General features: G+C 47.3%; 6 protein-coding genes across 14 annotated transcripts; 4 read left to right on the top strand and 2 right to left on the bottom strand.

Moving 5' to 3' along the window:
• Positions 1-23,804: 23,804 nt before the first annotated feature.
• On the bottom strand, positions 23,805-33,747 carry SETD4 (SET domain containing 4). 3 transcript variants are annotated; one of them, XM_050332850.1, is made up of 11 exons: positions 33,677-33,747; positions 32,741-32,843; positions 32,058-32,153; positions 31,470-31,507; positions 30,656-30,744; positions 29,609-30,038; positions 28,765-28,939; positions 28,205-28,286; positions 27,865-27,945; positions 25,785-25,908; positions 23,805-24,836 (listed from the first exon to the last, which is right to left on the bottom strand). In XM_050332850.1, the coding sequence occupies exons 2-11, from the start codon at positions 32,808-32,810 to the stop codon at positions 24,690-24,692; spliced, it is 1,332 nt and encodes a 443-aa protein (XP_050188807.1). In that variant the 5' UTR covers positions 32,811-32,843; positions 33,677-33,747; the 3' UTR covers positions 23,805-24,689. The 3 variants fall into 3 exon arrangements, with proteins under 3 accessions (XP_050188807.1, XP_050188809.1, XP_050188810.1); XM_050332852.1 differs by lacking the exon at positions 33,677-33,747 and adding an exon at positions 33,456-33,533; XM_050332853.1 differs by lacking the exons at positions 32,741-32,843; positions 33,677-33,747 and having other exon boundaries at positions 31,470-31,601; positions 32,058-32,176.
• A 3-nt stretch (positions 33,748-33,750) lies between these two features.
• CBR1 (carbonyl reductase 1) lies at positions 33,751-39,059 on the top strand. The gene is made up of 4 exons (XM_050332881.1): positions 33,751-33,896; positions 34,945-35,295; positions 37,156-37,263; positions 38,076-39,059. The coding sequence occupies exons 2-4, from the start codon at positions 35,010-35,012 to the stop codon at positions 38,510-38,512; spliced, it is 831 nt and encodes a 276-aa protein (XP_050188838.1). The 5' UTR covers positions 33,751-33,896; positions 34,945-35,009; the 3' UTR covers positions 38,513-39,059.
• A 2,677-nt stretch (positions 39,060-41,736) lies between these two features.
• Positions 41,737-80,718, top strand: DOP1B (DOP1 leucine zipper like protein B). 6 transcript variants are annotated; one of them, XM_050332762.1, is made up of 37 exons: positions 41,737-41,887; positions 44,859-45,033; positions 50,831-51,012; positions 51,131-51,301; positions 52,436-52,625; positions 53,229-53,327; positions 54,310-54,433; positions 55,054-55,154; positions 55,601-55,718; positions 57,905-58,025; positions 58,437-58,556; positions 59,149-59,254; positions 59,343-59,534; positions 60,547-61,243; positions 62,214-62,482; positions 62,700-62,852; positions 63,341-63,441; positions 64,101-64,291; positions 64,898-66,485; positions 67,013-67,124; positions 67,468-67,653; positions 67,796-67,921; positions 68,515-68,649; positions 69,374-69,429; positions 71,207-71,311; positions 71,394-71,460; positions 72,000-72,141; positions 72,356-72,438; positions 72,652-72,761; positions 73,494-73,640; positions 73,738-73,799; positions 74,430-74,558; positions 75,449-75,585; positions 75,890-75,945; positions 76,923-77,069; positions 77,446-77,575; positions 77,949-80,718. In XM_050332762.1, exons 2-37 carry the CDS (start codon positions 44,896-44,898, stop codon positions 78,204-78,206), a joined length of 6,849 nt encoding a protein of 2,282 aa, XP_050188719.1. In that variant the 5' UTR covers positions 41,737-41,887; positions 44,859-44,895; the 3' UTR covers positions 78,207-80,718. The 6 variants fall into 6 exon arrangements, with proteins under 6 accessions (XP_050188719.1, XP_050188716.1, XP_050188714.1 ...); XM_050332759.1 differs by lacking the exon at positions 69,374-69,429 and adding an exon at positions 70,362-70,417 and having other exon boundaries at positions 62,211-62,482; XM_050332757.1 differs by having other exon boundaries at positions 62,211-62,482.
• Positions 80,719-81,823: 1,105 nt separating this feature from the next.
• MORC3 (MORC family CW-type zinc finger 3) lies at positions 81,824-100,804 on the top strand. 2 transcript variants are annotated; one of them, XM_050332787.1, is made up of 17 exons: positions 81,824-81,943; positions 85,980-86,052; positions 87,407-87,539; positions 88,536-88,750; positions 89,585-89,732; positions 90,535-90,682; positions 90,770-90,901; positions 91,102-91,221; positions 91,434-91,531; positions 92,780-92,884; positions 92,977-93,099; positions 93,222-93,296; positions 93,880-93,922; positions 94,819-95,006; positions 95,330-96,173; positions 96,289-96,452; positions 99,097-100,804. In XM_050332787.1, the coding sequence occupies exons 1-17, from the start codon at positions 81,905-81,907 to the stop codon at positions 99,248-99,250; spliced, it is 2,802 nt and encodes a 933-aa protein (XP_050188744.1). In that variant the 5' UTR covers positions 81,824-81,904; the 3' UTR covers positions 99,251-100,804. The 2 variants fall into 2 exon arrangements, with proteins under 2 accessions (XP_050188744.1, XP_050188745.1); XM_050332788.1 differs by lacking the exon at positions 81,824-81,943 and adding an exon at positions 83,737-85,850.
• A 7,222-nt stretch (positions 100,805-108,026) lies between these two features.
• Positions 108,027-119,251, top strand: CHAF1B (chromatin assembly factor 1 subunit B). The gene is given in 14 exon segments (XM_050332828.1): positions 108,027-108,152; positions 109,147-109,279; positions 109,390-109,507; positions 110,780-110,883; positions 111,058-111,154; positions 111,767-111,851; positions 112,811-112,904; positions 113,834-113,903; positions 114,025-114,116; positions 115,179-115,341; positions 115,935-116,137; positions 116,140-116,356; positions 117,115-117,206; positions 117,655-119,251. Coding segments are annotated over 14 exon segments (1,713 nt in total). The 3' UTR covers positions 117,774-119,251.
• Positions 119,252-130,706: 11,455 nt separating this feature from the next.
• CLDN14 (claudin 14) lies at positions 130,707-131,399 on the bottom strand. The gene has a single exon (XM_050332884.1). It carries the CDS (start codon positions 131,397-131,399, stop codon positions 130,707-130,709), a length of 693 nt encoding a protein of 230 aa, XP_050188841.1.
• Between the last annotated feature and the right edge of the window lie 7,980 nt (positions 131,400-139,379).

Below are 139,379 nucleotides of genomic sequence, written 5' to 3'. Positions count from 1 at the left end.
AGATAGATAGATATACACAACATTCACTGAAAATTTGTTGGAGTCCTCTCATGTTTTCTCATTACAACAGGTGTCTTCCTTGGACACCTCCAGGGCTGGGCACTCCAAACCTCCCTGGGCAGCCCCTGCCAAGGCCTCACCACCCTTGCCAGCAACAAATTCCTCCTGAATTCCACCCTTTTCCCCACCGTTTATGTCCATCCAGCACAGCAACCTCTGTGCTCCTGCAGCCAGTGCAGAGCACACCCCACGAATTTTGGGAGGCAAACGATGCTTAGAAATTCCCTTTCTGATGAAAGCCAAAGGCAGGGATTTTGCCCCAGTGCCCTCAGTAAAAAAAAAAAAGAAACTTTCACCCCTGCAATTTGTACCCCTGAGGACATGAACTGGAATATTCTGGCAGGGGCTGCCCAGGGAGGTTTGGAGTGCCCAGCCCTGGAGGTGTCCAAGGCAGGCCTGGCCGTGGCACTCAGTGCTCTGGGCTGGGGGACAAGGCGGGGATGGGGCACAGGACGGGATCTGGATGACCTTGGAGCTCTTTTCCAACCTCAGGTTTCCCAGCAGCATCCAAAGGACGGGATTTGACCCCTTTTTTAAATCCTGGTGCTCGTCCCTGCGCTGTCCAGAGAATCTGGGGAGGTGCCAAAGCCTCAGGAGTGAGGTAAGTGTGCAACACGACCCTCAGCAGCTGAGCAAAGCAGGGTGATGTTCATTAATTTGTTAATTATGGAAGTTTTGCAGCTCAGTGCTCAATATTGACCAAATTGCCAGTTCAGGGCTGCACAATTACTGCCTGGATTGACAAATACCTCTTTAATTGGCAAAGCTTGCGTGAGATGAACTTTTAAATCCACACAATAGGGTGTGAAATTTCTTTCCTTTCTCGTGTTTTTTTTTTTTTTTTTTTTTTTTTCCCCCTCCAAATGAGTCACAAAGAACCTGATTTAAGATATATTGCTATCTCCTCGTTAAAAGTGGAGTCAGAATGGCTGTACCAAAAGCTGAGCCTTGCCAGGATTTGGTGCCAGCACTTTGATCCATACACATGAACTGGATATAGACATAAGAGCTTACTAAACAAACTGGACAGAGTCCCAGTGGGAACACTCAAAAATGTATTAATCAAAGTCAAGCTGCAGAGCAAATTGAACCAGTTCATTAATTATGAAAATTCTCTCGCCGAGTGACATGTTGTTAACTCTGGGGATACTTAACACGTTGGAGTCCGTGGGCTTCCCTCCACACATGCAAAATTTAATTACAAGTGGGAGTTTTCTATTTTTTTTCTCCTGCTCTTTCTTGAAATTGAAAAAAAAAATAAATTAATTAAAAAAAAAGAGCTGTGTGGGTGTTGGGGACACGGGGCCACACGGGGCATGTTTGGAAAAAGGGACTTAGCAAAGGTGGGGATGTAAAAGAGCCAAGGAACAGCGTTGCAGTCAGCAGTTTTGGGAAGAAAATTTTGGGAAGAGCAGATAACCTGTCAGCTGGACTGTAGGAAATGGAATCACAGCATCAGCAAGGCTGGAAGAGACCTGCAGGATCAGCCAGTGCCACCAGGATCACTCCTAATCCACGTCCCCAAGGGCCACATCCAGACACCTCTGGGACACTCCCACACACAGGGACTCCACCACCTCCCTGGGACACTTCTTGCAAGGCCTGACCACTCCTGCAGGGAGAAATTGTTTCTGATCTCTGCTCTGACCCTGCCCTGGGGCACTTTGAGGCCATTCCCTCTCCTCCTTTCCCTTGGGATGTGGCAGCAGAGCCCGACCCCCCCTCCCTGCCCCCTCCTGTCAGGGAGTTGCAGAGAGCAATGAGGTCCCCCCTGAGCCTCCTCTGCTCCAGATAAACCCCCCCAGCTCCCTCAGCTGCTCCTCACAGGACATGTTCTCCACACCCTTCACGTGTTCTCCACACCCTTCACATGTTCTCCAGCCCCTTCCCAGCTCCATTCCCTTCCCACCACCCAAGAGCCCCCAGATTTTGAGGTTCTTTGTTGGCTGGGGGGGCGGGGAACGAAGCAAGAGAGAAAATGTTTTCTTAATTTCCTCACCAGAAAACAAACAAATCACAGCCAAACCTTTTCCAGTTGTTTGTACTTGATGGGTCCTGCCTTTAGCAGATTATCTGGTAATTTGTCACTTCTGAAATAAAGACCAGAAGCCCCAGTTGCCCTCGGGCTAAAAACAAACACTGGTCAATATTGTTTCTCTTTTTTCACTGCAATGGCACAGAAAGAGTCGCCCCCAGATGAAATCCTGGAGGAAAGAACTTTTTTTTTTAGGGCTCAACGTGGTCCAGACTCGATTATAAAAGAGAGGCTGAGGTTCCCAGGAGGGATCCAAAGCACATTTACTCACAGATAATAAAGGAGACCAATGTGAATGTGAATTATCAAGCTCTGGGAAGGAAATCATACTGGGTTTTGGATGCTGGGATCACCATTCCTATGGATGCTGGAATTACCAGCCCTATAACACTTTTTTTTTTTTTCTTGTCTTCTGATCTTTAGCACTTTGGGGCATCATGACTTAAAAGAAATTAAACACATAAATAAATAAATAAATAAATAGATAGATAGATAGATAGATAGATAAATAAATTTAAAGTAAAAGAAAAAAAAAGGAAAAAGAATGAGTTTTCACAATTTTTCCTGCCTTTCTGAGGGATGCAAATAAATACCTTTCTAGTGCAGGAGAGAAGAGACAAATGGTATTTCTGAGGTAAAGGGCAGTGATGATTTAAAAGACTCAGCCCAACTCAGAAAGCTCCTGCTCACAATAGCTGGGCTGGAGGAAAATTAGAGAGCCTGTTCTTCATCAGGCAGGTCCAATTTAACTGGAAAAAGGTGTTTCATTCCAAGTTTTCACATTTGTCCTGGGTGTTTTCTGCTTCTTCTCAAGGTTTCCTCTGAGTTCTCCTCTCGTCCTGCTTTTTCCAAGTTCAGGGAATCCTCGAGGTTGAAAGAGACCTTCAGGATCCCCCCAATCCACGTCCCCAAGGGTCACATCCAGACACCTCTGGGACACTCCCACACACAGGGACTCCACCACCTCCCTGGGACACTTCTTGCAAGGCCTGAGCACTCCTGCAGGGAGAAATTGTTTCTGATCTCTGCTCTGACCCTGCCCTGGGGCACTTTGAGGCCATTCCCTCTCCTCCTTTCCCCTTGGAACTCCCCAGTTTTACAATTGTTGTGTCATTTTCCCCCGAAATCCTGATATCTTTATCTCCATGTTGAAACTGAATTTAAGGTCAAGAATTTGATATTTTGGGGAGAAATAAAATGGAAGTTTGCAGGGCCATTTTGGGGTAAAAAAAAAATGGTCACTTTTGCACGGCCCTGCTGATGAATTATTATCCACAGGAATTCAGTGGCACTTGGATGCAAACTTCTCCCAAATGACTGGGATATTCCTGCAAAATCCCTTTTTTTATAACAGCAATTAAAAAGAACACTCAGTATACCTAATTTATATGTATTTAATTACAACTGCTTTTATCCAGCAGCACTGGGAAGCGGTTACATAGTGGGAATATTGGGGTTGTTTTTTTTAATCAAAAGCCTTTATAAAGCAGGTGAAACCTCTCTCGGCGTGGTTGCAGATGTGGACGTTCCCTTTTTACACCTCTAAATTCATCAACACCGCTCCCAACGCAGACACGCAGCAACATCTAGTGGCCACATCAGGCTCAGGCGGGGGAATTTTAGGAATGAGCTCCTACGGGGACACGTTTCGATCCAGGGGGAAGTTAAACACCGATTTTAGACTCTTGCTTAAGTTTTCTTTTGGCTAAAAATCAGTTCATTCATAAAATCCTCTAGATACGAACTATCTCTGTCTAAATTAAAATATATATATATTAAATGTATAAATATATAAAATATATAAAATATCTAAATATAAAATATATATAATGTAAAATATATAAAATATATAAAAATATATAAATATATATAAATATATATAAATGTATAGATATATTTTATATATTTTATATATATGTGAAATATATATATATATATATATTTCCTAGATCCCACACAAATAATTGTGTCACAAAAAGAATTGTGGAATTCTTGGAAATTGTTGCCAAATTAATAAAAAAATCTGTGTATCACAGCCTGCTTTGAGGCAGCAGTGGTGTAAAACCCTTGAGATATCCGTGGTACAGACTGAGAACCGTTCTCTGCCTTTATTTAGGAGTTCATATTTAATATATATTTAATCCATGTATTAAAATACAGGCAAGGAGATGTTTTAAGTAACCTGCTGAACAGATGGTGGCTGCCCTGCCTGAGTGGATGGTGCTGGAGCTCAATGGAAGCAGCAGAATTATTTTATTTTATTTTATTTTATTTTATTTTATTTTATTTTATTTTATTTTATTTTATTTTATTTTATTTTACTTTTATTTAATTTTATTTTATTTTACTTTATTTTATTTTACTTTACTTGATTTTATTTTATTTTACTTTATTTTATTTTATTTTACTTGATTTTATTTTACTTTATTTTATTTTATCTTAGTTTACTTTACTTTATTTTATTTTATTTTACTTTATTTTATTTTACTTTATTTTATTTTATTTTATTGTATTGTATTGTATTGTATTTTATTTTATTAATTTTTTTCCCACACTTTTAAATATCACTTTAATTTGATGGAAAAAGTCAGTGAAGGCAGAAAATTTTCATCTGCTTTTTTTTTTGGACCCTTCCCCATCTGTTTCCCACATTAACTGGAGCAAAAGGCCCTTGGGGTAAAAACCACAATTCCTGGGGTAAAAGGAATTATTTCTGGCAAAAAAAAAAGGGCAAAAGTGGCAAATTTGTGGCTGTGGACGTCAGTAAATTGAGATATTAATCTCTGGGGAGTAATTCAGAGAGTGACACACACCCACAGACCCCTTGGGCCTTGAAAAATTCATCCCAGCCGAGACTGGATGGGAGCTGAGAGAGCAAAGAGGCCCCTCTTGGTCCCACCCCACATTCCCAACTCTGGGAGTGCCAGCTCCTGGTTCTGGGGGGGATGGTTGGAGATGTGGGGCTGAGGGATGTGGTTGGGGTGGGGCTGCCACTGTCACATTGTCACCTGCAGGGCTGAGGAGCTGAGGGGTCTTTTCCAACTTCAGGGATTCCAGGATTCCAGGAATTAGGGTTTTCAGACAGGGATAACCTTGCCAGGGTGGCTGTTCCAGAAGGAAAACAAACTCAGGGAGTGAGTCCTCAGGGCAGAACTGAGCTAAAATCACAAGAGGAAGTCATGGAATCATGGAATGGGTTGAATTGGAAGGGATCTTAAAGATCTTCCAGTTCCAACCCCCTGCCATGGGCAGGGACACCTTCCACCAGCCCAGGGTGCTCCAAACTCCAACCTGGCCTTGGACACTTCCAGGGATCCAGGGGCAGCCACAGCTTCTCTGGGAATTCTATCCCAGCCCTCTCCCACCCTCCCAGCCAGCAATTCCTTCCCAATATCCCATCTATTCCTGCCCTCTGGCAGTTTGAAGCCATTCCCCTCGTCCTGTCCCTCCAGCCCTTGGAAATAGTCTCTCTCCATCTTTCCTGGAGCCCCTTCTGGCCCTGCAAGGCCACACTCAGGTCCCCCCAAAGCTTCTCTTGTCCAGCTGAACAATCCCAGCTGTGCCAGCCTTTCCTCCCAGCAGAGCTGCTCCAGCCCTGGGATCCTCTTGTTTCCAAGGCCCCTCCACCCCCCCATGGGTGCATCACTGGTTTTCCCAAGTGATGTGTGGAGCTCCAAGAGTTTCAACAGTTTAATCTGATTATTACCTATTTCGTGGGTACGTTTTCCTTGCCAGACAGCTCACTGAGCTGCCATTGATCTTTTTTTAATTCTGGGTGCAGGAAGCAGGAAATTCCCATGAAAATTCACCTGATGGTTTCCATGAGTTGCCCGTGACCCTTGGAACATCTGCTCTAAGAAATCATTCGACAGGCAAAAAGCTGCCCAGCAACCCCTCCAGGGAATGCTGCAGGATTTATCAGGGGGCAGATCTTCACCCACAGGCAAGAGTTGGATGTCCCAGCTGGTGTCCAGCCTTGAAAGAAAGACCTGCAGGTTCCTTTTCCACATCTCTGCTCCCCCCAAAGCTCCCCCAGTCTCAGAAATTCCTAAATTTCCTAAATTTCCTAAAGAAGCTATTTTGAGGCATTCCTCTCGTGATTTTTTTGCCCAGAAATTACTCAAAGCCAAAGGCTGATTAATCTACCAAAACGGATGAAACTCCAGCTTTGGGAGAGCACAAAGATTCCCCTGAGTAGCTGAGTACATAAAAAGCAATCTTAAAAAATAAATAAGTGAAGAATTCAGGTAAAAGAAGTACCTGAGATCCATTAATCTGTTTCTATCTACACTGAGATAAATCTCTCTGTTAAAACCACCTACTGAAATAATACATCTGCCACAAAATACTCTATAATCCAGCCACTTAGAGAATAAAAAAAATTTTAAAAAAAAAATAAAAAAAAGCAAATTATTACAATTCTGGGAGGGCAGGAAGGTGAAACCTCTCGGGTAAAGGATTAGGCAACAGTTTAGCAGCCTTAAAAGGCGCGGTGAAAATGTAGATTCAGGTGGCATCCTCACAGGAAAGAGGTTGTTTCCCACCCCGGGGTTATTCCTGCTTCCAGTTGAGGGATAATTTTGGCAAACTGAGTCGTTCTGGAAGGTCCTCTTAATTTTAACCAACATTTTGGCACAGTGGTGGCTGCTCTCACTCTTTTAGTCACCTGGTTCCGTCAAAGGGCTTAATATTTTCCTTACTCTGCATCAAACCTGGGTGTTAATTATTAACCCTCATCACTGATTTAATCTCTGAACCCAATCTGAACCAACAGCAAGAGAAACTGTGCTCTGATATAAACCCATAAATGGTGTCAGAGATTAATGAAATCAAAGCAAATTACACTTCGTATTTTCTTGAGGTTTGTTTTACTGCTGATGCTTTTTTTTCTTCTGTGCAGCTCAAAGAAGAAGTGAGAAAACTTCATTTCTTAGAAAACTAAGAAATGAGTTCCATGCTGGTAATAAAAACTTGGAGGTGGAGGCATCCCACTGGAACAATGTTCTGATGGATCAGGGCAGTTCTGCCCTGGGAAGAAGGCTGAAGAAGATCTGCATCCTTTCTTCTTCCCTGAGGAAAAAAAAATATCCACTGAGCCTTGCAAGATTTGGGTGTTAATCTGCATTAAAATCTTATTATAATGAGTTGGCAAAGCTGCTGTTACTGGTCACAAAACGATACAAGATTCAAATCTAAAGAAAATTGGGCATTTTGGGGTTTAAACCAGGATTAAAGTTGGGTTTCAGTGGTTACAATTCTTGGCACAAAGTGTTCCAAACACTTTCTTGCATATTTTAAAGCACCTGAAAGAGATTTCACTGTGCATGCAGAGGGCAAACACAACCTTAAATTAGAATTTAGGAAACAATCTCTGCCCAGCTTCTCTGGGCAACCTGTGCCAGGGCTTCCCCACCATTTGAGTAAAGAATTTCCTGGCTCCAGGCAAGGGATTCCACCAGGGCTTCCTGGCTTCCAACAGCTGGGAGCTTGAGCTGACAAACTGAGAGATGAGCAGGTCCAACCCTAAAGTCTCCCACCACGTGGAGCCTTGATTAAACCCCTCTTTAATCCAGGAAGTAGAAGGTATTTAAAGGATTTTTTTTTTCCATTTTTTGTGGAGAAGAAATCTTTCCATTTTTCATCTGCTATCCACCACTTCCCAAAACTAAGATGCCACAAACATCACAGAGCTGCCGTGGCTGGTGAGCCCCAGCTCAGGATCTCAGCTCCCTGAGGCTGATCAAACACCTGAAAACAAACCCACCCCTTAAAAACTCCCCTTAAAACTGAAACCTCTGCTTTTCCTGCCACCACACAAATCCTGAGAAGGAGGAGGGTCACACGAATTTTCAGGATTAGGAACTGGCAGGAGAAATTCATTCCTGCTTTTTTTCCCTGCCTCAGTTTTAAGCAGCCAGTCGTGGCTCTGAGGACAACTGTCCTAAAATCCAGGCAGTGCATGTCTCCAAAAAATAAAGCTGTCAACTGAAGAGGATGCTGAGTGAGAGGCATCTCAGAGGGAGGTTTTATTTCATATTTTCCTGCTGAAAGCAAAGAGCGTTTTTGTCGTGACGCTGTTATTTCTCACCCGGAGCGAGGTTGGGTTTTTTTACCAATAAAATGATAAATTGCAAATAATTTTTTTACTCTCGAGATATTTCAAAAAAACAAAATAAAATTAACTGACGTTTCAAATCTTGCATGCTTAGCAGGTCATTAATTACCTCATTTAAGAGCTGACAGGTCTCGTGTCTGTTTTTCAAGCTGTCACACCCACGCTCTCGCCTAAAAGCTGCCGGAGTTTAAGAGTCGTCATTTATAATGCAAAAAGGGTATCATTGATTATGTCCTGATTATTCATCATAATGCTTTCTTTCGGTGTGTACTCAATCACCGCGGTTTCTTGGAATATGCAAACCTTTCAGGGCAATCTTTGCAGCGCGGGGCAATCCAAACAGAGCCCTGGGCTGACACCAGCTGGGCAAACAGGGCTGGGGACTCGGGGAACAAAGCAGGGGAACAAACCCCACCCATATCCCGGGAAACCGGCTCGGGAGGGGTGGTCAGGGAGCAGGGACAGTGGGGACTGCAGAGCTGGGCTCTGGTTTTCTGATGGAGCAACGAATGGCTCCGGGTTTGTTGGTGCTGGCTCCGGGATGGTCGGGGCAAACACGGCCCCCTCGGCACGGAGGGATGCTGAGGATCAGCCAGCAAGAGGAAAAGCATCAGAGAAACGGAATTCCCAGAATTCACAGACTCGCTGAGGTTGGGAAAGGTCTCCAAGGTCATGGAGTCCCCCCTGTGCCCCATCCCCACCTTGTCCCCAGCCCAGAGCACTGAGTGCCACGGCCAGGCCTGCCTTGGACACCTCCAGGGCTGGGCACTCCAAACCTCCCTGGGCAGCCCCTGCCAAGGCCTCACCACCCTTGCCAGCAACAAATTCCTCCTCCTGGCCAACCTGAGCCTCCCCTGGCACAGCTGGAGGCCGTTCCCTCTCCTCCTGTCCCTGTTCCCTGGGAGCAGAGCCCGACCCCCCCCGGCTCCCCCCTCCTGGCAGGGATTGCAGAGCCAGAAGGTCCCCCCCGAGCCTCCTTTTCTCCAGGAAAAAAATTATCTTTTGTTATCTCCAAACACAACAGTGAGGTCAGGTAATGACTTCCATAGAAAAACTTCCTTTCATCACAATGATCAGCACGGGATTTTCTGGGAAAAGCTGATGGGACAGCAAAGCCCATACACAGTTGACCTCCAAAAAAAAAGGGACCATCTACCAGCAGCTGTCTCGAAAATCCCACTGCTCCCCTCCTGAGAGCTGCTGGGAGGTGTTTTTTATGGAGAAGGCTTTATCAGGGTGAGCATTTCCAGCAGTCCCAGAGGCACAGTGCTGAAGGAGAAAGATAAACTATCAGGTTCCCGGGCTTTCCTGACCGAGATGAATATCAGTGCTAAGTACGAACTCCTGACCTGTAATTAATCAACAAATTAAAGCTATGCAGTGTATTGTTAGTAATGAAATTAGGAGGGGAAAAAAATCACAATTCTGTGGAGGGAGAACTGTTTCTTGCTATGTTTTATTCCACTAAGGAGTGAAGGGATGGTCAACATCTTCCTGGGACCCCATGGAGATCCTGAAATTCTTGAGGCTTATCCCAGACCGGAGCAAAGAGGGGAAACTCTCCACAGAAATGAGCTCCACTGTGTTTGGAGCTCTACCTTTGCCTCTGTGATTCTGTTCTCAAAAGAACCTTGAAATATTAATCAGCTGGAGGAGAAGAGCCCTGTGGTCCCAAGTGCTTTGGGGGAAAAGGCTTGAGGAGCCTGTTTGTCTTCATCGAAAATCAGGAGCGAGAGCATCTCTCTGCTTGAGCCCAGGGGGGTGGAATTACCCCCAGAGGAGCAATGCTGATCCTATTAAAACCCCCTTGCTTTTCACATCTGTGAGGACACAGCCCTGCCTGGCTGGCAGATGGGTTGCAAAGTCAGTGCAAAGGCAGAACATCTTGTGGGAACATCACTGGGTGGAGCTGCTCGGTGGAGGCACCCAAAGTGTGGATGGCACCTCTCCCTGTGGTTCAGGGAAGAAAAACAATTTCAGGTCATCTTCCTGTGCTTTCTTTGTCCTAAAGAGGCCACAGGATCATGGAGATTCAGATGGGATGTTAGGAAAAAAAATGTTTTCCCTGCAGGAGTGGTCAGGCCTTGCAAGAAGTGTCCCAGGGAGGTGGTGGAGTCCCTGTGTGTGGGGGTGTCCCAGAGGGGTCTGCATGTGGCCCTTGGGGACGTGGATTAGGGGTGATCCTGGTGGTGCTGGAGTGGCACTGGGTGATCCTGAAGGGCTCTGCCAGCTTTGATGATTCTGAGATTATTCAGGAGTTGAAATTCTTTTGTGCCGAACTCTGAGGGCCAAAAGGAATTGCTGGAAGGCTCCTCAAAATCAAGAAGCAAACAATTCTCCTCCTTAAGTTCTTAAATAGGTTGCCCAGACAGGTTGATTCCCAATCCCTGGAAGTGTCCCAGGCCAGGTTGGATGGGGCTTGGAGCAACCTGGGCTGGTGGAAGATGTCCCTGCCCATGGCAGGGGTTGGAATGAGATGATCTTTAAGGTCCCTTCCAACCCAAACCCTTCTATGATTCTAAGAATTAAACATTTTCAGGTGTTTCATACGTTGGACAGGCCCACACCAAAACCCCAGGCCTGGTCACTCAAGGCTGAACTTGAACAGGCAAAGAAACAACGATCTAAAAAGTACCTTTTTTTAATGGAAAAATGCAACAGATAATTCCTTCTATAAGGAAGGAATTCCCTCTCTCACCCACCCATCACTGGTAGGGTCTGAAGGCCAAATTATCTCATTACAGAAATCTTTCCCCAGGCCACTCAATGGACCATGTCATTAAATATGAATAATTTTTTATTTAAAATATTGTGTGGGTTTGTTTTTTTGTTTTTTGTTTTTTTTCAAAAATGTGAATTCCCTATCTGAATAAAACCTCCCTACCCCCATAAATACGTACCTACAGCACATATCTATGTGTTTATGGGTAATTCTACACTCCTCAGGGGACAACACAAAGGAGTTTTCCAGTTTTCCAGAGGAAAATTGAGGCATAAAATATCAAAAAGTTTAGCTTTTGATATTTTGATATTTTGATATGAGGTTCGGACTCTCCTTCCCTTGCAAAATGCAGTTTGGGGAGGAAAAGGGCAATCATATCGAGGGGTCTCCAACGGGTCTGCTGGGCAAGAACCTCCCCACCTTGGAAGGCTGAAGCTCCTCAAGGACCGGGATGTGAGGGGAGAAGGTGTTAAAGTTCAGGAGGGCGGGGAAAGGAGGGCGATAACTTTATCTGGGGGGGTTGGGGGGTGTCAATTAGCGCCCGGTGGCTCCCGGGGAGCCCTTTCTCTTTTGTCCCAAGGGAAAGGTTGTTTGCCAAGCCGAGGCCAAGAAGCTGCGTGTGAACCACCCACAGAACCACCCACAGCAAATGTTCCTACAAAGGGAGTTTCAGAAGGCACTGAGAGGTGTTTGCCCAGCGTTGTTCCCACCACCCGGGCCGGGTTTGCAGAGCGGGGCCGGTTTTTGTGTTCCCGGCTTTTGTTGCCGGGAATTCCTTCCCAGCTAAGGGAGAGTAAACTTGGCTTGGTTTCTTCGCCTGCCTCCAATCTCAGAGTGTTCAGAGTGAGAGTGGGAACCTCAAACCCTCTCCTTCGAACCCTTTCATGTGCTGGTTTGAAACACTTCAGCAGCGGGGTTGGGAATCCCAAAATCCCAGGATCAGCAAAGTTGGGAGAGACCTTCAGGATCACCCAGTGCCACCCCAGCACCACCACAGATCACCCCTAATCCATGGCCCCAAGGGCCACATCCAGACACCTCTGGGACAATCCCACACACAGGGACTCCACCACCTCCCTGGGACACTTCTTGCAAGGCCTGACCACTCCTGCAGGGAAAACAGTTTTTTTCCTAATATCCCATCTGAACCTCCTCTGTCACAGCTGAAGGCCATTTCCTCTCCTCCTTTCCTTTGGGAAAAGGCAGAAGAGCCCAACTCACACTTCACTCCAGCTCTTCAGGGAATTCCCAGCCATATTTTGATATTTTGACCACATGGCTCTTCCCTTAAAAGGGCAGAGCACCCTTTTTTTATTTATTATTAATTGATTTTCATTGTAATGTTAAACGTGGTATTTACCTCAGCTCTTTCCAAAACAAACACACCCTCCCTTTTGCCCTCACCTGAATTTTCTGTGCCTGCTGCAACATAAAAGGTGATAAAGAATCGCCTCAAGCAGCTCATGGGGCAAACAAGTGGCAGGGGGAAGGGTTGAGGAGGAGTTGCTGCTGCTGCTCTACTCAAGTTTTGCAGCGGTCCTGGTCAGATTTCCAGCCATTCTGCTCAGCACTGGGATGCACTGGGAAGGAGGAGGCCATGGGGATGTCCCACCCAGTGAGCTTTCCATCAGCCTGGGTGGGCCACATGAGTGGCTGCTGCTACTTCAAGAGTTGGTTGGGGTTTGATTTTTTTTTTGCTCGGCCTGAAGAAGTTCCTGTTTTGAGCTGCCAAGGTCTGTGTTACTCCAAAAGCACAGGATCTTCTCCTCACAGGAAGAACAAGCTCCTCACAAAGGGGCAACAGACCCCTTGTAGATGTTGGGAACCCCAGAATCATCAGGGTTGGAAGAGACCTTCAGGATCATCCAGTGCCACCCTCACCCAGCACCACCACAGTCACCCCTAATCCACGTCCCCAAGGGCCACATCCAGACACCTCTGGGACACTCCCACACACAGGGACTCCACCACCTCCCTGGGACACTTCTTGCAAGGCCTGAGCACTCCTGCAGGGAGAAATTGTTTCTGATCTCTGCTCTGACCCTGCCCTGGGGCACTTTGAGGCCATTCCCTCTCCTCCTTTCCCTTGGGATGTGGCAGCAGAGCCCGACCCCCCCTCCCTGCCCCCTCCTGTCAGGGAGTTGCAGAGAGCAATGAGGTCCCCCCTGAGCCTCCTCTGCTCCAGATAAACCCCCCCAGCTCCCTCAGCTGCTCCTTACAGGACGTGTTCTCCACACCCTTCCCATCTCTGTTCCCTTCCCTGCACACGCTCCAGCCCCTCAGTGTCTCTTCCAGGAGGTTCCAGAACTGGACACAGCCCTGGAGGTGCCTCAGCAGTGCCAGCACAGGGGGACAATCTAAGGTCACTGAGTCCAACCATTAACCCAGCACTAAACCATGTCCCCAGGTGCCACATCCACACACCCTTTAAACCCCTCCAGGGATGGCCACTCCACTTCTTCCCTGGGCAGCTCTGCTGGGGTTTTCCAACCCTTCCTCACCAGGCAGGCTTTGGTTGGACAAGGCAGGATAAAACCCAAGGCAAAATCATCTGCAAATCCATGAAATCATTAATTTCTCCAGTATCTGGGAACTGACTGGTCCCCTGCAGCAGAGCAGGTAAATTTGCAGGAGCTGTCACAACATAACACCCCATGCCTTGTTCGCTTGATAAAGTTCCCTATAAATCAGTCAGCAGCACAATAAAAAACATTATTACAGGGGAAAAAGCCGTAAAACTCCTGTCTTTGAGACATTTCCTTGGCTCTGCATGTAAGTTTGGAAGAATCAGCCATGATATCACCTTTTGCTTTGGACTCCCAAAGCTGCCTGAGGCAACCAGGCACTCGACACACGTTCATTTTCTTGGGGCACACCTCTGAAAACCCCAGCTGGTGTGTTTTTCCAGGGAGATACATCCCCCTGGGAGCATGACCGCTCTTGGAAGGTCTCTGGCGCTGCTCTCACTGTGTTCCAGCAGGGATTTGCAGCTCCCTGACATCACTCACCGCTCTTTTTAATTCCTCTGCTGGTCCCTACACTTTGCACAAGTGTTATCAGCACTGAGGTTTTCGTGGCGAGCTGGCAGAGGAGTTAACAGCACTATCTGACCTCAGTTGTTTTATCCCAACATGGCTGTGGTTTGGTCTCCAAACAAGCTGAAAGAGAAGCAAATATGTGCTGTGACCCCCTCTTGCATCATGTATATTTGATGAAAAGCAAACAGCTGAAGGCTGTGGTTCACACCCCACTGCTGAACACTCAACAGAGTCATCTCTGCACCAGGACAGGGCTTGAGACTGCCTTTATTCCTCTCCAAAATGCACTGGAATAAAGTTGTCCAGGGAGGTGGTGGAGTCCCTGTGTCTGGGAGTGTCCCAGAGGTGTCTGGATGTGGCCCTTGGGGACATGGATCAAGGGGGATTGTGGTGGTTCTGGGGTGGCACTGGGTGATCCTGAAGGGCTCTGCCAACCCTGAGGATTCTGGGATTATTCAGGGGTTGAAATTCTTTTGTGCTGAACTCTGAGGGCTAAAAGGAATTGCTGGAAGGCTCCTCAAAATCAAGAAGCAAACAATGCTCTTCATGAATTTCTTAATTAGGTTGCCCAGAGAAGCTGTGGCTGCCCCTGGATCCCTGGAAGTGTCCAAGGCCAGGTTGGGTAAACTTGGAGCAACCTGGGCTGGTGGAAGGTGTTGGGGTTTGGACCTGGATGATCTTTAAAGTCCCTTCCAACCCAAACCATTTTGGGATTCTTTGAACCTTCCAGCCTTGTTGATTCCATGATTCTGGGATCTGCTGTCCCTGCAGCCAAACTCTGGTGTGATTGATTCCTGGGGTATCCTGTGCAGGGCCAGGAGCTGCACTCGCTGATCCTGGTGGGTCCCTTCCAGCTCAGCATATTCTCTGATTCCAGAGGATCCTGCAGTGGCTTCGCTCCAGTTCTCCCAACCAGAAAAAAAAAAAAACACATGTAAAAGGTACAAAGTGGCAGATTTAGGAAAATTCAGCTTTTCTGATTCCTGTTCCCTGTTGAACCCCATCTTCCTTCTGATCAACACCCCACTCACATCCCCATAGTCCATCATTTGCTCTCTCCTTAAAACGACTCCCCAAACAGGAGAATCTCATTTCAGGGAAGCATCTCACTGCAAAAGCATCCTGGAAAGAGCAGAAAGAAAGGGCACAAACCGTCATTCACGTCAGCAGGACAATCACACGAGCCCAAACCCAAAACACAATTGCGCATTTTTCTCTGCTCCCCCGAGAGCCGACATTTCAAAGCTCGTTTGTGCTTCCTGCAAGCCTTGCAAGAGCTTCTTAAAAATACTCTTGGCTGCAGATTAAGTGGTGAAAGCACCGAGCCGTGCACACCAAGAATTTTTAAACCAACTGTTCCTTTGCTGCTTTTAATAATTTTAAAAGAAGGAGTCAAAGTTTATGCAAGAGACCCGCGTGTGGAGGGGAAACCGTAAGGCAGAAATAAAACACCATTTTGAGCTGGATGTTCACGATCCTGAGGTGCTGAAATGCCACTGAAATCCACCAGACAGGTCCTGTTTTATTTTTAAACGCTATTAAATTTTAAGTTATGCACAGTTAAAGGAGCAGGACACTGTTATAGCACTTTGCCCTTAAAAGCTCATCGTGACTAAATCAAATTTGCAACCTGGAAAGGATTTACCAAAGGAAGGCTCCTTAAGACTTAAATAATAAAAAGTTGGAGGATTTGTTAAGCCTGTCCTTAGGTCACAAAGTTAGAGAGCTTAGACCAGCCACAGGGGACTTGTACAGTGTAATTCCCTGGGATGATGGCAGGCCCTGGCAAGGTTGAATCCCAAAGATCTGCCCCTGGATCCCTGGAAGTGTCCAAGGCCAGGCTGGATAAACTCAGAGCAACCTGGACTAGTGGAAGGTGTCCCTGCCCACGGCAGGGGGTTGGAACTGGATGTTCTTTAAGGGCCCTCCCAGCCCAAAGCATTCCATGATTCCATCCATTTGGGAAGCAGAGGTCACCTCCTGTGCCCAATTTGTGGCTTCCAGGCAGGCGAGGCACCTTCTGTGGTGATGGAACCAGAAGAGAGTGAGCACGAAAGACTCACGAGGAGGCAACCATCAGGCAGCTTGTGAATGGAACGGCACTCGGATAACTCCTCCCGACATCCGGCAGCCAGGACAGACCCTCCAGGGAAAAGCACAAGACAGGGAACAAACACCAGGGTCTCGTTCCAGTTTGCATCCAGACCGTCGGCTCCGGCCTCGTCTCGACCCTCCTGGAAACCATTTCTGCTTTTGGCCTCCGGGACATCTTGAGGGCATGAGCTCAACAACCCAGCTACGCACGACTGCGGAAAGCTTCTCCCTCTCCTTCCGGGTTTAGAATCCCACCAGGCACCCCCTGCTGCTTGTGCTCTGAGAAAGGATTTTTAATCTCTCCCCTATCTGCCTTGCCCGAGCTATTCGGGGTTTTATGGTGGCCCCTCATGACCCTTTCCCACCCAGTTTGTTCCATTTTCCCAAACTCGGGAAAATTGCTACTGTTGAACTCCTTTCCTGCAGGGATCATTTCAGGCTCTGCTCTTCTCTTTGCTTCTGCTGGATCTGCTTCTCTTGCTTTTGGTGGATTCAAGAAGTGATGCCCAAAGCAGAGCATGTTACATTATTTATATTCTTGTATTATATAACATAATACTATGCTGTATCATTCCTGTCTGAAAGGAGATATAAATCATACATGGGACAAAAAAACGCTCTGTTCATTCATTTTTGGCTGCAGCTGAGCACTCAAACAGTATTTTCTCACACCACAATCCAACCATCACAAGGTGACACCAGTATCCCGCAGCCAGTGAAATCCCCAAATCAAATATCCCACTGACTTCAAAGTGCCTCAGGTGAAGAATAAACGTGGAGTGGGGTGGATCCATTCCTGAAGAACAGGCTGAAATAGGGCCAGAGCAGCTGAGGAGGATCAGGACAGGCTGGATCGATGGGATGAGACAGATTGTGGGAGGTTCAACCAGGCCAAGTGATGGGTCCTGCCCTTGGGTGACAACAACCCCCTGCAGCTCCAGGATGGGACAGAGGGGCTGGAAAGGATCGGGAAAGGCCCTGGGGGTGCTGTGACAGTGGCTGGACATGAGTCCAGCTGTGCCCAGGGGAGCAAGAGGCCAATGGCACCTGGATCAGGAATAGCGTGGGCACAGCCCAGGGCAGGGATTGTCCCCTGTGCTGGCACTGCTGAGGGACCCCCAGGGCTGTGTCCAGTTCTGGAACCTCCTGGAAGAGACACTGAGGGGCTGGAGCGTGTGCAGGGAAGGGAAGGGAGCTGGGAAGGGGCTGGAGCAGCAGGAGGGGCTGAGGGAGCTGTGGGGGCTCAGCCTGGAGAAAAGGAGGCTCAGGGGGGACCTTCTGGCTCTGCAATCCCTGCCAGGAGGGGGGAGCCGGGGTCGGGGCTCTGCTCCCAGGGAACAGGGACAGGAGGAGAGGGAACGGCCTCCAGCTGTGCCAGGGGAGGCTCAGGTTGGCCAGGAGGAGGAATTTGTTGCTGGCAAGGGTGGTCAGGCCTTGGCAGGGGCTGCCCAGGGAGGTTTGGAGTGCCCAGCCCTGGAGGTGTCCAAGGCAGGCCTGGCCGTGGCACTCAGTGCTCTGGGCTGGGGGACAAGGTGGGGATGGGGCACAGGGGGATCCATGGGCTGGGAGGGCTTTTCCAACCTCAGTGGGACCTGCTGGATGCTCTAACACCTCAGTGGGCCTCTGTGGCTCCTCTTCCCTGACCACCCAGCCCTGTACACACCCTGCAGGCAGTCACACCACCAGTGACAGGAGGCACGGCTGCTCTGGGGGCTCTGGCACCACACTCTGCCCTCCTGCTGAAAACTCTCCACTGGCACTTTTTGGCCAAGGTCTGCTGGTTTCTCACACAGCTCACCCAGCCCTCAGCTCTAAAGGAGGGGACAAGAACCGAGGGCTCTTTGTGCATTTAACGTTCTGCTGATTGGTGACAGAAATAAAGCAAACCCACTCCTGAACGCTCTCACACAAGGTTTACAAGAAGGTAACAGCAACTGCTTGGGGATAGTAATTAAAGAAGGCCCACAAAACTTTTGGGGTAGAAGAGACTTGTCACAGCTTGTCTTTAATTTTGCTTGTGATCTCGCCCGGCTTTGTCAGCTCGTTGTGCTGCTGGCTCGGGGATCTCTGATGTGGCGTTAATTTGGGAACTGGGGAAAAGTGACAGTCAACAGAGTCACAGCAGATGTGGATGGACAGCTCAAGCCACAGGCTGCCCCTCTCCCCCCCCCCAGAAAAAAAAGGGTATTTCTTTCTTAGTGAATTATGCACTAAGTGTATTATTGGAGCAAGTAACAAACCCCCATTCCCAATGATCTGGATCTGCCAGATCTGGTGAGGGGGGGTCGGGCTCTGCTGCCACATCCCAAGGGAAAGGAGGAGAGGAAATGGCCTCAAAGTGCCCCAGGGCAGGGTCAGAGCAGAGATCAGAAACAATTTCTCCCTGCAGGAGTGCTCAGGCCTTGCAAGAAGTGTCCCAGGGAGGTGGTGGAGTCCCTGTGTCTGGAAATATTCCAGAGGTGTCCGGATGTGGCACTTGGGGATATCAGCAAAAATTAACAACTTTTTTTCATGTAATCTTGTCACATTCTGGCCAGCCTCGTGGTGGCAGATTTTGCATGAGGTTTGGAAATGCTGAGGAACCCAGAGTGGTGTTTTTAAGCAGTTTTTGAGGCTGTCAGGGATTCTGAGAGTTGCTATTCACCTGCTGATGTGTCCTCCACCCCTTGGTGCTGGGTTTTATGTGGCACTGGGAAGGCATCAGGAAGATGCTCCGAAGCCTGGAGAGGAGAAAGCTCCAGGGAGACCTCAGAGCCCATTCCAGGACCTGAAGGGGCTCCAAGAGAGGGACTTTGGACAAGGGCATGGAGTGACAGGACAAGGGGGAATGGCTTCAAACTGAAAGGGAGCAGGGTTAGATGGGATATTGGGAAGGAATTCTTTCCTATGAGGGTGGGGAGGGGCTGGGATGGAATTCCCAGAGAAGCTGTGGCTGCCCCTGGATCCCTGGAAGTGTCCAAGGCCAGGCTGGACGGGGCTTGGAGCACCCTGGGCTGGTGGAAGGTGTCCCTGCCCATGGCAGGGGGTTGGAATTAGATGATCTTTCAGGTCCTTTCCAACCCAAACCATTCCATGATTCCATGATTCTGTGCCAGCTCCACAGTTAGGAACCACAGTGTTAATGCAAAATTATCTGTCCTTTGTCTTGATGACCAAAAAGCTGAGGGGCAGAGGTGACAGGGGCAGTGACACATTTGCACAACTGATTTTTCATAGAAGGGAATCTTTGAGGGGGCCATAATTTAGCAGGAAAACTTGGGAAGAAATTCATGTTTGAACCCAAACACAGATGAAACGCAACAGCCACGGTTATCATCGGCAGGATCTGAAACGAGCCAACGAGCAAAAACCACAATAAATGGCTAATAAAAGCAAATCCCTGGGAAGCATTAAAAAAAAAAAAAATAATAAAAAAAAAAAGGCACATTACCATCGTGTTGTGGTTAATTCTCAGACAATGCCGCGAAATGAGGGTGAACTGTTACTTCCTGCCACTTAAAGGCAGCGAAGAAACCCAAACAGCGCGAATTCCTGGGGGCCGAGGAATGCAAGACGCACATCGCGCCCTGCGAGAATCACAAAAAGAATCACAAAAAAGATCAAACGTGGTATTTTGTTTTCCGCCCCTGGCTCCGAGATTTTTTTCCGTTCGGCCAGCTCCGAAAAAAAAAAAAACCCACAACAACTCCCCCCAACAAAAAAAACCCAAACAAAACAAAACATAAAACACACACACACAAAACCCCCACAAAAACTCCAAAACACACACAAAAAAACCCACAAAAAAACCACACACAAAAAAAACCCTAAAAAACCAAGGAAACCCCCAAACAAACAAAACCAACACAAAAAAAACCCCCAAAACCCACAAAAAAACCCACAAAAAAACCCACCCACACACAAAACACAACAAAAAAAAGCCAAAAAACCCCACAAACAAACAAACAAACAAAAAAACCAAACGCCTTTTTCTGCCTCTGAAGTGGCTGTGAAGTTCTGGAGGTTCCTCCGCTGACAAATCCCCCGGGGGTGAAGTTTGTTCGGCAAGCAGGGGAAAAGAACTCGGTTTTCAGGTTCTCTTAAGAACTCGGATGTAGAATTGGCTACAAAAAAAGGAGGGGATGGGACCCCCGTTCCACATCATCCTCCTCGAGGTGAAGTGCACTGATGGAGGGAAGGATTCCCCAATGTTGGAGTGGAATCAGCAGAGCATGATTTACATTATCACCTGCAATCTGCAGTTACAAGCAGGGGATTCATGTATTTTCACGGTATTTATTAGTCTTGGAGAGCTTTGGGACAGGTAAAAATAGCTCCAGCTCTAGGGCTGGAAGAGCTATTTAGAGGATGATTTAAATAACTTACTGTTAGTCCTCTTTCGACCTTCCCTCCTTTTCAGCAGAGGGTTGGGATCCATTTAGCTCTGCATTTACCACCTGAACCGTCAAGAGGATTTTCTGAATTACCCCAATAATCTCCCCCCTGCCCGACACTCAACAGTTGCATCTTGTTATCCACTTCCACTCAAATCTGACTTTCATCCTGCAGCAGTGGGAAAGCCCAATTTGTTTCCCAGTTCTCTGCACATTTGGCAAAATCATTTCATTTTGAAATTAATGATGTTTAACCCACCAGGTCATTATCACAAGGATTTCAAGAAACGTGTTAATAAAAATTAATCAAGGCTGTGATGTGAGGCTCCCCCCTACTTTGGATGTTACAGCTCAAAACTTCAGCAGGGTGCTCCTTCAGACTTCAGGGAAGGTCTCTTCCTTCAGGCTTGCTGATTATTCTCAGGAAGGAACAAACTCATTGACCAAATCCCACGGAGTGTGAATGTGGTGGTTTTTGGGGGCATGTTTGGTTTTATTTACAAGGCGGCCAAGAGTGTAGAGGTGACAGGGACAGATCCATTGCCTGGCACACATTCATTAAATCACAGAATTCCAGGCTGGTGTGGGTTGGAAGGGACCTTAAAGATCTCGTTCCACCCCCTGCCATGGGCAGGGACACCTTCCAGTAGTTCCAAACCCCATCCAACCTGGCCTTGGACACTTCCAGGGATGGGACCTCTTCTCCCAGGGAACAGGGACAGGAGGAGAGGGAACGGCCTCCAGCTGTGCCAGGGGAGGCTCAGGTTGGCCAGGAGGAGGAATTTGTTGCTGGCAAGGGTGGTCAGGCCTTGGCAGGGGCTGCCCAGGGAGGTTTGGAGTGCCCAGCCCTGGAGGTGTCCAAGGCAGGCCTGGCCGTGGCACTCAGTGCTCTGGGCTGGGGGACAGGGTGGGGATTCTCTGGGAATTCTATCCTAGACCCTCCCCACCTTCACAGGGAATTCTTTCCCAATATCCCATCTTAACCCTGTCTTCCTTCAGTTTGAAGCCATTCCCCTGTGTCCTGTCCCTCCAGCCCTTGGAAATAGTCTCTCTCCACCTTTCTTGGAGCTCCCTCAGGTCCTGCAAGGCCACACTCAGGTCACCCCAAAGCTTCTCTTCTCCCAAATCGCCCCAGCCAGAGGAACCATTTCAATCCAAGGTCAATCAGCTGCATCCAAGGGCATTATTGAGAGGCATCTGTGCAAAAGATTCATCTGGCTCCTAATCCTGAAGAAACAAAACCCACGAGCAGAGAATTCTCCACTGCAACCCCGGTAACTGAACCATTCACAGAATCACCAAGACCTTCAGGATCATCCAGCCCAAAGTAACAAAATCTGAACTATTAACTCTGTCTTGAGTGACAGTTTCAGGGTGGAATGTCATGGTTCAAGCTGAGGGAGGAGCAGCTCCAACCAAGTTAAAATACAATAAAACTGAGAGGAGATAAAAGGACCAGAAAGCTCCAAGTTTCACTTGAAACCAGCAGAAAGAAAATGGAATTTTCAACTGTTTGTCTGAATCCAATCGTTGTGTATCATTGAAGACAATACTTTTTACTGCTAAAAATATAAATCCAGTAAATAGGGTTATAATTGCATGTGGATATACAGCAATTCCTGATTTCTCTGCAGTGCAGCTGCATCATCTAGTGGACAGCACAGAGACTGCATTAATTTCACACAATTAGCTTGGGATTAATTAATTCTCTTTGCTTCTCCCCTGAACACACCTCATTGCAGTGCTTTCTGAGTTCTGGAATTACAGATATATCCACTGGAACATCCAGGGGGACGAGCTGGAAATGTGATTTTTTTTCTTTTCCATTCCTAGAATCCCAGAATGGTTTGGGTTGGAAAGGATCTTAAACATCATTCTTGTTCCAAGCCCCTGCCACGGGCAGGGACACTTTCCACTAGCCCAGGTGGCTCCAACCTGGCCTGGGACACTTCCAGGGGTCCAGGGGTAGCCACAGCTTCTCTGGCCAACCTGTTCCTGCTGTTGTGTAAAGAAATCCAGAAAGTTCTGTTGGGATAATTTCCCTCTGCCCTGGAGTTCATCACCTCCACCACTCGAGTCCCAGATGTGCTGAGTCCATCAAACATTCCAAATTTTGCCCAAAGGTGGCACTTTTAAAGAGGTTTTCTTTGCTGTCCAGGCAGGGAGGGGCTCTACACCTCGAGCAAAATCATCTTAAAAGCTCTTCCTTTGCAAATGCCATCTCGGAAATGTTTTCAGAGTGTACTTAAAAGCTTTAATTGTCGGAGTATGAGAGTTGATGCTCCCTTATCTTGTCCCAAAACAGACAGGCCCAAAGGCACTTAGCGATGATGGATGATCTCCACACATTGCAGCTGAAGAGAACTGTAAATTAGGAGCCGCTCTCTGGAGAGATCGAAGAAAACTCAGGCTGGATTTACATAAATTGACACGGGAAAGATATTGTGTTTATCATTTCTCAGTGACTCCAGACTGCACTAAATCAACTCCCTTCTTAAAAAATAAAAACTAAAAAAAAAAAAAATTTTTTTTTAAAAATTAAAAATAAGCTGTGCTATTCCAGCCCCTTCCCTTCCCTGGACACTCTCCAACCCTTCCATGTCCTTTTTGGGTCCCACTGCACAAGCTGGAAGAGCCTTTAATTCCCTGCCATGGTCTGGACCAGGTTTGTGTCACCACTGGGCAGAAGATGGGATTTATCCCTCCTGCTGCTGAGCTTTGCAGATCCCATCTGAAAGGGAATTGATGCAAAGAGGGGAACAAAGCACATTTTCCACGCTAAAATCCCAGCTAAATCCCTTCTCAGACTCACAGAGAGACAATCACTACAGCAAAGCAGCTCCATGGGGCTCTGACTAAACAAAACACTAAGAGGGAGAGGATTTTCACCCTTGGAAATCCTGATTTAGTGTCCTGTCAGGCAGCTGGAGAGCATTCCCAGAGCTGTTCCTTCCTCAGCCACCTCAGCTTAGGATGGCCTGTCTGGCACAGCATTTAGGTTGGAGTCAAAAAAGAAGTGAAGCTTTTGCTGACTAGGTATAAATATATATATAAATATATAAAAATTGCTGTGCTCTGCCTGCTTTCCTGCACTGCCAGCCCCTCTTCCTGCCCTCCCTGGAGGCTGTGTAGGAGTTCCAGGAGCAGAGCTCATATTTAAACCACCTGGTATAAAAGTGGGGTGCAGAGTTCAAATAAACTCCAAATAAACTCCTGTCGAACCCGTGTTCACCTCACGGGGCACGCTGTGCAGGAGCTGTTCTTAAAATAACCATCTCCAGGGGAAGAAAAATAAAAATAAACCAACCAACCATCCTTATCTTCTTTAACTTGCGTTGTAAAACTGTAAAATTGGAAACCCAGCTGGTGGTGGAGAATGAAAAAGGTTTTATTAAAGGAAGGCAAGAGGTCAAACTCACAGGGTGGGGTCTCAGCCCTGCTTGACAAAGTCAGGGGCACGGAAGGAGCTTTAGGGAAGCTGGGAGGGATTCCCTGCAGTGAGACTGGCACAGCATTCCCAAATCCACAGCCAGCTCAGCCCAGGAAGTGCTTCAGAGTCGTTAAGGTTGGAAAAGACCTTTAAGCTCCTCAAGTCCAACCATCAACCGACACAGCCACGTTCTAAGTTAAACCACATCCTCGAGGGCCACATCCACACGGGCTGGACAATTCCTGGCTGGGAGGGTGGGGAGGGGCTGGGATAGAATTCCCAGAGAAGCTGTGGCTGCCCCTGGATCCCTGGAAGTGTCCAAGCCAGGTTGGATAAACTTGGAGCAAGCTGGGCTGGTGGAAGGTGTCCCTGCCCATGGCAGGGGGTTGGGACTGGATGATGTTTAAGATCCCTCCCAACCCCAACTTTTCTGGAATTCTGTGAACAACGTTCTTGTCCACCATGAGGTCCCAAGGACAGCCTGGAAGTGCAGCTGAGCTGGGAACACTTCACAGTTTCCACTTGTTGCATTTTTTCCTTAAATTCTGTCACTCCCCAGAACACCTTCCCTGCTTCAAATCCATTTGTTTCAAAAGCAGAGCAGTCTCGTGGAAAACGAAGCAGCAGACTCACAAAAATAAACATTTTTTTTTCTACATCATTCTTTAAAAACTCTGCAAAGAGCAAGGAAATGTTCCGTGAAATGTGAATCCCCCACGAGGGGAAAATAATCACAGCATAGTTTATGCAGCTCAGAGGAGGGTCCTGCCCTGAAATGCCCTGTGGAGAATTCCCTGGTAAATGATCTTCACTGCAGCACAGCTATTCCAGCTGCAGGGGGGTGGCCACCTCCCAGGTGCAAAGAAGCTCAGCTGAGTTCTGGAGAATCTTCAGCCCCTCCAAGTGCAGCTTTTCCACCAGAGCCAGCTGAGGGGGGACGTTCCCTGTGCTCCTTCTCAGCTGGGAAATCTGGAATTTATACAAATGGGAGGAAATTATTAACATTTTTTAATATATATTAATTTTTCCGTGTTTTAAATAATATAATAAAATTTATGTATTAAATATAAATTATGTAATATATAAAAAATTATATATTATACATTTAAATAAACACATAGATAGACATAAATATGTTATAAATTTTATGCATTAAATATACAATACATAAAATATATATTTATATGTAAATATAAACATGTTTTATGTTATATTATATTTTTAGATGAAATATATTTCCAGATAAATATAAATATATTACATCTTATAAATTTTATATATTAAATATAACATATATAAAAATGTGTTGTTTTTATATAAAAATATATTTATATGTAAATGTAAATATATGTTATGTTATATATTTATATAAAATATATTTCCAGATAAATATGAATATTATACATTACAAATTGTATATATTGAATATAAAATATATAAAAATATCTATATATGATATAATTATCTACTTACATGTAAATATAAAGATGTTATATGTTATGCTATAGATTCATATAAAATATATTGCAATAAATATAAATATATATTATACACTGTAAATTTTATATAGCAAATATAAAATATATTAAAATACATTATACCTTTTTCTATAAATATATAAAAATATATAGAAATGTAAATATATGCTTTGTATTATAACTTACGTATATTTTTAAATATAAAATACATATTTTAGAATTTTTTTTTTTAATAAGAAGACACGAACAGAAAATTTGTGGCAACCTGTGGTAGGGATTTCATGAACTACATAAAAATAGTATTTTTCTTTTAAATTCCACAAGAGAAATAGTAATAATAAAATAAAAATAAAAAATAAAATAAAAATAAAAAGGGGGGCAATGGGAAAAATCCCAGTTCTCAGCCCAGAAAATGACATTTCTAGGAAAGTCAGATTACCTGGAGAAGGACACGCTGGGTCTCCTCTATTAAGAAATGACATATTTGGGTTGTTATTTTCCAGGTCTGCTCTTGGTTTCTGGCTGAAATGACGTCCCCAAGCAGTGCCCTCCTCCAGCAGGCACTGAAACCACAGGGTTTGAATCAAAATAATGTCTGAATCAAAATCTTTGGATCAAAATGTCTGGATCAAAATGTCTGGATCAAAAATGTCTGGATCAAAAATGTCTGGATCAAAACGTCTGAATCAAAACGTCTGAATCAAAAACGTTTGAATCAAAATCTTTGAATCAAAATCTTTGAATCAAAATCTTTGAATCAAAAATGTTTGAATCAAAATCTTTGAATCAAAAATGTTTGAATCAAAATGTTTGAATCAAAAATGTCTGAATCAAAAATTTCTGAATCAAAAGGTCTGAACCAAAAGGTTTGAATCAAAATGTCTGAATCAAAAATCTTTGAATCAAAAATCTTTGAACCAAAAATCTTTGAACCAAAATGTCTGAATCAAAATCTTTGAATCAAAATGTCTGGATCAAAATCTTTGAAACAAAAATGTCTGAATCAAAAATGTTTGAATCAAAAATGCCTGAATCAAAAATGCCTGAATCAAAAATGTCTGAATCAAAACCTTTGAATCAAAAATCTTTGAATCAAAAATGTCTGGATCAAAAATCTTTGAATCAAAAATGTCTTAATCAAAAATGTCTGAATCAAAATGTCTGAATCAAAAATGTCTGAATCAAAAATGTCTGAATCAAAAATCTTTGAATCAAAAATCTTTGAATCAAAAATGTTTGAATCAAAAATGTCTGAATCAAAAATGTTTGAATCAAAAATGTCTGAATCAAAAATGCCTGAATCAAAAATGCCTGAATCAAAAATGTCTGAATCAAAAATATTTGAATCAAAAATGCCTGAATCAAAAATGTCTGAATCAAAAATGTTTGTTTGAATCAAAATCTTTGAATCCAAATGTCAGAACCACAATGTTGGAACCAAAATGTTTGAACAACAGAGTGATTTGCTGCCATTCCCAGCTCAGGGATAATAAACATGTGGTTCTCCTAAACTTCCCCTCACCTGGGCCTGCAACCACAGGGATTTATTTTTAGTTCTTCCATCAACTTATTCCACTCAGCAATGAAGCTTCAAAGCATAAACAGCTCTGAACAACACAACTGGTTTTAATTATTTACTGTTTATTGTAAGCAATGCCCAGGTAGGCATTTTCCATCCCTGCTGCCTGAGGCAGATTTGCCCTTTGGAATAAATGATCAAACTGCCCTGACAGTCACTGCAGATGGATTGCAGTAATTTATTAGGCCCAGGATTTCAACAGCAACCCGTGGAACACACGAATCAAAGAAATCATTTAAAATTGCATCAAACCAACAGGAAAAAGGCCTGGAGCCTGAACCCTAAAGGAATATCTTGAAATAGAAAGGGAAAACAATTGGGTGGGGTTATTAACACAAGAAGGCAAAAGACCAAAGCAGAACAGGTCATGGTTTGATATTTTATGGCATTCTCTGCCTTTCTTCTCTTCAATTCTCACCTGGAGTCAATGAGAGACAACACAGGAGATCCAACCCAACTGTCCCAGGAGCTCCCACCCAGCCAGCAAAGAGTGAAGGGTCCAGAAAACATTGAAGGGTGTGGAGAACATGTCCTGTGAGGAGCAGCTGAGGGAGCTGGGGGGGTTCATCTGGAGCAGAGGAGGCTCAGGGGGGACCTCATTGCTCTCTGCAACTCCCTGACAGGAGGGTTGAAAGAGTGAGAGGGAATGGCCTCAAAGTGCCCCAGGGCAGGGTCAGAGCAGAGATCAGAAACAATTTCTCCCTGCAGGAGTGCTCAGGCCTTGCAAGAAGTGTCCCAGGGAGGTGGTGGAGTCCCTGTGTGTGGGAGTGTCCCAGAGGTGTCTGGATGTGGCCCTTGGGGACGTGGATTGCGGGTGACTGTGGTGGTGCTGGGGTGGCACTGGGTGATCCTGAAGGTCTCTCCCAGCCTTGGTGATTCTGTGAAACAGCAGAAAATGGCACAGGCACAAGGACTAAATACTCTGAGTGCTTAAACTTAAAATTCATCTGCTCCAAGGCTTAACAACTTGAGGGCTGTGAGGAGTCTCCAAGATGGTCCATCCCAGCCAAAGGTCAGGTTCCTAAAAAGTCCAAAGTGATAAGAAAGTGTAAGGGAGCTTTTACAGTGTGACAGTTTTCCTCCTGGCAAGGGGAGATCTCAAGCTTTGATATACTGGTGTTTACAACTTCTACATCCTATCCATATTAGTTTGTTAAAAAAAAAAAATCCCAAATTATAATTTTTTTTTTGGAGGATTTCAATATTAGAAGCAAAATTTGCCTCCAAGAAAATATTGAAAAGAAAGCTCCCCAGGAAAGAAAGAACCCCCAGACACCTACTCTAGGAAATCATGATCCTTTAGAATGGACAGTTTTGCCTTTCTCTGCTTGTCCAGTGGTGGAAGATATTTGAGGAGAGTATCTGCACAAAAACACATTTTAGATATTTAAAGAAATGCTACACAGAAGAAAGCACAGCCATCAGTTCTGAAATAACACTGCAAGCCTATTTTTCAAGGTTGAAAGGAATAAACAACAACAACCTGCTACAGTTTAGTGACATTTCACAGAACCAAAGCGTTTCTACTTCTCCAAAGCCATCAGCAATCTCCAGGATTGTATCCCTGTAACGGAAATCCTGATTCAAACTGAAGTTATGAACCACCCTCAGCAACTTCAGGTTGTGAGGATAAGATCTTCAATCCTGGAGTCAGTGGTAAAACCTTAGACAACCTTTGGAATTTCTACATAGATTCTGCCAAGAATCACAACTTTGTAAAAGAAAATGTTAACAAAGAGCATTTTCAATTTTAAAACTCCAATCCTTAAATTCTGTGCACAGGTATCCCCCCCCATTCCACTTCTCAGAAGTGCTTTCAATGACAATCCGTAAATCCAACCTGATGAGACATAAACGCTGCTGTGAGGGTTATCCCTGGCAACAAATCCATATTCCAGGAGCAGCCTCTGATTATCATGAGGTCCATAGTTGATAAAAACTTCTCCATATTTCTTGCACTGGGAATTTGCCCGAATTTCATAGCTCCTTGTCTGCTCATTAAATGCAGCCTTTACCTACGTGGAGTTAAAAAAGAAAAAAGGGTTTATTATTCTTGGCAGGGTGAAAAAAGGAACCAAAACTCAAGTATTGAGATCCAGCAGTACTGATCATTTCTCTAACTCTGGAAGAAAAGTGTTTCAGAGGCCTGTGAACTGAATTTGAATTGTGGAATCCCAGAATGGTTTGGGTTGGAAGTGATCTTAAAGATCATCTAATCCACCCCTGCCATGGGCAGGGACACCTTCCACCAGCCCAGGCTGCTCCAAGTTTATCCAGCCTGGCCTTGGACACTTCCAGGGATCCAGGGGCAGCCACAGCTTCTCTGCCCAACCTGTGCCAGGGCCTGCCCACCCTCCCAGCCAGGAATTCGTTCCCAATATCCCACCTAACCCTGCCCTCTGGCAGTTTGAAGCCATTTCCCCTCGTCCTGTCCCTCCAGTTCCTGATGATCTTTACCACAATCATCTTTATTCAGCTGCCCTGGGCTGAATAACAAACCCCAGTGTATTTATGACCCACGAGTCCTCCCCCTTCACACGTTCCCAAACTGATGTTTCTCCCACTGTGAGATCCCTCCCTGACCTCCCCACGCTCCTAATCCACCCCATAAATGCCCATTGCACTCGAGGCAGTGCATTTCCTAATGAAAAAAAAACTCAAGTGATCTCTTTTAGTTTCTTTACCTGAACATTTGGACTGTGGTTTAGCAGGTCTAAATATGGTGCCAGTGCATAAACATCTGGCTGCAGAGAAAAGCACTCCCTCGGGGGCTGTTTCATGTATATTGTCCTGGTGTTAACAGTGCACCAAGCCCACTCCAGAGCACTGCGGGTAAAAATACTTCCCGTGTCCTCAGCAAACAAAGGCTGCAGGGAGGAGAAAAAACCCTTGGAAGACAAATAAAGCTCATGGATGGTTGTTCTCTGCTCCTGAGCCTTCTTCCTTAAAGGTTCTGGGAGGAGGTTCAGCACGTGGTGCTCCCAACCAACAGGGCAAGTGTAAGCCTTGGGTAAAACATCCAGGTAGGGCTTCCAGGAGGATTTGTGGCCAGCGTGTTTCTCTGCTATTAAAAACGTGCACAGCGCCATCAAAGGAGATACAGGAGGCTTCCAGCTAGCAGAAAACAAAAGAGAAATCAAAATGAAAAGACCAGCACAGCAGACACTCAGAGGTGAGGTGGGAATTGGGTGTTTTATCTCTGGAAGGGTTCTTTGAGGTGTCATAAATAGCTTCTATTTCAAGCTGCTTTGTAGTTCCCCCTCCAAGCCCTCTGGATGGTTTCAAAGGGGCAATAAAAGCTGGTTTGGAGTAACAACTTTGGGTTCAACCCATGGGTTGTGGTTTTTTAGGATATACAAGGACTCAGTGTCCAGCACAGGGCTTTGTTCTGAATTTTCTAAAAGGCCATATCCCTGTGACTGCTCTGCAACCCCCTTTTATCTTCCTTCTCCTACTGAAGCTTATTCACAAATTCCCAGGAAATCATTCCTAAGTGATATTCAGGTCCAAGCTGCCTCTGAGGCAGGACAAGTTCCACTCTGTGCTTTAGTCTGCTGAGCTAAAAGGGGATGCTCTTGAGCCCAAACCTTTCCAGTCTGAGCATTCCACACCCAGGAAAGGTCACAAGAAATCCTTGGTGAAAGCTCTACCACCACTTCAGATGATTCATCTCCTAATGATCCACCCACACTCCAGGCCAGCTTGTCCATCAGACGTCACTTTTCACTCACTTCTTAATGTATCCTCCCAGGCAGCTGCTAAGGACGGTGCTTGTGGTGAGCAAACACTTCTCAGGCAGAGAAATGATGAGATCCCCTGCCTTTGAGGGGAGAGGAGAAAAATAAATCACACACAAAGAACGGTAAAAATCAAGTGTGAGTGACTCGTTTAGTCCTCCTGGGGGAAGTGGAATGGTTTGAAGAGTCACAGCCCAGGGAAGGAGGACAATTGCAGTCAGCACAAACCCCTCACTGTTCACAGCAAGCCCCTGCCTGGCTGCTGTCTCTCTTTGCACTGGATTTATTTCAGATCAGGTCTCTCAAACAGCTGAATGTCCCTCAGCACAGCAGAACGAGGCAGGGATATTCTAGGTCGTGGCTGCCCTGACCTTGCTTGCCAAGCTGCTGTGTGGAAATCAGCTTTCATGCCTGGCTGGAGCCACATGTGCCCCCACTGCTGCAGGGAGGGGACACATGGAATGGAGTCAATGCTCTTCCTATTCATCTCCTGGTTTTCCCTGCCTTGCTCCAGCCCAGTTGGGTTCAGTGGATGAGAACACACACAGCTTCTGTGCCAATATCCACAGGGCAAGGAATTTTTTCCTATTATTCCCCTTTTCTGTGGGAAATACTTGAGAAATTACGTCCCTGTCAATTAGTCCACCAACACAGAGGCTTCCAAGTGAAGGTGAGAGGTCAGAAATCACATTCACAACAGGGCTTGTGAGGACCCTGCCTGTCAATCCTGAGCTTTTTGCTTCATGCAAAGATCATTTCACCTCCAAAGAACCCGAGGAGCTCCTGCAGCAGAACCAACACCACTGACCTGAAGAGCTTTTGTTGCCATCAGTCCTCGTCCTGTCTCTGAAGCAGGAACAAAAGGAGCACGAGTAAATACATGTGCATGTGTGGAATCAGCAATATTTTTCTCTGGTTCATTCTCTTCTTTCCACTCTCTCTTTAATATTGCAAAAAAAATTTGGAAACATAACCTACTTAAAGAGGAAAAAATGCAAGTATATACCTTTACTATAAACATTATTAAGTGAATCCCAGCTCTGAAATAATTTATTTATGTGTATCACTGGATCTGCTGAACTTGCCTGAGGCAAAAAATAAGAGGGACAAATGATAACAAGGTTAGGTTCCAATGCTGGAAACACAGAAACACTTCTTTAAAACTGTGCTACTAACACTTAAAATTTCAGCTTTTACCAGGGATTCAGCATAGGTGTGTGCAAGTTTTGTTTCTGTTCAATTGACACCCATGTGCATTTGCCAAAAATCCTTAAGAGATTAACAGTGAGTGGTTTTTTTTCCTGATGCCAGCCAGGTGTAAAAACTTACATCAGGAATCTACCATTCTCAGAAGAATCAGAAATTTGTACCATCAATAAAAAAATTAAGACATTACCCCTGAACTCTGCTGGCCTTAAAATGCTGTCTTCAAATCCTCTGTCTTTTAGCCACTTCTTGAGTTTAATGTATTCCACCTTGTGACTGCAGTTGACTAAAAATAAATTAAAAAAAAAAAAGATTAATTCTATAAAAGGCTTTAATTTCCTGTTGGGAAAATAAAGGAAATTAAAAAATTTCGCTGTATAGTCAGACAAACTGTATCTCGAACATTTCAGAGCATAAAAAAATAGCAAGAAAGGCTCCCTTAGAACTAACTTAGTAAATTCTGGGCCTCTGGGCACTGGGAGGTCTCAGAATTGTGTGAGTTATTCAGCATATTCAAGGAATTTTAAGAATAATGTAGTACTTGTCACGAGCCAGAAAAGAGAGCTCACAATATTCACCATGCTGTGCTTGTGACCGTCAACTAATGCTACAATATTTGCATATTAAAAAAATGTAACGTTTATTAATATCATTTTCAAAACACAAGGGTTTTTGGAAATCACAGAATATCCTGAGTTGGAAGGGACCCATCGGGACCATTGAGTTCATCTCCTGGCCAGGACATTCCCAACAACCCAACCATGTGCCTGAAAGCAAAAAAAACCACAAAGGTGTTTGCAAATATAAACCACAGAATGACACCTTGAAAAGCAACCAAAAATTATTTGATTATTTAACTTTCGGGGGTAGTACCTCCACCCACAAAACTCTGCAAGTGCCTTCTTCTTCTCTTCCGACCTGTCCGACCTCTGTTTTTCTTCATATTAAGCAACAGATTTTGCTTTGTTTAGACAACCTGAATTAAAAATAGTAAAAAAAAAAAAAAAAGTTACTTACGAATATTTAAAGTACTGTTCAAATCGTTCCCTGCGCGGGTGGGCAGGCCCTGGCACAGGTTGCCCAGAGAAGCTGTGGCTGCCCCTGGATCCCTGGAAGTGTCCAAGGCCAGGCTGGATAAACATGGAGCAACCTGGGCTGGTGGAAGGTGTCCCTGCCCATGGCAGGGGGTGGCACTGGATCACCTTTCCCAGAATCCTGGGATATCCTGAGCTGGGAGGGACCCCCAAGGCTCATCCAGTGCCACCCCAGTCCCTGCCCAGGACACCCCAACACTCCCCCTGCCCCTCAGAGCGTTGCCCAAACGCTCCTGGAGCTCTGGCAGCCTTGGGGCCGTGCCCACTGCCCTGGGGAGCCTGGGCAGTGCCAACCACCCTCTGGGGGAAGAATCTTTTCCCGATATCCTTCGCTTTGCCTAAAGCGCCCCGAACGGACCCTCGGGAGCGCAGGTTTTCCCAGTGAGGAGGGAGGCCGAGAAGGGAACAGGGATCACCCGCAGGCGATCGAGCTCCTCCAGCCCGCCCAGGACAACACCACCCCACCCCTCGGAACTGGGAAGTGCTAACAACACCTCCATTCCCGGCTCGGCATAACCCGCCAGGACAGGAGGGACGGCAAGGAAAGAAACCTCCAAGGCGGTGCTGCGAGGGCTGGAACTTCCCACGTGAAGCGACCCCTCCGGGACCGCCCCCCGTGCCCTACGCAGACCCAACACCACCCTCCCCTGGGATCCTAAATTGCCTCTCCCGAGTCCTCCCGGGCTGGAATCGTTTCCCGGTGCTCCAAACCCACCTGGGGGGCAGGACACAGGCACCGACATCCCCTGGTTCCCCCTCACGGCGGCTTCGTGCCCGCCCGTCCCGCCCCTGAGGCGGGGCTGCCCCGCCATCTTAGGGGCGTTCGCATCTCCCTTCCGTGTGGTGCGATCGTCTGTGTTTTTTGGGGGAGCAGCGAGTGCTTCCCTCGCTGTGTGGAGCTGAGGGACGAGGGGAAGGCATTCGCGGTGCTGGAGGTGGGTGAGGAGGTGCTGGAAGTTCCACTCCAACCCGGGGTCCCTCAGACCGCGGTGCCCTGAGGGGTTCGGGGCTCATGGCGGCCCGAGCGTTCCCTCCCCGTTAGGAACCCGCTCCTGAGGAGGGGGGAATGAGGTGGGAAGGGGGCTCCTGGCTCTGGGAAGGCGGGAGCTGGTTGGGGTGTCATCCTAGTTACAGGCGAGTTGGGAAGAGAGGTGGAAATTACGTAAAAACGGGGGGTGGGGGAAACGCAGCGTTTTAAACTTGTTTTTACGTGGGAAATGCATCTTCTTTAAATGTGCTATATCTGTTTAAAAAAACAGCAAGCAGGCTGTGTATCTGGAGCTGACGGTGTGTTAGACACTATAAACGCTGCCAGCCTGTGCTTTGCTCTCTCCCCCTGAAAATCCTATAATTGCTTCTCCCACCTGGCACTTGGAGATGAAGCTGCAACTTCCTTTTTTTTCCATGGTTTGGGTTGGAATGAACCTTAAAGCTCATCAAGTTCCTGCCATGGGCAAGGACACCTTCTACTAGACCAGGTTGCTCAGGTTTTGAGCCTGAGTTTTTCAGCTGAATGAGTTGAAATACCCTCAAAAGAAGGAAGTGGGTTTTCTGTGAGGTGTAAGTGCAGAAGAGCTTACTCCCACCAAAAGTTAATTCGCTACTGAAAATTAGTCGTTGACTTTCTTTGGTAAAGACTTTTCCTCTTATTACCAAGTTACTGGCTGGGTTTTCTTCAAAACATTTAGCACCAGGTGTGTATTTCTCTGTGAACACCTCGTGCTACTTTAGGAAGTTACAGTCAATAATGTGGCTTCATGTAATTCGAGGTGAAATTTGAATTAGTATTTTAAAGAAAAAAAAAGCCACTTAATTGGCCAGAAGAGTTGTGGACTCTGCACCCCTGGTGTTGTTCAAGGCCAGGTCGGACGGGGCGTGGAGCAACCTGGGATTGTGGAACACGTCCCTGCCTGTGGCAGGGGGTTGGATTGGATGATCTTTAAGGTCCCAAACCATTCCCTGACTTTAATTCCTTTTCAACAGCCACCTTTGTCCGCCTGAGTGAAGGTTTCTTTGCTGTTGGCTCGGGCGCACACCCAGGAGGGACAATGTCCAGCGTGCCCGTGGCTGTGGTGACAGGAGGCAACAAAGGGATCGGCTTTGCCATCGTGCGGGCCCTGTGCAAGCAGTTCCAGGGGGATGTGTACCTGACAGCCCGGGATCCTGGCCGGGGGCAGGAGGCGGTGGCCAAGCTCCAGCAGGAGGGGCTCCGGGCCCTCTTCCACCAGCTGGACATCGATGACCCGCAGAGCATCAGAGCCCTCCGGGATTTCCTCAAGGAGAAGTACGGGGGGCTGAACGTGCTGGTGAACAACGCAGGCATCGCTTTCAAAGGTAGGAGAGAGTCTGGGTGGGATAGTCCTGGGTGCTGCTGAGCTGTGTGGAGAGGATTGTGGATGCATCTGACGCTTGTCTGCCAGTGGAATGCTGCACTTTTGGATGCCAAGCTTCCTGTCTTGAGGACAACGTGAAATGGGTCTTCTGGGATCTCTTGGGCTGACTGTGCATGTGCATTTCTCCATGGAAAGGGTGGTCAGGCCTTGGCAGGGGCTGTTTGGAGTGCCCAAGCCCTGGAGGTGTCCAAGGAAGGCCTGGACATGGCACTCAGTGCTCTGGGCCTGGGGACAAGGTGGGGATGAGGCACGGGGTGGACTGGATGATCTTGGAAGTCTTTTCCAACCTCAGTGATCCTGTAAACTGCCTCCCTGGAGTGCTGTGTTTGCATCACCCAGGGAGCACTGAAGCACTTGAGGCACACAGTGCCTGTGAGGGGAGTTGGGATAATTGCCTCAGTGCCCAGGAGTGTCACCAGGGCCGTGGGAGCCCGTCCTGAGGGTGAATATCAGCTGTGTTCCCTGGGGATCTGTGTTTTCCACAAGCCTCACATTTTGCTGTGTGTGTTACCTCCTCAAGGCATCCAGCTGATAAAAAATAACCTTTGGCCCTGGGTGGGACCTGCACTGAGCAAGAATGTAACCATTTCATCCCCCAGTGGACTAGGAATGCAGGGAAAGCGAGGAAGACACAGCAGTTTTAAGGTGGAAAAGTGCATTCTTCTTGTAAGTGTTTATAAAAGCAAGGCAAGATCATGTTAGATAGAGCAAATCACAAGCCTGACTGCTTGTTCTAGGGAAGGGATTCTGTCCCTCTGCCCCCTCAGGTGAGACCCCCTGTGCTGACTCCTCTGCTCAGAGTGGTTAAGGAGGCCTGTCAGGAACTGCAGATCAAACCTCACCTGCTCCTGAAGATGGAGCTTCTCACGGAGTGGGAGTGCAGTGATGGTCTTCTAAAACCCACTCACTGTATGTTTGGCATGTTACTTTATAGAAAAATTGCTTGTGTTTGATCAGTTCAACAGGAGGCAGCTCTTATTATGAATTCTGAGCTTCAGGATGTGCTGAGGATAGGGAGGTGCTAAAACATTGCAGCAACAGCAGTTAAAATATCACTTCCAGGTGCTTAGCCCAGACTTTCTTCAAGCTGACAACAGCTCTGAGTCAGCAGTATGTCCTACAATTAAGAAAGGTGATAAAGCAGCCTCTTGTGACTGTTGCTGTGTATCTCACACAGAGCCTGGAGGGTGTAACATCTGTGTCAGAACTTGCTGTGATGCTTATCCTGTATTTTTATTTAAATTCTCGCTCCCAAGATTGCTGTTTCTACCCAGTTTGTTTATTCAGGCTGCACCAAATCCCACAGAAGCTTTTAGGGTGTTGGGGACTTCAGACCCCAGCTGAGAACTTGGGTGTGGGCAGGTCCTGGCAGATCACAGGGCAGGTTGGGCAGCACATCCCAGGAAAGCCGTTTTTCCATGGCTTTTCCATAAAAAGACAGAAAGACAAACAACCTGTGGGGTGGCAAATGACCCTGCAGAGGGAATACAACTGGCTCTCTGGGGTGAAGCCAAAACCTTCACCTTTCAGAGGTGAAAACATAATTAGCTCATTAATACAAAATTGCAGAGCCAGGTTTTCTCATTAATGTTAATTATGTTGTTTTTCTTATAGATTTTAATTCATCATATGCCCGTTTTCTAATTATTAGAAAAAATAAGCTGAACTATTGAGGTTTGGTAGTTTAAAAAAATAACTAAGATAAATTTTGGGGGTTGGTAACTTCTGTTCAAACACTACAACTCTGATTTTTGGTTTGTGTTTGTTTGTTTTTCTCCTCTTTCCCACCTGTTATAAAAAGTTCATGACACGGCTCCGTTTGCAGTCCAGGCTGAGGTCACACTGAAGACAAACTTTTTTGGAACCAGGAACGTTTGCACAGAGTTGTTGCCTCTTATGAAGCCCTATGGTAAGTGAAACACAACAGGAACGGTTTTGTTTGAATTTTGACCCTCATTAAACAGGGAAATCCTCTCCAGTCTCAGACACTGCCCCATAGCAAAGTGCTCTGTCCATGATCTCTGCCTCCACAAACTGTTCTTGCTTCAGAAAGGACGTTTTGATGGCAGAACTGGGATAAGGAAGTACCTAAAAGCAGCCTTTCAGCTGGGTTTGACGTGGTGCTGTGATGTGTTTGCTGCTGTAAATGAAATATAGATGATACCAACATTTAAAAGCATCCAGGGTTTTAAGAGAAAAGAATGATGAAAGAGAAATTGGGAATTTTTAGGTTTTGGTGGAGAAAGAGAAGACAGAATAAATGAATTTTGGGGGGCCAGCTGGGGAGAGAGTAAGCAGTGCCAAAATGACAACTTAGTCCTCTTGTACTAAGGGTGAAGGATGGGTGTGTTAATAAAATCATTAACAGAAAGGATTAATTTCTGTGCCTTTTAAGGTTTAATCCCCATGTTCATCACCTGAATGGCTGTGAAGTAGCAAGAAAGGGGGGAAAACATTGCAAAATAATTTTGGAAATGATTTACTGATGAACTGACTCAGTGCTCTGTGCTGAAGTGCTGGGAGATGAACACTGAATGGGATTTTCTGGCAGTGTGTGACATGGAGTTATCTCTGACCTTCCCAGAGCTCTGCCAAACAGCCCACATGAAATAATTGACATGAGTTCACCCGAGCAGTGAACACAGAGCTGCACAGCAGCCCCCACCTCAGTGCTGGCCTTAAAAGGTGTCCAAAATAACCAGCTCCTCTTCCCTGTGCCAGGGCGGGTGGTGAACGTGTCCAGCATGGTGAGCAGCTCGGCCCTGGGGGGCTGCAGCCAGGAGCTGCAGCAGAAATTCCGCAGTGACACCATCACCGAGGAGGAGTTGGTGCAGCTCATGAACAAGTTCGTGGAGGACGCCAAGAAAGGGGTGCACGGCAAAGAGGGTTGGCCAAACACCGCCTACGGGGTGTCCAAAATCGGGGTCACCGTCTTGTCCAGGATCCAAGCCCGGCTGCTGAACGAGAAAAGGAAAGGGGACCACATCCTGCTCAATGCCTGCTGCCCTGGCTGGGTGAGGACAGACATGGCAGGTCCCAAAGCCACCAAATCCCCCGATGAGGGGGCTGAGACCCCCGTTTATTTGGCCCTTTTGCCTTCAGATGCCGACGCTCCTCACGGGCAGTTTGTGAGTGACAAAACTGTCCGGCCCTGGTGAGCTGAGGCAGGTGGCAGTGGGAAGGTGCCTGACCTCGATTCCCTGATTTTACTCTTTGTTGTGTCATTGCCAGCCCTTTTCCCAGTGCCCTGAGACATGAGATGTGGAGCTGGGAGGAGGGAGTAGGTGCCTTATTATTTCTGAGTAGATCTTTGTGAGGTCCAGAGCTGCTGCTTGAGGCTGAACAGGGTTTCTTAAAGGAGAGTGAAGTGTTTTAGGGCTACAGAGTGACCAGTTTTGGGGGAGACTCATAAGACCAGAACAAAATCACTGCTGTGTAGAAACATTCCTTACTATCAGAACAAAATTAAATTAGGAGAATATAAAAATAGCAAGGATGTACCATTAATAGAAAAATGTAATCATTTTTTTTTTTTCATTAATAATGTCAAGAAATAATTACTTACTGATTTGTATTCATCTGACTGGCTTCTTCTGGTACTTCTCGAGTTTGGAAATGCATTTTGATTTTCTGCAGCCAAGTTTGTGGCTGGAATGTGTGATGTCTGCACTACAGAAAGAGAAAATAAACCACTGCTAAATCAAACTATCAAACTCTCCGTCAGTTAATTTCTTGCACAGCCAGAAGTTTCCTTATTAAAAAGCTGAATTAAGTGCACTGGAGCAGGAGTGAAAGACATCGGACTCAGGATATGGTTTCTTGGTTTGGTTTTTGGTTGGGTTTTTTTTTTTTTTTTACATTCAAGCCAAATTACAGGCTTGAAAGTTTTACAAAAGGTGTAAAAATTGATGTTTGTTAAACCCACTTATTCCATGCCAGGGTGAGGAAACAAAAGGGGAAGGTTTTGGCTGGACTGTCACTGTCAGCAGTGTCATTCCTCATGCTAATGTTGATGATAATACAATTCCTGGTGGAATGAGCAGGAAGAAGGACACAGGACAGATGTTCTCCCAACCTGTGCTGAGGTATTCCAGGAAGGAGAATCAGCTGTGTGGGTGGATCCAACCTCAGCTGCCGGAGGTGGAAACAAAGCAGAGCGCGTTGGCTGCTCCCAGGATCAGTCAGGAAGGAGAAGCTGCACAACATTCCCTGCTGACACTGGCAGTGGGAATGTGTCCTGGGAAGAGAGCTGGGACAGCACAGGGCAGAGTGCCAGGGAAGGGCTGTTTGCTGAGAGCAGAGCCAGGGCCAGGCTGGCTCTCAGCACAGGGCCTGCATTGTGCAACCCAAATCGATTTATTGCGTATTTATTTGGGGTTTTTTAGCTCCCTCCCTGCTGCTCTCCCGTGCCTGTTGTGTCTCAAGTGTTTTGTTGCTCTCAGGCTCTGGCTCTTGCCGAGTGGTTCTTGTGTCCAGTTGAAGGGTTAGGAAGGGGATGGAATAATACAGGTCTGTTGTGCTGGAGGAAACTTCCACGTGTGATTTATTGCTTCTCTTTGGGGGGCTCACATTTTGACTTTGGAATTTACTGGCCAGAGGAGATGCCTGGAAATGCAGGAGGGAGAATCCCAGAATCCCAAAACAGTTTGGACTGGAAGGGACCTCAAAGCCCACCCAATGCCACCCCCTGCCATGGGCAGGGACACCTTCCACCAGCCCAGGGTGCTCCAACCTGGCCTTGGACACTTCCAGGGATCCAGGGGCAGCCACAGCTTCTCTGGGAATCCTGTCCCAGCCCCTCCCCACCGTCACAGCCAGAAATTCCTTCCCAATATCCCATCTAACCCTGCCTTCTGGCAGTCTGAAGCCATTCCCCCTTGTCCTGTCACTCCATCCCTTGTCCAAACTCCCTCTCCAGCCTTCCTGTAGCCCCTTTAGGTACTGGATGGCAAGAACTCTTGGGAATTCCTTCATGTCTTGGATAGTTTGAATTGCTCCCGTGTCCTGTAGTGTCACCCAACATGCAGACAGTGTAAGAAACACCTGACAAGTGCCACATCATTGCAGCTGACTTTCCCAGCGAGAACCAAACTTCAAATAGAGCTCCTTTAGGCACTGAAGTGCAGCCTGGCTGTCTCCAGCAGCGATTCCATCTGTAAATCCATGACTTGATGCCATCCCAAGGGCCAGGATTTAGCACGGTCAGTGCTGGTGTGTGGAAGGAACCACACACAACCAATACAAAGAACACCAGTTTGTGAGGGAAAGAACTTCCAAAGAGAGCAACCCCTCAGGAACTAACTGGAAAATATCCTAAAATCTATCTAGGAAGGGGAAAGGCAGGTGGGCTGAAGAAAATAAAACAAGTATATTAATGTAACACTTGCTGGAGGTCGTTGCTGAAACAGTTTCCATCAAAAGCTGAAGGGTTTCTCTTCTTTCACCTTGAGGGACTGAACGGGTGGATTTTCCTTGGTTTTGTTGTTTTTTCCCAGCTTCTTTGAACTACCAGGATTAAGTTCTGCTCGCTTGTTAAACAGAGACGAGAGGGAATGGAATAGGGAAGGGAAGGAGAAACTGAGGTTGAATAATATGTTTCCACAGTATATGAATCCTTGTAGGGCACAGAAACTGAGGTTAAACAACATCTTTCCACGGTCCATGAATCCTGGTGGAGCAGGATCACGTATTTTCCTTCCCACGTGCAGTTTGCTCGTCCCTTTGGTTGCTGTCGGAGTTCTGCAAATCCCGCCCATGAACCTTCTCCCAAGGCTTTTGCCGCGAACAGAGGGCTCCTGGTATCGACCCCGAGCCCGCTATAAACGCAACAACCGACCCCACGGGAAAAAACCGCGTCTCCAGCATTCCCCAAAATCCGCCTCTTCCCTCAACCCGGCCGGACCGGGAGCAAAGGCGGGACACGGGAAGCGCTGACACTCGCGTTACCTGCGGGGCGGGGACAGCCGAGCTCGCCCTTGTTTCCAGGCCATCCGAGGCCGGCGCAGCGGGAGCAGGGAGCGGTGCCGATTATCCCGATGCTCCCCACGCTTCCCGATGCTTCCCGGGGCTGTCCCGGTTGGAGCGGCCGGGGGTGGGGGGGGAAAGCGCGGAGCCACCATTCCCACCCGCGCCGCCAGGGGGCGCCCGGCGACCCGTCCGCCCGCCGGACTGTACCATCTCACCGCGAAGGGGGAGAGCGGCGTGACAGGGGACCCGCTGCGGGCCGTGCCGCTCAGCGACACGACAGCGGGTGACACCGGGAGAGGGGCGACAACGACAGCGGGCGACAGCGAGAGCGACCGCGGCGTAACGGGGACAGCTGGAGCCGTACTACAGCGGGCCATGCCTTGGCGCCCCCCGCGCGGCGCTGCGTGGTGTCGCCCCGCTGCGGCCCTGGCGGCGCGGGCGGGGGCGGTTTTTCCAGAGGGGCCGTTTCCATAGGGATTGACTGCGGGAGCCGCGCCCGCCCCGCGCCGGGACCGCGCCGGACACGTCACCGCCACCGCCCCGGCACTGAGCGGGGCCCTCCGCAGGTACCGGCGGGGGCGGGAGGGGACCCGGCTGAGGGGGATCCCGCCCTCAGTCCCGTGGGGGACTCCCTGGCGCGGCCCCGGCAGGTGGGGATGGCGATGGCGAATGGGAATGGGAATGGGGGCACTGGAGGGACAGCGCTGGTCCCTCGGGAGCGCCGCATTCACCTCCGCGAATCCCCGAATCCAGAGTGGTTGGGCTCGGGAGGCAGCTCTGGAGGTCGCCCAGTCCGACCCCCCCGCCCTGGGGCGGTGACACGGGAATGGGTCGGGAATGTCTCCAGAGTGGGAGAATCCACGGGAATGGGTCGGGAATGTCTCCAGAGTGGGAGAATCCACCTCCCTCCCGGGCTCCCCAGGGCAGTGGGCACGGCCCCAAGGAGCTCCCAGGGACAGGAGGGAGTGTTTTGGTGTCCCGGGCACCTTTGGATGATCCTTGGGGATCCCTCCCAGCTCAGGATATTCCTCGATTTTCCCTGGACAACCTGTTCCAGGGCCCGGCCCCCCGCCATGGAAAGAAGTTCTTCCTCATCTCGAGGTGGAACTTGTCGTGTTTTTACCATCAGTGCTGGGAGCTGATGGGAAACTATTAACATCGGGATTGACTAAGGGAAGTTTGTGACCCGGGATTTGGGAGATGTGCCTGAAGGTCACTGGCAAGTGGCTTTTGTTGGGCTTTTTTTAACTGGTTTTTTTTTTTTTTAAATCTTCCTGCCTTTGTGTCCAAGCACAAACACGATCTGTTGGCCGTGTTTAGGTTGCTGGGTTTTGTCAGACCTTGCTGATATCTGGCAGCTGATCATTCCATCCATCCCTGCTTTTCTGGGTGGGAATACACCATATACCTGTCCTTTCACTGCAAAATCCAAATAGAATGTCTTAATAACTGAATAATACATTTTTCCCCCTAAATGAAGTTTTATTGGTTGTTTTGGGTTTTTTTCCTTGGGTAGTACATTGTCTTTTACCCACAGAAACTAATTATATTTTACTTTAATGGCTTTAAACTGGGAGAGAATGGGTTTAGGTTAAATATTAGGAAGAAATCCTTCCCTGTGAGGGTGGGGAGGCCCTGGCACAGGTTACCCAGAGAAATTCCATCCCTGGAAGTGTCCAAGGCCTGGTTGGACAGGGCTTGGAGCATCCTGGGATATGGGAAGGTGGATAAGGGGGATAAGGAGGTTGGAACTGGATGACCTTTAAGGTCCCTTCCCCCCAAAACCACCCCACGATTCTGTGATAAACACACCAGTTTTTAATGCTCCAAAAATCCTCTGGGACACGACTTTTATAGGACATTTAGAACCTCTTGAAGCACTGCTGATAATTCACTGTATTCCCATTCCCTGAGCGGTTTTTACGGCATTTCCCGACCTGACGTGTCCTGTCAGCGGAACAGCTGCCCCATTCCAAGGGATCCAGCCAAATCTCTTCTTTAAGGAAGTGCCAGCAGCCCTGCCTTGGCAGAGAGCTGCTGGGAATAACTTCCCAGCTCGTGCTTTGTTCCGAGGAGCATGGACACGATCCAGTGATCAAGGTACTTGGATGAGATGAGGGAAATAGGGTTCAATCCCTTGCCCTGGCAGTGGTTATATCAGATTGCTCCTGATTTTTGCTGACAGTATCTTGCAGGTTTTCCACTTTGTTGGGTTTTGTGGGAGAACTGACTTTCTTTTTTTTTTTTTTTTTTTTAAAAAATCCATGTTGAAGCCAGCAGAGCTGTATCCCAGATAAATGGGATAAATGGGATAAATACAGGGCAAGTGGGTGTTTGGCTCTCTCTGCTGAGAGAAGCCCTGAGAGCATCCTGGCGAAACCAAAATTAAACCCTCCTTGTAACCAACCAACCAAACAAACCCAACCAACCAAATCTGGCCCTGATGACACTGGGTGATAATTGTTTTTTCCACAGTTTGGATGGCACAGGGTGGCTGAATCCTGAATCAGGGCAGTGCAAAGGTGCATTTGAAATCCTTTCTCTTCTGGGGATTCATCCAGCATTTTTACTGAGAGTTTCCTGCCACAAATCCCTTATTGATTTAGTGATTGTTGTGTGGTTGCAGTTAATGCTCTATAAGAATACAGGTTTATTTTGGTGCCCCAACCACGGGGAAACCGAATGCAGATGTCCCTTCAGAAACATCAAATATTTTGATTTAGAGCTGGGCTTTCTTTTCCCCATCAGTGACGTAGCAGGGGATTGACCTAAACCTGCTGTTTCTAAACCTAAGCACCTTTAGAATATTCTGGAAGAATATCTGTATATTTTCCCTCAGGAGATCTGGTGTCAGAGGTGACAAAGGAGCAAAGGAATTATTTTGCAGCACAGAAAAACCCGACAGTGCTTGTTGTCCACTGTTCTAAACCGTTCTTTCTACCTTGGATTTTTAATCTAAATGCCTTGCAAAAGACAAGAAGATGAAATCCCTCTCCATGAAAACACAGGGATCCTTTTTTTTGGTTTGTTTTTTTTTTTTTTGTGGTTGAAACAAGGCAGATTTTTTGGCACAAGCCCTCGGTCTGGTGCTCGAGCATCTGCTCCTGCCAAGCTGAGCTGCAGAGCCCTGAGAGCTCCTTCTGCCCTGGGCTGAGAGGCCCTTCAAGATTCCCTCTGGAAAGCTGCATTTGGATAGGGAATGTTTCCCATTCCATGCTCCAGGTGACCTTTTTGCAAAGCAGGGAAAAAAAAGCCATTTCCTCCTCCCCAGCAAATTGTTTGTCATCCCTGCCTTTGTTTTTTGAAGGGAAAAAAATGCGGTTCAGGAGGAGGAAAATGTGACTGCAAAGCTTCCAAAAGAGGCAGTGGGGAGTTAAAAATAAATAATTCTTTCACTTGGGTGTTGCAGCTTGATCTGCTGACCCGTTTCTTGTGCTCTGCCAGTGCTCCTGCGTCTTCATTGTCATCTTAGAGTGCTTTTAAGTTTGCCAGGGCAGAAAATGGGGGTTATTTTCGTAACTCTCGGCGTGTTTTTAGTTCAGCAGGAGGTTCCACCTTGCTATGAGAACCGAAGATGGATCCAGAAGAGCAGGATCTGCTGGGGGATTACAGATACAGGAATTATTCTTCGGCGATTGAGAAAGCCTTGAGGAACTTTGAATCATCCAGTGAATGGGCAGACCTTATATCTTCCCTTGGCAAACTCAACAAGGTACAGGAGTAATTTTTCATATTTTTTTAGATTGTATTTGCATTGTTATTAACTTTTCTGTAGCTTCCAGCACTCGGCAAAATTGAAAATCCACTCCAGAAAAATATGAGTTTACAAAGGAAGGGCATTGGAAGAAGTTAAGTCAGTATATTTTATATATAAGTGTGAGAAATTCTGGTGAAACCAACAGAGCTTTCCTTCAAATGGTGGTGTGGTTTTTTTTTCCTTTGTACAGATAATTTAATGTTTGCATCAAAGAAACCTCAGGATGCTGGTTACTCACTCCAGAGCAGCTAAAAGAGCTTTTATATGAAACAGGTCACAAGTTTTAGAGCGTTTTCCTGACTCAAAGCTCGTATTTAATGATCTCATTTCCCTGAGCAGTGGATTTGAGGGAATAATTGATTAGATGGTGTCATTTGGATGGCCATGGAGTGAGAGAGACAGGCAGGAAGAAAGGAAAAGACTTTCATGGAGAGCACTTGGGAGGTGTGTCCTTTCCTCCTCTCTGCCCAAGAAACAAAGTGTGTGATTTTTGTGTCCCTTTTGGGCCCTTTTAATATAAAACTACCCCTCAAATTCAACTTGCCAACAACCCAACCCCTCAGATCCCTTTCCCTGGGGCTGCTCTCCAGCCTCCCATCCCCCAGTTTGGGTGTTTACCCCATCCCAGTGGATAATCCAACGTGAAATCCCACACGGTTGGTGATTGCTCAGCTCTCTGGGCTGGCCAGATCTCCCTGCAGGACCCTCTACCCTCCAGGGAGTCAGTGGCTCCTCCTAGTTTAGCATCAGCAGGAATTTAATATTATGGGCAATTCCTTCATCCAGGTAATTTATAAAAATATTAAAGCACCACTGGCCCTAAAGCCCTGAGCCCTGGGGAGCCCCACTGGTGACCAGCCACCAGCTCGGTGTCACCCCACTGACTGCAACCCTCTGAGCCACTTGTTCAGCCAGTGTGGGGTTGGATTTGTCTGCCTGTGTGCTGGACAGGTTATCCAGGACACCGTGAGAGCATCAAAAACTTTGCTAAAATCCCAAACTGGGACAACATTTGCCAAAATTGAGGGGTTTTTAAAGTGTTTTTGCCTCTTCAGAGAGGTGAGGAGCTGAAGCAGGAGTTACACATTTCTGCCTTCACTATTTCATCATCATTCCTGTTGAGTCAAGAGCCTTCAAAATGCTTTTCTCAAAAGGGAAAATATGAAATAATTGGAGTGAGAGGTTGGGCTCTGACCTCTGATCTTGGCCTGGATGAGCACACTGAACTGCTGGACACCTCTCTTCTTCAGGTACAAGAATTGCCAGATCTCTGTAGCAGCATAGCAGGAACCAAGGGAAAATGCTTTTAACTGATCCATCAGTCCATCTGCTGTGGCATTTTATGGAGCTGATCTTTTTAGCTGCTTGAGAACTGGTAGAGCAAATCATCCCCAGTGTTACCTGAAAATGAGGATGATGGGGCAGGGGAGCAAACTGCCCAAAGGAAGATTGAAATAAGATGGCAGTAACTATTCCCTTAACTCCTGTGATTCCTTGGTCTCTGACATCCTAACCCATAAATAAATAAATACTGGGGAGTTTTGCCAGTGCTGGGGGAGGTGTTTTTAACATCAAAGCCTCATTTTTATTTTTTTTTTCCTGCGGTGGAGGTGAGCGAGCAGGGAATGAGGATGGGCAGGAGAGAGGAGATCAGCTGTAAAAATGGTAAAAATGTTATTATTGTGTGACATGAAGGATCCTGGGTGTCAGGATAGATGTTCCTGCCCCTTGTGGGTGCAATATTTTGTGAGGCTTTCTCTCCTGTGAGCACTATTGACACACACACCCCACTCTGTTATTTCTACAGAAACTCAGTGGAATTATCCTTCAGGTAATCCAAGGTCTGCTGCTTAAAGATGAGGTAAAAAAGAGCAGAGGGAGCTGTTTGGCTGAAATTTGTGGAGCTTTTGCTGCTCCTGAAAAGATCCAACTCTGCTCCTTCTCCCTGGTGCTGCCTGACAGTTGGGCTTGATGACCCTAAAGGTCTCTGGGTCTCTGACTCTGCTCAGGATAAACTAAAAGTTGGTTTTTTTCACAGCTTCCCCGTTGCTTCTGCAGCTCTAAATGATGTTTTTTGGGGGGCTTCCAGAACCAGAGAAGCAACAGAGGGAGCCAAGTGACTTTAATCTGAATGTTCAACTAAATGGGGCAGTTTGTAGATCTGGGAATGATTTTATTTTGTCATTTGAGAGAGATGAACCTTTATCTAACTTGACAGGACTTCAGTGCTGACAGCTTCACCTGGAGTTCCTTTTAGACAGGGAGAGGAATAAAGGGGTTTATTTTTATTTATTTTTATTTTTTTTTGGTTTGTGACTCATCTCTGTTGCTGTTTAAAGTAGGTCAGATGAACGTTGTCCTAAAATTCTGGGTGTTCCTCACAGGTTTTATGGGAAACCTGAGGGGAGTTACTGCAGTTTGGCCCATGTTTGGGGTTTATTTTTGCCTTTTAAGGTGAAGTGAGATGAAAATTCCCTGCAGTGGTAAAAAGAGCTGCAGGTACCAGGTGTGAAAATTAAGGAAGGGCTGGCAGAAATTTATTCTACACCCCAAGTTTGTGAGGGAAAGGTTTTGGGGGGGTTAATTTGAGTAGTTGAGGTCGTGATGCATCGTTATGGGGAAGGAGAAACAGTGAAAAGTGATGTTTATAAATAAGAATGTAAGTAATGTTTATAAATAAAAATAAATAAAAATATAAATGGGCAATGTACATTTCGAAGGTGCAAACAGGTGGATCAAAAACAGGCAGAAAATTGGGATGTTAGAGTTTTAAGGAGGGTTTCAGCTTCACTTTCAGTGAGAAAAAACTTCCATACCTTGATAAATTGCTGGGGTGGAGGGATGGTGCCTTTTCAAACCTAGAAATGGGTTCAGCATAGGTGGGTTTATGATTAAACAGGTACTTTTTACATTGTTTTCTTATCCAAAATCCCTCTCAGAGTATAAACAGAGTATGTCCCTTATATAAAATACATATAAAAGTGTCAGGGAGGGGGAACTTCAGGCAATTATCCAATTAAAATATTGGATTCCACAGCCTGCTTTTGTAAGAAAAGGAGTTGTTTTGTTTTGTTTTTTTTTAAAGTCTCTGAAATTTGTGGTGGGGTTGCCCAGAGAAGCTGTGGCTGCCCCATCCCTGGAAGCATTTAATGTCCCTCCCAACCCAAAAACCATTCCAGGATTCCATGATATTTATTAAATAATTAGCACCTCAATAAACAGTATTGGCTGTAAAAGAGCCCTTTCAAACTGCTTTTTATTCTCGGACATAACACCAGGGTGTTTGTAACAACAATGCAATTTCCTCAGCCTTCTGCTGAGGACAATATTTATATTTTACATATATTTGTATGTATAAATATATATATATTTTAAATATTTCTTTATATATTACCTCCTAACTGCTTTGTGGAACTTCTCCACGCCCATGGACAAATGCAGCATCATCCAGGCATGTTTTATACATTTTTTCCCCCCTTTTTAATACAACTTCGCCTCCTATTTTACTCTTTTCTCACAGCTTTGTGCTGGTATTTTTTGTGGAAGCTGCAGCTCTGTTTAGAATCCTTTTGGCTTGGAAAATGAACCAGTGGGAAATGGAATCACGGGCTCTGCCTTCTCCCCCTGCCCTCCCAACCTCTGTTGTCTAAAACATTATTAAAGATACTAAAGAATTGTAGAGTCTGCCAGTTGAGGGAAATCTTAAAAATGGATGCACTGGGGGGGTAGTTACTGAAATAAAAAATATTTACTGGATTTACATGGGGGTTTTATCCATTTTTAACTGATCTAACTGATTTCTAGTGGTGTTGTGAAGCTGTGGAAATGCAAATATTCCTCTGTGTGTGTGTGTCTGGTTTTGGTTTAAGGCACAGAATGGCAATTCTGGGCCTTTAAATCCCAATTTCAAAGAAACTCTGTATTTCTGCCACCCCAAGGCACAAAAAAAAAACCCCAAGATTGTCTGGTTTTGAGGTGGAAGGTTCAGCTCAGAAGCTGAAGCTCTCAACATTTTTGTTATGATTTTGGGATGTGATTTCTGATGTGAGTGTCATAATAGATGCCTTCAGATCTTCACTCCTGGAGAAATTTGGCTTCTGGTTCCTGAGGTGAAGGAGCATAAGAAATGTGGGATTGGCCTGAGTTGGGATTGTCCTGATTTGGGATTGGCCTGAGTTGGGATTGTCCTGAGTTGGGATTGGCCTGAGTTGGGATTGGCCTGAGTTGGTCTCACCTGCTGGAATTCAGACATGGGAAGGTTTCTGAGTTACCCAGGAGACAAAACTTAAACTGATTTATTCCTGATATGCCTGGAGGAATTTGGGATTGTTCAGCCTGGAGAAGAGAAGCTTTGGGATGACCTGAGTGTGGCCTTGCAGGGCCTGAAGGAGCTCCAGGAAAGATGGAAAGAGAATATTCCCAAGGGCTGGAGGGACAGGACAAGGGGGAATGGGTTTAAACTGCCAGAGGGCAGGGTTAGATGGGATATTGGGAAGGAATTCCTGGCTGGGAGGATGGGGAGGGGCTGGGATAGAATTGCCAGAGAAGCTGTGGCTGCCCCTGGATCCCTGGAAGTCCAAGGCCAGGTTGGAGCAACCTGGGCTGGTGGAAGGTGTCCCTGCCCATGGCAGGGAGTGGCACTGGATGGGCTTTAATGTCCCTTCCAACCCAAACCATTCCATGATTCCAAATGTTTGGTGAAGGGAAGTTCTTATTTGATGAAGGGGATTGACTTCATATCCTTAGGAAATGTGGGAGCCAAACAGGACATCTCCTGAGATGCCATTATTTCTGTGATGGATCCCATTGTCCCTGTAATAAACAGGGAATCTTCTCATTTTCTGCCTAATTGATCTTTAAATTTTCACTGCTGCAATATTAATATTTATTCAGTCTGAAGCCTGAGAGGAAAAATATTTACCACTGGCATCCTTTTTTATGTAATCAACTCCTTTTCTATGTACAGAGGGTGTGGGCAAGCACATGCCAAGTATATAAATAGAATGTTTCAAAGTCCAGCTCCCCAGCAATCTTCAAAGGCATTACAAGTATTAAAGATATTTAGTGTTGAAATGATGTTACTCATGTTAGAAATGGGCAAACCTCTCAAATATCCAAGATGGAACCGAGGCGACTCCACATTTATCACCTGGTTTAGTTACAGGTGGGAAGCGCTGCTGGATTCTTGGATTCTGGGTTTTATTACCCATTAAAATCTGTGCCTGGGGAAAGAAGGAAGTGAATTGGCTCCCAGTGACACCTGCACTGTGTGGGAACCAGGAATGGGGGGACATTTCTATTTACTGTTGTTACAAACTCTCCACCTTTGTGCTGTGGAGTCAGTTTTATCCCTGGAAGCTCTTTTCTAACAGCTGCTTCCACTGGTAGGTGATGGTTTTATCTCCTCCTCTTCCTGCTGCCCAGTGTTCAAGTGACTTTGGGATCATCACTGAATGTTTTGGGGTTTTTTTTCCCAGGGTTAGTTCCCTTCCCTGCTGGTTTTCCAAATCCTTCTCTCAAGCAGGACTAAAAGAACCTCGAGCTGAGAACAATTAGGTGGGATAAGACCATGATTTAACTTCAGGGAGAGCCAAGAATTTGCCTGAAAAACATCCCAAACTTCCATCTTAGGAGAGAAAACTCTGGAGTGTATTTAGGTTTTCTCCATGCCAATAGGAAACCTTTGACCTGCAGTCACCCTGTGTGTTAAATCTGACATTCCAACCATTTATTCCCACCTTTATTCCCACAGGCTCTTCAGAGTAACCTCAAATATTCTCTCCTGCCCAGGAGGTTGATCATCAGCAAAAGATTATCCCAGTGTCTGCATCCAGCCCTTCCCAGTGGGGTGCATTTAAAGGCACTGGAAACCTATGAAATCATCTTTAAAATCATTGGGACAAAATGGCTTGCCAAGGATTTATTCCTCTACAGGTAATTTTATTTTTATTTTTTTAATTCCTCAGCCGTAAGTATTTCACAATCTATTTTAATTGATTAATTTTTGTCTTTTTTTGGATGTTTTGTGTTTTGTTTTGTTTTTTTTTTAAAGCTCTGGGTTGTTTCCTCTGCTGGCAAATGCAGCCATGTCAGTGAGGCCTGTTCTCCTTGGCTTGTATGAGAAATATTTCCTCCCTCTCCAAAAATCCCTCCTGCCTGGTCTCCAAGCCTTTCTCATTGGGCTCCTGCCTGGGTTGGAAGAAGGATCAGAAATTTATGACAGGTAATATATTGATTATTAAGCACTCATTTAAAAGCAATAGGTGGTATTTTGAAACATATCTCGGATTTCTGTAGAGAAAAGTGGACGAAACAGCTTCTAAAAGTGGAAAAATGGTGGGTCCCAAAAAGATGTTGAAGTAGAAAAACCCTTTCCCCTTCTATTTTCATCTCAGGAGGACAAAAGAAAAAGGAGGGTTAAAAATAAATATGCCGAGAGAAAGGAATAAAAATTGTTTCTCGAAGCTCCTCTGAACTCCTAAATAATTAACCTGACTCCCCAAACCACTGCTCTGTCAATAAATCCTATTTAAATATCCCAACACAAGAGAGCAGCTGAATTCCATCCAGTATTTCTTTATAATTTGACTAAATTCGAAGCAGTGGGAACTGCAGGTGAACTTCCAAGATCCAGCTTTGGGTTTTATACCTTTTTTCCCCCCCTGTTCTTGGGGGCATCATTTTCCCCTTTGCCTTGAACCCACAGGATCAGAGGCAGGAACTGAGAGCACATTTCACTGTGAAAAATTGGGGTTGAAATCCATCAAATGTCATTTTGTAACATGCAGAAACAACAAGAGGCAGCTTTCCTTTAGTTTGCTCGTGGAAATGGTTCTGCAAGACCGAGGTATCTTAGGTGGCTTTTTAAATTCTTCTTCGATGTTGAGGCTGAACATTTCCAGCATCTTCACTATTAAGGACTACAATTCCATAGGGCAGGGAAAAATTGCCTTTCAGAGTCTGAAATAAGCTTAAATTGCTTCCAATTCAGCATTTCCCAGTTCTGCAATCAGAGGTCCTGCAGCAAATCTGGTCAGGGCTTAATGTTTGCAGGAATTTCCTGGAGAAATTAGTGCAGGAACCCAATTCCAGTGGCTGTGCCCAGGGACAGAGGGTGGAGGGGGTTGTTTTTGGACACCTGGATTTGTCTGATTGTACAGGGCAGGTGGAAGATGCCCCTGCCCCTGGGTGGGGGTGGAACTGGCTGATTTTTTAAGGTGCCTCCCACCCCCAAACCATCCATCAGGAAAGGGCAGCACTGGGAACACAGAGACAAGAAAATCAAACAATCCAATTACATCACCTCCAGCACTATTTCTGTGAATAATTCCCTCAAATCCCATGTATTTCCACACAGAACAGATGCTCTGCTGGTGAAGCTCTCCCTGCTGATGGGCCAGGAGGTGTTTTATGGAGCTCTGTGGGGCAGTGTCCTGGTCAGCCCGTCCATCAGGCTCCCTGCTTCCCTCTTCGTGGTCACTCACATCGACAGGGAGCTCTCTGGGAAGCAGCAGAAGTTCATGCTTGGCACAGATCACAAGCTCACAGTAAGTTCATCACCTGCCACACCACCAGCAGGTCGGGCCTCGAGTCAGAACAACAACAAATATTTTAGGAGCCACAAAAAGAAGCTGAAAGGTCCTTGCTTTGAAATTGCTTGAGACGTTTCGTGCTGAAGAGCAGCTTTGCTGTGTGATAAGTGTTTAATGTGGAGTTCCCAAAGTCAGCTCTGCAGGACAGTTCTGCAGTTTGGTGGCTTTTGATTTATCCAGCAAAATGGAAAATCTTCAGCAGGTGGTAGTTCCTGTTAATTTGAGTGATGGGGTAATTGGAAGGCTAATTAGAGTGCTGGAGTATCTGCATTTTGTGAGGCATCACAGCCTGGCTGGTAGCTGGTGATGTAACTCTGGGACTTTCTTGTATTGTTACAAAATCAAGTATTTCGTAAGTATTAACCATTCTTTTAATAAAAAACTAAACTCATTTTGGGTGCAGGAGTTAAGTGGCTCAGTTTATCAAATTATCCTCTTATTTGAAATAAATATTGTTGACAGGTAACCAAGTTTGCTTCCTTTCCTTCTTGTGATTATTTGATTGTAGCTTAAAGGTTCTTAAGGAGTAAAAAATTGGTGTGTTTCCATTTTTTGCAGATCAAATCTCTGTGTGTGTCGGTGTTGGACTCCAATGTCCTCGTGCAAAGGAACACTCTGGAAGCAATCCTCTTCTTCTTCCCCTTTTACACAGCTCTGGTGAGAGGAGTATTTTGGGATTGCCCCATGGGAAGTGTGCTGTGTGAAACCAGCCCAGCCCCCACCTCTGGCACTGCCAAAAGGCTGAATTTTGTGCCTTCAAAATCGATGGATTTTGTGGTTTCTTGTGCCCCATCAGCAGTGGAGGAGACTCTGCTGCTCCTCAGGCTCTTCAAGAGATGTGCCTGAAGATGTGATTTCACAACAAGGGTTATTCTGTGATATTTGGGATTTAGGCCTGAGAAATTCATGTGGAATAAATAATGGAGCTTTTTCAAGTAGGATTTCAGCATTTGGAATCGTTTGCTCTGAACTAAGATACAGATGAAGACTAGGAGAGAAAATATTACTTGAAACAGGAGTTGTTCCCATTGTTTCCCAACTTGCCTGGTAGGACAGGCAGTATTTTGAACACAGCAAGTATTTTTAAGTCTTAGGCAGAGGAGAAGCTTTGGGATGACCTGAGTGTGGCCTTGCAGGGCCTGAAGGAGCTCCAGGAAAGATGGAGAGAGACTATTTCCAAGGGCTGGAGGGACAGGACACAGGGAATGGCTTCAAACTGCCAGAGGGCAGGGTTAGATGGGATATTGGGAAGGAATTGCTGGCTGGGAGAGTGGGGAGGGGCTGGGATAGAATTGCCAGAGAAGCTGTGGCTGCCCCTGGATCCCTGGAAGTGTCCAAGGCCAGGTTGGACAGGACTTGGAGCAACCTGGGATCATGGAAGGTGTCCCTGCCCATGGAGATTGGAATTAGAAGATCTTTGAGGTCCCTTCCCACCCAAACCATTCCATGATTCCATGATCACAATCACATCAGATTCCCTTTTTTGAGATTTTTACTGTACAAAATACCTTGTCCTTGATGTTTGTTGCCTTTTTTCAAAACATTAACATCCCCAGTTAAAAAAAAAAAAACAACAAAACCCAACTTGACTTGTTTGAGCATTCACAAAGAGCTGAAATATCTTTGTTTTCCACCCCAGGACTGCAATGAGAGCTCGATTCTGCTGCCCAGGGCTGATCTAATCTACATCCTGTCAGCAGCAACCCAGACCCTGCTGAGGAGAGACATGTCCCTCAACAGAAGGCTGTATGCATGGCTGTTAGGTACTGTACAGAATCCAGGGATAATCAACACTGAATGCCTGACAGCAGAACAATCAGTGCTGGAAAAGGCCCTTTTTAAGCACCCCTTAACTTTTTCAGTGCTTAACCAACAGGGAGAAAAGAAAGCGCTGATTATTTTCCATTTATGAGGGGTTAAATAAAATCCAGCATTCATTTGGCAAAGAGCTCTTCCCTTCAGAGGTGAATTCCTTTCACTCTCCTGAATTCCCAAACTGTCTGATTCATTTCTGGTCCCATCCACAGCTTGCTGTGCAGTGGCTCAAAGGAGCAATGTTTTAACTTTGCTCTCCTGGAAGTAAAAGCCTGGTAATTCCCACAGGGGCTCAGTTATCCAGGATAAGAGAGCTACAGCTCCTCCACATCTGCCTCCTTTAACTGGGGCTAAAAGGGCCAGGGCAAGAGCTGCATGAAGGCTTTCCTTGCTGATCCCATGCCTGGATCTGGCCTTGGTTTTGGTTTCTTGGATGCCTCAAACGGGGCCACGTCTTTGGACAATTAGTTTGAAGCAAAGTGTTGAAATGCCAAAGGTTAAAAGTGCAGTTTGGTTTCAGTGTTCTGTGCTGCCTCTCTACTCCTGCTGCCCCTGTTTTCTCTTGCAGGCTCTGATATTAAAGGTGGGACCTTTGCTCCAGACTCCACAGCTTCTGAAGACCAGGCTGTTTATTTCTTTGGGAAATATTCCAAAGATCTTTTGGTTGAGGTTGGTGTACAGATGTATCCGTGACCCTTTCAAGTATTGGCACAAACTGTCAAGAATTATTCCCTGTGCCACTTGGTTTGTCCTTCACTTTTTGTCCCCAAAGGTAACATCCTTGGGTGATTATATTTTCATCTCTCTCGGTGCCTGCTGTGCTGTATTTATCCCAATATTTATGTGCTCACAATACAAATGGAATTGAAGGAAACCAAAGGGAAGCATCTTTGCTGAACTACCTGAATTATTTAAAAATGCTTCTCTGAATAAGCCCAGCCCTTGAGAACAGATGATGAGATGCCATTGATTTGTCTGCCCTGGGATGGAAAACTGAAATGCCATTTGTAGTTGGAACCAAACAAAACTGAAATTTAGAAACACTTCAGCTCTTAATAGAGCAATAAACAATCCCTCTTTGATGTGTAACATGCTGATGTTTGCCTTTTTACTAGAGCTTGGTTGTGATTTTGCACCAGAAATTCCCCGAGTCTGACAATCCAGAGGAGCAGCACCAGGCCTACCTGAAACCCTTCCGCATCCTCATCAGCCTCCTGGACAAACCTGAGATAGGTAACGAGCTCCTCACTGCTCCTCTCACTGCTGCCCACTGCTTTGGGGCTGGACACGAGCCCAGGGGGGCAAGGAGGCCGATGGCACCTGGTTTGGATCAGGAATAGCGTGGGCACAGCCCAGGGCAGGGATTGTCCCCTGTGCTGGCACTGCTGAGGGACCCCCAGGGCTGTGTCCAGTTCTGGAACCTCCTGGAAGAGACACTGAGGGGCTGGAGCGTGTGCAGGGAAGGGAAGGGAGCTGGGAAGGGGCTGGAGCAGCAGGAGGGGCTGAGGGAGCTGGGGGGGCTCAGCCTGGAGAAAAGGAGGCTCAGGGGGGACCTTCTGGCTCTGCAATCCCTGACAGGAGGGGGGAGCCGGGGGAGGTCGGGCTAATCTGCCACATCCCAAGTGAAAGGACAAAAACAAATGGCCTCAAACTGCACCAGGGCAGGTTTAGATCAGATATCAGAAGCAATTTCTCCCTGCAGGAGTGGTCAGGTCTCACAATAAGTGTCCCAGGGAGGTGGTGGACTCACCATCTCTGGGAGTGCTCCAGAGGTGTCCGGTGTGGCCCTTGGGGACATGGATTAGGGGATTGTGGTGGTGCTGGGACTGGATGATCCTGGAAGTATTTCCACCCTTGGTGATTCTGTGTTTTGTGCCCTGCTCTGCCATCTGAGGGGGACAGTTAAAAAGAACCCCTTCTGCCCTTGGCTCAATGTTCTGCTCAGTTTTGTTGCCTGGAGTTTATTTGCTGCTCTCCTGTTCCCTGTCCCTGGAACTGCCACCACCACAGGGGTGACCCTCTACCCACCTCTATTTTAAAGGACAAGTTCACCTTTTTGATGAAGACTTAATCCAAAGTGACTTGCCAAATATTTAGGATTTAAAAGCCTTCTGGGAGGGGAGTGATGTTGATTGAGCCTGGACGTGTTGAGAGTGAACACTTGAGTGGCAGCTCATTCCACAGGCTCCTGGGTCTGGGAAGTTTATCCCCTTCCCTGGGTCAGGGAATTCCTTCTGAGCACATTTCCTGCTCAAAAATAATCAAAGCACTGCCAGCAAAGGTGAGGATTCTGTGTGTCTTACCTAAGAAATAAATGTGACTTCAGGAGAAGGAGTTGTTGGTCTGTTTACAAGGCAGTGGTGCCAACTTCTCTCCTGCTGGATTTAGGTGGGTTTGGGCTGGTTTTTAAGGGGAAAAAAAAAATCTATTGCCATTAAAATTTCTTCTATTTCACTGCCAAAAAATGCCAAAGAGACTAAGGTTGTTTACAGTGTAAATGTGTAATATTTATAAATTGATTAATTTAGAGAGTAGATAACAGACACTCCCTCATTGCATGTGTTGCACTTGGCTGAGAGACAACTCAGGGTTAATCTGAACTGCAAATAAAGGATTATAAATCCCTTTTAAATAAGGGATATTTAACTAAACTGCATTATCCAGTTTAATCTTTCTGTCCCAGCCAGCACACGAAATAAAACTTCTGGAGCCTTAAGCCAATAAGACTTTAACTTCCTTTGGAAGTGGATTTAGCAAATGCAACTCTGATTTAAAGGTGTCAAACTAAAACATAACAAGAATTTTTGACCTTTTCTGCTGCTCTTAAGTCACTTTTTTCCCCCTCTTTTTAAAAGCACTTATTGCAATGTTCTATACAGTAGTTTTTTAATTATTTCAAGTTTAGGGTAGGGTAATTATTACAAAGCAGGACTGACCCTTGAAAATCAGGTGCAGTTGCCAGCACACTCCTAACTTACACTTTATTCTCAGACCTCTTTATTTTAGATATTTAGGCATTTTTATTATTTATTTTTAGCTATTTAGGCATTTGATATTAGATATTAGATTTGGAATTAGGTATTGGATTTTCAGTTATTTAGGCATTTGATGTTAGATATTAGATTTGGCATTAGATTTTTAGATATTTAGGCACTTGAACTCCCTCAGTTTGCTGATTTTTTTCCAGATTCTGTCCCTCAAAATGGGAGCAAGGCCACTGTGATAAATGTGCTGGGAAATCTGCTTGTTTTCCTTGTGGAAATCCACAGACATGGAGATTCTTTTGGGCACATAAACTGTAAATTGATGTAGAATTTACTGCAGGTGCCTCATCCCAGTGACTGAAGTGCAGTGTAGAAATTACTGCTCTGCCTTTCCGTGCCAGAAAATTCCTGGATTCTTTCTCCCTTGCCTTGCAGGCCCACAGGTGGTTGGGGATCTGTTCCTCGAGGTTCTCAGAGCCTTTTATTCCTACTGCAAAGATGCCCTGGGTTCTGACCTCAAACTCAGCTACAATCAAAGTGGCAACACCCTGGCCAGGTAACAGTGGCGAGTTTTCTACTCTGAGCTGAAAATGGATCGTTTTTATTAAGTTACTCAAATCAAGCAGTTTGGGGTGGAACAAAGTGACCCTCTGGGGAGTAGATGAGATTTTTGTCTGGCTTCCCCTTTTTTGCCCCCCCCACAAAGAGTGGATTTCTCCTGGATTAGCAGAGAAAAAAAAAAGAAGTTCACTGCTTGTGATGGAGGTTGAGTGACCACAGTGACATCAGCCACGAATCAGGGTGGTGACACAACTCTGCCTGCTGACTTCCACAGCTGGATTTCCATCATCAGGCAGAAAAAAATGCTCCAACCCCAGCTATTTCAGGCTGATTGAGTGGGTTTTTATGATGTTGTGTGCTCTTGGAATCCTCACTGACATCTGCTCTTCCTTTCCCTTTCCAACAGCGCAATCAAAGAGAACAAAAACGCGTCGGAGATCGTCAAAACGGTCAATCTGTTGATCACGTCCTTGAGCACGGATTTCCTCTGGGATTACATGACCAGATGTTTTGAAGATTGTTTCAGGTGTTTGTGTTTTCCAGCAGTAGCATCCTCCTTTAAAAGAAATGTCATTCCAGAGCTGTGTGTTTAAGATAATCATGAAGCTTTTAAATTCTGGAAGGGATGTAACACGTGCCAGAACCAGCCAGATATATAAGATAATTCAAGAATGCCAACAGGTGAACAATTAGATGGAAATTATCAACCTGAGAACAAAGGAGATTACTCTCAAAAGAGGGAAAAAAGGGTTGGGAGGGAAGGTGGAAAGGCCTTTATTGAAGGAAAATAAAGATACTAAATGGTCTTTAAGGTCCCTTCCAAGCCTAACCATTCTGTGATTCTCTGTTATCTCTTTTTAACCCTTTTAAACTCTAAAGAAAGATTAGACTTTAAGTAATAAGATTATGAATAGAGATTTAACCTGAAAACTGGCAGCACTTTAACATCCCACTTGCAGCTGAGGTGGTTCTGACAGAGTGGTTTATTCTGCTGTGTCAGAATTCCTCTTTCTCCAGAAAGCTTTTCAGTGTTCTGTGCTGGTTTTAGTGACTGTGACTAGAAAATCTTTGACATGCCAAAAAGCTTCCATAACAATGTGCCCTCCCTTTCACTGCAGAAACAAATCCTCAGAGATGAGATACCCTCTGGAAAATGTCAGCACTCCCCCGACAATTGCAGAGCTCTGCACACTGCTGGTGTTTCTGCTCGATGTCATCCCTCTGGTGAGGCCCCCCCGACTTTCTCCAGCGGTGATGAGTGAAGGATTAAGAGGTGATAACTGTTTTCAACTTTGCTTTTGGTTTGTTTTAGGAGCTCTACTCTGAAGTGCAGACTCAGTACCTGCCCCAGATGCTCAGCTACATGGTGCAGTCTCTCCTGGAAAACATGGAATTATTGAGTTTACCGGAACTCACTCATGCCTTAAAGACCTGTTTTAAGGTGCTCAGCAAGGTGCAAATGCCCCCTTCCTACCTGGACATCGAGACAGGGAGTGGAGATGGGGTAGGTGTTTTGTAACTCCTCATAGGTGTTTAAAACACTGGCATGACTTCTTTAAAATGCAAATTCTCTGAACTTAAACCTAGATTGTAATAACTGTTCCTCCAGTGCCTGAAGGGAGCCTACAGGAAAGATGGAGAGAGAGAGAGAGTATTTCCAAGGGCCTGGAATGACAGGAAAAGGGGCAATGGATTCCAATTGAATGATGGGTTTAGATTAGATATTAGGAAGAGGGTGGGCAGGCCCTGGCACAGGTTGGGCAGAGAAGCTGTGGCTGCCCCTGGATCCCTGGAAGTGTCCAAGGCCAGGTTGGATGGGGCTTGGAGAACCTGGGATCACCTCTTTGGCTCCTCCCAGAGCAATCTGATGCCTCGTTATTCTTCCTGGATGTTCAGCTCTGGCTTGTTAGGAATTCTTTGTGGCACTGAAGGAGTTTGGTCTTGTCTGAAACTGGGACTGCAATCCTGCCTCTTGAGAAGAATGGTTTTGCAAAGGCAGCAGCTAAAAATTGGAGCTGCCAAATCAAGCCCAGCTTCACGGCTGGTTAGGTCTGCAGGGCTCTCAATTAACATTTCAGCTGAGCACAATGGGGTATTGTTTGTGTGCAAGAGCCCATGATAAGGACTGAGGAGTAAATGGCATCAAGCAACCACACAAGCACAGCCTGCCAGGGTTTTCCAGCAGAACAAATGCGTGCCTGGGACTGGAAATACTCCAGGGTTTGCAGCATTGTTCTGATGGTACATCGATTTTAAGGAAATAATTCCTTTGCTAAGTGCCTGTAGCTACAGATCCATGGGTGGTTGCTGAGTCCAGGCACGAGGTTTGTACAAACATCTGTTGGGTTTTAAAGGCAGTTAAATGGCACTGCTGACAAATAACTGTGATCCTCTGATTTTGTAAAAGTCGCTGGAAATGGCAGATTTTAGAGAGTAGATTTTTCTGTCGCTGCTGTTCCCCGGCTTAAGATTCTGTTGGCAGTGCCACAATAACCACATGGATGTTCCTGTTCCAGAGCCCAGTGCCAAAGGAAGATGTGGACATGCCCTTGGATCCCAAGGCAGCGCTGCAGGAGGAGGAGGAGGCTCCGTTCCAGCCCCTCAAGTCAGAGGACAGCGGAATCGGCCTGAGCGCTTCCTCCCCGGAGCTCTCCCAGCACCTGGGGGTGCCCACAGTGACCCTGGAGAGGGATGACATCTGGAAGAAAGGGGGGAGCATCCAGAAGACTCTGTTTTGCATCCAGGAGCTGGTTGCCAAGTTTTCCAGCAAATACATTTTCGGGGTGCAGCTCCACGAGCCGAGCAACGAGGGCGTGGCGGCGGCGACGAATCCCGGTGGGAAGGAGAGGAAGGAGAACGGATACAGGTTCCCTGAGAGTGGCAGCAAGAAAAAGAGCCCCTGGGATGCCAAGCAGATCACTGTGCCTCAGGTGAAACAAATGCTCTCAGAGCTGTTCTCAGCCAGGGGCTCTCCCTTCAGGAACAAGAGCTCCGACCCTCTGCTCCCTGCCCACGACTCCGGGAATAAGAAGGAGAAGGAGGAAGAAGAGTGGGATTTGGAACAAGTGATGCTGGTCTTGGGACCCCTGAAAGGTGACTGCAAGGAAGCTTTCTCTGCAGCTTGTCACCTTCTGCTGGATTGCACCACATTCCCGGTCTACCTGTCGGAGGAGGAGATGGAACAGTTGTACCTCTCTCTGTTTGAGGCTCCTGGTAAGAGGAGATTCCTTTCCTGGGCAACTTGAGCCTCTGAGGATGGGAATAGCAGTGGAAAAGGCTTTTTTTTAATAAAAAAGCTTAGGGATTTGCAAAGACATGTGACCAGGGCCAGTTAGAGAACCTTTTGACAGGGCTGAAGTTGCCTGTGAATTTATTAAAGACTCTGAATTCAAAGGAGTCCAATGTAACGTGTAGGAATAATCTTGGATAACTGGAGGGCCTGTTTGTCCTTGGAATTCCAGCCCATTCCTTAGCTTTAGTTATTGGCCTGAAGGCCAGCTGACAGATAGGTTTGTAGGGACTGGAGAGGGGATAGAAACTGGAAAACTGGGTTCTCTTCCTCACTCCACTCCCCATTTCTGCTGTCTTCCTCGGCCAAGTGGTGATATTCCCATCATCTCCGTGGGTCAGCTGTTCTGCTTGGCATTATTCCCTCAGGAGAGGCACAGATGGCTTGACTGGATGTCAGCCATCCCAGTTCCCTGTGTGCTTGGTGGGTTCTGGGATGATACAGCTCCATGCTGCTGGGAAAGCAGCCCTGGATCAGCAGCCCTCTGGAGATGGCTGTGACAGTGACAGCTGGAAAACAGCAGCTCTAACCACTGGTTACCGGGTTACTGGGGTCCTGTAAGACCTTCCTGCTGGGAAAAGTGAGGAAAACATGGAGAGGTTGTGGGCTCCCCATCCCTGGAAGCGTTCCAGGCCAGGTTGGACAGGGCTTGGAGCACCCTGGGCTGGTGGAAGGTGTCCCTGCCCATGGCAGGGGGTTGGAACGAGATGATCTTTAGCTCCCTCCCAACCCAAACTCTGATTCTATGAAACACTGACAATGTCAGCATGATTTAGGATTTAGGAAGTAATTTCTGCCTCTCAGTCCTGTGACCTTGACCGGAGAATTCTTGGGAATGTGACCCCCAAAGCTGGAGATTATTTTAACCCTTTGTCTCCGTTCCCTTCCGAGGAGGTTGTGATGCCACCTTCCCGCTGTGGCTGAGGTCCCTGATGACCATCTGCTGCTGTGTGAGCGACTGCTACGTGCAGAACGTGTCCATCTTCACCCTGCTGGAGGTCATCAACCACTCCCAGTCCCTGGCTCTGGTCATCGAGGACAGGATGAAGCGCTCCAAAGTGTCCGGCCACAACCCCTTCCTGGGCAAGCTGCAGATGGTCACTCTCCCTCCCATCGCTCCTGCAGTCCTGAAGATGATCTCAGAGAAAACAGATTTCTACCAGGTGCCCCTTTTCATCTCCTTTTCTTTTTATTTCCCTGTCCTGAACCTCCGACTCGCAGAGTTCCACGATTCTAAGACAAAACTGGAGATCCCTTTTGGTAACACAGGGGTATTAATGCAGTGGGAAACTTGGAAATCAGGAAAGAAATGAGGAGGAGAAGGAGGATGATGATGATTATGATTATATTTATTATATTTACTTGTTTATTTTTCCTCAGAGAGTAGCCTGTGTGCTCTGGAACCAGCTGAACAAGGAGACTCGGGAGCACCACATTCCCTGTGTGGAGCTGTTCTACAGGCTGCACTGCCTGGCCCCATCAGCAAACATCTGTGAGGACATCATCTGCCACGCCCTGCTGGACAGGGATAAGGTGAGGCCTGAATCCAGTGCTTCCCAAATTCCCCTTCCACCCCATGTCTTCATTCCCATCGTCCTGACAGACTCTGTCCATGCCTTTGCAATTCCCTGGGATTTATTCATCGTGGGGCTACTGCTGAACTTAATCCATGGATACAAACTCTTTGTCAGTCCATGCTGGAGCTTTTTTAGTTTCACCCCAAATCCTGCAGTATCTAAAAACTTGCCATTTTCATCAGTGTTTCCACCAAAAAATGTAAAATCCCCTTATTTCTGGGTTGATTTTATAACCTTCATACTCCAAAAACTTCAATACCTTGTAAATGTCTGTCATCATCCTGTTGACCCCGTGCCCACCTTGGTGTTTGGTGCTCAGAATAAGCTGGATTTTAAAGCCAGCCAGTTATTAATTAATTACTGTTAATCCCTTCATGGCAGAGCAGCTCTTTAACAACTGACAGCACATTTTGTGACAAGTGCCTGTCTCGTTTTCCTTCCCAGGGGACAAGGCTGGAGGCCCTGTTCAGGTTCTCTGTCATGTGGCATCTGACCAGAGAGATCCAAGGCAGCAGAGTGACCTCTCACAACCGCTCCTTCGACAGGTATTTCCCGTTTTCCACTGGCTTGGAATCACATTTTTATTTCATTATATTATGCATTTATATCGTTGTGTTTATATATTTCATTCTGTCCTGCTTTAGTCCCTCCTTTTCTGATTTGGGGAAGAGTCCTCTGGAGAGGGAGAGTAAAAAATGGAACTTTCCACTTCCCTGCACTGCTTTGCAGAGCACTCCAAGTGCAGGGAGTGGTTTCTTGGGTGAAGGAAAGTGCTGGAAAAACAGAAAGAACTTCATTTGTGAAGAGTGGTTTCTGCATAGCAGACATTCTTTTTTATCTTGGAGCGGGTTAGGTTTGTCTTCCAAAGGAAAACAGCACCAGCTACTTATGGAAGAAGTAGGGGAAAAAAAAATGATCTTCTTTTAGTTTTGCTTCCTATTTACCAGACCTTGGTGCAAAATGAGACTCTTTCTAAATAAATATACAGGGAAGAACTTTGAAATCTGAGTGTGAGGAGCTGTGTGGCCTTGTCCCTGTAAATCCAGGTGTCCCTGAGCTCAGCCCAGGAGGACGTGCACGACCCAGCCACGATCCATCGGCTGCCGCTTCCTTGAGCGTGCTCCCTGCCCATTCCCAGGATTTTACTGCCTGCTTTTTGGGGGGCCTCTCAGCCGTCTCTGTGGTGTTTTCTCCCCCCCCTCAGGTCCCTGTTTGTGGTCCTGGACAGCCTGAACTGCTCGGACGGGGCCATCGGAGCGGCGGCTCAGGGATGGCTCATCCGGGCTCTGTCCCTCAACGACGTGGCCCGGATCCTGGAGCCGGTGCTGCTCCTGCTGCTGCATCCCCGGACACAGCGCACCTCCATCCACTGCATCAAACAGCAGCACTCAGCAGGTACAGCTGCTCTTGGCCAGGCTGAGTTTTCCTCAGCTCCTGCTCAGGGGAGTCTCTGGTTTCTTTATTCCAGGTTTCTTTATTCCAGACACCTTTTGTCCGTGATTCCCTCAACGTGACATTAAAACAACCAACACAGAGCTTGTTCCACAGCGTTTAATCAAAGAGAGCATTAGCTCTTTAATTGATTAATTAAGTAATTAATTAATCTCTCTGCTGCTATATCCTTCTCATTTCCCTCCTGATCTCCTGATTTTGTGTTCAGGAAGCATAAAAAGGACAATTGTCCCATCCAGAGGAACAGCACATGCTTTATGTTTGGATCCTATTTTCTCTGCTTACACTAAGTTAGAGCTGCTCTACCACTTTAAAAAAGAAATAATTCTTACCTTAACTCATTTTTGTACCCCGCTCATTACAATTAATACGAGGCTAGAGCAGAGTAGATTTATAACCTTTCTCTTCTTGCAATGATTTATTCAATATAAAGTACCTTGTGTTGACTGGATGACCTTTAAACACCCCTTCCAACTGTGATATTATTTTATGTGTGAAATAGGCAATAATGTGCTCTTTTTGACCCCCCAAAAATGTGGTTTTTTTCAGACTTTATACACGATTGGCTCTGCAAGAAAAAGGCCCCTCTGAAAGAGCCTGCCATGTCCGAGAGCAACTCCGAGGAAAACCTTCCCCTCAGCCAGTTTACCACCGTGGACAGGGAGGCCATTTGGGCAGAAGTGGAAAAAGATCCGGAGAAAGTGGAGTTAAAACCTGAGCAGCCTGAGAATGACGCACTTTGTGATGCCACAATTTCCCGGGACGCGGACGGTGACCAAGACAACAGCGAGCACACGGAGTCTGCAGACACCAGCACGGGCCACGACAGCGAGAACACCTCCTCCTTCTCTCCCTCTCTGGAGCTGCAAGAGGGGAGCAATGAGGGCAGTGAGAGAGAGGCCCCAAATCCCGGGAAGGTGCTCCTGTCCGACAGCTCCCGGTCCAGCGCGGCGCCCGACCTGGTGCGCGCCGACTCCGAGAGGACTCAGGCCTCGGAATCCCTGTCCAGCGATGAGGAGGTGGACCTGGAGCTGCAGGAAATCACCCATTCCAGGCTGCTGAAGCAGCAGAAGGAAAAGCAGGAGCTGGTGGAGGCTCTGTTCAAGCACATGCTGCTGTACCTGCAGCCCTACGACTCCAGGCGGGTGCTCTACGCCTTCTCCGTGCTGGAGGCCGTGCTCAAAACCAACCCCAAGGAATTCATCGAGGCCGTGGCCAGCACCAGCATGGACACCAGCTCCACAGCCCACCTGAACCTCATCTACAACCTCCTGGCTCGCCACCAGGAAGCTCTGGTCGGGCAGAGTTTCTACGGGAAGCTGCAGCCTCAGTCGCCCACCGTGTGTCCCCACTCCCTGCTGATAGAGCTGCTCACCTACCTCTGCCTCAGCTTCCTGCGCTCCTACTACCCCTGCTGCCTGAAGGTCACCCACAGGGACCTCCTGGGCAACAGGGACGTGCAGGTGAAGAGCGTGGAGGTGCTGATCCGGGTGGTGGCCCAGCTGGCCGCCGTGGCCAAGGCGGCGGAGAGCAGGAGCGTGGAGTTCATCCGCAGCTTGCTGGCGAGGTGCAAAGTGCAGGAGTTCGTCCTCCTGTCCCTGTCAGCCTCCATGTACGTCAGCCAGAAACGCTACCAGCTGCTCCTGGCAGATGGAGCCAGCCCTGGGGCTGAGGAGGAGCTCTTCGAGGAGAGCCTCATCAATTTTGGGCACGACCAAATCTGGAGCGAACACCCGCTGCAGATCGAGCTGCTGAAGCTCTTGCAGGTGCTGATTGTCTTGGAGCACCACCTCGGGCAGAGCCCCGAGGAGCAGGAGAATCAGCCAGACCTCTCCAAGGAGTGGCAGCAGGCCCTGAACTTCCAGCAGGCCATCGGTGCCATGCAGTATGTCTATCCACATCCCATCACTTCCCAGGGATTGTTCGTCTCTGCCGTGGTGAGGGGTTTGCAGCCCGAGTACGGCCACGGGATGCATCCCACTTGGGTGGGCTTGGTCACGTCTTCCCTGCCCTATTTTGGGAAATCCTTGGGCTGGACTGTGGCACCGTTCGTGGTACAGATCTGTAAAAACCTGGATGAGCTCGTCAAGCAGTACGAGAATGAAGCTGTGAAGGCATCCCCCAAAACATCTGCCAGGTGAGAGGCAGCGCTGTGGGGTTTGTTGTGCAGAGCAGTGAGTGTGTAGGAACTCCCTGGTCTGATCCTCAAATCCTGCTGTCCCTGGAGCCCCAGGGGAGGTGGAGACAGGGTTGTTGCAGCAGTGGGAGGAATTTGGAGGAAGGGAGGAAAGGGAACCAGCAGCTGTGATGTTGCCTGTCTCCCTTCTCTGCCTTCCATCCAAGAAAAGAAGTTCCCAGTTTGGACAAGACTGAGGATTTGGGAGGAGTAATTTAGGAGAGACACAGAGAGACTGTTCAGAACAGGCAATAAGTGAAAGGAGTAGAGAAAAATATTGAATGCTGAAGATTTATAGTCAGGTGGATAATAAAGTTCTAAAACAATGAAATGGGGTTGTCCAAGAATAGTCTGGGAATCCTTTGTTTTGATATTCCAGTCTGATCACTCCAGTTTTAACTGTTGAATAGAAATAAGAATGGAGTTTTTAATCAAGGAAATACCCCTTGCCCTCTTAACCTATTTGGGTTTTTTATCCCCCTCCAAAGCTTAACTTCCAAGAGAGAAAACGTGACACCTGATTACCCACTAACCCTTCTGGAAGGTCTGACAACCATTGGGCACTTCTGCCTTCTGGATCATCCCAATCCCACAAAAAAGGTAAGTTTTAATGCCCACCACTCACCTGAGAACTCAGCTCCAGCTCAGCAGAGCCCACAGCCCTTTTTTCCTCAGAGGTGAATACAAGTAGCAAACCACTTGTACAAAAAGATTAAACCTTAAAGAAACCTCACAGCACACCCCAAGAATTGAACTAAATCAAAGCTCAGGGATGGAGGGTGAGCTCGATTTTATTTGAAGACAGAAAATTAAGTTTAAATAGATGTTCTGGGCAATGCAAACGTTAGTCCTGTGGAGCTTCTCTGCTCTGTCATTCCCAAACCCTTCTATTTTAATATCTATATTTTGGTGTGGGTTTTTTTGTGGTTTTTTTTTTTTCTAGTCGTGTTTAGCTGAACCTGCAAACCTGAGGAACGCCAGGAATGCCATCCTGGAAGAGCTGCCTCGGATCATCAACACCCTGTCCCTGCTTTGGGGCGTCATCAAGAGGGAAGACTCCCAAAAAAGACCAACTGACTTCTTTGGAACAACCAAAGGCTCTTCTTCAGTCTATTTTAAAGCCACCAAAGTAGGATTCCTTTTAAACTTTCCCCCCCCTCACCAGTGCATTTTACACAGTTCTTTTGTTATTTTCTGAATATCTCGAGATATTTTGCCTTACAAAGTGAGGCATTGACAGTTATTTTATCCCTCCCCCCCCAACTCTACAGACATTAAGAATGAAAATATTGGACTTCCTGAATCCACTGACAGCCCAGCTTGGAATGCAGCTGATGGCAGCAATTGCAGCAGTTTGGAACAGCAAGAAACCTCACAGGAGTCAGAGTAAAACCAAGGTGAAAGTCAAGAAAGGCACCGTTAATTGTCCAGTGTAAAGGCAAATGTTGCATTTATGTGATGGGTTCTAAACTCTGGGCTTGTTTTTGGGTTCTTTGGGTTTTTTTTTTACAAGTGACTGAAAAATCTGAAGTGCTCTCATTTATAAAAAGCAGCAGGACTACAATTAAACCTAAATAAATAATCAAATTAAGGGCAGTGGAGCAGTTTGAGTCTAGAATTAACAGGCAGGTTTTTTTCTTCAACACTGGATTGCAATCTTAGGATTGCAGTTTGACAATTATATTTTAAAGACCACGAATCAAATTCCATGTCCAGAGAAAGGCCAGAGCTGGAGTGTTCTCTGGAACTGAGCATTTATCCTGAGCTTTCTTTTCATTTTACCATAATTAAAGTGTTCTTTTGATGAAAAAGTTCGGTTTATGTATATTTCTATATATTACAGGGAGAAAATACCTGTATGGCAAAGGGGTTTGCATTTGATTTAACTTCTCTAATTCACATTTTGCATAAGTTTTCGGTGTTTGGTTGATCACACAAAGAGCTGCTTTGTGTGGCCCAGGGCTCTGAGGGCTTTGTCTTGTTTTGTCAGATTCTTCCAGTGGCCAGTGCATCTCAGCTTGTTCTTGTGGACTTAATTTGTGCCCTCAACACGCTGAAGATTGACACTATTTTACATCTCATCAAAGAGGTGGTCAAGAAACCGGCACAGATCAAGGGTGAAGAGGTAAGCACGGAGATAATTCCATTTTCTTCATATATTCTCTTCTGGATCTGTCCCAGTGTGTCTGCTCAGCACTGTTAGAAGGTTTTTCTCTTAAATGTGGGATTCTCTGTTGCTCCTGAGGAAGTTTTGTTTTCCAGAAGGTGGATTTCTGTGATTTGATCCCTCAGGGTAAGAAGGTTCTGCAGAACATCACCATTGAGCAGATGGTGACAGGGCAGGGGGCTGTGCTTTTAAACTGCCAGAGGGCAGGGAGAGATGGGATATTGGGAAGGAATTCCTGGCTGGGAGGGTGGGGAGGGGCTGGGATAGAATTCCCAGAGAAGCTGTGGCTGCCCCTGGATCCCTGGAAGTGTCCAGGGCCAGGTTGGAGCAGCCTGGGCTGGTGGAAAATGTCCCTGCCCGTGGCAAGAAGCTGGAACTGGAAGATGTTTCAGGTCCCTTCCAACCCAAACCATTCTGTGATTCCACAGTTGCTGGGAATGAAAAGGTGGGGGGGCCTCCAGCTCTGAGGATGGTGCCATTTTTGGGAAGCTCCTGCAGATCTGGTCGCTCAGCGAGGCATTTCTGTCCTGTGCTGCTGTGCAGATACTTTGGCCATCTCTTGCACTACAAGTGGCTTCACTTGAAGGGCGTGTTAAAACCACTGAACACAAATATTGCACAGCCTGGGCCTTCATTTTCTTTCTGATGGCAAATAATTGTGGTTCTGCTCTTTGTTTTGCAGAAGTCTTCTCTCGTGGACATCCCGATGCTGCAGTTCAGTTATGCTTTCATTCAGAGGTAAATCAGTCACTGTAAAGGAGAATTTTCTGTTTGACTCCAGACAGTTTTAAGGTGGAAAAGTGCATTCTTCTTGTAAGTGTTTATAAAAGCAAGGCAAGATCATGTTAGAGAGAGCAAATCACAAACCTGACTGCTTGTTCTAGGGAAGGGATTCTGTCCCTCTGCCCCCTCAGGTGAGACCCCCCTGCAGAGCTGCTCCAGCCCTGGGAACAGCACAGGGAGCACAGGGAGCTGCTGGAGAGAGCCCAGAGGAGGCACCAAGAGGATCCCAGGGCTGGAGCAGCTCTGCTGGGAGGAAAGGCTGGCACAGCTGGGATTGTTCAGCTGGACAAGAGGAGCTCTGGGGGGACCTGAGTGTGGCCTTGCAGGGCCTGAAGGAGCTCCAGGAAAGATGGAGAGAGACTATTTCCAAGGGCTGGAGTGACAGGACAAGGGGGAATGGCTTCAGACTGCCAGAGTGGGATAGATTGGATATTACAAAGAAATCCTTCCCTTGGAGGGTGGTGAGGCTCAGGTTGCCCAGAGAAGCTGTGGCTGCCCCTGGATCCCTGGAAGTGTCCAAGGCCAGGTTGGAGCAGCCTGGGCTGGTGGAAAATGTCCCTGCCCGTGGCAAGAAGCTGGAACTGGAAGATGTTTCAGGTCCCTTCCAACCCAAACCATTCTGTGATTCCACAGTTGCTGGGAATGAAAAGGTGGGGGGGTCTCCAACTCTGAGGATGGGGACATTTTTGGGAAGCTGCTGCAGATCTGGTGGCTCAGCGAGGCATTTCTGTCCTGTGCTGCTGTGCAGATACTTTGGCCATCTCTTGCACTACAAGTGGCTTCACTTGAAGGGCGTGTTAAAACCACTGAACACAAATATTGCACAGCCTGGGCCTTCATTTTCTTTCTGATGGCAAATAATTGTGGTTCTGCTCTTTGTTTTGCAGAAGTCTTCTCTCGTGGACATCCCGATGCTGCAGTTCAGTTATGCTTTCATTCAGAGGTAAATCAGTCACTGTAAAGGAGAATTTTCTGTTTGACTCCAGACAGTTTTAAGGTGGAAAAGTGCATTCTTCTTGTAAGTGTTTATAAAAGCAAGGCAAGATCATGTTAGAGAGAGCAAATCACAAGCCTGACTGCTTGTTCTAGGGGAGGGATTCTGTCCCTCTGCCCCCTCAGGTGAGACCCCCCTGCAGAGCTGCTCCAGCCCTGGGAACAGCACAGGGAGCACAGGGAGCTGCTGGAGAGAGCCCAGAGGAGGCACCAAGAGGATCCCAGGGCTGGAGCAGCTCTGCTGGGAGGAAAGGCTGGCACAGCTGGGATTGTTCAGCTGGACAAGAGAAGCTTTGGGGGGACCTGAGTGTGGCCTTGCAGGGCCTGAAGGAGCTCCAGGAAAGATGGAGAGAGACTATTTCCAAGGGCTGGAGGGACAGGACAAGGGGAATGGCTTCAAACTGCCAGAGTGGGATAGATTGGATATTACAAAGAAATCCTTCCCTTGGAGGGTGGTGAGGCTCAGGTTGCCCAGAGAAGCTGTGGCTGCCCCTGGATCCCTGGAAGTGTCCAAGGCCAGGTTGGAGCAACCTGGTCTAGTGGAATTTGTCCCTGCCCATCCAGGTTGGAACTGGATGATTTTTAAGGTCCCTTCCAAACCAAACCATTCCACCTCTCTATGATTTTTTTATGACCTTTCTCCTCACCTGTTCTGTGTTGCCCAATGAATGGACAGAGAACTTCTAAATTCAGTAGAACTGAACACTCAGGTGTGTTTTGGTGTCTCTTTTTTTGGCAGGCTGCCTGTCTCAGCCCTGCAGGAGAACTTCCAGCCCTTGCTGGGGCTCCTCAAAGAGTCTGTGCAGTTGAACTTGGCTCCTCCTGGCCACTTCCTTCTGCTCAGGTACTGTGGGAGACAGAAGGGTTGGGGGTGCCTTGGCAGGCATTTACAGCCACTAACCCAGAGGGAATTGTTTTTCCCACAGCACCCTGAATGACTTTGTGACCAGGACACCCAGTCTGGAAAACAAAAAAGACCAAAAAGACTTGCAGGTACAGTGGAGAAACGTTCACCTTTCGGTCCCTCGCTCTGGCACCGGGCATCTGAGTGAAAGTGGAGATGGCCTGACCTGTCCTTTGTGTCTGAAACTTCCCCTGTGCTTTTGGGAATGCCTGGATGTGCATCCACACATTTTGGCTGAGGCCTGGTAAACGTGGGAGACTCAGACAGGAGGGACCAACAAAATTTTGGTCCAAAGGTTGTGTGAAACCACGAGCTTTTCAAAGCTGCTCTGCCTGGGTAGTGTGTCAATATTGAGATCTCAGAGCTCTCCAGGAAAATCAGTGGCCTAATTAGCCCTGAAGCTCCCTAATTAGCCTTGAAGGTGTGTTTGGCAATGGAGATGACTCTGAGCTCAGCTGTTGTGCAAAGAAGAGGTGGAGCAGAGCAGGATTTCCCTCCTGTCCTGGCGGTGATTTCACCACAACAGTTCAAGCACCACTTAATGTGGCTGCAGTTTTGGCTCTGGGAATTAAATACACCAAGTGATGACAGTGCCCACCTGATGCCACTTTTTCTGGTCACCTTACAGGAGGTGACCCAAAAAATCTTGGAGGCCGTAGGGACCGTGGCTGGTTCTTCCCTGGAACAGACCAGTTGGCTGAGCAGGAACTTGGAAGTGAAAGCTCAGCCTCAGATTTTACCAGATGACTTCAACATGGACGATGTGAACGGTAAAGTGCTTTTCTCTTGACTTCCTGCTCCCTTTAACCCCCCTGCTGGAGGCCTTGAAGAGCCCGAGGTGTTGGATGGTGTGTGGCTTGCAGGAATTTACATTTCACTGTGTTGCCAACGTGCAAACAACAGTTCTGTTTGGGAGGCAAATTTAGGAAGCAGCGAAACCTGGACGTGCCTGAAGAGAACACTGAATTATTTTGCCTCTTTCAGATACATCAGTGGCCCCATCTTCAATGGTTTCTGCCTCTGCTCCTTCAATCTACAGCGTCCAAGCCCTTTCTCTCCTTGCAGAGGTAAGTAGGGCCCTCTCATCTGTGGGGGTGGCTTTGATATTATTCAGCAGAGGTGGGGTTTGGATATTATGAAGCTTTGATGTTATTAAGCAGTTTAATTTACTTGAGTAAACATCAAGTTTTCCAGGCAGATCAAATGGCCTGAAACTAGAATGTGTTCCCCACTTTGGCCACAATTTGGGTTCAAAGAGGTGTTCTTTTTGCTTTTTTGAGGTCCTTGCTTCTCTCCTGGACATGGTTTACAGGAGTGATGAGAAGGACAAGGCCGTGCCACTGATCTCCCGTTTGCTCTACTACGTCTTTCCTTACCTGCGCAACCACAGGTGAGGCTCCCTCTGCACGTTCCCTCTGGGCTTTTCCTCTCTTCACCTGGATTTTTGGCTTTTCCTCAAAGCTCTGTGCTGGTCAGGGAGTGTGCAGAGACTCTGGGATGGGGCAGCAGAGCGCTGGGCACACCAGGAAGCAGGAAGAGCAGGATATGTCCCTACCCTGTGCCTGGTTTTTCAGCCAAAAGGTGATGGGTGATATCCAAGGGTTTCAAAGTGCGTTGGAAATTTGGTTTTTGGAGGGAAGTTTTGATTGACACCTGTAGTGGAGACAAGGCTGGACTGTTTGCTGTGATGTGTCCAGTCTGGAAATACCTCCCCAGATTGGGAGTTGCTTCTGCACAAACAGCTTTGATCTGCCCAGCTCCTGCTCCCACTTCCCAGCCAGTGGACACACAGGTCATAGAATCAGGGAATGCTTTGGGTTGGAAGGGACCTTAAAGATCATTTAATTCCACCCCCTGCCATGGGCAGGGACACCTTCCACTAGATCAAGTCGCTCCAACCTGGCCTTGAACACTCCCAGGGATCCAGGGGCAGCCACAGCTTCTCTGGGAATTCTATCCCAGCCCCTCCCCACCCTCCCAGCCAGCAATTCCTTCCCAATATCCCATCCAACTCTGCCCTCCAGCAGTTTAAAACCACCATCCCAAGTTTTATTTTCTATAAACATAAACTTTACTTTAAAAAAATACCTATTTATCTTTTTTTTTCCCCCTCTTCCCCCAGTGCCTACAACATTCCCAGTTTCCGTGCTGGTGCTCAGCTGCTCAGCTCCTTGAGCGGATACGCCTACACCAAGAGAGCCTGGAAAAAAGAAGTGCTGGAGTTGTACATGGATCCCTCCTTTTTCCAGATGGACACTTCATGCACTCAGTAAGACCTGGGATTGTGGCACTCCAAGCATCTTTCCCCAGGTGAACCCATTCCAAAGCTTTCCCTGATCATCTAATCCCTCCTTCATCCCCTGCAGCTGGAGGTCCATTATTGACCATCTCCTGACACACGAGAAAACGATGTTTAAAGACTTGATGAGTAAGTACCAGCTGCTGAGAGCTCCCCTCTGCTGCAGGTTGGGATCCATTTGCATTTGAGGTATCAACTGCATTTTTAATCTCCTGATGGAGCAACAAAACAGTGACACTGCTAATTCAGCCTCATTGACCGTATTGTCAATTTTATTGCCTGTGCTGAGTTAAGTCTGTATTTTGGTCACATCTAAAACACACCAGAGGTGGTTTTGTTGTAGAAATGCTTGTGCTGGGCTCCTGCATTCACGTTTTGCCCTAATTTTGAGTTGCTCGAGCGTGACCTTTCCCAGGAGGAGGCTTTGCCAAAGCCTGCAGGTGTCCGCAGCTGGCACGAGCCCGTGCAGAAAACCTTGGAGTCATGTGCTTTGACCTCTAATTCAGGCTTGGGGAGAGTGTGGAAGAACAGCTCCTGGGGAAAGGGTGGGATAACACCCCTTAAATTTGCCCCAGGCAGCTTTCACCTCTTTTTCAGCCCTTTTAAAAGGGTAGTGAAGGTTTGCAGGGCGAGGTGAATTCGCCATCAGCAGACCCAAACACGGAGATTTTTTTTCTTAGGTTTCAGAACGTGGGGATTATTTGCAGCCCAAAACACAGGCATTCTTTGCATGGCAGATAACTGTTCTCTCTGTCCCAGACATGCAGAGCAGTGCCCTGAAGCTGTACCCCAGCTGTGAGCAGAAGGCCATGCTGCTGAAGCGCCAGGCGTTCGCCGTCTTCAGCGGGGAGACCGACCAGTACCACCTGTACCTGCCCCTGATCCAGGGTGAGATCTGCCATCCCACTGCCTTTCCCTGCCTGCTGGAACACAGATCCCTCTGCCCAGAGAAGCTGGGGCTGCCCCTGGATCTCTGGAAGTGTCCAAGGCCAGGTTGGAGCGACCTGTGCTAGTGGAAGGTGTCCCTGCCCATGGCAGGGGGTTGGAACTGGCTCATCTTTAATGTCCCTTCCAACCCAAATCATTCTGTAAGAAAGGAATATCACCTATTTTCCCACACATACTTCCATTTCTTCCTAATTTTTAATAAAATTTATTAATCTCTGAATTCTAACAAATAAATTATCTAATTAAGGAGAGACAGGAATCTGTGTCTCAAGACCTGTGGTCTGGAAACGTGATTATTTTGTGGCAACCTTCCAGCCACTCCTGACCTGTTGTTTTTCTCCTTAAAAGTCAGTTTTGACCAAATTTTGTGCTCTAAAAACCCACCACATCTTCAGGCTTTGTCTGAATCCCACTTTTGTTCATGGAATGTAAAGGGCTCAGCCCAAAACTGACGACAAACCAAACATTTTGGGGAAGAGGGATCTTTCCCAAGGGCCTGGAGTGACAGGACAAGGGAAATGGCCTTAAGGTGAAGGAGGGCAGGGCTAGATGGGATATTGGGAAGGAATTCCTGGCTGGGAGGGTGGGCAGGCCCTGGCACAGGTTGCCCAGAGAAGCTGTGGCTGCCCCTGGATCCCTGGAAGTGTCCAAGGCCAGGTTGGATAAACTTGGAGCAACCTGGGCTGGTGAATCCCCTGCCTGTGGGGATTGGAATTAGAAGATCTTTCAGGTCCCTTCCAACCCAAACCATTCTGTGATTCCACATTTTTTATTTCCCAAGTTCAAGAAAACTTTTGTGTTTTTTTTTACTTCTTTTATGTTTCCTCCAGAACGACTGACCGAGAACCTGCGTGTGGGCCAGACCTCTCTGGTGGCTGCCCAGATGTTCCTCTTCTTCAGGGTCCTCCTGCTGAGGATTTCTCCTCAGCATCTCACCTCGCTGTGGCCAATTATGGTGACAGAACTGGTAAGGAGCGAGGAGTTGTCCCAAACTAATTAGTGGGGTTTTTTCCCCAGTTCTCCTTTTTTCCTCCTCCCTGTTTGGAAATGTTTTCATAGTTTTTTACATCGGTCTGATAATTTGGGGTTAAAAAAATTAACGCAGCCATTGGGAAATTCTTTTTTGATTCATTTTTTTGAATCTCTTGGCTGATTTATTAATTTGTTACGAGTCATAAAGGTAAACTCAAAGTCTGGGAAGGGTCACTTTTGTTTGGGATGGGGTTGTGTGAACATTTCAGCATCCCCACAAATAACTTATTCCTTTGAAGATCCAGACATTCCTACAGCTGGAAGAAGATCTGACTGAGGAAGAGGAACCATCAAAGTGAGTTTTGTTGTTTGTCTGAGAGAGAAATCGTGAGAGCTGCATGTTCTGTACCTGCCAGTTTTAATTTCTTTAATTAATTCATTCATTCTCTGGGATAGGGAGGAGCCAACAGGATTTTTTGGTATTGCACTTTTATATTTCTGGTGCTGATGAGTCAGAGTTTAGGATTATTTTATATTATGAATTATATAATTATGACAACTGTATATTTATAAAATTTTAATATAAAATACAAATAATTTTAATATATATTTATATAATGATTTTCATTTTATATAACAAATATTAAATTTAATTTGAATAATTATATATAGTAATTATGTATAGTAATTATAATATTAATTATATAATTATAATTGTGTAATAATTATATATAATTATTATATTAAATTTTATTTATTATTTTATATTATCTAAACCAGTGATATGCTTTAAAGTATATATTTAATATTAATATAAAAATGATATAAAATATTTTTATATGAATATAAGTTATTTTATTATTTATTCTTTGTTCATTTTATTATTTATTATATTATTTATTAGCCTATAATTTATATTAATATAAAAATTAATATAGTCATTTAGTAATTAATATAAAATATATATTTACTAAATAAATATATATTTAATATATATTTAATATATAAATATATATTTAATATATAGTATATAAATAGTATATATATACTATATGTATTATATATATATAAAATATATATACAATTATTAATTGCATACAAAGATAAGATTTAAATGCCAAGTCAGCATTTGAATATTTTAACATACTGCCCTTTTTTTGATATATTTTAGCTTATTTTCCTCCTACCAGCCTTCTTATTAATCCCACAATTCCTTTCATACAATCTCCTACCCAATAAAACCAGTTGTGCCAGTGCTTGTTTCTGTAAATGCCGATGGAAAACCTTCCGTGGATTTATGTTTTAATCGACTGTTTCCGGATCTGGGCGCAGGAGCAGCAGCAGGACGAGCAGGCAGAGGGCAGGGGACGCCAGCGGGGCCGACATCCAGCACAACGAGCTCTCCCTCTACCTGGCAGCCTGTAAATTCCTGGACACGGCGCTCTCCTTCCCCCCCGACAGGATGCACCTGTTCCAAATGTAAGGCCCAGCTTGGAAAAGCCGAGGGAGGTTCGGGAAAGGATTCCCTGCTTTCCAAACCCCTCCTCGGGGAAGGCTTGGGTGTGGCTGAATCCCACCCGAGCCTTGGAGTGGGGAAATGGTTTCAATTCCGAGGAATGACAGAGGTTTTAATAATGGCGAAACAGGAAGATTCTAACCTGGAAAAAGTGGGAGAAGGGGAAAGATGGAGCCTGTTTTCCCTTTGCACACACGTGGGAATGTTGTGGGGGTGGTTGCTTTCAAATCCTGACAGGGTAGTTACGAACTAGAAGACAAATTCTCAGGAAGAAACCAGGGCTGTGCCTGGCTATGATCCAAACAGGGATATTCCTCTCATCCAGGGATCTTCTTTCAGGTACAAGTGGGCTTTTGTCCCAGAGGTGGACACGGAGTCATGTCCTGTGACCTCTCACCTGGTGGAAAACCATCAGGAATGCAGGCCACACATTGTGAGGATCATGGATCTGCTCAAGATGAAATACAGGGTAAAGAAACCTTTCTTTTTTTTTAATTTTTTAAATCCAGTCATTTACTTTCCTAAACAAGTGACAAGATTTTAAGTTGTGTGACAGATTTTTAGGTATGATTTCTTCCCTGGGAGGGTGGGCAGGCCCTGGCCCAGGTTGGGCAGAGAAGCTGTGGCTGCCCCTGGATCCCTGGAAGTGTCCAAGGCCAGGTTGCAGCAACCTGAGCTGGTGGAAGGCTGATCTTTAAGATGTCAAACTGCTTGTGAGTGGAAGGCAACGAGAAGCAATTTTCCTGTTTCTCCCTTAAATCTGCCCACAACCCCCAGTGAAAACAACTCCTCTCTGACAGGACCTTTAGTAAATCTCTTTATTTCTTTATTTTTGCTCCCAGGAACCAAACCACATGGAGGGAATTCCCAAGAGGCACAGATTCCCCCTGCTGACCCTGCGCTCCGTGTCCAGCATCACCCAGCTCGTGCCCTTCTTCCACACCCTGTGCCGGGCATTTACAGCCAACAGCGGCCAGTCCCAAAATTCCCACCCTTCCCCAGCTGTCTCCATGGACTTTGCTGGAAGCAACAGCACCAAGATCTTGCAGCAGCTGGAAGACAGCGTGGAATGTGACTTCCTGGAAAACATGGAAGGTTGAGCCACGTGTGGGACACTTGGATGGCGGTGGAAAAACAGCAGAACGAGGGAAAGCTTCGCTGCAATTCCTTTTTTTTATTATTCCCCCAGCTTTCAAGCTGCGTTTTGGGAGCGCTCTCCAGGAATGCAGGAGTTGGTGTTAAAAAAAAGCAGGAATCTGGAGTTGCTGTGGTGGGGAGGTTGGGAAGTGGGGGGGAATGTGCAGATTGGTGGTAATTTATCAGAGTTACTGTATTTTCCTTGGTTTCCTTTTGGGGAGGATTTAAAGGCGTTTTTGTAAATAAGGGGAGGATATTTTTGCCTTGGTGAAAGTAGCAGTGGCCCTGGAAACTCCTCCAGGAAGTGTTTTCAGCTGCTTTTGGAGCCGTGTCCCAAAGGTAGAGGTGAGAAAAAGCTAATTTTGCATGGCACTGTACAATCAGTTTGCAGATCAGTCGTTCCCTGAGGTTAAAAGCCCTTGGACTTGGCCTAAAACTTACCCAATTCCCAACAAATCACCCAAGTTCCACAAACAGATGGATTTTCCTAAGGCTCCCACATTGAGCAGCCTTACCTTTCAGCCCTGGGCTATAACAGCATCCTCCAGGCTTAGCAACTCCAAAATAAAAATGTGCATAAAAGGCAAAGCCAATGCTGTAACATTTTGTAATTAGCATTGCTTGAGGGGTTTTTGATTTTAACAAGCTGATTGCAATATGATAGTTCAGGTTTTTAAATTATTAAAAAAAAAAAAAGCAGCTTTGTTCTTTCAGTGACTCAGGCCACTTTGCAACTTCTGAAATGCAAGCAAATGGAGATAAATCTGTAAAAAATATAAATTGCTGTATTATTCAGCAGCTTAATGGAAAGGAAAATAATAGTCTTTTTTTTGTCTTTTTTTTTTTTTTTAGGGCCACTTTTTGTACAAAAGAATGTATTTGGCTGTTCCTAGGTGGTGAGAGAGGTAGGGAAATGGGAATGGGAAAGGGCAGGGGGAATGTGTGGTTTGGTGTCAGCTGGATTTCTTTTTGCAAACCTCACCCAGCAAACGTGGGAGGCTCCCCTGTAGTGGGTTCGACCTGCAGAGAGACGAAGCTTTCACCCAGGGGTGATAAATTAAAATAATGGAACACGTTTTGCTCTGCTGGTACTGGAGTGAATGCTCCGTGAAAATAACACTGGGGTGGGTTTGTGCTGAATTTAAATAAACTCTTTGCATTTTTACTGTTAAGGAAAGGGATAGGCTGAGGTGGGATATTGTGTGGTCACTGAGAATGTGAATTATTTCTAGGGGTTTAATTTATTAATGATCTCCAGTGCTGCTGGGATGAGCAGAGGTGAGAAGCTGCCCTGTGAAGGCATTACTTGAATTTTGGAGCAGGTTATTTCTGAAACCTTTGTGTCCATTACCTACATATCCCCAACAGTTTTTATGGATTATTTTCTTGAGACTCAGGATGATCTGGTAGTTTTACTTCCAGCTTTCTGCTGCTTTTGCATTCCATACTTGGATATTTCCCTGAAAATCCTGATGGGATGAGGGTGGGCAGGCCCTGGCACAGGTTGCCCAGAGAAGCTGTGGCTGCCCCTGGATCCCTGGAAGTGCCCAAGGTCAGGTTGGACTCCAGGGCTTGGAGCACCCTGGGCTGGTGGAAGGCTCAAAGGGATCTCCCTCATATTTTATTCCTTTATTCCATCACTGTCAATCAATCTGCAGAACCTTTAGCCTGGAGCTCCAGGCCAGGAGAGGAAACGCTTTTGCTCTGCTGTGTTTTCAGTCCTTGCTTGTTTTCAGGCTAACCAAGCTCAGCTTTATCTTTCAGACACTTGAGCTGCTGATTCCAAAACAGCCCAAACAGAGTAACTCAGAGCTGAGTTTTGTCCTTAAGCACCAAAGGTGTTTATTTCCTGCAACGCTGGGAAGCAGCTCCCAGGTCCTGAGTGAAAAGTCAGGTCATTTAAACAGTTTTCCCAGAGAGGTTACAACATCTTTCACGTACATATTCATTGGATTTCGACATCTCATCATCATATTCATGATGGGCGGGGTTTGGGCGGAGCTCGAGGCGGGGTCTTCTAGAATCATCTTTTGGGTGGTCCTTGGCTCTTCTGCCTCGCTTGAACTTCTCAGCTCTCTTTGTTCATCGAGGCAGTTTCTGGAGCTTGCAAAACCTCTTGACTCCTGGCCTTGGTATCTGCTTCAGGTGCCCACCTTATCTTTATTTATAGGTTGTTTAAAGTACATTCCCAGTATCTCTTGCTGCAGTACAGTCAGCAGGACAGAACAGGCTCAACATAAACAGAGCATCTCCCAGAGCGTGGTACCGACCCTCTCCTAGTTCATCCTTTAAAACCTTGCTCTGTTTCGCTCCCCACAGAGGGAGACTTTTCAAATAGCCAAAGGATTTGATTTTCCTGAAAGCAAAAAGGTAGCAGGTGCAACCCAGGGCTTGGCACGTGGAGCATTAAGTGATGTATCCGAAACTATCTATGAATGTAATTCTTCTAATAATATTAAACGTTATTTTGAAATACCTTTTCGAAGGCAGTTCTTATTCTTCAGACTCTCTTCGCTGCTCACTCACTGACTTGAATTTTTGTCTGGCTCCCTGAGGTTGGAAAAGCCCTCCCAGGCCATGGATCCCCCTGTGCCCCATCCCCACCTTGTCCCCCAGCCCAGAGCACTGAGTGCCACGGCCAGGCCTGCCTTGGACACCTCCAGGGCTGGGCACTCCAAACCTCCCTGGGCAGCCCCTGCCAAGGCCTGACCACCCTTGCCAGCAACAAATTCCTCCTCCTGGCCAACCTGAGCCTGCCCTGGCACAGCTGGAGGCCGTTCCCTCTCCTCCTGTCCCTGTTCCCTGGGAGCAGAGCCCGACCCCCCCCGGCTCCCCCCTCCTGGCAGGGATTGCAGAGCCAGAAGGTCCCCCCTGAGCCTCCTTTTCTCCAGGCTGAGCCCCCCCAGCTCCCTCAGCCCCTCCTGCTGCTCCAGCCCCTTCCCAGCTCCCTTCCCTTCTCTGGACATGGGAAAGCAGCAGGAATGCAGAAATGTAGAAGTAGGAATGCTGTGCTGTGGGAACCAGAGGCAACAGCACAGGGAGCCTGGAGAGCAGCAGAGCTGTCAGCCAGCACCACCAGATCCTTCTCCACTGGACTGGGAAGTGCCTGGTGGGAAAGGCCCTGGGGGTGCTGTGACAGTGGCTGGACATGAGTCCAGCTGTGCCCAGGGGGGCAAGGGGGCAATGGCACCTGGATCAGGAATAGCGTGGGCACAGCCCAGGGCAGGGATTGTCCCCTGTGCTGGCACTGCTGAGGGACCTCCAGGGCTGTGTCCAGTTCTGGAACCTCCTGGAAGAGACACTGAGGGGCTGGAGCGTGTGCAGGGAAGGGAAGGGAGGTGGGAAGGGGCTGGAGCAGCAGGAGGGGCTGAGGGAGCTGGGGGGGCTCAGCCTGGAGAAAAGGAGGCTCAGGGGGGACCTTCTGGCTCTGCAATCCCTGCCAGGAGGGGGGAGCCGGGGGCTGCACTGGGTGTTCCGGGAGGTCTTTCCCAGCGCTCGGAGTGCCGGTGGGTGTGCGTGTCGCTGGCCCCGCCCGTGGGGCGGTGTCTCTGTGCCGTATCCCGCTATCCCGGCCCCGATCCCGGCCCCGATCCCGGCCCGGGCCGGCAGGGGCGCCGCGCGCAGGGGGAGGCGGAAGCGCGCGCGGGGCCGCGGCCCGAAGATGGCGGCGAAAACACAGGGCGGGATCCGCCTGAGCGCGGTGAGTGCGGGGCCCCAAACGCCGTCCCTTCCCAACCTCCCCCGCCACGGGCAGGGACGCCTTGCACCGCTCCGGGGGTGCTCCCGGCCCCGGCCGGCCTGGCCTGGGGCGCTGCCGGGGTCGCTCCCGCAGCGCGGGCGCTGAAGGCGCTTGGGGCCTCTCCCGGCCCCATCCCGGCTGGAACCCTGGAAAAATCACCCTGCCCGGGCTGTGCCGGGGGCTGAGGGGCGGGCTGGAGTGGGGGCCGGGGTTCCCCGGGCTGTGTGACCTCCAGTCGCCGGCTCGGCGCTCCAAATCCTCTGCTCCTGCGTTGCGGGCGGCCTAATTCCATTCTGACCCCGGCTGCCCGGGAGGGCGATGGGTGTTTGTGTAGGGAAACGCTGCCGGGTTGTGCTGCTCACCACTGCTGTTGTCCTGCTGTGGCAGTCGGTCATTGCCCTGTTTGTGCTGAGAGAAATGAAGTTCAAGCGACTCTTTTCTGTTTGGTGAAGCGGGAGGTTTTTTCCCAGCCTTTCTTGGCTTCAGCCCTCGGGGCCTGTAAGTCTCGCCTGTGTTTACAAACGCCTGGCTCGTCACCCTAATTAGAGAATAATAGAACAGAAATAAGCAGGAGCACTGCAGTGAGTGACTCGTTAAATTTTGGAGTGCAAAAGGTACATCAGTACATTCTCAGCACTGCTTAAACTGCACCATCATTTAGGGTGGAAAAGACCTCCAAGAGCACTGAGCCCAACTTTTGACTGAAATTATGTTACCTTAACATAAATGTACATGGCCTGAATATAAATTTGATATTCAATATGAATACCTGAATATAATTTGCCACGACTTTAGAGGTGAGTTATAAACATCACCTGCTTAAAGTTCAGAACTTGTGCTTTTTGTTCCAGGCCTTTAACTCCTGTGTTTGAAAGCCACACTCTGTCTGGTATTTTATTAGAACAGTGTTCTCTTCCTCCTTTATCTAAAGCTTTTGACATGTTACTTCTTGAGGGGGGAAGAAATATCAGCATTAATAATCAGCGTTTGCAAATCAACTGCAGAACACAAGCCAGAGTTGAAAATGGTTCTCAGGTTGAAATCAGTGAACTCTAGGAGGTAAAAGTGAGACACTGGGGCTGAAAATGGTGCTCTTGGTGACTTCCTGAATCATTTTTAGGCTGCTCTTTGGTTTGCCTGTCCCAGGGGTGGCTGAGAATTTGCATTCCGTGGGTTCCCAGTGAAAGCTGGGGCTCCTGGAGGGTTTTTTGCCCCAGTGCAGCAGCTGATACGGCTTCGAGCAGGTTTGGGAAAGGCTTTGTGACCCGGGGAACGAGGGGGATGGTGGTCACAGCCTCTCCTGCTCTTTGGAAATGCCAAGTATTTCCCAGACTTTCAGAAGCACAGGCAGAGTGAGGGCCTGGGAAGTCGTTCCCACGCTGGAATTTGTCTCCTGCTGTTGCTCTGGTGAAAGTTTGGGTCGGTTGCAAGATGAGTCAGATCAGGGAAGTGATCCAGGTTAATATTTTAAGAGTGGTTTCTAATTTGGATCAGTCCCCCACTCTGGTTCCTTGCACAGTCGTGGACCTGGCACAGAGCAGCCTGGGAGGGAGAGGAGAGGAAACTCCAGGAAGTTTTCAGGAGGAATTTCCTGCTGGAAAGGGTGGTCAGGCCTTGGCAGGGGCTGCCCAGGGAGGTTTGGAGTGCCCAGCCCTGGAGGTGTCCAAGGCAGGCCTGGCCGTGGCACTCAGTGCTCTGGGCTGGGGGACAAGGTGGGGATGGGGCACAGGGGGATCCATGACCTTGGAGCTCTTTTCCATCCTCAGGGATTCTGGGATCATCATTTTGGAGAGAGAACCTGTTTATCCTTAAATATCTGCTGGTTATAACTGTCTGAGCAGTTTTGCCTTTCAAGTTTGCACAGTTGGAAGGAGGGGGAGGTTTGGTTGCATCTCCAGAAGGAATTTGGCTGCACTTGGTCTCGGGAGAAAGGAATGAAATTACTAAACAAAACACAATTAGTACCAAAGGATATTGGCTCAGTGGGCAGAGCAACGGGATTGTCAAAGTGAGTTTTCACCAGAGGACAAACTCTTACTGAACCTCAATTATTCATGAGCTAATTCAAGTGGTGCGCTGATGAATGAAGTGGAAGGGGCCAAATGGACTGAAATATTTCCTGGTGAGTTCATCAGGAATCAGGGAGTGGTTGCTGACAGCTGGGTGTGCTGTGAAAACTGCAAAAATAATGGCCTGAAAACCACTCTGCTACATTGCTTTAGATCTGGTGTTGCTGTGTGCCCTTCTTTGGGTGCCTGGCATGATCTAGGCCAGGTTGGGTGGGCTTTGGAGCAACCTGGGATCATGGAAAGTGTAATGGGATGAATGTGGTGGGGTTTTCTTTCTGTGCACGTGTAGGAATCGCTTCCCAGGAAAAAAGGGACTTGTCGGTGGTGATGTCAGTGCTGGTGACACGGAGGTTCTTCCTGTCTGATTTTCCAACCCCAGTGATCCTGTGCCATTCCCAAGTGTGGGTTTGTGCAAAGTCAAGACTTTCTCCCAAGTCCCTGTTGCTGAGGCTCCAACGCTGCAGTAAATCCAACATTCCCACTCTGCCTCCTGTGTGGTTGGAGTCTTCCAGTATTTCAGCAGCTGCCAAATGCCTGGATCCGTGTCCCTGTGGTGGGCTGGGCTTTTTTGAAGTGTCTGTGGGTTTGTTTTGACAAGGAGAGATTTCAGACAAAAAAACCCCAAACCTCACCATGTTTCTTGTGTGTTTTAATGGTGAAGTTGATAAAAGAGAGGAGCAAACGGTACCAGGGAATGAGCACAGGGCTCCTGGGATCCCCTGAGCTCCTGCATGGCAGAGGAAGAACTCAAAAGAACCTTTGAAACATGAATTTTCTTTTGGACTCTCAGTTATTTACAAGTCTCCTGTTGGGGCTCGGTGGAGCAGGGTTTGTAAATCTGGAGTTGGGAAGCACAGATGGCTGGGAAGGACGTGGTGTGTGTTCTCACTTGTGCTCCGGCTCCCCGGGGAGGAGAAATGCAGGGATTGAGTTGCAGTTGGAAGTGTGTCATGTGCTCCTGTGACCTCAGGATCGAGGTGACACTTCTGGGCAGTTCCTGCTGATCTGAGCTGGGGCTGCTCTGACCCTCCTCCCGCTCTGCAGCCTGCTTTGTGGCTCTGGAATCTGCTTTTGGCGTTATTCCTTTTCACTGGGAAAGGAACTTGGAGATTTGAAGTGGTCTTGCTTTTGTTTAGAGTGTTTTTATTTTTTTCCTTGCTTTTGTTTAGACTTTATTAGCTGCAGAAAAGTGGTTGTCAGTGAGTAGTTCTGTAAAGATTAAGAAGCATGGATCTGTACACAGTGTTTTAAAATAACCTTTCTGATCTACTATCTGTAATAACGTGGGTTATATTCTGATTTTTATGGGATATATTAAACCTCAGCTTTCCTGAGTTACCTGGGAGTGCTTTGGTCACTGAAATCTCGAAGATACGTCCCATAATCAGGACTTTTATTTGCATATCCTCATCCAGTTCTGGCAGTGGCTGTGCCTTGGGTTGCTTCTGCTCATAAATGAGGGTAAAATGCATGAGATCAAAGTGCTCAAAGAACAAATTTAAGAGGGTCTGAGGGGTGGTTTTGGTCACTGTGGGCAAAGGGACAGTAAATGGTGGAGGCTGTTGGGTGCTGCTCATCGGTTGGGATTAAGTTTTAACAGCCCTGACTTAAGAAATGTGGTTTTAACATCTGAGAGCTTGTGCTGCTGAGGCTTTGGTGTTTTCTGTGAGCTCTGGCATCCTTACAGGCGATGTTTGGTTGTAAAACGATGAAGAGACCGTCGATGGGCTGACAATGTCACCTCCAAGAGCTGTGTGAACAGCCCCTTGGAAAGGTATTAACCTGCCAATATCCAAAAAGTGAATTAAATTACAGCCTTTTGTGGTGTTGCACGAAACAGCTTCATTGAATTTCCTTTATTTAACCTGTTTTCTGCCGGGTGTGCTCGGGGAGCACAAACTGATGCCCTTGTTTGTGGTTTCTTTCAGCTTTGCCCCAAGTTCTTGCACACCAACTCCACCAGTCACACCTGGCCCTTCAGTGCAGTTGCAGAGCTCATAGGTACGTGCACCCAGAGCTTGAAATATTTCATTTTCCTGTCACAAAACCCTTTTTCCTTCAGGCAGGGAGGGGAAGAAGTTGATCCTGTGATTTCTCAGAGTCTTGCAGCTTGTTTTTTTGTTATGGTCAGGTTGACTTTTTTCTTTCCTGTGCTGGTGATCTTCTTGCCCTTGATTTTGAGTAGCAGTTGATTGGATCCCTTGAGTGTTCCTCTTTTCCACGGGTAGGGAATGAGTAGCAAATTTATTTCACTGGTTCCTCAAAATGAAGGTGTGGCTTGGGAGGACTTGCCAAGTTTGTTGAGGAGTTTGCTGCTGCCAAAGGGAGCAACTGTTCTGGTCACACATTCCTGCCCTTCCCTTCCCTGGAAAATTAACCTAACAAAAGAAAATGGGAGTTTTTTACCCAGATAAGGCCAGAGCTGCCACAGAGGAGGAAACCAGAACCACGTGGCTGTTTTGGGGTTAACAACATGTGAAGTCGTTTCTTTAACACCCCAAATCCTTCCAAACTGTCAGTTGTACCTGAAATGTCCTTTTTTCTGATGCTGAAATACATTTTATGGAGGTTTTTCACTGTGGATACAATTGGTACTTAATGTTTGTGGTAAGGACCCTCCCAAGCTGTGATGGATTCCCTTCTATGGGCTTGAGCTGTTTGTTTATTTAGTTATTTATTAACCCTCAGCTGAACCTGCAAATCAGGCAATGAGGCAGCTGTGCCATCACATCCCACCCTTCCTCCTCCCTGGGCTCTCCCCTCTCAGGAATTCCAGGATGAGGGGAAGGGAAATGCAACAAATGATGTCAGGGCAGGTGAGATTTGAAGCAGCTTTGCTGCCAGGGAAGGTTTGTGCAGCCCCAGCTTCTGGTTCGCTCGTGGCAGCTCTTTCACTACCTGTAAATAGAAAGTTGAGTCTGAAGCACTTGGTAATTCCCTCTGGGAGAAAGTAAATATTGCACCAGCTGCTCTGGGGGCAGGAAAGGAAAGTAGAAACCTGCCTTGGTTTCATTTTCGATTCTCGTGGCTGAGCCTCCACCTACATTTTTTTGCCTCTGTGTTCCTGTGCATAATAATAATAATTTGTAACAATATGCAATAAATATTATATAACAATAATAAATGTATATTATAATAATGATATATAATGTATAACCATCTGTAATCTCTGTGGCAATGTGTGTTGGGGTGTGGGTGAGGTTCACCAGGTTTGGATGCAGCTTCTTCGCTGTGACATTTTGATTTGAGGAAATTTAGGACACTGACAGCTGAAGCTCCTCAAAATATGTCCACACTCAAACTGTTTAATTTCCATCTCTAGTATCCCAGCCTTTTTTCCCTCCTTTTCCTGCAGATAATGCCTATGACCCAGACGTAAATGCAAAGCAGATCTGGATTGACAAGACCGTCATCAACGACAACATCTGCCTGACGTTCACTGACAATGGCAACGGGATGAACTCGGAGAAGCTGCACAAAATGCTAAGGTGGAGAACCCCTTCCTGTAGAAATTCCAGCTCCTGGGTCTGTTAGTTCTCAGCTTGTTCCTTTTCCTCAGGTGTAGTTCAGTCACTTGGGTCAGAAACTCAACATTCCTGAAGGGCAGTGATTATCCAAGTGAGACTCCAGAGTGTACAAATGCCTTGGAAACTTCCCCACAACTTTGTCATGGAACTTTGATCTCCTAATTTCCTTTGATCCTTTCTCTCAGCCTCCCCATTTAACTTCCCACACACTGTACTGCCTCTCTGTAGTGCCCATTAGTGGAGATAAAGAGACTTATTATTATTATTATTATCATTATCATCTTTACTTAACAAACAACTTTAGTTAACAAACAAGCAAAAAGGGAGATGCAGCTCCAACCCTTTGGAGTATTAATAACAGAAGGTCTTTTGGAAAATTGAATGAACGATAACGTGACTTGTCTGTTTATCTCCAAATATTCTGTAGGGTTGGGACTGATCTTTCATTTCTACAGTTAACAGAGAGGTTTCTGTCCAACTTCTCCTTCAGGGAGAAATAGAAATCATTTAAAAGGATTTAAACTTGAGCAGGCTTGGATTCAAACAGTTATTTTTGTGTTGGGTGCCATCATTAACAGCTTGCTCAATTCCATGTTCCATATGCAGTTCCCTGTTTTATTTTCAGTGTAGTTACTGATGAGAAACTTGAAGATCAAACATTTTCTACCAAGTAGAGGGGGGAAAAAAGGAAGTTTAGGGGCTTATTTTAGTATTTATTGTGAAGTTAATTGTTAGAATCCCATAAGAATGCTCACACCTGACTTCAGGCAGATGATTTCTCAAAAGATGGAAGCAGATTTTCCTGCGACTGATTGCACAGGAGTCCCCTATCCCCAAACCAAGAGATGCCCTCGTTGTGTGAAGCCTAATTTGGCAATCCCTGCAGATTGGGGGGGGGTTGGGGAGTTCTTCAGGGGTTGGAGTTCCTGGAGTTTGCCACGTTGTCGTGCGTTGCAGCTTCGGCTTCAGCGAGAAGTCGGTGATGAACGGGCGGGTGCCCGTGGGGCTCTACGGCAACGGCTTCAAGTCGGGCTCCATGAGGCTGGGCAGGGACGCCATCGTCTTCACCAAGAACGGCGACACCATGAGCGTGGGGCTCCTGTCCCAGACCTTCCTGGAGGCCACCAAGGCGGAGCACGTCATGGTGCCCATCGTCACCTTCACCAACCAGCATATCCTTCCAGCACGGGCTTGGAGGGGGGGAAAGGGGGGCTGATATCCCTAAGGCAGATCCCCTTGCCTGGTTTTATGGACTGGGAGATGGGATTGGTTAAAGCCTTTATGGAAGAGCTGGGAGGTGTGGAATGAAAGGGGCTGTGGTGTGATGGTGCCAGCTGTAACCTAAGAACGTTTAAAACTTTACAGTTTGCCCCAACTGCTTAAACTTTGTAACCTTGAAGCCCTTTCCTAAACACTGCTGAAAAAAAGAGTGGAAAGTAAGAATTAAAAAGTCAGCAACCTGTGCAGCTGTAGTTTGGTTAGTTTTGGAAACCATTGCGCTCTAGAGAGCTAAATCAAGAGAGAATGGTTGAAGTGAAAGTAGTCTGAGTCTAATCTTTAACCAGAGATGGATGATGAGTCCTGCCACAATGAGATATGAAAACACACTCTAGAAGGCTAAATTCATCAAAGATTAAATAGAAGTTTTATGAAGATTGATGTTGATGTCTTGTAACTATTTCAAAGATTGTTTAAGTAAAAGAAGTCTAAGTTATCTTTAACTGAAGTTTAATGTCGATGCCTTGTAATGAGGAAATGATTGACTGTCAAGGAGGGGCTTGAGGAGTTTAAAGTGTGTAAAAGCTCAGGAAATCCTTGTTTATGGAATGTCTGTGGAGGAGCTGTCCCCAGCACTGCCCCAAAGGAATGCTGCCTGAGCAGCACCAAGCTCTTGAGTTTAATCTCTTGGAATCAGGAATGAGAACCTGGGAAGGGAATGCAGACATTTCCCAATGTTCTGAAAGCTCCAGTTCATTCCTGGTCCCTGTCCTTGACTCAGTGCCCACGACAGATCAGTGACCCAGCAGAATCCAAGAACAGCCTCAAGGCCATCTTGACACATTCCTTGTTTTCCACTGAGGAGAAACTGCTGGCAGAGCTCGATGCCATCATGGGGAAAAAAGGAACCAGGATCATCATTTGGAATCTTAGGAAGTAAGATCAAGCCCAGTCTTATATCTCTTATTTTCTTTCAGTGTGAGCAAACATACAAGCATTTGGGGATTTTTTTTTTGTGGAATAACTAGATATTATATTAAATAACTGGATATTTGGGGTTGATTTTTAGTGGAATAAGGCTGAGGGCACTAACTGGCAAACTGGATTCCAGCTGGCATGAAGGGCCATGATCCTGTTGCTTTTGCCAGAAGGAAAGCTGAAATAGATAAAATTACAAATCTGTTCCCTCAGACCTCTGAAATGATGAATGTAGAAATTCAGACACAAAATACTTGAAGGTACAGGCAAATAATAGTGGATTTTAAAGCTCAGAGCCTGCAGTGTCCTTCTGGAGGGATCTGGACCTTTCTAAGCTTCTTGATTGTTTTATCACAAACTAAACAGCAATCTGAGCAAGTAAATAGTTGTGTGTATTTATCTTACTTATCTCCTTGCCTCTGTGGGATTGCTTCCAGCATTTTCTGGCCTTGACTTGTATGCTGATGCTTTTATATCTTTTTAACCAGCTGTAGCAGTGGCAGTTCCCTGTTCAGAGTTAATATATAATATAATTCATTGCCACTTCACTTGTATTTCTGGGATAGCAGAAAGGAACAGGTGAACTTTGTGACTCTTAGTCAATCTCTGGGGAAAACCACTACGGATCAGAGGAATTCCCCTTTTATTTTCTGCATCTTTGGGATACCCACCACCCCATCTTACCTTGTATCAGCTTTTCCCTCCTCATCCCCCCCCCCCTCCCCCATAATCAGTGTATTTTTCAAATCTTATTTCTCAGAGATAAAAATGAGAAACCAGAGTTTGACTTCGACAAGGATAGATATGACATCAGGATTCCAGAAGACTTGGATGAAACAGGCAAAAGAGGATATAAAAAACAGGAGAGACTGGACCAGATTGTTCCAGAAAGCGACTACTCCCTGCGGGTGCGTCTGAGAGTCGGTAAAACTGGGATTATTTTGGGGAGCTGGAGGGTTTATGGTTTTAATTTTAATGTAATGTATGTTTTGTAGGCCTACTGCAGTATTTTGTACCTGAAGCCAACCATGCAGATCATCCTGAGAGGACAGAAAGTGAAAACACAGCTGGTTTCCAAAAGCTTGGCCTTCATCGAGCGGGACATTTACAGGCCCAAATTTCTGAATGTATCCTTTGCTTAATATTTACATTGTGCTATTTTGGATTGTTTTTTGTGGTTTTTTTGGTAAAGACAGACTGAGGGAATTAACCTAAAGTTCCAGGACCTAGACTGAGCACTCAGAGTAACTAACCCTTATTTTTTATGTTACATGAGATTAACCAGTTTTTGTTTTGTTTTGTTTTTTTCCTTAATATCTGGTCAAAGGCCAAAACGGTCAGAATTACTTTTGGGTTTAACTGCAGAAACAAAGATCATTATGGAATAATGATGTACCACAAAAACAGGCTCATCAAAGCTTATGAAAGAGTTGGCTGCCAGCTGAAGGTAAGAAATCAAGGCTCCAAAATATTTTCACATCTTGGGGAGTAACTGTCACTGGAACGCTCATTTTTAAAAAAGGGCACAGATGGAAACAAGGATATTGAAAATTCTTTTTGATCTGGTGTAGCTGGGGTTAATAATTACCTCTGACAGCCTCTTGCAGTCCTGGTCTGGAATGTGTGGTGGTTTTCCTGACACACCTTGGTTTCCTGCAGGCGAACAACATGGGGGTCGGTGTCGTCGGGATCATCGAGTGCAACTTCCTCAAACCAACCCACAACAAACAGGACTTCGACTACACAAATGAGTACAGGTATTTTTATCTGCATTTCCCACCCAGCAGTGCTGTTCACTGTGAAACAGTGCACGATAAAAGGTGCTTCTTCTCTAAACTGGAAGAATAAAAGCTCGTGGGTGCTGAGCAAACCTGGTTTATATTCAAACAGCTCCTTTTATCCCTTTTCCTTGTGTACCCTCTCCTTGTTCCTCCCTGCTCCTCCTTCCCCCTGCAGTTGGCAGAGTTCACTGACCCTTCCCAAACATCCCAGACCCTCAGGTTTAATCCTTAGCAGCTGCAAAATCCTGCTTTTCCAGCCGTTTCTTGATAATGAGTCAGTCAGTGTGAGTGAGCACGTTTGGTTCTGCTCATTATCTTTGGCAGTGCTAACTGGTCAGGTGTGATGACCCTCTGGGTTTGTCTCCTTCCCTTTTCTCACCTTCCCAACTGCAAACATGAAGGTTTTTCCCACTCCACGTACCCACAGCAGTCAGTGGGACTGACCAGGCTGGCTCCTGTCACCTCCTGGCCCAGCAGGCAGGAGAAGACACTCCCTTCCCATGAGCCCCAACACTTGCTTTCCATGTGGATTGAGAAATTCAGGATGCTGAGTTGCAAACTAAAGCTGGAGATGATCCTTCAGCACACAGGGGGGTGGGTTCTTTCCCAGTGGGTGTCCCTTTGGCAGAGGGCAGGTTCAGTCTGTCAGCAGAGCCCAGAAGTTACTTTGGAGTCTTCCCAAACTTCTCCCCATGTCACTAATTGTGAACAGTGAGACCACACTTGCCAGGGCTCCTCCAAAGGTCTTTCTGCCAGGAGTGCTCCAGGCTTTCCAAGGTAATTTGCCAGCCCAGAACAGCAATGTGGACCTGATGCTGTCATTCCCTGAGCATTGGGAGGTGTCCTGCACCTCCTGCCTCCCCAGAACAGGGCTGTGATCCCACCCCTGCTCCTCTCTGCCCTTGGGCTGCTTCCTTTTCCCGGCACTGGATTTCAGTCTTTGTTCTTCCATGTGCATTTCCAGTAATTTCTTTGCTGACAAACATGATTTCACACAATTTCTCGTTTCTACAGCTTTCTAAAAGCAAAGAGCTGTTATATAAGGCTTTCTAAAAGAAATAATAATAAAGAAAGGAGATCTGAGAAAAAGCCTTTGGAGTGGTTTTGTGCGAGTAGAAATATCGGAGTGTTCCTCCACTTCTTCTGTCACTGGAGTTTCTAGAGGTTCTTTCTGTGCTAGAATTGGCTTATTTAAGGTGATCCTTTAAAATCTTGTCATTCTAGACTCACAATAGCAGCCCTGGGAGAGAAACTCAACGATTACTGGAACGAAATGAAGAGGAAGAAGAACGAGGAATTTCCCTTGGCTCCGCCGGTTGAGGAGATCCAGTGAGTACCAACCGCAGCCAGGAGCTTTACACGCTGGGGCTGTTGTTTCACACCCAGTCCTGAGAGGGAGCCTTTCCCTTTTCCCCTGGCAGGAAGCAGCCAGACCAGACGTGGGTGCAGTGCGACGCCTGCCTCAAGTGGCGGAAGCTGCCGGACGGGATCGAGCACCTGCCGGAGAAGTGGTACTGCTCCCTGAACCCCGACCCGCAGTTCCGGTAAGGACACATTCCAGGCACTGCCCCACCCTGCTCCTGGTTTCTCACCTCATCTTAAGCTCTTTGTGTTGTGGTTTTGTTTTGTTTGTTTGTTTTTTTTCTCCTCCCCTTCCTTCACTCAGGAACTGTAACGTGCCCGAGGAGCCGGAAGATGACGATTTGATACATCCCACCTACGAGAAAACTTACAAGAAAAAGTGAGTTCTGGAGACTTTTTTCCATGGTCTCAACGCTGTAAACTGCTCAGGAGAGCGGTGCAGCAACTGGGGCTCGAGGCCAGCTCTGAGGAATTCCATAGGAAACTCCTAATTCCATAGGAATTGGCGGTGTAGGAATAGTTTGGGATGTTACAGAAGGACACCTTGTCTGTGTAACTGTTACTTTAAAGGTCCACCTTGAAGCAGCTGAATATCTGAATTTCTTTGTTTCAGAGGATTCTTGGCTAAGGTGTGTGGGGAAAAAAAAAACTGATTTGGGTGATTTTAATGCTGGCTGATATCCTAAAATTGGGAGTTTGGGATTTTTTTTCCCCATTTTTTAAAAATAAATCTTCATCTGAGAGGGAACTTGTTTGAAGTTAAGCCTGTAAGAAGTAGGTTCATGCAGAAGAATTTAATTCAGTAAATAATACTTTAATTAGAGCTGTACTGTATGTAGCTGAAATAATGAGCACTGTGTTTGCTTTTAAATGTGGGGGTTGCTTTGGGTTTTTATGAGTGAAGTGTTTGAACTGAAGCCCTTAATTTGTTTGTTTGTTTTTTTTATCTTGTTGCTGGGCAGAGACAGGGAAAAACTGAGGAAGAGACTGGAATACAGCCACCAGGTAACTCCTGAAGCTGCCTGGAATCTGCCCTGTCTGCTTTAACATCCTGTTTTGCTGTACAAGATTTGCTCACCGTGGGTAAACCCCAAATGCCCCATCTGTGCTGTCCCACGATGGAAAATCCAGCACTGCAAAGAGAAAGGAGTTTGAGAGGGACAGGAGAGGGACTTGCCTCTCACCAAGCAGTGTAGAAAAGATGTCAGTCACTCCCAGCAGGATTTATGAAATGGCACCTCGTGCTGGAAGGGGATTTTGTGTCAAGGGATGTGTTGGGGATGTGAAAGCAAAGATGCCCTTAAAAGTGGGGCAGGGGATGGGCAGGGGTGTAGCAGCTGCACCTTGTGCAAGGAGGAACTCAAATTCTGATTAAATGCAGATGCAAATCAACCTGGTTGAGCGGTGAGAATGTGGAGACTGCAGCTCAGAATGAAATTTTCATAGATGTGATTTAGCTCAGGTTGCATTCTGAGTAAAGTGCTGACCTAAGATCATTTCTGGAGAAGAGATGTCACATGTGCTGCTTTAACCTAAATAATTTTAAAAGTAAAGTATTGTTCATTTTGGACAAGCTGAGTTAATTATGAGCAGCTTTTTTAGCAGGGGTGTCTGTGCCACACTTTGTGTGTGATGGGCAGACTTCAGACAGAGCTACAGCTTGGGAAGAGCTCTTGTCTGGGATTCTGCACAGGATTTTAACTGGAAAAGCTGGGATTTGCAATGTGGAGTCTGGTTAGGCTTCCTTACTGCAAAATCCTGAGCCTGGGTTCAGAGAGATCCTTGTAGTACATAAATGTCAGCCAGAATTGTAGGTGTTGGGGTATAGTTAGAACTTAAATCTGTTCCGAAGAATTACTAATATCTGTTTATTTTCATTCTTAACTTATGTTATCTTATAGATCAATAATGAAATATTTTTAAAAACATCTGTTTCTTCAAGTAAAGACTTCAAAACATTCACAGCTGTGAGTGGAAAGGAAGCTGCTCCACGGTTGCTTTTACCAAAATCATCGGATGCCACTCTCAGAAGATCTCTGCCTATTTTAATCAAATCAGTGTCTTCCCTTCACCCAGACGCTGACAGCAGGTCAGTGCAGCTGCACAAAGCAGGTTCCTCTCTTTCTGAAGTGAGTGGCACTCCCCAGTGTGTTTTCCTTACCCTCTGCTCCCGAAGGAGTTGGGTGTGTGGGGATGTCCCTGGAAATACGGACTCTGTTACAAACCACGTGTGAAGGTGGCTGTTGGTGCAGGACAGGAGCTTTACTCTGCCTGCCCATCTTAAAATCCCCTGCAGGGAGGGACAGCCCTTTCTCGTTAGGGAGTTTTTAACCGTGCTCAGAGAAGCACTAAAGGTGGTTTGAAACAAACAGTTGTGCGGTTCAGTGACCGGTTGAACGTTTCCCTTCTCAGCCTCAAACGGAAGTCGACGAGTTGCGCGACACCCGTGTCTGCGAAGACACCCCGACTAAACACACCAGTCAACCACCACGGTGATGGGGGGGATGAGGAGGATGATGATGAAGATGTCATCATTTTAGAGGAGAGCAGTACTCCGAAGCCTTCAGCTGATCCTGATGTTCCCACAGTCAAAACGGAGTGCATCAACCTGGATCAAGAGGAGAAGCAGAAGGAAAACCGTGAGGTCGGAGAGCTTTGCGCTGCAACCACTTCAGAACCCAGAAGTGAACAGCTGAGCTCAGCAACGCAGACAGAGCTGCCAGGCCTGGTGGTTAAAAAGGAAGAGGTGGAAGATGAAATCCCCGTTGAAATTCCCGGGGCACGGGTGGAAACCGAGCGGCACAGCGTGAACGGCGTTGCCGAGACATCCGCAGAGACCGAAAGCGAACTGAGAAATCGGCTGCAGTTGTTGCACAAAGAGAAGGAAATGTACCAAAACAAATGCGAGGCATTGACCAAGCAGGTGGAAGCACTGGAGGAGAGGCTTTTGGAAATGAACAATAAGTATGTAAAGAAGGAAATGTGCCACCAGTCGACAGAGACAGATCCCTCGGGTGAGGAGGAAAATGGCAACGGCAGGAGTTTGGCACAGGTGACCGTTCTCTACGAGCAGGCCTTGGGAGAAATAGCCAAGCTGCAGGAGCAGTGCAATACCCTGCAGAACCTAAAGACTGAGTGCAGCAAGTGTGCTGATGGGGAGAGCAAGAGCGAGGTGGAGGAGATGGCCGTGCAGCTGGACGACGTGTTCAGGCAGCTGGACAAGTGCAGCATCGAGAGGGACAGGTACAAAAGTGAGGTGTGTGCTTAAAACGTTCCCTTAGCTCTGGGGTTCAGTGCCTGCTTCGTAGCAGGCCTCCCACACAACGTGCTGCGTGGGGTTTTATAGCTTTTTCTTCTCTTTCTGTTGCCAGATTGAACTGCTAGAAGTGGAAAAAAACCAAATGGCCTCTCAGTGTGAGGAGCTGAAGGCAGAACTCGCCCAGCTGAAAGCTTCGATTCCACAAGCGGTTGCACATGCAAATGATTCTACCACCAGTAATGTAGAAGAGACTGTAAATTTTTCTGATGGAGAAAGGTATCAGTTTTGTTCTTTCTAGATAATATTTCAAGGAAGATTATTATTTTTTTTTTGACTGATTGATTGTATCTGAAACGTTATAATGAAGGTTTTGTTTGATAATTGTATAATAAAATGTGATGTTTGGAATTCTTTCCTGCTGCCTCGTGTGACTCCCCACTCAGTAATGGTTTGTGTGAGCAGGGTTGGCACAATAGAAATGCCATACTGATACTTCTTAAAACTATCAAAAATGTTCTGTGATTTGTAGCCATGACTTGCAGACCAAGGAGAGGAAAGGGGAAGAGGATGATCTTTAGCTCATGCTGTGTATTGTACTTCACTTGGAGAGTCTGTTTTTCTTTACTGAAGCAACAGTTCTGGACTGAAAAGAGTGTTTGGGTTTGAAATGTAACTTTCCTGCAAGAACTCCTGGCTGCAGGCCAGCCCTGTGGAATTGGGTTGTGTCCAGAGCGTAGATTTGAACTGAAACAGGGTTTAAACTTACAAAGAGAGGGGCTGGCAGCTCTGGTAAATAGGAATTGCACACACACAGAGGGCAGGGAGCACATGGAAGCAGGGATGAGATGAGGGCCCTGAGCCAGGAGATAATCCAAGGGTGAAGTGACTGAATTAAGGGACCATTTAAACAAATTCCTCCATGGAACCAGATGAGAGGCAGCAGAAGGAGCTGGCCCACGGAGGGAGAGTTGGCCTTGCAGTCTCTCCAAAAGGTTGTGGCACTTGGCATTCCTGATGCCTGGAAAAAGGCAGTTGTCATGCCCATATTTAGGACAGGCACAGCTCCAGCCTGGTCACTGTAGCCTCAGTCCCAGGGAACTCCAGGGAACAAATCCACCTGCAAGGCACCTGCAGCCCCTTGGGAGTCAAAGGGAGTAAGAACAGCCCGTTCTTGGAGTGGCTGAGGGCAGAGTGTGGATTGAGAGCAAGGCCAGGAATGGTTGATGCCTTTGCACCTCCAGTCCTGGGTCCAGTTCTGGGCCCTTCACTTCCAAAAGGACATGGAGGGGCTGGAGTGTGCCCAGGGAAGGGAACAGAGCTGGGAAAGGATCTGGAGAAAATGAGGAGCAGCTGGGGGGGTTTATCTGGAGCAGAGGAGGCTCAGGGGGGACCTCATTGCTCTCTGCAACTCCCTGACAGGAGGGGGCAGGGAGGGGGGGTCGGGCTCTGCTGCCACATCCCAAGGGAAAGGAGGAGAGGAAATGACCTTGAGTTGTGCCAGGGGAGGTTTAGATTAAAGATCAGAAACAATTTCTCCCTGCAGGAGTGGTCAGGCCTTGCAAGAAGTGTCCCAGGGAGGTGGTGGAGTCCCTGTGTCTGGGAGTGTCCCAGAGGTGTCTGGATGTGGCCCTTGGGGACATGGATTAGGGATAATTTGGTGGTGGTGGGGACAGTGGGACTGGATGACCCTGCCAGGTCTCTTCCCACCTTGATGATTCTGGGATTAAAAATGGTCTGTATGACAGAGCAAAATGAACTCAATAAATTCACGCTGCCATCAAATTGGAGGGGACTCGGGAGGGCAGAGAAAACCTTGAGAAACAGGAAAATCGGGCTGGAAAAACCCACCTGCAAATTCAGCCAAGGCACCTCCCAAGTCCCTGGAGGGTGAAGCAGCTGGAGCCCCCCCCTAGGGAAGCAGCTTGGAAGGAGATGCCCTGTGGTGCTGGGGCAGTGGAAGTGCAATGTGAGTCAGCAGTGCACTCTTGTGGTGGGAGAAACCAGTGCCTACTGGGCTGTACTGGCCAGAGTCCAGGCAGCAGGGGGGGAAGGGATTCCTCCTGTCCCTGGGCACTGAGAGACCACACAGGTGCCACTTCTGGGCACTCTGCAGTGACACTGCAGGAGGGACGGGCCCAAAGCACCAGGCAGAGAAGGGGAAGCTGCGGGAAAGAGCCTTCCAAAGAGTGGGATACCTTGGAATTGCTCTCTCCTGCAGCCTGGTGAGAGCACACAGGGATGAGGGTTCTCACGAGCACAGGGGTGGGATGAGAGGCAGCAGCCACAAACTGCAACCAGGGAATTCCTGTTGAAACATCCGAGAGGAAAAGCTTTCACAGTGAGGGTAGTGAAGCCCTGGAATCTCCACTTCAGGACACCCTCAAGAAGGGCCTGAGCCCCCTGCTCTGAATGTTTGGCAGGGGGAGTAGAGAATGAGCTGGAGAATTTCCAGAGCCCCCTTTGAACCCCCAAGAAGAGATTTACCCCCAAGGAAAAATGATCTGCCAGCAGCACTTCATTTGATTTTTCCTTCCAGCACCTGACTCGTGTTTCCTAAAAGAATGAGCAAACCTGTGCAGGGCTTTGGTTGGGACGTGACAGCACTGTGAAAACTGGTTCCTGGAGGTGGCAAAGGATCTGAGGGTACAAGGAGATGTTGCAGAGAAGGGATGGCTCATTTGACAGGAATTGGATCAGGAACAGGAGAGAGCAGGGACATCCAGGAAAGAAAGGGAAAGGGGAGGCAAAGCACTTTGCCTGCACTGGACCTCTTAACCCCTCTGCAGTTGGAGCTGCCTCACTTTTGTGTTGGTCTGTGGGAGTCACACCCAGAGCCTTTCCAGTCCAGCGCTGTCAGATAAAGAACTCTGTGTTTGGAACACGAAACTCCATCTAACCCTGTGGAATTCTTTCTCCCCAGCCTGAAGCTGCGCTCCCTGCGAGTGAACGTTGGACAGCTGCTGGCCACGATGCTGCCCGACCTGGACCTGCAGCAAGTCAATTACGACATCGACGTGGTGGATGAAATTCTAGGGCAGGTGGTGGAACAAATGCATGAAATCAGTAGTACTTAATGTCTCCCTGTTTTTAGCAGAGTTTTAGTTGATCTTCCGTTCTACCCTTCCTGGAGGTTCCATCTGTATATAATGCCCGTTCCCTCGATCTCCTTGGCACGGTTTTATCTGTAAATGGATAGGCTGGGCACGTGTCGATGTTCCCACGGGTGCAGTGGGTGTTCCCTTCGCTCCCTCTTCAAGGAACGCTGTCCACAGTGGCCAGCCCTGCTGTACTGAGTTAAGGGGTTCGCTTCTGAAATGTATTTGTAATTAAATTTGCAGATGTTTTTACGATTAGGAATCTTAATACTTTTCTACCGAAGCTTTCTCGTTGACTTTGGCTCTTCCATGATCGTTAATACTTGTGATTATTTCCTCTACTCCAGTGTCAGTAGTGGGATATCTTAGAGATGCAAAAAAGAACTTCGTTGATGTCCTTCCCAGGCAGAGCTGTTGCATCCCACAGGATTGTTCCTCTGCTCCCCAGCAATGTTGGCTGATGCTTTCATGGGACAGAAGTGTAAATAGTAGGGGAAAGTGTCGCCATCTGGGTAATATTTGTGGTTTAGCACCAAAAGAGGAGCGATTCCTTCAGGGTTTTGTCATGGAAACTGGTGATGAACTGGTTGAATGGGAGCCCTTGGAAGAGGAGGGATGTTTCCTGCTCTGTGGGGTGACCTGCAGAGTGAGCCAGAGCTGAAAACACCCCAATGTCACTGGTTTGGACATCTTGGGTTATAGGTGAGATAAGGGAGTCTCTCTTTGTCACATCTCCCCTTTCAGAGTTCTGTGCTCAGAATGTTCCTGTTTTTCCATGGTCCTGGGAAAACCTCCTGGAAGAAAAGGTGCCGAGAGCAATGGCTGTGCCAGTGGGGACAGCATTCCCAGCCACTGGCAGAGCTTTCTTCCCAAGGCATGGGCAATGACCAAAGGGGTGGCAAAGACAGCAAAGGCACCTTGGACTCTGTGGTGGGATTTCTCCTCCACACAGCCCTCAAGAAAAGGGCTCTTGCTTTGAAATTTAAAAACTAAATCAAGAGAAGAGAAAAAAAAAATCAAGCATTGAATGTAGGAATTCCTGGAAAGTGTCTTTTTTCCATAAGCCAACGTTCCTGGCCCTTGCACTGCTCCTGTCCTGAGCTGCTTAGTCGATGTTCCCTGGAGTTGCAGTTCAGGGCGTTCCTTTCCAGGCACAGTTTCACTTTTAAGGTGTCTGTTCAACTCTGCCAAGAAGGGCAGTGCAGGACTGTTGTACTTCAGGAAGGAGAAAGGGAGGGTTTGGTTTGTGAAGGGGGGGCTGTAACGGAACTAGGGAGGACTTTTTTTAAAAGTGTCTGTTTTCCATTCCTCAGTGTGTAGTTTTCCATTTTGTCATCATTATTTATTCCCTTTCACCAGACTCTGGTTGAGTATCATGTAGCCAATTGGCAAAATACAGCACATGTCTTATCTTAAAAATGGAAACATTTACAATGCACATTTACACTTTGGAGAATGGTGGGCTAATGGAAATGGCTTTTATTTCCTTGTTCAAATGTATTTTTTGTAAAAAATAAAACTCTATAAATCGGAGTTTGCAGGATGAAGAGTTGTGTGTGTGATCAAAGGCGCTGGTTTTGTGTGTAAATAAATCCTGTGCAGAAAGGCTGAGGTTTCAGACTTGGAGTTTTGGGTGTTCCAGGAGCACCGGCTGAGCCTGGTGTTGAGCAGAGCCTGGGCCCAGCAGGATGGGAAAGGTCTGGGAATGCCCTGGCTCTGGCAAAAGCAGCGCTGTTCTAACCCGGGGGATGCGTGAACTGAACTGAGCTGCGTGTCAGGAAGTTCCGTGGATGTGCTGCATCCATGCCTGGGGGTAACAACCCCCTCTGGAACCCCAAAAAGGCCAGGCAGGGGTGGGGCAGAGGCACTGCTGCCGCTCCCCTGAGCCCTGGCACCCCCAAACCCTGGTGCAGGTGTCCCCACATGGGATATGGAAGATGACATGGTTTCATCTTCTTCTCTTTCTTAAAAAAAGGAAATATTTCCAGTCAAGGTCCAATGAAGCAAAAGGCCTAAAAATATTATCTATTATTATATATTAAATTTATCTAGTATATTCAATATATAACATTGAATTAAATTAATTGGAAGAAAGAGAAAGAAAAAAAAAGAGAAAAAGAAAGAAAGAGAAAAAGGGAAAGAGGGAAAGAAAGAGGGAAAGGAGAAAGAAAGAGGAAAGAAAGATAAAGGGAGGAAGAAGGTAGAAAAAGATGGTTACCAGGTGGTGATGTTGATCCAACGTCCCAACGTCCACCCACAATGATGGGATGGTTAATGGTTAATCCGTGTCCCAGTGTTGATCCCTATCCAGATGCTGGGATGTTAATCCTGGTCACAGTGTCAATCCACAATGATGGGACGGTTAATCCGTGTCCCAACGTCAATCCAAATCCAGATGCTGGGATGTTAATCCTGGTTCCAACGTCGATCCATATCCAGATGCTGGGATGTTAATCCCGGTCCCAGCGTGGATCCAGCTGGGTGGCTCTGGCCCATGGGCACTCCAGGATCCTGGGGGTTCTTTCCCCATCCTGAGGAAGCCTGAGGTCCATCCGCGGGGAGGCGGAGGAGGCAGAGGAGGCCTGGGCGGCTTCTCCTCATCCATGTCCATTGTCCTGTTCCTGTCCATCGCTGTCGTCCTTTCCAGCAAAGGGAGAGTCAGGGAGAAGGGTGTCCTAGTCAGAGCAGCCGGGAGCAGTCCATCACTGTGTGGGTGTGACCCAGATGTGTATTCTGAACCCTCCATGTCATTTCCCAGACTGTTCACACCAGACCATCTGCAGCAGCTGCCCAGAGCACACCTGACCCTCAGGCTGTAGGATGGGTGTTGGGAGGCCAGGGGGGATGAGATGTTCCTGTCCTCACACCCACAACTCCCAGTCACCCATGTGGAACGCCCCACCCTGGGGGAGGTGCTGGGGATTCCTCCCTGAACCTGAGGGTAGATAATCCCGGGGTCTTGGGACTTTTGGGCCCACTCCTGGGATCCAGAGGAGGACCAGAACCTCGACTGGACCGTGACCACCCCTCCCACCAACAGCCCCAGGAGGGCTCACGTGGGGCTCAGCACGGGGAGCCCCTGTACCATTCTGTTCGTGCCCCAGAGTTCCATCTGGTCTTTTTGTGGGTTCAAATCAATTATTCGTCAGTACAACTGTATTTTTTTTTTATTTATTTATTGAATTGCAATTCTCTTTCCGACTGGTTTGACTTCAAACCAGCACTGGCTTGACTTCAAGCCAGAAAGACGGACAGAGAGGAAGAGGGAGGGAGGGAGGGAGGGAGGGAGGGAGAGGGAGAAAGGGAGTGATGGCAAGAGTGGGAGAGATGGAGGGAGAAACGGCGAAAGAGGGAGAGATGGTGAGAGAGGGAGAGATGGAGGGAGGGAGAAACGGCGAGAGAGGGAGGGAGAGAGGGAGAGAAGGAAAGGAGTGGCTCCTGATGAACAGCTGGGATGGGCTGAGCTTTGCACCCCTTATATACCCCCGGGGCAGGGCGGGGTCTGCGATGTCACAAAGGTCTCCGGGCACCCCCGTGTCACAAAGGGCCCTGGAAGGTGCCCGTGTCACAAAGGGCCACCCCCGGCCCCCCATGGACAGCGGGACCGCCTAATTAGACCTTGTTAAAAATATTTCCTTTTTTAAGAAAGACAAAAAAGAGGAGACTGTACCATTTGTTTGGCAGCAAAAAGCGCACGAAATAGCAGCACGACTAGTGTGGGGAGGGCAATTTCCCAGTTCTAGGTATCAACACAGAGAAAAACAGTACAACTGTCTTTTTTCATCGCCCTTTGACCTCCAGGAGGCAGAAGGTTCCCACCACACGCTCTGCTGCCGGGATCTAAATTCCTCCTCGGCAACCTGGGCACGGGAATAGGGGAATTCCGCACGATATTTACACATTTACATTTGCACTGGCCGAGCACAGCAACGCCCGTAAAATAACCCCCCTCTCCTATTATTCCGGGGAGAGGCGAGCACGGGGCTGGTTTAGTTTTAGTTTTAGTTTTATCAGGATGTTTGTGAGGGGATTTTCCCGCCGGAATGCCCTGAGGGCGCCTGAGGGGGCGGGCGGGAACACCCAGAACTCCCAAGTCTGAAACCACAGCCTTTCTGCACAGGATTTGTTTACACACAAAACCAGCGCCTTTGATCACACACAGAACTCTTCATCCTGCAAACTCCGATTTATAGTTTTATTTTTTACAAAAAAAACATTTGAACAGGTAAATAAAAGCCATTCCCATTAGCCCACCATTCTCAAAAGTGTAAATGTGCATTGTAAATGTTTCCATTTTTAAGATAGACATGTGCTGTATTTTGCCAATTGGCTACATGATACTCAACCAGAGTCTGGTGAAAGGGAATAAATAATTACGACAAAATGGAAAACTACACACCGAGGAATGGAAAACAGACACTTTTAAAAAAAGTCCTCCCTAGTTCTGGTACAGACCTCCCTTCACAAACCAAACCCTCCCTTTCTCCTTCCTGAAGTACAACAGTCCTGCACTGCCCTTCTTGGCAGAGTTGAACAGACACCTTAAAAGTGACACTGTGCCTGGAAAGGAACCCCCTGAACTGCAACTCCAGGGAACATCGACTAAGCAACTCAGGACAGGAGCAGTGCAAGGGCCAGAAACATTGGCTTATGGAAAAAACACTTTCCAGGAATCCCCACCTTCAATGCTTATTTTTTTTTCTCTTCTTTTGATTTAGTTTTTATATTTCAAATCAAGACCCGTTTTCTTGAGGGCTGTGCGGGGGACAAATCCCAGTAGAGAGTCCCACCTCAGAGCCCCTTCCAGGCCTAAACCCCACCCAAAACAGCTCAACTCACCCTCACAGCCGTGTCCACCCCCGCCGACGCCAAGCGATTCATCTGCCCATCCGCCCCGTGCTGGAAGTCCAGGCTGTAAACGGGCTCCTTATTGTGCCACACGATTTCGCAGGTGATCACCTTCATGTCCGCTGCCTGAAGAAAACACCGCAAAAGCCCACCCCACTTCTTGTTCCTTAGGGCTCTGCCCAGCAAACCTCCTGCACCTTTGGCAGGCACCGCTGACCCACCCTGGAATTCCCCTGCGGCCACTGACGGGATGCTCTGAGGAAGGTCCTTCCTAGAAGTTAGGAGCGAGTACGGCCAATGCTCCTGTTTCGGGACTGCAGGACAAGAATACAAAGCCCCGTCTCCCGGCCCAGCCCCCGTGCCTGCAAAGGCACAAAGGCACAAACCCCCTCCCTGCCCCACCCCGGGGGAACAACCCACACAACGCCCGGCCACGCCGCGGGGCACAGGCAGCGCTGGCCGCTCCCCTCAGCCCTGGTGACACCCTCCCCCCAGAGGCGCTCCCCACACCCCGGGACCCCCAAATCCCGCTGTGGGATCCCCCCACACACACACAGGGCACATCCCAGCCCTTCCCCCTCACCTGCCCCGGCCCCGGCCCCGGCCCCGGCCCCAGCACAGCCCGCGCGCTCCCGCCTCGCCCACCCCGCGCTCCCCCGCGCATGCGCGCCCGCCCCGCGCGCCGCCTCAGCCGCCCCTCACGGGCTGCGCTCGCCGTGGCGGGACGGGACAAACGCAAAAAAATCCCCGTCCAAATAAAGCGAAAAGATGAAAAACACAGCGCTCGCGTCTCCTGAAAATAACGGGTTTGGTTTTTTTGGTTTTTGCCTCGCCAGTGCAAACGTCTTGTCCCGTAAAGAACTGCCCTATTCCCGGCCTCAGGCTGCCGAGGAGGAATTCAGATCCCGGCAGCGGAGCGTGTGATGGGAACCTTCTGCTACCTGGAGGTCGGGAGGCGATTGGAAAAAAAAAAAAAAAAAAAAAAAGACAGTTGTATGGTTTTTCTCCGTGTTAACACCTAGAATTGGGAAATTGCCCTCCCCACACTAGTCGTGCTGGTATTTCGTACAATTTCTGCTGCCAAGAAAATGGTACAGTCTCCACTTTTTTGTCTTTCTTAAAAAAGGAAATATTTAAAACAAGTTCTAATCAGGCAGGCGGTCCCGCTGTCCATGGGGGGCCGGGGGTGGCCCTTTGTGACACGGGCGCCTTCCAGGGCCCTTTGTGACACGGCCATGGGGGTGCCCGGAGACCTTTGTGACATCCCAGACCCCGCCCTGCCCCGGGGGTATATAAGGGGTGCAGAGCTCAGCCCATCCCAGCTGTTCATCAGGAGTGGCTCCTTCTTCTCTTCCTCCCTCCCTCTCCCTCCCTTTCCCTCTCTTTCCCTATCTCGCCGTCTCTCTCACCTTCAATCCCTCCCTCTCTCGCCGTCTCTCCCTCTCTCATCATTCCCTCCCTCTCTCTTCTCGCCGTCTCTCCCTTTCTCCCTCTCCCTCCCTCTTCCTCTCTATCCGTCTTTCTGGCTTGAAGTCAAGCCAGTGCTGGTTTGAAGTCAAACCAGTCGGAAAGAGAATTGCAATTCAATAAATAAATAAATAAAAAAAATACAGTTGTACTGATGAATAATTGATTTGAACTCACAAAAAGACCAGATGGAACCCTGGGGCATGAACAGAATGGTACAGGGGCTCCCCATGCTGAGCCCCACGTGAGCCCTCCTGGGGCTGTTGGTGGGAGGGGTGGTCACGGTCCAGTCGAGGTTCTGGTCCTCCTCTGGATCCCAGGAGTGGTCCCAGAAGTCCCAAGACCCCGGGATTATCTACCCTCAGGTTCAGGGAGGAATCCCCAGCACCTCCCCCAGGGCGGGGCGTTCCACATGGGTGATTGGGAGTTGTGGGTGTGAGGACAGGAACATCTCATCCCCCCTGGCCTCCCAACACCCATCCTACAGCCTGAGGGTCAGGTGTGCTCTGGGCAGCTGCTGCAGATGGTCTGGTGTGAACAGTCTGGGAAATGACATGGAGGGTTCAGAATACACATCTGGGTCACACCCACACAGTGATGGACTGCTCCCAGCTGCTCTAACTAGGACACCCTCTCTCCCTGACTCTCCCTTTCCAGGGACAGTTTCAGGACAATGGACATGGATGAGGAGGAGCCGCCCAGGCCTCCTCTGCCTCCTCCGCCTCCCCGCGGATGGACCTCAGGCTTCCTCAGGATGGGGAAAGAACCCCCAGGATCCTGGACTGCCCATGGGCCAGAGCCACCCAGCTGGATCCACGCTGGGACCGGGATTAACATCCCAGCATCTGGATATGGATCGACGTTGGGACATGGATTAACATCCCAGCATCTGGATATGGATTGACATTGGAACCAGGATTAACATCCCAGCATCTGGATATGGATCGTTGTTGAGACACGCATTAACCATCCTATCATTGTGGATTGACACTGGAACCAGGATCCCTATCCCATCATCTGGATAGGGATCAACACTGGGACATGGATTAACCATCCCATCACTCTGGATGGACGTTGGGACCAAGATTAACATCCCATCAGCTGGATCAACACCACCACCCAGTAACCATCTTTTTCTACCTCCTTCCTCCCTGTCTTTCTTTCTTTTTTTAGTTTTTCTTTCTTTTTCTCTCTTTCTCTTTTTTTTTTTTCTCTTTCTATCATTTGCTCGTCAGCGAGAAGCACATGAAATAGCAGCACCAGTAGCTTGCGGGAGGGCAATTTCCTAGTTCTAGGTATCAACACGGAGAAAAACCATACAACCGTCTTTTTTTTTTTTTTTTTTTTTTTTTAATCGCCTCTCGACCTCTAGGAAGCAGAAGGTTCCCATCGCACGCTCCGCTGCGGGGATCTGAATTCCTCCTCGGCAGCCTGAGGCCGGGCACAGGGGAATTCTTTACGAGACAAGACGTTTGCACTGGCGAGGCAAAAACCAAAAAAACAAACAAACTGTTATTTTCAGGAGACGCGAGCGCTGTGTTTTTCATCTTTTCGCTTTATTTGGACGGGTTTTTTTTTTGCGTTTGTCCCGTCCCGCCACGGCGAGCGCAGCCCGTGAGGGGCGGCTGAGGCGGCGCGCGGGGCGGGCGCGCATGCGCGGGGGGGAGCGCGGGGCGGGCGAGGCGGGAGCGCGCGGGCTGTGCCGGGGCCGGGGCCGGGGCAGGTGAGGGGGAAGGGCTGGGATGTGCTGGGATGTGCCCCGTGTGTGGGGGATCCCACAGCGGGATTTGGGGGTCCCGGGGTGTGGGGAGCGCCGCTGGGAGAGTCCCGGGGCTGAGGGGAGCGGCCAGCGCCGCCTGTGCCCCGCGGCGTGGCCGGGCGTTGTGTGGGTTGTTCCCCCGGGGTGGGGCAGGGAGGGGGTTTGTGCCTTTGTGCCTTTCGAGGCACGGGGGCTGGGCCGGGAGACGGGGCTTTGTGTTCTTGTCCTGCAGTCCCGAAACAGGAGCATTGGACGTACTCGGTCCTAACTTTTAGGAAGGGCCTTCGTGGAATCGTAGAATTAACTGGGTTGGAAGAGACCTCCGAGGTCATCAAGTCCAACCCTTGATCCAACCCCAGTGTGGTTACCAGATCGTGGCACTCAGTGCCACATCCAGCCTCATCCTAAAAACCTCCAGGGACGGTGAATCCACCACCTCTCTGGGCAGGCCATCCCAATGCCTGATCACTTTCTATAAAGAACTTTTTTTCTAATATCTGACCCAAACCTCTCCTGGCAGAGCTTAAGCCCTCTTGTCCTAAGAGCATCCCGTCAGTGGCCGCAGGGGAATTCCAGGGTGGGTCAGCGGTGCCTGCCAAAGGTGCAGGAGGTTTGCTGGGCAGAGCCCTAAGGAACAAGAAGTGGGGTGGGCTTTTGCGGTGTTTTCTTCAGGCAGCGGACATGAAGGTGATCACCTGCGAAATCGTGTGGCACAATAAGGAGCCCGTTTACAGCCTGGACTTCCAGCACGGGGCGGATGGGCAGATGAATCGCTTGGCGTCGGCAGGGGTGGACACGGCTGTGAGGGTGAGTTGAGCTGTTTTGGGTGGGGTTTAGGCCCTGGAAGGGGCTCTGAGGTCTCCCTGGAGCCCTGGCTCAGGTTGCCCAGAGAAGCTGTGGCTGCCCTTGGATCCCTGGAGTGTCCAAGGCCAGGTTGGATAAACTTGGAGCAACCTGGGCTGGTGGAAGGTGTCGCTGCCCATGGCAGGGCTGGGGCTGGATGATCTTTAAGGTCCCTTCCAACCCAAACCATTCTATGATTCTACTTAGGGAAACCAATTTAATTTATTGCCAGTTGATAACAGAGTAGGACAGTGAGAAATAAGAAGAAAACTAAAAACACCTTCCCACCCCCTCCCTTCCTTCCAGGCTCAGCTTCATCCCTGGCTTTTCCATCTCCTCCCTCCTCACACCTTCTCCTGCTCCAGGGTGGGGTCCATGGCTGCAGGGGCACAGCTGCCTCACCATGGGCTGATTGAAGTGGGGATTGCAGAAGTGGTTGAAGCTGCACCTCGAGTCCTGTGCTCTGTCCTGGGCCTTTCACTTCCAAAAGGACATGGAGGGGATGGAGCGTGTCCAGAGAAGGGAATGGAGCTGGGGAAGGGTGTGGAGAACACGTGAAGGGTGTTGGAGAACATGTCCTGTGAGGAGCAGCTGAGGGAGCTGGGGGGGTTTATCTGGAGCAGAGGAGGCTCAGGGGGACCTCATTGCTCTCTGCAACTCCCTGACAGGAGGGGGCAGGGAGGGGGAGTCGGGCTCTGCTGCCACATCCCAAGGGAAAGGAGGAGAGGAAATGGCCTCAAAGTGCCCCAGGGCAGGGTCAGTGCAGAGATCAGAAACAATTTCTCCCTGCAGGAGTGGTCAGGCCTTGCAAGGAGTGACCCAGGGAGGTGGTGGAGTCCCTGTGTCTGGGAGTGTCCCAGAGGTGTCTGGATGTGGCCCTTGGGGACGTGGATTAGGGGTGACTGTGGTGGTGCTGGGTGAGGGTCCTTCAAAACTTCTGTAACTCTTTTGTCACCAGATCTGGAAAGTGGAGAAAGGTCCTGATGGCAAAGCCATCGTGGAATTCCTGTCCAACCTGGCCCGTCACACCAAGGCCGTGAACGTCGTGCGCTTCTCTCCGAGCGGCGAGGTCCTGGCGTCCGGGGGAGATGGTGAGGGCTGCTCCTCCTGGGGATAATGCTGATGCTGGGCTGCATGTGAAATGCATGAACAAAACAGGGAGAGTGGGAAAGAGAGGAGCTTCATCTGGTTTCTCCTACAGATGCCGTTATTTTGCTGTGGAAGCTGAATGACAGCAAGGAATTGGAGCCGCTGGTTTTTCAGGACGAAGATGAAGCTCAGCTCAACAAGGAGAACTGGGCAGTTGTTAAAACCTTAAGGTAGCTGTGGTTTCATGAGCTTGCTTTTCTCTCCAGAGTTTTTGGGTCCCCAGTGGCTTTTGTTGTGTGGTACAGTCTTCAGTGTTCAGTGCTCTCCAACATTTGCTTGCTCTAATAATTAATCCTTTGAAACCCCTCTTGAGAGGGCACAGAAAAAGGATGGAGGGGGATGTTTTGTACATGTAGAGAGTGACAGAACAAAGGGGAATGGGCTAAAACTGCCAGAGGGCAGGGTTAGATGGGATATTGGGAAGGAATCCAGGAGGCCCTGGCACAGGTTGCCCAGAGAAGCTGTGGCTGCTCCTGGATCCCTGGAAGTGTCCAAGGCCAGATTGGATAAACTTGGAGCAACCTGGGCTAGTGGAATGTGTCCCTGCCCATGGCAGGGGGATTGGAACTGGATCTTCCTTAATGTCCCTTCCAACCCAAACCCTTCTTTGATTCTGTGATTTTATTGTATTTAACTTTTTTTTCTCTCCAGTGCCAACCTACACCTCCAGTCAATCACTAAGTCATAACTCACACTCTCTGAAATTGGTTCCTGAGATTTGCAGTCCCTTAGAGCTCAGCACAGGAATACACAAAAGAACTGTGAAGTTTTATTTGCTGGCTTTGTAGTAGAAATTTGGATCATTGTTAAGGCCAAGAGCATCAGCAGATAAACTGATTGATGCAGTCACAGCTGTTGTTTCAGGTGTACCTCAGTTAATAAAATATACACAGTACATGCTAAAGCTCAGTAAGTTTAGTTGGTAGTGGCCAAGACATCAAACCACCACTGGCAGTTGAAGTACAGCTGTTCTCACAAAATAAAAAAAAATAAAAAACGAGTGACTCAGCTCCCCAGAACTGAAACATTCCTGCCAGCTGCTGAGGTTGGTGTGAGAACAGCTCCAGAAGCCCTGGTGGGATTGCTTGAAGTACCAGCAGGATCCTTTAGGAACATTCATCTCTTAAAGCAAAGAAACAACTCAAATTTTCAAATATTTAAAGTCACCACACCGTGTGATAAGTCTTCAAACAACAAGCAATAAAAATTGGTTTTGGTGGAGCCCTTCAGCTGGTTCCAAAATGCCCCACCACCTTCTGAACATGGAAGGGACTTTTTAACAGCTGAAAAACATGTTGTTTGTTTTATTTCAGTGATACTTTATTTGCCTCTTGATTTTTTTAATTTGTTTTTTTTTTAACCTAAAAACGCATAAAACTCTTGTTAACCCGTAGCTGTTAATTATCAAATTAATAATTGCTTTCTTTTCTTCTGGCTTCCAGAGGCCACTTAGAAGATGTGTATGATATTTGTTGGACCTCAGATGGTAATTACATGGCCTCTGCTTCTGTGGACAACACAGCTATCATGTGGGATGTCAATAAAGGTAAATGCCACCTTTATTTATTTACCCCTTGCATCTCCAGAGCTGGTGGAAGTGCCTCGTGGGATTTACCAGAAAATGGGAAGCATCTTTTTTCGTGTTTGGGGGTTTTTTTTTGGTGATTTGGGTTTTACAACACGTTTGAGCTTTGGATCTGAAAGCTGTTTGTATTTCCAGGCCAGAAGGTTTCAATATTTAATGAGCACAAGAGTTATGTCCAAGGAGTAACCTGGGATCCTCTAGGCCAGTACATTGCAACCCTGAGCTGTGACAGGTGAGCTGATGGACTGTGTTTTATTCATTAACATTAATTAATATGAATATTTTATTATTTATAGTCTTTCTTGCCGGAGGATGAATCAAAAGGAAATGCACCAGATAAATGTGGCTTTTTTAGCTTTATTCAGATTGTTCTGTAAGCAGGTTGATGTGAAAGTGAAATGATACAAGATGATCAGAGGGATGGAGCTCCTGTCCTGTGAGGAAGGCTGGGAGAGCTGGGATTGTTCAGCTGGACAAGAGAAGCTTTGGGGTGACCTGAGTGTGGCCTTGCAGGGCCTGAAGGAGCTCCAGGAAAGATGGAGAGAGACTATTTCCAAGGGATGGGGGGACAGGACAAGGGGAATGGGTTCACATTGATGGAGAGTGGGGTTAGGTGGGATATTGGGGAGAAATTCTTCCCTGTGAGGGTGGGGAGGGGCTGGGATAGAATTCCCAGAGAAGCTGTGGCTGCCCCTGGATCCCTGGAAGTGTCCAAGGCCAGGTTGGACGGGGCTTGGAGCACCCTGTGCTGGTGGAAGGTGTCCCTGCCCATGGTAGGGGTGGCACTGGATGGGTTTGATGTCCCTGTAGCCCAAGCAGGGAGTGTCTCTGTGCTCCTGTGCAGGGTCCTGCGGGTGTACAGCACACAGACCAAGAGGGTGGCCTTCAACGTCACCAAGATGCCATCTGGATCGGGAGCTGAAGGAGAGGTGCGTTGTTCTGCTGCTGATGGCACTGGAGAATGTGCTGGGGGATATTTTACATGAGTTTCCTCTTCCATTCCCTGGGATCCATATAACTAACACAGGATCATCAAGCTTGGAAGTGACCTTCAAGATCGCCCAGCATCTCCAGAATCACCCCCTAATCCATACCCCCAAAACTTCTTGCAAGCAAAACAGTCACACGATGCCTTTGGTTGTAAATATTTATAATGCTTTGGAAAAATACTATGTCTGGTGAACTTTTAACAGGAAAAACTTCAAGCATGTCTACCAGTAGCTGTAAGTTTATTCATGGATATGACATAGCAATAATGTTTTAAAGTTAGCAGCCTGAAGTTTTCCAGAAGGTAGTCTGATTTTTAAGAAAAACATGAGTTAGGGAAAATTCAGGAAACTCTCTTTAACCCTGAGAGAGAAAACAAAGAGCTTTTTTTCACCAAAACAGTTCTAAGTGATAATAAAATAACACCTCCAAGCTGGCCATAACCTTCTTAATTCCTTCTATTCATTCCTTTTCTTTAATTTTTTTTTGGGGGAAAGCATTTGCTAGAGTTTTATAGGGACTAAATCCCAGGCCTGAGAGCAGACAGTCTGCCATTAGAGAAGTTCTCTTTCAACCTCTAATACTGGAGTTAAATTTAAGTACCTGAGGAACAGGCCCTTACACTGCCTGTTAAATAATCTTGTTCTCCGGGTTGTGACTATTTCTGGATTACTGCTCTGCTCTGGGAGTGTTTTGTTCAGCAGCTGAAGGAGGGATCAAGGCCTGTTTTTTCTTAGCTGTGAAGAATTTACAGCAGGGCAGAAAGTGAGTTTGGAGGAGCTGTGGTTTCTCCAAACACTTTTCTTTTTAAAAAAAGTTCCCCTAGGTCGAGTTGTGCAACTGGATGTTTCCTCTCCCTGGAATTCCAGCTTGTGCCAATCCTGTTTTCCTCCTGTTGCAGGCCCGGAGCTACCGGATGTTCCACGACGACAGCATGAAGTCCTTCTTCCGCCGGCTCAGCTTCACCCCCGATGGCTCCTACCTGCTCACCCCAGGTGTGGCAACGTGGGCTGGGACTGAGGTTGGAAAACAGCTCCAGGTTGGAAAAGAGCTCCAGGATCATCCAGTCCCCCCTGTGCCCCATCCCCACCTTGTCCCCAGCCCAGAGCACTGAGTGCCACGGCCAGGCCTGCCTTGGACACCTCCAGGGCTGGGCACTCCAAACCTTCCTGGGCAGCCCCTGCCAAGGCCTGACCACCCTTGCCAGCAACAAATTCCTCCTCCTGGCCAACCTGAGCCTCCCCTGGCACAGCTGGAGGCCGTTCCCTCTCCTCCTGTCCCTGTTCCCTGGGAGCAGAGCCCGACCCCCCCCGGCTCCCCCCTCCTGGCAGGGATTGCAGAGCCAGAAGGTCCCCCCTGAGCCTCCTTTTCTCCAGGCTGAGCCCCCCCAGCTCCCTCTCTAATCTGTTCTAGTCTGAATGTGCCTCAGTGTTGCTTTCCAACTGCTCAGGGATGCTGATTTATCCTAACAATGCCATTCCTCATTCTCCCTGCTGAAGGAAACAGAGACTCCACAATAGTTTTCCTTTAGCACTCTGTAACATCAACTTCCTCCTGTGATAAAAATGAGATTTATAACAGTTTTCTGAACTGAAAAACATAAATTGCAACACCAGAACTCTTGTTAAAAGAGAAACAAAGGATAATGAGTGGGGTTTTTTTAACTGATCCCTCTTTGTTTGTGTCCTTTCTTAAGAACATTCTGCAGCCAGAGTCAAAACAGCACAGCAAGGAGGGGATCAGTGTACAAGCACTGCTTTTATAGGTGTCTGGCAGCACCAAAAAGAAGCTTTGAGGGGGGAAGCATATAAAGGAAACAAAACCAGCCTAATTCCTGAGAGGCTGAATGTTTATGGACATCAAGTGTGTGCCCTCAGGTCCTTCCTGAGGTGATGAGTAACGTTGTAACCTCTTATTTTGGCAGCTGGCTGCGTGGAGTCGGGAGAAAACGTTACCAACACCACCTACGTGTTCTCCAGAAACAACCTGAAAAGGTAGAGCTTACCAAGATTAAAAACGTGTGTTTTTTTTTTGTTTTGTTTAATTATTTATTTAAAAACTGACCAACTGAAGCAGTGGAGCTGTGTTTGCTGACCCCCTGATTCTCTCTGGAAGGCCTGTGGGTCACCTGCCGTGCCCTGGGAAGGGAACTCTGGCTGTTCGCTGCTGCCCGGTCTACTTCGAGTTGAGAGGAGCACTTCAGGAAGGTAACTGTGAGTCCTTCAGGGGAGCAGCAATTTACAGCAAATGTGGGAAAAGGCCAGCCTGGCTGGTTGCTGTTTTATGCCCCAGCCTTTGAACATTTCATTAAGACACTGTAGTACCACGTTTTAGAAGCTGTTTCCTGGTTCTGAGACCCTCAGTTCACCTTAAGTACCTTGTGAGTGGCTTTTTGATAGGGTGGATAAACGTTGTTACTTGGCCTCTCAAGCTGCAGAAACGCTGTTGAATGTTTTTCTTGAGCTCTTAACCACTTGGTGTTGAAAATAAGTAACTTGGTTTAGCACTAAAGGAGTGATCCAGTGCAATATTTTCCCTTAGTCTCAACTACCCACATCAGAGAAGCACCAGAGAGTTGGGGCAGTTTGCAACAACTCCTTGATGTTTGTTCGAGGGAGCCAAACCTGAAGCAGTGCTGGTGTTAACTGGCCAGAACAGGAATTCTGAGGTGGGGAAAGGGTTGTATGAAGTGGCACAAGAACTTACCTGAGGATTGAAGTTCAGCCTTATTGTGAGCCCAGCGGGCCCCAGGAGTGGTTTTATATTTTAACAAGACCTGTGTTACTCTGGTGAAAAGGCAGAGCTTTGCTCCACTCTTTAGAGGGTCAATTTGGAGTGTTCCTCAGAGGATTTAAAGATTACCTGTTGTATTTTCATCGTGATCTTTAGACCCCTTGTAATGGTGTGTTGCAGAGGAAGGAGATGAGTGTCTGCAGTTGGTCTCTCTCCTCTAAAGGGAGACTGTAACACTAAAGTTCATAGAAATATACTGATAAATTTCAGCTGGAAAATAGAGGACAAACTTTACAAATTAACAGCAATCCAGAGGGGGAAAAAAGCTTCTACCAACTTCTCTTCAAATAAGACAATAGGGCACAAACTTCAGGCAGCAGAGGTGTTGTACTTGGCATTAAATTACACATTTTATACAAGTGCTGTCTTCTCAGTGCTCATCTAATCAATAATGTCATCTTTATTGTATCTGCAGTCGCTACCTTGCAATAAATGCAGGAGAGAATCCTCAGTGTGTTCCTCTCTTTGCTCTGCAGATGAGATGAGTCAGAAACCGTGCCCTGCTCTGTTTAACCTGCCCTATCGGTTGGTGTTTGCTGTGGCCTCCGAAGACTCGGTGCTTTTTTATGACACTGAGCAGTCCTTCCCCTTTGGTTATGTCTCTAACATCCATTATCACACCCTGAGTGACATTTCCTGGTGAGTAATTGTTGTATTCCTTGTGCTTGTTGGGGTAGGGAAATTCCCTTTTTACGTGTCCGGGTTCTGGGTGGCATCTTCTGGGTTTATATTTAATTTATGGCATCTGTGTGGTCACTGTCATCAGTGTCTGAACAACAACTCCACCTCTTTTTTACCCTGTAAACTGGAGAATTGTGGTTCTTAATTAAATGGGAAACAAGGTGCACGTTCCCTGTGAAAATTAACATTCCAGATGCCCATGAGAAGTCCTCATTGTATGACTGGGAATAACGAAGTTGTTTGGAGGTTTTGGAAGCCACCTGAGTTCAGGTTTCTGTATTCTGGTCAAAATCTGCACAACCCTTCTTAGTGATTCTCCACATGTGGGACAAAGTAATTTGTTTGACTCCCCACTTTTAATTTAACTGTGGGAAATCAGGACTGGAGCTGCAAACTGAACCCAGTCAGAACATCCTGCTCTGTAGTTCAGGGGCTTAAATATAAACATGGATTTGGGGGAGGGAGGGTGAAAAGACAGGGACAACGTGAGGGTTGAAAAAAAACTTCAAGCCTTGAATTTTACTGGAAAAAAACCAACAAATCCCAACCAGGTCCAGCGACGGGTCCTTCCTGGCTATTTCCTCCACGGACGGATACTGTTCCTTCGTCACCTTCGAGAAGGACGAGCTGGGGATTCCACTGAAGGAGAAGCCCCAGATCAGCCTCAGGACTCCTGGTGCAACAGAGAAGAAGGTGAAGAAGAACCAGTGCCCCAAATCCACCTCCCCAGGCTCCAGGCTGGCCGAGGGGACTCCCCCCGCAGGACCGGCGATCCCAGCCCTCCCTCCCTGCCGCTCGGAACACCCAGCACTGCCAGCAAGGACTCACCTTCCACCCCTGTTGGCATCAAAAGCGTTCCAGCCTCGTCCTGGGAGGAGAGGAAAAGCAGCCAGGCAGCCCCCCAGAGCAGCAAGGCCAAGCAGCCCCGGAGGGTCGCCCTCCACACGTTACAGGCCTGTTTCAAGACACCGAGGTGAGATTTACGTGGCCCTTTCGAGGCCAAGACGAGCTGGGCTTGTGCTGCCTTCAAAGGTTGGGGGGTTTTAGACAGGAATTCCCAGCCCTGGGGTCTTGGTGGGAGCTGTCTTGACATGGAACTTTTTTTTGTTCTGGCTGGAGGTCAGAATGTCTCCTGAACCTTAAATGTGCAGCTTCCTGAGATGGGAGGCAGGAGCAGAGTTCACCTGGTGGCTGTGCCGTGGCCACAGGGCAGCACTTGGGGTCTGTCTTGGGCCAGGAGTTGGACTTGGATGATCCTTGTGGGTCCCTTGCAACTTGAAAAATCCTGTGATTCTGCCTCCAGGTCCCACTGTCTGTACAAAAATGGTACCTGAAGCCATCAGCTGGCAAGACCCTTCAGATATTGGCATTTAAATATTAGGTGTTTAAATATTAGATATTAGAAAGAAATTGTTGGCTGGGAGGGTGGGCAGGCCCTGGCACAGGTTGCCCAGAGAAGCTGTGGCTGCCCCTGGATCCCTGGAAGTGTCCAAGGCCGGGTTGGATGGGGCTTGGAGCAACCTGGGATCGTGGAAGGTGTCCCTACCTGTGGCAGAGGGTGGGAATGGGATGTTGCTCCATTCAACATATAACAAGAATTAAAAATGTGCAGTAAAATATATCTGAACTACCTTTACACTCACCTGATTCTATGTGAATTAAATCTTTAAATAAAATATTTGTGGAAATGATGTCCATAAAGCAATTGAACTATTTCTGCCTCTTTTAAAGGAGAATAAACTTGATTTCACTGAAGCCAGATACACCCACCCCTGCAGATCCAGACACAGCCTCTGGGCCTCCTTCCTCAGAGCAGGAACATGGTAAGCTTTTGTGGCTCTCAACATCCAGACAAGTCTTTCACCAATCAGTTTCTTCCATCGTGGATTTATGTTATAAAAAAAAAACCCAAACCTGGTTGCAAATTCTGAAGCTTCTTCATTGCCTTCATGTGTTTGAAAGGTGCTTTTGACAAACATGAAATCAGGTGGCTCTTGGGCAGCTGCTGATGTGACTCCATGTCACTAGAGGTTTTATAATAGTGAAATCAAGAATAAATTCAGCTGGATTTGATGTTCTCCAGGTCCTACATGAGGGTTTTAAAGGCCCTTATCCTTCCAGCACATCATTGTTTCACGTGCTGGACTCTCAAACACGGGTGGTTGGGTTATTTTTAGTGAGTGTTGAATTGTTTGTGAATTCAGCAAACCAATTTGCTTCATTAATCTGAATTCTCTTACCTTAAATGATTTCCCTGCCTGCTTCTTTCAGAGAGGCCACTGCCATCTGATGACAGCCTTCAAAATACCCCGGCTCCAAAACGCCCCAGGACTGAGGAAACGTCTCCTCCTGCACCTGAAGATCAACCCACCTGTGATTCAAACAAATAAGGGCTGAGCTTATCTGAACAAACAAGCTTTTAGCAGACTCTTCACAGTCTGCAGTCAGTGCTGCCGTGCCTGAGTGCCTTTCTTTTTGCAGATGTTAAATCCTCAATTCCCCACCAAGGTTCCCTGTGCAGATTTGCTGTAGCACCGTGAAGAAACTGCCGAGTGGAAGACACAGCTCTCAGGAATGTAGTTTTGCAGGAGGAGAAACAGTTGGGAGGTGACTTCAAGAAGTGCCCCAGCCTAAGGAAATCAGGGAAATCTGGGTATTAAAAAACCATCCCAGTAACCTGCAAATCTCCATCAGAGTCCCTGAATTGGTGTTTACAAAGCACGATGTCTTCCAGTAACCTGTGTGGCACAGGAAGAATGGAATGTATTCATCAGATCTGATGTGGTTTAAGAGCTTAAAAAAAAAGAGAGGAAATTGTGTCATTCCAGCATCTTTGATTATTTGTTGAGCAGAGTGTAAAATAATTTTCCTCAGTACCTGTGGGCTGGGAGCTGATGGTCAGGTACAACACAGATCAGGGTCGAGATGATTTCAACAGAAAAGGAAAGTTTTAACTGCAAGAAACAAGAAAACAAAAGGAATAAACCCTCTGGAGACCTGGTTTTAGAATTAAAGAGCAGAAGAAAGATCTTCATTGTTCAGTTTCTGTGTTTAAAAAAAAAGAAATGCAGGCAGGAGATTTTCCTGAGGCAGCAGAGTTGGAGTGTGGACGTTAAAAATACCCCCTTTTTCCTTTTTCAAAACTTACCTCCCTTAGCCAATAAAATACACCCCAATGTATGTGTGTAATCATATTAAACCTCTTTGACTTGTAACATTTCCCTGGGTTTGGTTGTGTAATGAATTAGGGTTTGTTTTCTGTCATCTTCTGAGGAAGTGGACTGATATTTAGAAAAGCAGAAATAGTTTCACAGGGAGGAAACATTAACAGATACCCGTGTCAGTGTTTCAGATAAATGAAGAGGTCAGGGGAGAACTAGAGAAGATCATCTCCAGTGCAACAAACTCTCAGTCAGTGACAGATCTTCTCCTTGATTGAGTTACTGCTCATTAAAATCACGAGGATCTTTTGCTCTTCAACATGTGCACATCCCACCTTAAAATCCGAATATTTCTGTGAGCCACTGGAATGACAAGGCCTTGTTTCACGTGGATTTACAGGTAACTGCACTGGGGGTTTCATGTAAACTTTGCAACTTTTTAGATGGGTTTCAGATGGATTTTGTAGATGAGTAAGGACTCATGACTTGTCTTGCTCCTGGAAAGACTTCCTGCTGTAATAATGGTTAGTTTTTAGACAGCCAGTCGTGGTGCTACTGATGTTAAATTTTTCTGTTATCTCCAGCTCCCTGTATTTATATATCTTGTAATTATTTAACCACTTTGCCTTTCGGTCAAAATTTGTTTGATACTTGCCTGTGGATTCAAAACAGACTCTGTATTTTATATAAACACAGGGAGTGTGCATACAAAGGTTGTTATCAAACAAACAGCATCAAATAAAAGCTTGTTGTCGAGGAGAACAAGGCTTTTCAAATAACTACAGTGTGTTTTCTCTGCTCTGGCAGTGCCAGGATCATGAAGAGGAGGAAGACATCAGGATTTGTTAGATGAAACCTCTGCTTTTCACCCCATTCCTTCCTTCCTGCCACTGCAAACATTTCTTCTGCTGCAGTCAAGTCCATCATCAAGTCCAACTGTCAGCTTAAGGTTCACCATTAAACCTCAATTCCACATCCACACATTTTATGAACCTTTTCAGTGCCTGACCACCCTTTCCAGGAGGAAATTCGTCCTCATGTCCATCCTGACCCTTCTCTGGCACAGCCTGAGGCCGTTCCCTCTTGTCCTGCCCCTCATTCCTTGGAAGCAGAGCTTGATTCCCCCCTGGCTCCCTCTTCCTATCAGGAGTCACTCCTTGCTTGTTAAAAAGGAGGAATGTGTAGGTGGAAATGGAGGTGTCAGAGAGGAAAAGTGACAGGTGTGGATTAATTGGAGCTGGGAGAAGGAGAAGGAAGTGGCATTTGGGGAAAGGGAGTGGGTGGGAAGCTGAGAGTTCCTGGTTGTGGGGAGGGAGTTTGGCACCGTTGGGATTTCTGATCACCAGTGATGATCCTTCTTACCCAGGAGCACCTGCCTGTCCAGGTTGGGTTTTACCGGGGTTTATTTTTCACTTCTGGGATGGGAAGGGCTCTTTTCTTGCCACAAAACTTGAGTTTTGCCCTTTCCTGCCAGCAGGTGACAGTGTTACCCAAAGCAAGGCAAACGAAGCAGAAACCTCTACTCCAAACTTACATGGACATTTCTCCTTTATTTCTTTTTTTTTTCTATAAAAAGTTATTATTTTGGGCTTCTTTCCACCTGGTGAAGAAAAAGAGTTGTGAATAGACTTTTACAAAGGGCCTGGAGTGACAGGACAAGGGGCAATGGATTCAAATTGAATGATGGGTTTAGATTAGATATTGGGAAGGAATTCTTCCCTGTGAGGCTGGGGAGGGCTTGGGATGGAATTCCCAGAGAAGCTGTGGCTGCCCCTGGATCCCTGGAAGTGTCCAAGGCCAGGTTGGACGGGGCTTGGAGCAACCTGGGCTGGTGGAAGGTGGGTTGGCACTGGATGATCCTTAAGGTCCCTTCCAACCCAAACCGTTCGTGACTCTCCAGGTATTTTTTGTCTGCTCGTTCCAGACACACCTGCCTGGGAGAGATCTCCCAGCCCTTACTTGGCAGCAAGAAACAACCCTGAAGCAAAAATCCCCCACATTTGGTGCCCCAGAGCCACACCCAGCAGCTCTGCTCTTCCTCAGGTGTGGCATTTTGGGCACTCTGCCCTTTCCTTGATGCCATTTCCGTGGGTGCCAAGGCTGCCCTGCCCTGGCTGCTTGGATTTTCCTGCTCTCCATCTCCCACTTCCAGCCAGGAGAAGGTCTTTCATGTGCTCTGATAAATCTCTTTGTGACCTGTGGAGCCTCCCTGGTGTCCTGTCCCTGCTGCCAGGGCTGCAGGTGCTCCAACACCAAGCAGGAATGTGCAAACTTGGGAGCGCTTCAGCTTTCCCTTTCCCTGCCTGCCAACGAGCCCCAGCACATGCCAGGCTTTTCCTGGAGCCTGGAAAGCCACTGGCAAGCCAAGTGATATCGCTGAGAATCCCGCTGCTCCTTCCCTCAGCTGCAAATCCCACAAAGCCACGGCCCCGAGGCCTCTTGGCCTGCAACCCGAGAGGGTTTTTGCCTCTTAGGGCATGAAGAATTAAAAAAGGTTCACAGATTTCTCTCTGTCTGGAAACTGGTCATGAATTGGGGCTCTTCCAGGGACTGAAAACCTGATCCTGGTGCTCTTGAAAAGGAGAAGAACCTGTTTGTGTCTTTTAACTCATTGCCATCTTTCCTGCGAGGGCTGGTCGGGATTTAGCTCCCCAAAATCGTTGTGTTTGGGGTTTCTTCATGCTCCAATTATTATCCTGTGATCCAGTTATTTAAATCTGCTCTTATTTTCAGTCTGTGCATCGAGTCCACCTAGACATCCACACACACTGTTGCCTGTGTGGTGTCTTTTGCATTTTCCATTTAAAATGCTCTCCTTGCCATGAGTTGAACCAGAAAAGCTTCATTTTGGCGGCTGTTATTTCCCAGATATCCCTGTGGATTCTCCCCCCTCCCCTTGGTGTGAATCATAAGCACAGTGATGATAAATTGGGCTGATAAACAATGCCAGGTTTTGCCTCGGTATAAACTTCCCCCACTTAGCCAGGAAAAAGTAAACAAATAAGCTGGGCAGGCACCTCTGTTTTGATTTCAGCCCAGCTGAAATAAGGAATTCTGAAGTGTTTGTTTGCTGAGGGAAATGGAAACAGGCCAGGTTGGAATGGGAATGGCTGTGGCTATCTGTGGGATCTCGGCCTGTCTGATTGAACCTGTTTATAAAGTGGTATTTTGAGCTGCAGGAACCCGTGGGTGTTTCTGCTTTCCCTTTTCCTGGCACCAGTGGGGTGGCACCAGCTGGATGTGCTTCCAAATCAAGGGCAGGGCAGGAAAGAAGGTGTGGATTTACTCTGCAAGGAGAAGAGGTGTTGGCTGGGTGCTCCAGGATTCCGAATTCTGCCTCCCTAAAAACCTGCCTGTTTCCAAGGAGTTGGGAAGCAATTTTCCCAGAATGGTTTGGGTCAGGAGGGACCTCAAAGATCCTCTCATTCCAACCCATGCCATGGGCAGGGACACCTTCCCACCAGCCCAGGTTGCTCCAACCTGGCCTGGGACGCTTCCAGGGATCCTTTCCTTGGATGTTCTTTGTCAGGATGGAAGAGCTTGGTGTGATGCTGCAGAGAAGGGCTTGGAGTGGAGAGAGAGAAAAAACATAATCACATTACAGAAAATCCCAAATTATTATAGCAGTCATAAGATTGATTAAGTCAGGGCTTGGAACGTTAAAATTTAACTTAAAAGCCATTTCAAACCTGAAGGGCGTTAAACTGAGTCCTTGTCCTTTTGTAATTCCTTCTTTCTTTCTGCACTAAGAGGTGACTTTTACTTCTCAATTTACAGTTTCTGCTTGGATAACTCAAGATTAATTATAGGTCAGTTTTAAATCTGCCCTGTAAATCCATGAGAATGAGAATCACAGTGGAAGGGGTGACACAACCTTATTTACTGTGCACACATTCTTGCTGTATAAATAATTACTGTAACAAAGGGCTGATTATGTTCTGTAGTGGTAACAACTTTAATTGCTGTCTCTTCATTTTTAACAGCAGAATCCAGGTGCAATCTGCTTCCTGCTGATTAACAAATTCAGGATCACGCCCTCAGCCTTTGCTGAAAGCAGCCACAGGATGGCAACATTGCTAATCTTTTAACTTCTTTTAACCAGCTTGCCAGGCCTGCTTTTTAGCTCAGAACAAGGCATGGAATTCTGTTGGAACACTGAAACTCTCTGGGTTTTAGAGGGAATCTTCCTTTCAGGGTTTGACTTGGAGAGGGGCTGCTCACAAGGGCCTGGAGTGCCAGGACGGGGTGGGGGAATGGGTTCAAAGTGACAAAAAGCAGGGTTAGGTGGGATATTGGGAAGGAATTCTTCCCTGTGAGGGTGGGGAGGGGCTGGGATAGAATTCCCTGTGGCTGCCCCTGGATCCCTGGAAGTGTCCCAGGCCAGGTTGCAGCACCCTGTGCTGGTGGAAGGTGTCCCTGCCCACGGCAGGGGGTGGGACTGGCTGGGTTTTATGGTCCCTTCCCACCCAAACCGTCCTGGGATTGATGAAACCAAAACACTTTCTGAGATACTCTGTGGGTCTCAGCTCAGCACAGGCAGGAGGACAAAATGCTACTTCCCTTTTTGTTTGTTTGGTTGGTTTTTCTCCCTTTTTCCCCTCCCCTCTTTTATGATCTGCAGTGGAACCTGTAAAAGGCTCCTCCCCAGTGAGAACCAGGCAAATTCTGAACTGGTGCAACCACGAAACAGGAGAACAGGATCTGGCAGCGGGGCAGGAGCTCCACCAAGTTCAATCAAAATCTTCATTAACCTCCTCAGATCCTCCCAGTGACAGACACGGGTGAGTTTTGATGGAGACTGGAAGAAAAATGTGTCCTTTTTAGCCAGAGCAACTCTCCCCTCCACCAACATTTTGCTGGGTCGGTATTTGAATGGCTGTTTAATGCAAAACATGCAACCTGCTCTAATAAGAGCACATTCATAATTTCTAAGCATGGAGAGTCCTGTCCAAAAGTCACTTGGCTTTGCTCTGGGTGAGGGAAAACTTCAGCAGGAAATGTTGGACTGCAGCTCCTCTTGGCTGAAGGAGCCAGTCCAGCAGGAGCAGCTGTGGGAGCCAGACTGACTGCAATAAGTGAGGCTGCTCAAATCCTGACTGTACTTTGATTTTTTTTAAAATTTTTATTATTATTATTATTTTTTATTTATTTTTTAATGAAAAAGCCCAGTATAGAGTTTATGGCTTTTCGTACAGTTATTTATTTTAGGAATAAGAGATCTGCCAAACACAGCAGGCAGTTAATACCCAATTCAGACTGGGTTTAAATAGGAAAGGAGCTATTGGCTGCATCCTTTGGGATTCTGGGATTAACCTACAGGGAGCTGTAGGTGGCTTTTTCCACAGGCCTTCAGGTGAAACATGAGTTGGAGTCGGCTCCCATGGAGTACAGTGAAGTTTAAATCAGGTGTAGCAGGTAATTCAGATCCTCCTCCACTGAGATATTCTTTTCCTTTGGACAGGGAAGATGGATTTGGAGATGGCATTGAGAGGATATTTTGAAAGAGCATTTAAGAATCCAGGGAGACTTTGCAGCAGCCTTTCAGTGCCAGAAGGGGCCATGAGAAGGCTGGAGAGGGACTTTTCCCAAGGGCAGGTGGTGATGGGATGAGAAGGAATGGCCTTAAGCTGAAGGAGGACAGGACTAGGTTAGATTTTGGGAGGAAATTCTTCCCTGTGAGGCTGGTGAGGGATTGGGGTAGAATTCCCAGAGAAGCTGGGGCTGCCCCTGGATCCCTGGAAGTGTCCAAGGCCAGGTTGGAGCAACCTGGGCTGGTGGAAGCTGTCCCTACCCAGGGCATGGGATGGCACTGGATGATCTTTAAAGACCCTTCCAACCCAAACCATTCTGTGCTTCTATGACTTCAAAATGCTATTTCTCAGTTTTGTAGCCATAGTGTAGAATTCAATTTAGCTCTCTCATTATTCGTTTGTCTTCCCAACATGGAGTCGTCTGCAAACGTGATCAAATAAGCAGGTTGTTTTCCCTGGATGCAGCTGTTAAAAGACATTTGCTGCCATGCAATTCTCACTGAGGTTTCCATGAGACAAATCATAGACTCATGGAATGGTTTGGGCTGGAAGGGTCATTAAAGATCATCCATTCCCACCCCCTGCCACGGGCAGGGACACCTTCCACCAGCACAGGGTGCTCCAAGCCCCGTCCAACCTGGCCTTGGACACTTCCAGGGATCCAGGGGCAGCCACAGCTTCTCTGGGCAACCTGTGCCAGGGCCTGCCCACCCTCCCAGCCAGCAATTCCTTCCCAATATCCCATCTAACCCTGTCTTCTGGCAGTTTGAAGCCGTTGCCCCTTATCCTGTCACTCCATCCCTTGGAAATAGGGATCTTCCTTGTCTCTCCCTTCACACCCTGCAAGGCCACAATCAGCTCACCCCAAACCCTCCTCTTCTCCAGGCTGAACAACCCCAAACGCTCCTCATCAGCACCCTCACCCCAATCCCCGCCCTATTTCCAAAGCCCTGAGGGCATCAGCAATTCTTCCCACGAGCAGCCCAAGGCTCGCTGATCATTCCCGGCTTTTTCTCCCCTGTGTTTTCCACGGAAGGAACGCTCAGCCCTTTGAACTGTGACCAAATAAACCCACCGGGCAGCTCGGGGAGGAGTTGGAGGGTGAGATTGCTTTGTCACCTGCCCTTTTCTCTCTCGGCAGGGCCGGGAGCACCTCGAGGGAGCTGAATGCGCATCACAAAGGCAGCCTGGAATGAGGATGGAGCTGGGAGCGCCGGGGAAGAGGCGGCATCCCGAGCCGGGATGGATCCCAGAGCACCCCCATCGGGGGGCCTCGATGGACACCGGTGATTAGGACGTTTTAAAAGTGAAAATTGGCCACCACCTTTCCTTGCCATCCTTCCTCAGAGGGGCAAAACTCCCCTGGCTTCGATTCCCTTCGCTCCTCTTCGCTCCGGAGGCCCTTTTAGTTAAAAGCTCCATAATAGATTTGGGAAGTATTGACGGTATTAAATGAGCTTAGGGGTGAAATCCTGACCTCGGGAAAGTCGATGGGGCTGGAATTTCTCCATTTGCTACATCCACACGCAGATAGGGAGTATTTATCTTCCAGCTCTTCACAGGTCAAATCCGTGCATTGATTCACTCTTTTCATTCCCCCTGCTTTCTGACAGTTTGCTTACCGAAGATCTTTGAGGTTGGGAGCTAATGAAATTAATGTTTTAAAGCAGAAAATAAAATTAACAAGCTTTTCCTCCCAGGAAAAAAAAAATTAAAAAAGGAGAGAGGTTGGTACATCCTGCCTTTCTTCTCTATAAAGCAGTTTTAAGCCCATTCAGATGTTTGAGTTTATAGAAAACTGTTTAAGAAATTGGTTGTAAAGGGGGAAAACTTACCTAGAGCTACTGTGAAGAAACACGGGTAACACAACTTCATCTGATTTATGCTTGAGCAGGATCAAGCCAGGGTTTAAAGGTGTCTTCTGATGCCATGGGCAGGAGAATTGGGAAGGATGACATGAATTAAACCAGGAATCAACACGACCAGGTGCCCATTTGGTGGTAAGAATAGGAAATGGGGATAATAGGACTTTAAGGTCCCTTCCAACCCAAACCATTCTGTAATTTTCATTAATCTTAATACACTGATGTGAAAAACCTTAATCACCAGCTAATTGTTGGGTGTCTTAGATCAGCAGAACTTTGAATTACTGAACTGAACTCATTTCCTCATCTTATTTGTCAACTCAGACACATTTCTTGAAGAAATAATTCAAGTTTTGTTGTGGTTTATCCAGTTATCTCATTCCAGGACTTGTGGGAAAAAAAAAAAAAACCAGAATGAACCCACCAACCAGTTCATGAGCCAGAGAGTTTCTTTCTGCCAGTGGCTCTGCCTGGTTTTGTGACACTCAGTGCACCTCAGGTGCTGGTTTTCAAGGAAGGAAAGAAAGGAAAAAGGGAAGAGAGAAAGGAAAGAAAGAAAGGAAAAAAGGAAGGGAGAAAGGAAAGAAAGAAAGGAAAAAAGGGAGAGAGAAAGGAAAGAAAGAAGGGGAAAAAGGGAGAGAGAAAGGAAAGAAAGAAGGGGAAAAAGGGAGAGAGAAAGGAAAGAAAGAAGGGAAAAAAGGGAGAGAGAAAGGAAAGAAAGAAGGGAAAAAAGGAAGAGAGAAAGGAAAGAAAGAAGGGAAAAAAGGGAGAGAGAAAGGAAAGAAAGAAGGGAAAAAAGGGAGAGAGAAAGGAAAGAAAGAAGGGAAAAAAGGAGAGAGAAAGGAAAGAAAGAAGGGAAAAAAGGGAGAGAGAAAGGAAAGAAAAAAGGGAAAAAAGGGAGAGAGAAAGGAAAGAAAGAAGGGAAAAAAGGGAGAGAGAAAGGAAAGAAAGGAAGAAAGAAATAAAGGAATAAAAAAAGAGAAACTGAAAGAGAAAGAAAAAAGAGAAAAAAAGAAAAAGGAAGGAAGAAGGAAAGAAAGGAGGAAAGAAAGGAGGAGGAATAAAAGAAGGAAGGAAGCAAAGAAGGAAAGAAAGAAAGAAAAAAAGAAAGAAAGAACCAGAAATTATTGTCAGTTTTGCAGTGGAACAAGATCCACTGGTTCACAACCCTCTGTGAAAGAAACCATTTCCCTGCCTTTATTGACATCCAAGCACTTCCAGGTATTTCTGCCAGGGCTTTATAAACTGTTCTTGCTCCTGTCACGTATCCTGCTTGGCTGGGACTTTGTGCAGCAAGAATAGCACCACTCAGGAGCATTCCCACCACACAAACAGCTTGGCAAGTGAGCTCATTTATCAGCATATTACAAACACACCACCTAATGACCCACCAGCCCATTTCCTGCACTTGGACTGGTGTTCCAGCATTCATGGCTGTCCAAAGCCCTCATTCAGGTTGATATCTAATCACTTGGCAGGATCTATTGTGATGTAAATAGAGGAAAACCCTTGGGAATCGTCCACCTTCACTGGGCCACCTTCGCTCCTGGAAAGGCTTCCCAGAAAATGTGTACTGGACTATGAACAGCTGGTCTCCATCTTCTCCAAAAAGCCACTGTGAAAGCAGTTTCTGGGGGTTCTTTGCACCTCAGAGGCTGTTACTGAGGTGTTTGCAGTGTCAGTGATCAGTCATAGAATTATGGAATGGTTTGGGCTGGAAGGGACCTTAAAGATCATCTCATTCCACCCTCTGCCGTGGGCAGGGACACCTTCCACCAGCCCAGGGTGCTCCAAGCCCCATCCAACCTGGCCTTGGACACTTCCAGGGATCCAGGGGCAGCCACAGCTTCTCTGGGCAACCTGTGCCAGGGCCTGCCCACCCTCCCAGCCAGCAATTCCTTCCCAAAATCCCACCTAACCCTGCTCTCTGTCAGTTTAAAGCCATTCCCCCTTGTCCTGTCACTCCATCACCAGAAACCACCAAAAAGTCTGGTCCCACATCCTTTTTTTTATCATTCCCAGTCTCAGCAAACTGCTTAGAAATGCCATTTTGTCTTTGAGAAGCCAGTGCTGTCGTTGACCTTCAGCAGTGCAGCAAAACCCTCTGCCACAACTCAAATCCCCACAGAACAAATGGCAAAGGGGATCAGCCCCAAAAATGAAGGTTTGGGATGAAAAGCTCCCAGTTCTGGAGGTGCTACAAGGTAATAATAGAGTGGCAAACAGGCTTTTTGTTGGCCAAATTAAAGCAGTTACCTCACAGGTCTTGTTATTACTTTTTCTTTTTCCATAACAGGAATCCAGCATTTTAATTTCTTGTGATGGTTTTATACCAGAATTTGTGTGATTGGGATTTCACTATAAGATGCAATGGGAGGGATGGGCTTCTTTGTTCATTATTTTGATTTTTAATTGGTTGAACACGCCGTGGAATGATTTCATTTTGCCAGGATTTTAGAAGGGAATGCCTTGATTTGCTATTCCTGCCGGGCAGTGATCACAACCCGTGAAGGACACGGGAGCTGCCCTGAATCCTGGACGAATGGAAGTTCCCCAAAACCCACTGGAGGAGGTGGAAATATCCATGTTAACCCTAATGCACCTTCAGCCAGGACTACAGGGAAAAAATATGAGGACTGAGCCTAAGAAATGAGCCCATTTCATTCTGTAGGATTTGGGAATAGGGTCCTAGGAATTGTTTTTCCAGTGTCTGTGCACAGATTGCTAATTCTGCCCAAGAGCTCAATGCTCATTAAGTTCTGATAATTTTTCTTTTTAATTTATTTTAGTGAATATTTTAACATCAGACATCCAGTTTCATTCTAGCACTGACACTTGTAAAACACCCAGCTCGGAGCCACGGAGGTGGTTTCTCTCCCTGGCGATGCACGTTTCAAAAACGTGCTGAAATTTGATTTTTGATGAGGTCAAAACATTGCAGCGCCACTTAAAATATTGGCCAGAACAGCCTGTCAAGCACATCTGTCACAATGCTCTTGAAATCCGTGTTTCAGGGGGCTGTGAAAAAGCAAACAGTGAAGTCAGAGTAAAATTAGTACCTTGTCACGAGGAAACATTCGTGCCTTATGGAAATGAGAAACCGAGCAGGCAATCACTGCTGAAAATCCCTGTGTATCCCACCAAATTCCACGGTTTAGGCAAAGCAGCAGCTTTTGTTGGGAAAAAAACAACGAGCTGTGGCCAGTTCTGCTTCGGTGCTGGTTGAAGGGCACAAACTACAACCCAAAATACCACTTTTAACAGAAATGCCCTTGAAACACCTGCCTGCAAAGCCCTGATTGAAGGTTGGCAGGTCTGGGGATGTCGAAACCTCCTTTGTATTTATTCCCAAAAAACCCTTCTCCAGAAAGAAAGGAGAGGAAGAAACAGACAGTGGTAAACTTTGTGTCACAACCCTTCTGAACTCAAAGTACAAATTCAAAGTGTAAATTCGAAGTGTAAGTTCGAAGTATAAATTCAAAGGATAAATTTGAAGTGTAAATTCAAAGTATGAATACAAAGTATGAATTCAAAGTATGAATATAAAGTATGAATATGAAGTATGAATTCAGTGTAAATTCTGTGTAAATTCAAAGTATGAATTCAAAGGATAAATTCAAAGTTTGAATTCAAACTGTAAATTCAAAGTGTAAATTCAAAGCGTAAATTTAAAGTGTGAATTCGAAGTGTGAATTCAAACTGTAAATTCAAAGTATAAACTCAAAGTGTAAATTTAAAGTGTAAATTCGAAGTGTGAATTCAAACTGTAAATTCAAAGTATAAACTCGAAGTGTAAATTCAAAGTATAAATTCAAAGTGTGAATTCAAAGGATGAATTCAAAGTGTGTATTCAAAGTATAAATTCAAAGTGTGAATTCAAAGGATGAATTCAAAGTGTGTATTCAAAGTATAAATTCAAAGTAAAGTACAAGTTCAAAGTAGGAATCCGAAGTGTGAATTCAAAGTATAAATTTGAAGCGTAAGTTCAAAGCGTAATTCAAAGTACGAATTCAAAGTGTCAATCCAGAGTTATCTCAGCTTTGTTTGGTGCCACGCGCAGAACTCCTCAGGCAGCTCCGTCCCGCTGGCTGATGGTGGGGAGCTCACACGCAGTCACTCAGCCTGGATCTCGCTCAGCCTGGATCTCACACAGCCTGTATCTCACACAGCCTGTGTCTCATCTCACACGTAGTCGCTCAGCCTGTATCTCACATTCAGCCTGTATTTGTATCTCACATGCTCAGCCTGTATCTCACACTCAACCTGCATCTCACAATCTCACATGCAGTCGCTCAGCCTGTATCTCACACGTTGTATCTCACACGTTGTATCTCACACGTTGTGTCTCACACGTTGTATCTCACTCAGCCTGTATCTCACACGTTGTATCTCACACGTTGTATCTCACTCAGCCTGTATCTCACACGTTGTATCTCACACGTTGTATCTCACACATTGTATCTCACACGTTGTATCTCACTCAGCCTGTATCTCACATGTTGTATCTCACACATTGTATCTCACACGTTGTATCTCACTCAGCCTGTATCTCACATGTTGTATCTCACTCAGCCTGTATCTCACATGTTGTATCTCACACATTGTATCTCACTCAGCCTGTATCTCACACGTTGTATCTCACACGTTGTATCTCACACGTTGTATCTCACTCAGCCTGTATCTCACACGTTGTATCTCACACTCAGTCGCTCAGCCTGTATCTCACACGTTGTATCTCACTCAGCCTGTATCTCACACGTTGTATCTCACACGTAGTCGCTCAGCCTGTACCCGCCGTGGCTCTCAGATGTCAGGGAAGGGGCAGGGTTTCCCTCGCAGGCAGCGGGTGGTGAGCAGGAGGGATCAGTCCGGAGCTGGAGAGCCACCCCATCGCCACGACACCAGGCGGGCGAGCACAGCAAGGCTCCCCCCAGCAGCGTCAGCAGCGCCGAGGCGAAGCCCAGGTACAGGGCCTGGCCCAGCTCGTACCTCACCCCGCCGGGCGGCGCGGGGTTGTAGAAATCCATCACCGCGTCGTTGGCGCTCCAGGACACGGGCACGAGGCAGAGCAGGCCGGCCACGAGGAACACGGTGCCGCCGGAGACGGCCAGCGAGGCCTTGGCGGGGTGGGCGTCGGCGCAGCGCGTGCAGCGCATCCCCGGCAGGGCCACGGCGCAGGCCAGCGCCGACAGGCAGCACGACGCCACCATCATGGCCCGCGCGGCACGCAGGTCGGGCGGCAGCGCCAGCTGCGAGCGGTGGGCCTGGCACTGGAAGGCGCCGGTGCCGTGCCACGCGCACTCCATCCACAGCCCCTTGGTGTGGGACACGGCCGTGACGACGGCGGCGCCCACGTGGGCCGTCCGCCACCAGTGGGGCAGGAGGGTGGTGATCAGCGTCCCGAGCAGGCCCAGCAGGCTGAGGGAGAAGCCGAGTAACTCCACGGCCCAGCTCGCCATGGTGAGGTTTGTGCTGCCTCTCCCTCTTCAGTGAGGCGCCTCCACTCGAGTTCCTTCGGAAGACGCGGGCTTTCCTCGGCGGATCCGCGGCTGTTTTGCTTTGACGCCTCCTGCCCTCCTAATAAAAGGTAATTGAGGGAAAAAAGAAGTTAATTATTACCCAATCCATCGCCTCTCCAGCCAGTGAGCTGCATTCCGGGTCCAGTCAGTGCGATAATTAGCATAGTTATCGCTGTTAATCGTACTTTCGTGGAAGTAATGGGAAAAGCGAGCTTGCCTCTCCACTTACATAAACAGCCTGCTGCTGCCCACTGGGAAGAGAACTCCAGACAATTTATGAAATGGGAAAAAAAATATTTTAAATGCAAATATTCCTCTTCCCAGCAGGCTCTTCAAAAAAACAAACACGGTTTCCTTTCTGAAGCGGAGAATTAGCCGGTGTTAACACTTGGAGCGAGGGAGATTTATAAAGTAGGGGGCTGCAGGTTGCTTTACCCGATGAAAACATTCCCAGAAGGTCATAGCAGGACTAGGAAAACAATAAGGGTGTATTTGCTCAAAGTGGGGAGCAAAGAGAGTGATTTAAAACCTGTGGAAGAGGATAACAAGTATTGGATTAAAGTCGCTTTCCTGCCTTGCCAGTATTTCTTGAGGTTGCATTTTAATAAAGCAGCTCGAAGGGGAATAATTTTCCTTAGTGTCTGTGGAGTTTCAGCTTATGATTTTAGGCTGTGAAACCAGATGTGCATCGTGGAGCTTCTGAGGGGCGACACCTCTGGTCGTGTATAAATTCAAGCTGAAAAACAAGGAGCAGGAACTCTTCCCTCCTGCATAAATTGCAGATTCAGGGGTCTTTTCCAGTGGCTGCCTTGCAGGGTCTGTTATCCATCATGCATTATGTGTGTGGGCAGAAACCTGATATTTTAAAATGTAAAATAGCCCATTGCATCAAAATCCATCTTGGAGCTCAGAAACAGGAGCAAATTTAGGCTCCGATTCTGCCAAGGCCGTGCATGTGCTGAACTCGTGTCCGCAGCAGAAAGTGTTTGCAGGGCTCGGCCTCAGCAGGCAAAGGGAGGAAAACCATCTGGCCAAACTAAAGGATCTTCTAATCTTCTCATTCCACACCCCCTGCCATGGGCAGGGACATCTTCCACCAGCCCAGGTGGCTCCAAGCCCCTTTATCCAACCTGGCCTTGGACACTTCCAGGGATCCAGGAGCAGCCACAGCTTCTCTGGGCAACCTGTGCCAGGGCCTGCCCACCCTTCCAGCCAGGAATTCCTTCCTCATTTTTAATCCAAACCTACTGTCAGTTTGAATCCACTCCCCCTTGTCCTGCCACTACATGTTCTTGTAAAAAGTCTCTCTCCAGAGTCTCATCTTTCTTGTAAGATGGCAGGGGGGTCTCCTCCTCAAACAAATCAGGATCTGCCTTGGACATTGTGCCAAAAGAAAGGGAAGAATTGAAAAGCACAGGGATTTGATGGGCTAGGCAGGACAGCAGCACAGGCTGAGGGTCTTGTGCTTCCACGTGTTCCTTTTATTCAAAGAGTGTCTGCTGTGTGCAGAATATGGGCAGGGATGGGATGTTGGACAGGATTTGCAAAGAAGTTCCCAGAAGAAAAGAAAAGAAGAGAAGAGAAACCCCGAAGTCCAGCTTTGCTTTCAGAGGAACACAACAAAAGTAAGCAAATGCTTACAGGCAGTACTGGAGATGTTTAATTTCTGTTCCAGAAGTCCTCAGTGGATGTTTGCCTTCCAGATTGTTTGGGTTTGGTTCACACAGTAAGGAAAATTAGGCAGTATTTTCCATTTTTGTGTTCCTGATTGTTTCCTCTGAGACACTTTGGGGTGTCTAAGAGGGATTATCCTGGTCATCTTCCTGCAGGATCAGGGAGATTGAGACCTGGCTCTGGGGCACAGCAGGATGATGAGGGACCTTCCCAGCTGGCACAAGAGATCTGCAACGGGGTTGGAAATGGAGTTTGGGTCTCATACTCTATTTTTAGCTGTCATTAAGGGGTAATTTTTAACTATTAGCCATTAAAAGCTTTCTAATTTAGGAAACCAGCATTAATTAGCCCCACTCGCTCGGCGTCATGTTCTCCATGTGCCTTTCTCAGCAGTTGCCAGCTGCCCCTGGTGACAGTGACACTTCCACAGCCCCCCCCTCCTTGGTGCCAAGTGGCCAAACCAGCAGCAGCTTCACAGGTTTTACCTCCAGGAACATCAGCAGCCTCGTGGAAATGTCTCACCTTCCAGCCCTGCTCCCAGTGGCTCTGACGAGGAAGGACCCCTGCAGTGGGAGCAGGTTTTGGTGTTTGACCTGGTCAAACACAAAACAAACAAACAAACAAAAGGCAATTTTTTATTATTTTTTGTTTGTTTATGCACGGGTTGTGTTTGTTAATTTTTTTTTTTTTTTAGAAATTGGACAAGTTTTGCTTTCTCACTCGAGGGGAGGCCTCTTGTCCCAGGGAACCAGCAACAAGACAAGAGGGAACGGCCTCCAAGTGTGCCAGGGGAGGCTCAGGTTGGCCAGGAGGAGGAATTTGTTGCTGGCAAAGGTGGTCAGGCCTTGGCAGGGGCTGCCCAGGGAGGTTTGGAGTGCCCAGCCCTGGAGGTGTCCAAGGCAGGCCTGGCCGTGGCACTCAGTGCTCTGGGCTGGGGGACAAGGTGGGGATGGGGCACAGGGGGGACTGGATGACCTTGGAGACCTTCTCCACCCTCAGTGATTCTGGGATTCTATGAACCAGAGCCAGCCTTTGCAGGGAAGTGAAGATGGCATCAGTCTGGGATGAAAAACAATGAGAAAAAAAAGAGACAGCGTCCACATGAACCTTCATGACCTTCAGAGCCCATCTAAGCACGGGGTGGTTGCAAAATGACGTGACAATTTGCGAAGAGAAACTCTGAAACTTCTGAATTTCCTTACTCTGCTGGGTCACACCAGCTCTATTTTCACGAGCACAAGGGCTGGAAGGACAAGTTTTCCACAGAATCTCTAGTTTTGCCTGATGCCTGTGCTGGAGAGGAGCAGCCATAGCCGGGATAAATCCTTGGTTGTGCTTTCCACAGCTGTGACAGCCTTGGGAGACACGGCTCCAGAGTAAGCTCCAAATAAACAGCGCAGACTGATGTCACTAATCTGGGTATTTACCCAGGATTAAATAACAGATGCATGTTTTACTGCTGTCTCTTTGATTGTTTCTCATTTTACTGGTTCCCCACCCGGATCAGTCTTATCCTTTTGTCGCTGCTCTTTCCAAGCCCTTTCTCCACACCTCGGAATTGCTGCTTCTCCTGAGGGCTGTGACTGTGGTGCTTCTCCTCCCCTGGGCTGCAGGAGGTTCTACAGACGAGTTTTAATCCAGCAATTTTGGTATTTTCCTTTGCCAATTTGTGTTTTAACCTCAACACCTTCCAATTCTGCACTAATTCCCTCAGAAAACTCCAAAAATCCATTTCAGCCTCTGTTCTGGGAGGGCAAAGTGTTGTGATGGGATGTCCTTTCCAGATATCCCTGCCAGCTGCAGGGCAATGGACCTCAGCTCAGCCAAGCCTGTAAATTTACACTCATTTTACCTTTTCAATTAATTTTATTTAACAATTTTCACGCAGCCTGATTAATGAATGTTCAAGTGCCAGCTGGATCGGAGCTTTAAGGTGTGCTCAGGTGGTGGCTTCGCCCGGCAGGTGAATGAGGTTCCACTCTGACACTGTGAGAGCTCAGCTCTTTCAGCTTCCCAGGCCCTCTCCTTGCTCAATCCTGCTCAAATGTTTTTAGGGGACAAAAAAAATTTGGTAAGAAGAGCTCCCTCCTTGTATGTGGTGGGCGAGGGAGGGCAGATCTGAGGGGGAACAAGGCCCGCCTGGCTCCCAGCAAAATTCTTCCCTTTATTTCCCCCCTCTTTATTTTTTTTTTTTTTTTTTGAAAGGAGAGATCAGGGAATCCATAAAAGCTTGAAAGGCACACTGTAACCAACCCTGATCCTACACCTACTCCCACCCCCTCTCTGTGAAACGAGAGGGGCTGACACGGATCAGGGCAGCGCAGCTGCTGCTCTGCCAGATGTGCAGGAGGAGGAGGAGGAGGAGGAGCCTTCACCCCTCCTCAGATCCAGAGAGCCTCCAGGACCTTCCCCGTGGCTCCACAGGGTTGTCACTGGCCTTGCACCACCTCGTTGTTTCCTCCTGCATGCACAGGATCCTCCCCATGGGTGCCAGAGCAGCTTTTTTGGCTGTGGGTGCTGCCCTTCATTTCAGGGCTTGTTCCTGCCTGGGCCCAGTTGCTTCTGGCTTTAAAATTTTCATTTTAAATTTTATTTCTTTGGAATGCTCTGGAGTGGACACCAAATCGTTTTCCCGTCATGGAATTACACGACTTTTTGTGGTGTGTTATTTGGTTTTGTTTTTTTTTAGAGGAGGGAACGGAAAGTTTGATGTTCACCTTGAATTTATATAAAAGTCAACAGACCTGGAAAAACTAGAAAGGCCACAAAAAAAACCAGAATCCAGTCCACATAATTCCACTTAACTTTGCTCCCCAAATTTTAGAGTCTTGTCACCTCAGTCCTACAGAAGGTACCAGGCTGAGGCCGGTACCTTCAGAGAGAGTTTGAGGTCACTGCTGGGATGAATCGCCCTCAAGGGTTGCTACCTGCTTTTTGGGGTCAGTAGGGGCAGCTGGGAGGATCCCAGGCTGATCCCAGGCCTCAGGGATGAGGATTGCAACACAAAACCCCAAAAACAATTGGCATGGAACGAATGGGCAACGGGGTGAGGGGATGAAGGGGCCCTAACCAAGAATTCTGTATATGTATGTATTTCCTAATTTGTGCTTGTAGATATTTCTGCAACTGCTCATCTGGACTAGACCTTTCCAGGGCCACTAGAGCAATCCATCCCAGTGATTTCAAGCAGTTTGAGTTTTGGATCCTCGGCTTGAGAAACCTTCAAATGCTCAACTCTGTAACAGTCAGATTTAAGGTGGAAGAACTGGGAAACTCAAAATGATTTGTCACCTCTGTAACTGCCTCCCAGCAAGTCTGTGGTAGGGAAAAAAACAGGAATGAGAGAACAAAATTATCTGATTATTAAATGACTGATGTGTTCAGAGAGAGGGATGTAAGCAGGTAACTGGTTGGTCGGCGTGTGAGCAAAAGCTCTTGCAGCTCACAGGGCCTCATTTTTTAACTGAATTTAACCAAAGTTATTAGTTTTGAATGATAATAAACATCCACAAGGCTATGATGGCTGGTACATTTATAAAGTGTGGAATGGGGCTGCTTAATTCTGCCCTTTATACACAGCATTAATGTTTGAAAAGACCATTGCAGCAAACACACACCAGAAACCCTAATTTCTTTTCAGAGAGTCAATCCTTACACTGAAATTGGTTCACTGAACCCAGGAGGTGGTTGTTTGCCTGTGGGACGCTGCTGGAAGAGTCAGTTTAACATTCCCAAAAATAATAGGCTCTTTTGTTAAGAGGTGACCGTGGCTTTGGGGTAAATTCTGCTGGAGTTATCAGTACCTGTCTGGGTAATCTTCATTTGGGTCTGTCTGCAAACACACAGGCACTGTGAAGTCTTGTATATGTACATGATTAAACAAGCTTTTTTTTTAACTTTAGAGCTCATCCCTCATTTGGTCCGGGGTAATGGGTGGTAATCAGGGAAAATTAATTATTCCCAGAGCTCCCCAGGGAGCGTTGGGCAAATCACAGGTGCCAGATTCCATTTCCAGGGGGTACCAAACATGACAGGCACAGCAATTAAGGAATTCAGGGGTAGATGGGACAAGGTCTTTTCCAACCCAATCTATTCTATGATTCTATGATTCTATGATTCTAAGGTGACATGCTGTGAAAATCAGGTCAGTGGTTCTGCTGCCCAAATGCTGCACACTGGGTGACACTCCTGCTCATTTTGGCTTTTCTTCTAAAAATAATTCCAGCTGAGGGCAAACTATCAGTTTGTGGTTTCACAGTGAAACCACAAAGCCATTGCTCTAAACTTCATGCAGTGTTTTACTGTCACAGGGAGAAGACAAGATGAGAACTTATCTCGGTATTCATGCATAGGATGGAGGTGCAAACAAATTTGTGCTAAAAAAAAAACCAAACAACCCAAGCAGACACGGGAACCAAAAATCGAACTGTTCGTGTGGCGAGGGCCCTTTTGCTCCCAGAATCAACAGCAGCCAAATCAACCTCCCTGCTGGAAACAACCATATCCAGTCTGGGAACATGATCTGCTGGAAAGCAGGGGAAGTCTGTGCGTAGGCTGGGCTTTTATCAGAGCCTCAGATGAAAGGGGAGGGGGCAGGGGCACAAACATCTGCACAAAGGGTTGCAGCCCCAGTGACGCAGAACTCACCGGGGTGGGCTCCGTGCCCTGGGGGGGGTTCCTGCCTGCCAGGGCGAGCTGGCAAATTAAGGGCTGCCCGGCTGGATTACACAGAGCCCAGCAGCTAAATTTCTTTCCTGGGAATGCCAGGAGAGGATGGGGCTGGTTCAACTCCCAAGGTGAGGAGCCCGTGGGCCACGCAGCAGTTTACACCGACACCAGGTCGGGAAGGCAGAGTTTGGAGCTCTGTGCCCCCATTCACGAGCAAGCAGTGTGCTGGTTACCTACTGTATCTGAGTTCTGATGATTTATTGTCATTTATGACCAGAAACCGTTGTGCTTGCCCGGCCTCCGTGAGAGTTTCCCTCCAGATTATTCCTGGGCGATTTTGGCCACTCGTTTTTCACATGACTCAGTCCTGGAGTTTGTAACATTTCCTGTGGCAGGCTGCTCCACAGTCTGCTACACTTCACAGTTTAGAAACACACCCTGAGAGCCAAACCAAACCCTCAGACTCTTTCTCCCAGCCCTATTTCCTTGAATCAGCCTAAACAAATTACCTCGTTAATGGGCGCGCTCTGCAAATATCTGTGGAGGGCGATCATACCTTTTTTATTATCCGTGTCTCACCTGGGCTCACTCCCTTCTTCCCCCTCTGCTCCCCACTCTCACGTTATTTGCCTTACCTAATAGGGCTTAAAATAGTTTTCAGCCCAATTTCACTTCCAGATTTGTTGTGTGTATTGTGCTTTCTTCTGGCTTTGCCCCTTCGGCCGTTCCATAGCCTGGGCTCAGAAGGGGATGGTGACACTCAGACCGCCTCATTGCAAAATCCTCACATTTACAGCTCCTGGTCAGCCCTGTCCTGTGGTGCAGGTGCTCTCAGAACCTTCTCCCAAATATTTCAACCATCGCTTTGTTGAAGGCTGAAAGCAAACATACCGGGTTGCCCAGCAGCACAACCTGCCAAGGGTCTGCCCCTTCAGCTATCCCCTCATTCCCAGGGCTGCTGGTGGCTTTCCAGAGGCCATGGCTGGCCTCCCCTCCTGACCCCCTGTCTCCAGGCTCAGTCCCAGGGGTGTTAACGGTCCCACATGGAGTGGCTGGAGCTCCTTGTGGAAAGATCTGAGGGAGGAAAATATGCACCACTGCAGAACCTGAAATCAGATCTGGGCGGCCACGGAGTGCAGGGAGGAGGGGGAAGGGGAAGGCCATTTGCTGGCTTCCAACTAAGCTGCCCACAGTCAGCAGGATGTCTCCCCATGGTTCCCATGTGCAGGGACTCAGGTCACCCTTCACCTCTCACTTCTGCCCCCATCTCAGCCCAATGGGCTTTTATCCCACAGCAAGGCCATTCCCAACCCTCTCACACCTTTTATTGGGTTTGTTTGGCTGTTTTGGTTCCCAGACTGAGTTACAGGCGGTCTCTGAGCAGCACATCCTATATCAGAGAGGTTGGAAAAGAGCTCCAAGGTCATGGATCCCCCCTGTGCCCCATTCCCACCTTGTCCCCCAGCCCAGAGCACTGAGTGCCACGGCCAGGCCTGCCTTGGACACCTCCAGGGCTGGGCACTCCAAACCTCCCTGGGCAGCCCCTGCCAAGGCCTGACCACCCTTGCCAGCAACAAA

This window comes from Myiozetetes cayanensis, unplaced genomic scaffold (genome assembly GCF_022539395.1).
Source record: "Myiozetetes cayanensis isolate MyiCay16 unplaced genomic scaffold, myiCay2020 scf5-8, whole genome shotgun sequence".
In the NCBI taxonomy this organism is placed as follows: Eukaryota; Metazoa; Chordata; class Aves; order Passeriformes; family Tyrannidae; genus Myiozetetes; species Myiozetetes cayanensis.
Note: the sequence above shows the minus strand (reverse complement) of the source record. Positions and strands in the feature narration are given on the sequence as shown.

Excerpts from the sequence above, each read along its gene's own strand:
- SETD4 (XM_050332850.1), bottom strand. The coding sequence starts at position 32,810 with ATGAAGAAAAACAGAGGTCGGACAGGTCGGAAGAGAAGAAGAAGGCAC. Across the intron at positions 30,039-30,655 it reads CTGGGAGGATACATTAAGAA|CTGGAAGCCTCCTGTATCTC; the intron begins GTGAGTGAAAAG and ends GTTTTCTGCTAG. Across the intron at positions 24,837-25,784 it reads CCCAGCGTGTCCTTCTCCAG|ATTTCCCAGCTGAGAAGGAG; the intron begins GTAATCTGACTT and ends TATAAATTCCAG.
- CBR1 (XM_050332881.1), top strand. The coding sequence starts at position 35,010 with ATGTCCAGCGTGCCCGTGGCTGTGGTGACAGGAGGCAACAAAGGGATC. Across the intron at positions 35,296-37,155 it reads CGCAGGCATCGCTTTCAAAG|TTCATGACACGGCTCCGTTT; the intron begins GTAGGAGAGAGT and ends TGTTATAAAAAG. Across the intron at positions 37,264-38,075 it reads GCCTCTTATGAAGCCCTATG|GGCGGGTGGTGAACGTGTCC; the intron begins GTAAGTGAAACA and ends TCCCTGTGCCAG.
- DOP1B (XM_050332759.1), top strand. The coding sequence starts at position 44,896 with ATGGATCCAGAAGAGCAGGATCTGCTGGGGGATTACAGATACAGGAAT. Across the intron at positions 59,535-60,546 it reads AGACAGGGAGTGGAGATGGG|AGCCCAGTGCCAAAGGAAGA; the intron begins GTAGGTGTTTTG and ends TTCCTGTTCCAG. Across the intron at positions 62,483-62,699 it reads AGAAAACAGATTTCTACCAG|AGAGTAGCCTGTGTGCTCTG; the intron begins GTGCCCCTTTTC and ends ATTTTTCCTCAG.
- MORC3 (XM_050332787.1), top strand. The coding sequence starts at position 81,905 with ATGGCGGCGAAAACACAGGGCGGGATCCGCCTGAGCGCG. Across the intron at positions 89,733-90,534 it reads ATCATTTGGAATCTTAGGAA|AGATAAAAATGAGAAACCAG; the intron begins GTAAGATCAAGC and ends CTTATTTCTCAG. Across the intron at positions 90,683-90,769 it reads AAAGCGACTACTCCCTGCGG|GCCTACTGCAGTATTTTGTA; the intron begins GTGCGTCTGAGA and ends TATGTTTTGTAG.
- CLDN14 (XM_050332884.1), bottom strand. The coding sequence starts at position 131,399 with ATGGCGAGCTGGGCCGTGGAGTTACTCGGCTTCTCCCTCAGCCTGCTG.